The 115,000-nt window shown below is 44.1% G+C and overlaps 6 protein-coding genes across 9 annotated transcripts in view; 4 read left to right on the plus strand and 2 right to left on the minus strand.

Moving 5' to 3' along the window:
• The window catches only part of brsk2b (BR serine/threonine kinase 2b), a gene marked incomplete at both ends in the record, with an annotated part of 215,821 nt that extends 213,750 nt beyond the window's left edge, over positions 1-2,071 (minus strand). For both annotated transcript variants that reach the window (XM_084337223.1, XM_084337224.1), the window contains one exon: positions 1,975-2,071. In XM_084337223.1, the coding sequence (XP_084193349.1) occupies positions 1,975-2,071 (97 nt within the window). The remainder of the gene's footprint in view (positions 1-1,974) is intronic.
• Positions 2,072-31,143: 29,072 nt separating this feature from the next.
• On the plus strand, positions 31,144-48,497 carry LOC311246926 (ras association domain-containing protein 7-like). 2 transcript variants are annotated; one of them, XM_084337181.1, is made up of 6 exons: positions 31,144-31,290; positions 38,397-38,541; positions 38,647-39,297; positions 39,458-39,726; positions 47,613-47,821; positions 47,944-48,497. In XM_084337181.1, the coding sequence occupies exons 2-5, from the start codon at positions 38,439-38,441 to the stop codon at positions 47,805-47,807; spliced, it is 1,218 nt and encodes a 405-aa protein (XP_084193307.1). In that variant the 5' UTR covers positions 31,144-31,290; positions 38,397-38,438; the 3' UTR covers positions 47,808-47,821; positions 47,944-48,497. The 2 variants fall into 2 exon arrangements, with proteins under 2 accessions (XP_084193307.1, XP_084193306.1); XM_084337180.1 differs by having other exon boundaries at positions 47,613-47,825; positions 47,944-48,491.
• A 2,166-nt stretch (positions 48,498-50,663) lies between these two features.
• Positions 50,664-75,137, minus strand: LOC311246830 (cilia- and flagella-associated protein 99-like; the record flags this gene model as incomplete). The annotated part of the gene is made up of 15 exons (XM_084337075.1): positions 50,664-50,835; positions 53,992-54,184; positions 57,748-57,953; positions 58,421-58,572; positions 58,682-58,823; positions 63,764-63,968; positions 64,540-64,628; positions 64,743-64,829; positions 65,070-65,138; positions 65,302-65,382; positions 65,585-65,765; positions 67,518-67,630; positions 67,836-67,930; positions 74,814-74,958; positions 75,063-75,137. 15 exons carry the CDS (start codon positions 75,135-75,137, stop codon positions 50,737-50,739), a joined length of 1,932 nt encoding a protein of 643 aa, XP_084193201.1. The 3' UTR covers positions 50,664-50,736.
• A 3,741-nt stretch (positions 75,138-78,878) lies between these two features.
• LOC311247149 (PHD and RING finger domain-containing protein 1-like) lies at positions 78,879-84,023 on the plus strand. Its single transcript, XM_084337464.1, has 6 exons — positions 78,879-79,474; positions 81,261-81,344; positions 81,511-81,662; positions 81,869-81,960; positions 82,897-83,093; positions 83,383-84,023. Exons 1-6 carry the CDS (start codon positions 79,298-79,300, stop codon positions 83,485-83,487), a joined length of 807 nt encoding a protein of 268 aa, XP_084193590.1. The 5' UTR covers positions 78,879-79,297; the 3' UTR covers positions 83,488-84,023.
• Positions 84,024-84,175: 152 nt separating this feature from the next.
• Positions 84,176-100,839, plus strand: LOC311247228 (malignant fibrous histiocytoma-amplified sequence 1). 2 transcript variants are annotated; one of them, XM_084337565.1, is made up of 10 exons: positions 84,176-84,281; positions 85,022-85,892; positions 86,364-86,658; positions 86,780-86,966; positions 87,074-87,255; positions 87,408-87,910; positions 88,060-88,217; positions 88,311-88,479; positions 89,188-89,261; positions 89,359-91,719. In XM_084337565.1, the coding sequence occupies exons 1-10, from the start codon at positions 84,266-84,268 to the stop codon at positions 89,376-89,378; spliced, it is 2,475 nt and encodes an 824-aa protein (XP_084193691.1). In that variant the 5' UTR covers positions 84,176-84,265; the 3' UTR covers positions 89,379-91,719. The 2 variants fall into 2 exon arrangements, with proteins under 2 accessions (XP_084193691.1, XP_084193692.1); XM_084337566.1 differs by lacking the exons at positions 89,188-89,261; positions 89,359-91,719 and adding an exon at positions 100,709-100,839.
• Positions 100,840-103,245: 2,406 nt separating this feature from the next.
• On the plus strand, positions 103,246-105,116 carry LOC311246831 (achaete-scute homolog 1b-like; the record flags this gene model as incomplete). The annotated part of the gene is made up of 2 exons (XM_084337076.1): positions 103,246-103,763; positions 105,021-105,116. The coding sequence occupies 2 exons, from the start codon at positions 103,246-103,248 to the stop codon at positions 105,025-105,027; spliced, it is 525 nt and encodes a 174-aa protein (XP_084193202.1). The 3' UTR covers positions 105,028-105,116.
• Positions 105,117-115,000: the final 9,884 nt, after the last annotated feature.

The following is a 115,000-nucleotide window of genomic DNA, read 5'->3' on the forward strand; positions in this document are numbered from 1 at the left end:
TTGCTGTGATCTCAGGGAGAGAGAACTATGGCTATTGTCGCTGGGAGAGAGATGAAACCATGACAACCGTCCCCACAGTTGGCCGACACTTAGCAAATGAGAGCTGAATGGAGCCTGGGAAGACTGTGAGAAGGGGAGGGGGGGGGGCTTCAACCCCCACACATGAAAACACACACGCTAATTGTTGAGAGTCAGCACAGCAAGACACCTCTCGCTATTCACTCAGACCACCACGCTCAGCTCAACGCCACTGTTCGCGAAGGTGCTCTCACCAAAATGGGACTGTTTCGGACAATTTATTTACATTGGTTGCAGCAATTAATCCTGTAGAAGATCAACTGATTCAGATCATTAACTGATTTAGATATTACCCCTTCATATTTGACACAGGACATGCAAACAGTCACCTTCTTCCTCGGTCTGCTTCCCAAGGAGTCCCCTTCTGCCTCCCATGAACACACACAGAGGACTCTTTGACGCACGCACGCACGCACGCACGCACGCACGCACACACACACACACACACACACACACACACACACACACACACACACACACACACACACACACACACACACACACACACACACACACACACACACACACACACACACACACACACACACACACACACACACACACACACACACACACACACACACACACACACGCACACGCAGAGACCCATTCAATAATCATAAGGCATGGTTTGCCATTGGTTATTTGCGGAGGTGGAGAACTGAGATGGGTAACAGACACAGTCAGAGGACTTTACATGTTATTAATGTGCTATTGTATCAGTTTGAGAAATCTATTTGTGGCAGGTCTGTTTGATAATGTGGTGGGTCACTCACCACAAATAAACCTATGTAAGGGAAAACGCTGTGCAGTAATGTACTGTACGCACTTGCGCACACACACACACAGGCGGAGAGAGAGTGATTGATTGACAGAAGAACACTAACATTAGTGCTTGCGGCTCAGCTCCTCTTGAGACTCATTCCAGGGGAGAGCAGGGAATAGGCGACACAAGCTCCACACACGTGTCCTGTTCTGAGGGAGCCTGGGTCACTGTGTGTGTGTGTGTGCGTGTGCGTGTGTGTGTGTGTGTGTGTGTGTGTGTGTGTGTGTGTGTGCATGTGTGTCAGGTGGTGGTAACTTGATGATGACAATGTTGAAAATGGCACCATTATGATTCATGAAGACGAGACTACCAAAACATTTTATTCTTCTACCTTATGAGGCTACCTTGATCAAAGGAATAGCTGACTGACTGTATAGTGGCCATAGATAGTGTGGGATGTCCTATCCAGAGAGGACCAGGGCTGTGCCTCCTGCAGACCAGTTAGCATAGGCCACCAGGACCCTATTAGAACACATCCGAGAGGGATCGAGACATCACTAGACAATATTATGAACCGAAAAGGTCGAGGTGGTGGCTGTCGCAGACTCCTTAATCCAGGCAGTGAATCTGGTCTTGTCATTGCTGGAAGGAACTGACAGACCAACCATTAGCCGAGTGCATGCAGTGCAGTATCCTTGCGTGCCCTACCTAGTTTTGCAGAGATGGGCCAAACCAGGCATTTATGTGATTGATGGATACGACAGAATTTGGACCGCAACGATGTAACAGGGGGGAAAAAATCACAAGATGCAACATAAGGGATGAAATAATAATGCCACCGAGCCTCTGACAATAAGGATTAAACTGAGACAGCATCAAAGCAGCAGCATCTCATCATAAAGCCCTGTTCCCTGCTTGCTCTGTAGCCGCATCCCAAACACATCCGCTGCTATTATCAGGTGATCCTTGGCTTGCAGTTTCCCCGCATTGAACGATTAATAAGTATACGTTGTCAAACAAACTGAGACGCAACCAACATTATAATGACAGGATTGACAGCCAGGCTGCAGAGTGGTGCTGATGATACAGCAGTGGAACCTTGACAGAGATGCAGCAGCAGCAGGACTAACCTGTCTGTCCTTTGCCGAGGGTCTTCTCCAAGCGATATGGTCCCACATAGTTGGCATAGTGAGCGGCGACGCTGTTGTCCTTGCCTGACGATGACATTTTGGGCGTAATTGTTGAGGGTTAGCAGCACGAGAACTGAAGAGGTTAAAAAATGCGCGTCTCTAAACCCAAACCGTTATTCCTCCACGGTGAGCTCGGTTGCGGCGTCCTCGTCTCTCTCGCTCCGCGCAGATGGTCGGTGAAATTCTCGTTTCTAATCTTTTTTCTCTCCCTGTCGTCCCTCCCTTTCAATTATGCTCCGTGGTCTTCCCTCCTCAATAAACTGCTCAAAATGTGTTTTTGATTCTGGATAACATGATGTTCTTTTCTACAGCACAGTTGTGATGAGACGAAGTGCACACAGCCCGCTGGGCGAAATGTGATGGGATAGCATTTAGTGCTGACTGACGCTCGAACGTAGGACACGGAGGGAGCACGCATGCGCACACACCGCACCCACCCGGAGCAGGGAGTAGGGGATATCTGCAGAGCCGCAAGCCCAACGTCTGGGCGGGGCTTCGTGGCTTGGACTAGGTTTGGACTTGCGGCTCTGCAGATATCCCCTATTGGGAGTAGGGGCTGATTATTGAATTCAGGTCGAGGAGGTGACAGTAAGACATGCGGGGGATTGTATGCTACAGCGGGCTCCCTCCACCAAAGAATTCCCAACGGTGCTGTTTGGAGCTTAGGGCATAGAGCATACCCTCTCTGCCGAAATTGGACTAACCCTTATTGCATTCCATACTGCAAAGGATGGCTAAAAAAAAAATAAAAAATACAGAGATACCTAAGGGAGGTGACATGAGATGGAGGCTTCCCTTTGGACATAATGATTTATGTCTTAGATTATGTCTTACATTTCAGATTTCTACTAGATGTTACCCTGGAACACATGGCATGAGTCCTAGACTGTGATCTAGCTTACAAGGACTCAATCGTCAATTATGAAAGACGATAAATCATCTTCTTGTGTGTGGGTGTGTGTGGGGGTGGGGGTGGGGGGGGGGTGCAGGGAGAATGTTGAGGGTGTGTGATGGGGATGCATGCTGGGGCACTTTCACTTGATTAAACCAGTGGTTGGTCCTTATACTCCGTAGTGATGACTAACATCTATCTATCTCATCGCTTCTCAACAACAAAAGCCTTTGACCCGGCCCCCTCAGTGGCAGATGGGCCCTCCTCCTCCTCCTCACCCCTCCTCTCCTCCCCTCTCCGCCCGCCACCCCGACTCCCGGTCCATAACAAAGAGAGAGAGGGGCCTCTGTTGCATCCTGGGACACCGTTGTCACGAGAGAGCTCTCACTGGAAGTACTTCCTATTAATTAACGCGGCCCTTCCCTCGGCCCTGCTCCGTCCATGTTGTCTTGGATTTAGGTTGTGACCTCACATAGGGATCAATCGTGTGCTTTCTCTTGAATTGGTGTCATTCTCTCCATCCACACGGACAGCCTGATCCCCATCATTATGGTGGCGTGGAGGATGATGTTGTGACACGTTAGGGCAGTGATGTGAGTGACAGAGGCCGACAGGGCTGGTGGTGTAATATCCTGTCCTCCTAATCACCTTCACATGGGGACCGCCTGCCGTCAGCCGTGTCTCTGAGGACCATGTTGCTGAGGCCAGATGGTGGGATGATTCATACAGTACTAGATATGTGTAAATACTGTCTATTTTACTGGGATGATTCATACAGTACTAGATATGTGTAAATACTGTCTATTTTACTGGGATGATTCATACAGTACTAGATATGTGTAAATACTGTCTATTTTACTGGGATGATTCATACAGTACTAGATATGTGTAAATACTGTCTATTTTACTGGGATGATTCATACAGTACTAGATATGTGTAAATACTGTCTATTTTACTGGGATGATTCATACAGTACTAGATATGTGTAAATACTGTCTATTTTACTGGGATGATTCATACAGTACTAGATATGTGTAAATACTGTCTATTTTACTGGGATGATTCATACAGTACTAGATATGTGTAAATACTGTCTATTTTACTGGGATGATTCATACAGTACTAGATATGTGTAAATACTGTCTATTTTACTGGGATGATTCATACAGTACTAGATATGTGTAAATACTGTTTATTTGACTGGGATGATTCATACAGTACTAGATATGTGTAAATACTGTCTATTTTACTGGGATGATTCATACAGTACTAGATATGTGTAAATACTGTCTATTTTACTGGGATGATTCATACAGTACTAGATATGTGTAAATACTGTCTATTTTACTGGGATGATTCATACAGTACTAGATATGTGTAAATACTGTCTATTTTACTGGGATGATTCATACAGTACTAGATATGTGTAAATACTGTCTATTTTACTGGGATGATTCATACAGTAGAAATGTGTAAATATCTCTACTTTACTGGGATGATTCATACAGTATGTGTAAATATCTCTACTTTACTGGAATGATTCAAACGGTAGAAATGTGTAAATATCTCTACTTTACTGGAATGATTCAAATGGTAGAAATGTGTACATATCTCTACTTTATTGGGATGATTCATACAGTAGAAATTTACTACAAAGTAGCTAGTATAAGTTGGTCTGTCTGTCCCAAAAATAAATTTGAAAAAACTTACCTCCCAGAGTTTTCACACCAGAGTCATAGGTAATACCTTGAATCAAGTGGCTTCATCAAGTTATGTCAAGCAATCACTTTCCAACAATGGCCAGCACTGAGCATTTGCGCTATTGTGAAAACTTAGTTTGATCCTTTTTCATGCCTCCCCTGTCAGTCTTCCTGGTATTTCCCAATTCAGCTGCTGGATATTTCCCCATTTCCCTATTGGATATTTAATATTAGGACCATGAATCTCTGGCTTACCTAAAACTAAGAGGTAATGACTATTTCTGGAACTTGATATAGGCACAAATGCCACATATCCCTGTTTCAAGTTTCAAGTTCAAGTTTGTTTATTATTTGACATAATAAAATACAGAATACTTTATGATGAAATGCTTGTTTCTGTATGAGCCCCAGAGAGTTTCAAGTTTCTTTATTAGTTGTCATACAGAAGTACAGAATACTTTTATATAAAATGCTTCTTTCTGTTTTGCTCCAGAGATTGTGCTAGATAAAAATAGATAAGTATAAAAAGTATAGTAAGTATAAAATAGAAGTCAAGTACATAGACAAAAAGTGTTCAATACATATATACAATGTACAATGCAGAGTAGAAAAGTAACTGAGTTACAATACAATACTATATACTATACAGTACAATGCAGAAATGGGATGAGGTACAATTTAGGTACAATTTACAGTAAGGTGTAATGAGGTATGGGTTGTAGTGCAAATTCTTTGCCAATAAATATAAAGTGTGTTTAGGTGTTCTAAAGTGGGTAAAGTGGGTGCAGCAGTGAGGTGTTTGTTTAAAGTGAGTGTGTGCGTGTGGATGTGTGTGCTGTGAGTGCATTTGATGGTTGTTACGATTGTTCATTGTTCAACCCTTGTTCATTGAGCAATCATTGTTCATTGAGCATCCTGATGGCCTGGGGATAGAAGCTCCTTCTGAGTCTCTCTGTGCTTGCCATGAGACTCCGGTATCGCTTGCCTGACCGCAGCAGTTCAAAGAGGCAGTTGTTTGGGTGGCTGGAGTCTTTGATTATTCTCTTCGCCTTGCCAATGCACCGCTTGTTGTAAATGCCTTGGAGAGTGGGAAGCCCCCCTCCAATTGTGCGTTCGGCTGAACGGGCCACTCTCTGTAGTCTGCTACGGTCTTGTGCAGTGCTATTCCCAAACCAGGAGGTGATATTGCCAGTCAGGATGCTCTCTATTGTGCATGAGTAGAAGTTCTTGAGGATCTTCTGGCTCACATTGAACTTCCTTAAGCGCCTAAGGAAGTAGAGGCGTTGTCGTGCCTTCTTGATAACACTGTCAATGTGTGTGGTCCATGTCAAGTCCTCGGATATGTGGACTCCGAGGTACTTAAAACTGTTCACTCTCTCAACCGGTGCCCCATCGATGCTGAGGGGGCTCTAGTCCCTGACCCCCGACCTCCTAAAGTCCACAATAATTTCCTTTGTTTTGCTGACGTTCAGGGAGAGGCAGTTCTCTTGACAGCATCCCGCTAAATCAAATTAAAATCAAATCAAATTTATTTATAGGGCCCGACAACACACGTTAATGTCCCCATGGGCCGTACAGATCTTCTTTAAACAAGTCAAGAAGAAAACATAACAATAAGTCAAGAACAGAACAAGAACACCATAAGGTGCAAACATTTTTAGATGAATGCAAATAAATGAAAGAATGCAAGCACTCCCAGACATACCCCACGCGAAGGTAAGGAAAAACTCACTAAAACCTAACAATAGGGAAAAAAGCTCCACAGGCAGTGTGGAGGAGAGAAACCTTAGAAGGGCCATTCAAGGGGGGATCTCCCTTCTTAGATGTTGGTGATAGTAGTGTTGCAGACGGACAGTTGGCAAGCATGCACTCATGTGTGTAGTGGAACACAGATGAGTGCATGCAATAGCAACTGTACATTTTGAAAAATTAAAGATAGAGCTAATAGCGATAGCAACTGAACATTTTGAAAGATTAAAGATAGAGCTGATAGCGAATCTATTTGAGGCACAGGGGCGGCGCAAAGAGGGTCACGTCCTCCCCGTCTTAGTCAAGGGACATTTAACACTCCGGTCGTTGCTCAGGGACAGCCGGAGACAGGGAGATAGGGGGCGGCGCAGAGAGGGTCGCGAACTCCCCGACATCATCGCGGGACATCCGCCACTCCGGTCACCACTACGAGACCTCCGGAGACAGGGGGGCACGCAGAGGGGGTCGCAACCTCCCGGCCTTCGTCACGGGACGTCCAACACTCCGGTCAACACTCCAGGACAGCAAGTCATAGGGAGACAGGGAGATGGGACAGGCGTTTGACAGCTCATGAGATTGTAGTAGGCGGACATAGCAATAGATACAAGTGGTAGGCATATATGTGAATGGAGTAGATATATGAAGTAGGCGTATTATGTGAATAGAATAGAAGTACTTAACCCAGCAATGAAACCGCATTGACTGTTAATCTGTTAACAGTCTGTTAATACTGTTAATCAGTTGACAGGACCACGGACAGACGGCGGTGAATAACTGATCCAAGGCCTCGGAGGTGCATGTAGAGCAGTCACTACAATCTTGGCCAAGACCCCGAGGCATCCATCACCTTAGTCAGCGCCAGGAGACGGGCACTCAGAGAGAAGGGGGAGGGGGGAAGAGGGGGGGGGAAGAGTTAGAGAGTTCCCATGTTTGTGGTGCTGCAAAGGAGCAGACATGTAGTACCCTGTAGTGCCATGTAGTACCATGTAGTACCCCGTAGTGCCATGTAGTACCCTATAGTACCCTGTAGTGCCATGTAGTACCCTGTAGTACCCTGTAGTACCCTGTAGTGTCATGTAGTACCCTGTAGTGCCCTGTGGTACCCTGTAGTGCCATGTAGTGCCACGTAGAGCCATGTAGAGCCATCTAGAACCCTGTAGTGCCATGTAGTACCATGTAGTACCATGTAGTACCATGTAGTACCATGTAGTACCCTGTACCCTAACTAAACTACCCTGTAGTAAACTACCCAGTGGTACCATGTAGTACCCTGTACCATAACTAAACTACACAGATTAATCTAAAGGTCAGTCCCCGACCAGGTGAGATCAGGGTAGGTTGAAGGAGAGAGAGAAAAGATGAGTCTTAAGCAGGGATTTAAAAGCTTCGACAGAGCAGGCGCCCCTGATGACGGCAGGTAATTTGTTCCACAGGTAGGGAGCGCGGTAGACAAAGGCTCTGTGGCCGGCGGATTTCTTTTTAACCCTAGGGGTCGATAGAAGCCCCGCATTTTGTGAGCACAGAGCACGAGCGGGCGAGTATCGGGAGATGAGATCGGATAGATAGAGCGGTGCAAGCCCATTTAAAATGTTGTAGGTGAGGAGTAGCACTTTAAAGTCAGAACGGGCTTGGATAGGAAGCCAGTGTAGGGCGGACAAAACTGGTGTGATGTGATCAAATTTTCTAGTTCTAGTTAGTATCCGTGCAGCCGCATTTTGCACGAGTTGAAGATTTTTGATGCTTGAATTAGGTAGAACCTTAACCTCCTCCAGGTAGGCCCTCTCGTCGTTTGCAGAGATCAGGCCCACCACTACTGTGTCGTCAGCAAATTTGATGATTGTGTTGTTGTTCCGCTGTGCCACGCAGTCATGTGTGTACAGGGAGTAGAGGAGGGGACTCAGAACACAGCCCTGGGGGGCCCCTATGTTGAGCGTGATGGATGAGGAGGTGCAGTTGCCTGCTCTCACCACCTGGGGTCTGCCCGTCAGGAAGTCCAAGACCCACTGGCAGAGGTCATAGTTCAAGCCCAGGTCCCTGAGCTTGGCTATGAGTTTGGAGGGGACTATGGTATTGAATGCTGAGCTGAGAGTGTGCTACATACAGTAAAAAAAAGTAAGTAAAAAAAGAAAGTAATTAAGAAGTAAGTAAAAAGCATATATACAATATACAATACAGAGTAAAATGAGTAACAGTGAGGTACAATGCAGAAATGAGATGAGGGTGAGGTGCAAATGAGGTATGAATGTAGTGCAAATCTATTTAATAATAGATAAATATAAAGTGTGTTAAAGTGTCTAAAGTGAGTAAAGTAAGTGGTAAGGTGAGTGTTTGTTTCAAGTGAGTGTGTACATGTGGATGTGTGTGCAGTGAGTGTAGATGATGAGTTGTTACATAGTGTCATTGTCATTGAGCATCCTGATGGCCTGGAGATAGAAGCTCCTTCTGAGTCTCTCTGTACTGGCCATGAGACTCCGTTTGCCTTTATTCCCCAAGTTCTTCCCCAGTACAGATGATGAGAGAGAGCTGGCTATCAAGCGTGTAGTGGGTGAGTTCAAGCCTGCATTGCTTCACATCTATGTGTGTCCTTGTTTAGCTGCAACTAGCAGCTGGTACAGTACATGTTGGTGGTCAGACCATCTCTCTGTCTGTCCTGTATTTCATTATTTTGAATGTTGTTTGCCACCAGCATGTACATGATGGAGACCTGTAATCTGGCACAATGATATATATTAGTCTGCAGATCAAAGAGATTAAAGTGAGAGGGGCAATTCCTATCTACACAATAAAGCCAAAACGTTCCCACTGCTAGCTCGCAATTAGAGGCAAATTCAGAAAACGCCACCTGTTTTCTACCCAGAAGACAAGACTGCTTCTTTCTCATTTGAGATTCAATGGTGGTTGTAACACTGAACTTTACACATTCTGTCACTTAGTGGAAAGAGCGATGATGATCAGTAATCTCATTACAGAATAAATCAGAGCCTCTTGGTGCGGGTATACACATGAGAACAGTTCATTTCCCTTACACACAATGTAGAAGAAGATCATCTGACTCAAATGCCATCATGCCGTGAGGAACGGGATACTTCACAAGTACTCTATGTATCTACTACATGCATCATAACAAGTGTTTCCCCAGGCAGCTAAAATTTATATTTGAAGGTCAAGGTGTGAAAGCTCATTTGCGTTCATGATACGTGGTGGGAAGTTCGGAACTCGTATATAACATTCACAGTTCAGCGGTAGACAATTTGCTTGCCGCTTTGTATAGCGCAATGCTCAAGCACAACATGAAAAACAACAACAACAACAACAACAACACAACATCTCAAACGGACATGAAAAACACCACCAGTCCTTTTTTAATTGATTTGAGAAGGCTAATATATCATGCAATGTAAATTAATTCATCACTCGACCACACATGACCAGTGACCTCAACCTACTGTATAGCCATTGTCTGTGCATTTTAATGGTCATCATTAGTGGTAGGGGGTTCAAAGTTCAATTCAGCGCAGCACACTGTGTAACTGCAGCTATGGTTAACAGTTATATTCGTTTACAATTATATATGCTTATTTTTTGTATATTAATAATAATACACACAATTGTATTTCATTGTATTTCTTATGGGTTTATATAAGATATATGAGTGGCGCACGATTTCTATTTGTTTGTGCAATTATTTTAGTCTCACGAGACTTGGTCCACTTGGTATCCGGTGACGTGTTTCCGCCTTCCTTCTCTTGAGTTGCGACATGACTGTGGGTGGATTATTGACTTTCCTGTCAATCCTAACAAGCAAAAGACAATCCACCAAGACAACCTAACAAGACAATCTACCAAGATAAGGATTAAAGATATAACACCATAACGCATCGATGTTCTCTTATACTGGCACGCAGCCAATAAGGTATTGATTGTTATGGATGATGATTTGGTATATGTGACAGTTGATGTTCTGACCACGGTTTTAATGGACTTTCAATGTTAATGGTATCTTTTGTATGCATTTGTATGTTATACAGATTTTACGGTTTGGATGGAGATTGGACAAAGCTTCATTAAAATCAGTACAAGAAATCTACTTGTGTTAATTGCGTCGTGCCCGGGGGATGTCACACACTGCATGCCAGACATGTCCGTGCATGGCTCTGACACTGTCCGCTGGAATACAAGAGGTGAGTGCAAAACCGCTGCAATGTTCCTCTACTGTCTTACACTTATACTGTGATGATCTTTCAGAACCTACTGCATCGTTGCAAACAATTAGAAGCATGAAGCTCAAAAGTTAACCGACTTCTGGTCGCTTCTTTAGTTTAGTTAACCCTTTCACTACCACACTACCAAATGGTTAACCCTTTCACTGCGACAATACAGACGGTTAACCCTTTCACTGCCACATGACAAAGGGTTAGCCCTTTCACTACCACACTACAGATATGGTTAACCATCTGTAGTGAAAGGTTAACCTTCTGTAGTGTGGTAGTGAAAGGGTTAATATAAACAATGACATTGATGTTAATGATGTTGCTCCAATTGACCTATCCCAAAGATTATTTTCTTTCTTGACCTTCCTATCACAAGTGTTGCCTTCCTCAGTCAAACTAAGACAGGGCAGAGCTTGGGATCAATCAATTGTCATCCAACTACTGTAGGTTAGAAAACACAACATATTATGATAATGCCACAGGTTGACAGGGCAGCGCTCCCCAAACTAACTGGTTGTTTCTCAATTCATAAAAACAGCCTTTTATCTTGTGTCACTTTTCTATTTCCATGTGGAATATACATAAACAATGGAATAACCTCTGGAATATAAACTGTGGATTAACTTTTGGAACTATGAACTGTGGATTACCAAACGTAACATGTACCATATGGAAGGTATAAACAGCATTTTCTGAAATGTGAGGTTTGCTGTGTGTCTCATACGCTGCCTAGAACATTGGACATTATTGACATTAAATGGTACGTGATTGGTAAATGGTAAATGGTGCATTTATCCAAAGCACTTTCCAATTTTCGTTCTTCACATTCACACACCAATGGCGGAGGCGACCATGCAAGGTGCCAACCTGCACATCGAGAGAAATTAGGGAGGATAAAAGTGTTCAAGGACACTTCGACACGCTACCTGGGAGGAACGGGAATTTAACCAGGAACCTTCCGGCTACCAGATGATCTCTCTACCTCCTGAGCCACTGTCTCCCCACGGCGCAGATGTAGACATATTTATATAACCTCTTTGGGAGACGATCTGGGGATTGGCTGACAACCATTCTCCAGGCCCCTCCCCCAGCTCTCTCCCAGTCACCCATACAGTAGGTACATGATCAGAAAATGGAGCTACACTGGGCTTTATAAGGGCTGCCAGTGCCCACAACCAAGACGGGGGACCATTCCAGGGCGGAAGTCTCAGTCAGTGCGTTGCATCCTCCAATTTCATCTATCAATCTTCTCCATTGTGGGCACAGAGGTCTACTCATCTGGGGGCTCCTCAATGCACCCCCCCTGTTAAGTGCCTTTTATTAACTCATGTGTGTATAGTTGGATGTTAAACTGAGAACAAAAGGTCACTGAGGTTTCTCCTCCACTAGGTGACTCTGTGGAACTGACCAGATATGGCCGTAACCAACAGATGTTTGTGCACAGAGAGTTTTCTTGCTGTTGTTTTGGACATTCTGTATGTGTGTACTTGTTGGGCCAACTCTTCCACTGTTGGCTGGACTATACATCGCAGGGCAGCGGCTACTTTTGTTTATCCTTCCTCATTCCTATCCCCTAGGCCAGTGGTCACCAACCTTTTTAAGCCCAAGATCACTTTTTTTTTTTTTTGTGAAGGCAAGATCTACCTATTGAAGCGTTGAGAGAAAAAGACAGCCAAGATTGTACTTTAAACTAAATTACTTGTATCTGCCTGTATTCTAATTACATGCAATGCTTTGGTCCAACATTAAAACGTCAAAGTAGAACTGTAATATGTACTTTCTCAGTCAGTGCTAAGTGCAGTCATCTTATGCAGCATCACTTTTCACATCAAAACAAAAGTAGAACTGTAATGTGGACTTTCTCATATTATTAACATTGACAAACATATTTACAATTAGCATTTTATAAAGTAGAACTGTAATGTGTACTTTCTCAGTCAGTGCTAAGTGCAGTCATCTTATGCAGCATCACTTTTCACATCAAAACAAAAGTAGAACTGTAATGTGGACTCTCAGGGAAAGATACATTTTTTTTTCTTTTTTTCATGGAAAGATCTACAGGGAAGGTCTCAAAGATCGACCAGTCGATCAAGATCGACGGGTTGGTGACCACTGCCCTAGGCTGTCACCCCGTGTCCACCCCTATCCCCATCCCTGTCTATGTGTTTTAGAATGTGCACGTTGTCGTTATAGGGAGGTTATTTTAGTTCCTAGTGTGTCTTCCTTTGCCCCCCCCCCCCCCCCCCCCCATTAGGGTGACCGTGGCAACAATACTCTGAACCCCATCAGTCACCAAGCAGAGCTTCATTTGTGCATGCCACTGTGTAATCACTGGCATTTTCATTGAGTGCACGCATAGCCCATTTGTAGTGAAATCTGAGTGTAAAACGTGTGCATGACCTGTGTGGCTCGACATTTGAGCGTGAAAGTAAGTATATCAGTAAATGTAGAATCCACCTTGCACCCGTGTTTGTACATTTTGGCTGGTTTGACATTTGGAAACTGTGTGCAAATATTCTGCCATTTTGGTGTTGGTAACTGTGTGTACATGCTGCCATTTTGGTGTTCTTATTCCCTCTGGTTCTCTAGGCCAGAGTACCGCTCCTAAAACCCAGATAGGCTGCTGCGGCCATGTGGATCGTCTCAACACCGTCTCCCCGCTGGCGATTGGCTGCCAGTAGCGGGGTTGTCAATTAGGAGATTTCCCACCCCAAACCCTTGTGTATTTTCTGCGTTTGTAATCAAATTGATTCCAAATAAAGATTTACCTCTGTCACACCTTCATCGGTTGTCTTGTTGCGTTACTGTATTGGGAACCTGTGTAGACCCGTCCAGGTCGATTGCCTCGACCTGTGAGAATAATCCATCAAAGGGGGCCATGTGGTCACCATCACAATACAGTCCATTAGTGGATGCATAAAGATACTGGCTGTTACAATGTTTGGGTCAAAGCACGTACTGTACCAACATGGCAATGAAGAAGAGGAAAAGTTGTAATAATAATAGGTTAGGCTTGTTTTCCCTGACCGTCTGATGGAACACACTGACCCTCTCACTGATGGCCCCAACCCCCTGCTCTCTTTATCTACAATCTCCCCATCAAGGCACTCCCTCATCCAACTAGCACATGTTGTCCCCCGTCATCCCCCCCCACACACACATAATGATTTGTGATTGAAGAAGCCATTAGCACCAGAGACAAACATATTACTGTAAATCTCTTTGTGTTTCAGTCATCACACACACACACACACACACACACACACACACACACACACACACACACACACACACACACACACACACACACACACACACACACACACACACACACACACACACACACACACACACACACACACACACACACACACACACACACACACACACACACACACACACACACACACACACACACACACACACACACACACACACACACACACACATGCATGTGCACACATAAACACAGAGAAGAGGGCATAAATTGTCTCCTGTTCTCAATATGAGACGGTTGAAATGGTCCGGTGTACAAGAGCGAATGTCCCTACCTGACTGACTGACTGACTGACTGACTGACTGACTGACTGACTGACTGACTGACTGACTGACTGACTGACTGACTGACTGACTGACTGACTGACTGACTTATTTAATTTCATTGCTTTGTTTTTTTTTGCATCTATACTCGCCATAAAACTTCAAATGAATAGCCTGGGCTTTTCTTTTATTTGTTTCAATCACCGGATACATCCTGCCTATACTGTATATGCTATGAATTTAACCATTTCACTACCACACTACATAAGGTTAACCCTTTCACTACCACATTACAGACGGTTAACCTTTACAGACCATGTGTGGACCCCAGGAAGACTAGCTCGCCACTTAGATGGCAGCTAATGGGGATCCCTTTAAACAATAAACAGCAACAACAATAAACAGATGGTAGTGAAAGCGTTAACCTTCTGTAGTGTGGTAGTGAAAGGGTTAACCCTTTATAGTGTGGTAGTGAAAGGGTTTACCTTCTGTAGTGTGGTAGTGAAAGGGTTAACCCTTTGTAGTGTGGTAGTGCAAGGGTTAAACCAGTAAGTATTATATTACTGTACCTGTATACAAATTTGGCTATCGAATAACATATCAACTACGAATCATTTGATCTCGCTTCAAGATATCTCACTCTCACTTGTCACCCAGAGCCACGCCACCGGTTTGGACAGCAAGGTTTAAAAAAGAGTGTCAGTGACTTTCAAACCCGGCCAAACTCTGGTAATACAGTAAATGGCTCTGCTAGCACCAACTGCATGCACTGAGAGATGAACGGAGTGACGATGTTCTCACAAAGTTTCATTCAGTTTTATAAGTGTTGCTAATAGTGAGTACATTACAGCTGGCATGCAGGTGTGCTGTGTTTTTGTAGTTGGATACAATTATGTACTAAGTATTGTTGTGATGATGAGGAGCAATGTTAAATTATGGATGATCGCTGTGTTTAGCCCATGTTATACGGCCGGGTGTCTAGTAGATGAGCTACTAAGTTGCGCATCAGCTGGGGAGAGATGGAGGGAGAGAGATAATGGAGATATGCCTTGCTGCTGTGAGTCTTTCTCAGCACTAACTTATGATGGCAAATTATGATAAAAAGAAGAACAAAACTGCACGTGTGGTAACGATTTAATTTAGACCCGGCTTCTAATTGAGAATTATTGCCAAAATAAAAGCTGGAGTCAGAGTTGGAGCAGTTGAAGGCAAAGCATTCACCACTCAACAACCAACATGTTACAATTTTGTTCAGGGTTAAGGTTCGTTTTAAGGTTGGATTAACGGTTATGGTTAGTGTTATGTACCAGGAGCCTGATCACTCCTGTGTCACTGTGCATGCAGGCCTGATCACTCCTGTGTCACGGGGCATGCATGTGAGGGCTGCCAATTAGCTAATTGGTGCTGATTGGTTACCTGCTGGCAGCTTTAAAACCAGCCCTGGTAACACACATGCAGAGTCTGTGGTTAGAGGAGTGTGGGTTAACAGATAGCTATCACGGTCTTCTATCCTTGTACTTTAGTTTACACCAGTAATTCCTTGATAGAGTAGCTTTTTGAGTTTGAGCACGGGGTTTTGGTGTTGGTGTACATATAGGTTGCGGGCCTTTGAGCCAGGGTCGTAACAGTTGGGCGCTAGAAATTAGTTTGGTTTTTTTTTGTGTGTTACATGGGGTGTCATGGTGCTATGGTTTGGGTGGTGTTCGTTACATATTGTGTAACGTGGGGGCTTGAGCCGTTTCATCAAACAGGTGAGTATGCCTTATTTGTTTGTAATTTGATGCGACTACTTATGCTGTTAAAATATATAGTTTAGTGGGCACCACATGTAGATAGGGACATTATTTTCTGGTTGTTGGTTAGCTTCCTGTGCACCACATACTCCTGGGGCAGTCAGGGAAGTGATTAGCACCATCTACTTGTCTGGTACCATACCATGTACTGGACGGGTGGATGGTCAAGTATGATCTTTGGCTGGTAGCAGGTGTGGTTGAAGATGGTTAGGTCTACAGGGCATTAGTTTAAGGGTAGGTAGATTAGGGGGCCAGAAAACACAGGTAGTGTGGTAGGGCCTGATTTAGTGTTTCTTAGGGTAGACATGTGGTGGGCCGGTTTTGACTGCAGTTTAGATGTAGAAGCGTAAGTAGTCATCAGGTTAGAAGGCGCACCTGTTTGACTTTGTTTGTTGTGTTTATTTTGTTTGTTTTGAGTGTTTGGTTAGCATACCTGTTAGCACCTGACCTCCTGCGTGTATGACACGTCTATTTATTTCAGGGTGGTTGTTTTTAATTTTTTTTGCAAATTAGAAAGGTGCGCTCCGTAGAGCTCACATTTCCACCGCATTCCCTTCTGGTTGTTATTATTGGCATTGGCATTCTTTGTGGTTCTTCGATGGTTCTTCAGTGGTTCTTTAGTGTTTCTTTATTGGCTCTTTGGTGGTTCTTTAGGTAGATTGTGTGTGTGCTAGGGTGCTTTTGGCAGCTTTTTGGTGGCTCTATAGTGAACAGGTTGTGGCGCTGGTGCAGTAGGGATGGCTTCCGTGAAGGATTTTGTTGATCACCCTTCTGATGAGTTGTTGGAAAGGTTTTCCAAGGAGCAGCTTCTGGAGCTTGCTGTGCACTATAGGGTGGAGCTTACTGCCAATGAGAAGTGTTTGAAACCGACTGCCTTGGGTGCTTTGAGGGCTTTGCTCGTTAGGGAGCAGGTGCTTGCGGCGAGGGTGGAGGAGCCTCCGTTGTCTGACGCGTCTCCGCTATTGCCTGGTGCAGAGGGTGAGTGGAGGATTAGAGAGTTGGAGTTTAAGGAAAGGCAGCTAAAGCAAGAGCGTGAGGAGAGGAGAGAGGAGCGTGAGCTTAAGGAGAGAGAGAGGAGAGAGGAGCGTGAGCATGAGCGTGAGCTTAAGGAGCATGAGTTTAAGGAGAGACAAATGTTGCTGGAGCACGTGCGTGCGCAGAAGGAGCTTGAGTATAAGCATGCTGCCTTACAGGCGGGTGCTCTGCATTCAGAGTCGCGTTTCGGTTTTGATGTCGGCAAAAATATTAGGATGGTGCCTCCGTTTGTTGAAAAGGATGTGGAAAAGTATTTTCCCCTTTTTGAACGGGTGGCAACCACATTGAAGTGGCCTGATACGGCCTGGACGCTGCTGCTGCAGTGTGTTCTCCTTGGTAAGGCTCAAGAAGCCTATACTGCTCTGTCCCTTGAACAAAGTGCTGACTATGAGCTTGTTAAAGCTTCCATATTGAGGGCTTATGAGTTAGTCCCCGAGGCCTATCGTCAGCGTTTTAGAGGTTATCGCAGGTCGGAGGGACAGTCTTATGTTGAATTTGGAAAAGAGAAGGAGAACCTGTTTGACCGGTGGTGCACCTCGCAAAAAGCAGAGTCAAGGGAGCAGCTTAGACAGTTGATTCTCCTAGAGGAATTTAAAAGATGTATTCCTGATACCGTTTCCACTCATCTAAACGAGTGTAGGGTATCGAAGATAGGCGACGCCGCTGTCTTCGCTGATGAGTTTGTGTTGACACACAAGTCAGTGTTTTTGGAGGACTACCGTGTTGAGTCCAGGGATAGGCGTCCTGTTCAGGGGGGCCGTTTCCCAAAACCTGTGTCTGCTGGTCAGTTAACTTCACCTCCTAGGCGGGGTGGTTCTGCTGGTGCATTCCCAGAAGGGATTATCTGTTTCTACTGTAAAGAACCTGGTCATATCGTTGCTGGGTGCCTGGTGCTTGAGCAGAAAAATTTCAGAACCGTGGCTCTGGTAGAAACCATATGCAGAACGCCTATGCCAATGTTAGATGGTGATGGGGAAAGTATCAAACGTGTGGACAAAGAGCTCGAGGGTTCCTCAAGGTTTATGATGGATGGATTTGTTTCCCTGACTAATGCACTAGAGTCCAAACAGGCTATAACAATTTGGAGAGATACCGGTGCTTTTCAGTCCCTCATTCTGGAGGGGGTTTTGCCGTTTTCAGAAAACTCTTCTTTGCATTCCGGTGTCATTGTTCGGGGCTTTAGGGGTGGATTTGTGGATGCACCTTTGCATGAGGTCACGCTCAATTCTCCCTTAGTATCAGGCAATGTTGTTGTGGGGGTATGTTCTCACATTCCCATAAAGGGGGTGTCCTTCATTCTAGGGAATGATTTGGCTGGTGACAAAGTGTTGGCTACTCCGGTTGTAACTCCCATTCCTGTGGTTTCTGAGGTCCCTAATGAGCTGGCACAGAAACATCCAGGAGTGTTCCCTGTGTGTGCTGTGGCACGGGAAATGTCAAAGGACAAAAGTGATGTTGTTGATACTTCGACTTGGGACATTACACTTAATGACACATTCTTTGTTGAATTAAAATGTGTACCTGGAAGGGTACCTGGAAGGGCAGCTAACAGTAGCTACTGTCTAACTGTGATGCATTTTCTGTTTGCAGTCCAATGTTCACCAAAACACATACCCACACACTTATAATTTGTTCCTCAACGTTATATAGACAGGTCATGTTTTGTAAACTAACGTTATGTTTAGAATGGAATGAATACATGGGTCGGGAAAGATAGTTAGCTCAAAGCTAATCCGGCCTGTTTAACCACTAGCTTCTGTTAGCTAATGAAGGCTAATGCTGGCTGAGCAAGGAAACGTTTTTACATGAAATACAGCCCAAAAACCCTGCTGACAAACGTTTGCTTATTAAATACATTCTATACTATAATAATACAAACGTTTCATTGCCTCTCTGTGACGACAAAGTTGTTTAAATAAGGGGAGAAAAGTAGCTAAAACCAATGTATTTGGATGGGACAGGAAGTACCATTGGCAACCGGAAGTCAGCCGGAAGTGCCTACTTTCAGGTTGTGCAAGTGGAGAATAGTGGGACATGATACAGGTACCACCAGGGGGAGCTGGTGGCGACGTTGGGCAGGGGGACACAGGTGAAGAAGGATGGGCTCAGGGCGCGGCGCCGGCGGCGGAACTTCCTCTTCATCGAGGTCGCTTGGAGCTGGAGCTCCGGACATCAAGCACGCGAGATATAAACCCAGTTACGAGGCGGGTTAGTAATGGAATATGCGATAGCTTAGCTTTCAGTTAAGGCTAAAGAGACATTGTGAACGAAGAAGCAGACAAGCTACTGCCGAAGAGTGTGGTAGATATTGCACACGTTGCATTTTAGCTAAAGTATAGGCATCATGACAGGGGGTCGTCCCGACCCACAGCTTAGCTTCAGTTTGGCTAGCACCACAGTTTAGCCCGCGTGTCGCCCCACCCCTTCAGCCCAGCAGCGGACGTCACTGCACTGCACGCACCTCCAGCCCCTCCGAGCCGTTACCCCAGCAGTCACCTGCCTAACGTCTACCCAGCCCTGCCGCCTGCTATCACGGGACCTCTCGACGGCCATCTCACCACACGGATGTTCGGTGGTGGGAGCAGGGACGCCCTTGGTTAAGTACACTCAAGCCAGTTACAGTGAGCGCTCCGAGTGCTGGAACTTTATCGGTAGACATTCTCTTTGTGCGGCGCGGGCCCTTTAAGGGCGAAGAGAAGCAGTACTTTGAACTGACACTGGTAACAGTGTTTAGGGGCGCCCGACATTTATTATTTTGGGGAAGCCGTCTATAGATAGGACTTTTGTTTTCAATGTGGGCCTACTGTCTTTTGGTTGAATGTGGTGTGATAACGTGTGTTCTTTTATAAAATTCCCATTGAATAGCTCCTGTATCCCTCTCCCTCTGCCTCCCCTCTCTCCCCACCTACGGGGAAACGAACAAGTATCTAAACCCTTAAAGGGACGGGTTTTATTACTGTGTCTTGCCCAGTGTGGGAAGAACTTTAGTCATTACCGTAGAGCGAGAGCACTAGGTGCCCAGTGTGGAAAGAGCTTTGATTCTTGTGTAAATACATGTCAAAAGAATAAGACTTTCAGTAAAAGAGAGCTAAATGGGAACACTGTGTGGGTGTCTGTTAATGTGCATTCTGTCTAACCCTTTCCTTTCCGGGTAATGCTCATTATTGTTTAACCCTTTCCCCACCCCCTGCTTATGCCTCATTGGGACAGGTCTCTACTCGCCAATCAGGAAGGGTACTGCTTTGGGGAGAAAGTATATCATCCATCATTACTGCCATCGGGTGTGGGAGGGCACAGGAAGTATTGGGGGAAGTGTGGGTGTGTGGGGAGCTACTGCTAATCGCCCTGGAGGGCAAGAAGGACCAGAGCACCACCCCTAGGTTAGTGAATCCTAGGCCCCATCCACTCCCTCTGCTAAACCTCCACTCCAATACTCCTGGCCTACAGTCAGGGACTCAGCCGGACCCAGCTCTGCTGCGTTCCCACTACCAGGTGGCAGTGTACATCCACTCCCATAAAGCAGGGATAATCCACCCTGCTACATACATATAAAAAAGAAAAGTCTAGATTTCTGGCTATTTATGTTAGGAAGCAGCATATAAAATTTGGCGGTACCTGGTAAATAAAGTACAAGTTAAGTTGGGGGGGGGGGGGGGGGGGAATCATGTAATTTTGAGGAAACTAGTGCACTGGCTGTTCAGAACCAGCCGATTGCTTGGTCCCTGATATTGCTGCTTTCTCCAGAACCGTTCAACCAATCAACTTCACACTCAACGTTGCACTTTCTTGTGTCCTCAACAAAACACCTGCCAAGTATGAAGTCGATCCGATGAATGGACGGTCACACTGGACACCCCATACACATAACATTTATAGTTGTTTGTTGATGGTTAAAATCAGTAGCTTTTGTGTGTACAGTAAGAGCACACTAGAAATAGAGACAATTTCTTCACATTTCAATGAAAAATACACTATTAAAAACATGAGCACTCCATGACAAGCTGTCCAATTTCTTTCTTTAAAATCCTCAATTGCAATGAGGGAATCAAGCTTCAGGAGAATGGCGCAGAAAACCTGAACACATGCTTCCCAAATTCAGTGGGGACATGGTATGAAATAATCTCAGATTGTAATGTCCACCTCTTGGTTGAATGAGTAAAGTTCTTATGTAAGTTGTTGCTGCCCCAGGATGGCTTTAGTTTGTATACAAACAAATACCAATGTAACTGTCTTCTTATGACCAGGGATGGCTGACCTGACAATTCATACAATACACAGTGATGTGTGAGGGGTGAGCTGTTTAGCAGCATGATATATTGTGTCTAAAGCATGAAGATGGGATTCTGGTTTGAAAAAATGCCACTATGTTCACAGCATTAATTGTACATCATAACCATCTAGTGTTTCAGTCATAATTCTGAGAAATCTTAACATGATTTGCAGACAATTAATATAATCTGACAGAATGTTTGTTGAAATAGTTAGCTACCTAGTTAGCCACTTCATTGTCTGGGATTGTCACCAGTACATACTGCACATGCTGCTGGATTCCTCTGCCTACTGTACACTGCTGTCCAGATAGTCTCCTGTTCTGCTATCTGCCTCATTTACAGAAACGGTACATAAACTATTTGTTTTATGTGCACTGCCTGACACACCAATTTACAACAATCAAATGATGTCTAATATATATATATAGCAATATGCACTGCTCATTATAACCAAGGGGAATTATGTGACATTAATACTACTACTACAATTAATGGACCTCATTCACCAACATTGTCTTAAGTTTTCTCTTACGACAACCTCCTTGGAAGAGAAAGCCGACGACAATTACCCCCGGATTCACCAACGCGTGGAGAGATTTCATTGCCAAATGATCGCAGATGCGGACCCCTGAATGATCGTAGGTCACTCATTCACAAACTGGGGAGTGCGTTCTCGTATACCTAATTTGCATATAGACACGCCCCTCCAGCTCATTATAATGTAAGGGCCGTGCGCAAAACAAGGGTCAGCATTGCCCTGTATTCATCAGGTAGCGTGGAAGCGCTTTGCGACGGATCAGAATTAGATTAGATAAAAATGTATTGTCATCATACAGCACACTATAACTATAGTGGAATAGACTATTAATATTCCATATGTATATCGTCTTGTTTCGCGCTCCTGGCCACCTGCCTCAGTGCACACACACACACATGGGCACATACTGTATAGTCTGCGGCCCTCGCAGGAATGGGAGTGGCTAGCTCTGCGCTGACATGGCTGACATCATACCTCAATGACCGCTTCTACCAAGTGTCATGGAGAGGGACCCTGTCGGCCACCCGCCCCCTGCGGACTGGTGTCCCCCAGGGCTCGGTCCTAGGACCCCTTCTCTTCTCCCTCTACACTAAATCACTGGGTAACATTATCACGTCTCATGGCTTCTCGTATCATTGTTATGCCGATGATACTCAACTCTTCCTCTCCTTCCCTCCCTCAGATATCCACGTCTCTGAGCGGATCTCGGCCTGTCTGTCCGACATCTCCGCCTGGATGACGACCAACCACCTCAAACTGAACCTAAGCAAAACAGAATTGCTCCACCTGCCGGCCAAATCCTCCCCCCTGACCGACCTTTCCATCACAGTCGAGAATGCAGCTGTGACCGCATCCCCGACCGCCAAGAACCTTGGTGTTGTCCTCGACGACCAGTTGAACTTCTCTGCTCACATCGCAGCAACAACCAGAACCTGCAGATTCATCCTGAACAACGTCAGAAGGATCCGCCCCTTCCTGACAAAAGAAGCCACCCAACTCCTCGTCCAATCAACAGTCATCTCCCGCCTCGACTACTGCAACCAAGCCTCTTCAACTCATTCAGAACACAGCGGCCCGCCTGATCTCAAACCTACCGAAGTCGGCCCATGTCACGCCACTTCTTAGGGACCTGCACTGGCTCCCCATTGCTGCACGAATCCACTTCAAGGCCCTCGACCTGGCATACCGTGCGGCAAAGGGAACCGCTCCCGCCTACCTCCGGTCAATGGTATCTAACTACACACCCTCAAGACCCCTACGCTCTGCATCTTCTGGCCGCCTCAGACCTACTCCTATCCAAGCTCCGGGAGGGTCATCAAATAGAAGTCGCCTATTCTCAGTCCTTGCCCCACAATGGTTGAATGAACTACCCACCCCAGTTAGGACAGCCGAAACCTGACCAATCTTTCGCCGTCAACTAAAGACGCACTTCTTCAACCATTATCTGAAATTTAAATTTTTTTAAATAAAATAAAAATTATAATTAAAAATCTAACCCCAGGCGGTCAGGTGGCGTAGCGGAGATTGTGCTCGTCACCAATGCAAGAGGCTGCGGTCTCGACTCCCGGAGAGTCAGCATTGCCTTGGCTTGGGCTGATCGCTATACTAACTCGTTTGGCTGAGTTAGGGGGAGGGAAGCCGTGGGTGGGTCCTGGGCGTTGTGGATAGAGACCCCTACAGTTCGGTCGGGGCGCCTGCACAGCGAGGGTAGGATCTGGAGAAAGGTAGTGTGACCTTCCACACGTTACACTCTCCCGGTGAGAATCTGTGCTGCCAGGCTGGCTGCCGGCTGGCTGCACATGTGTCGGAGGAAAGCATGTGACAGTCTCCGGCCTCCCGGACCAACAGTAGGGGGGGGTGCGCAACAACCAGGAAGGGGGTTGGGAATTGGCATAACGACTAACAGTGGGATGGGAGAAAAAATCGGAAAAAGGAGGGGGGAAAAGATTTAAAAAAAATAAAGAAAATAAAAAAATCTAACCCTAACTAACCTTACTGTCATGCACTTGTCCTAATAAACTAACCTACACTACACTGTAGCGCGCAACACTTTGATGAACATTGTTACTCAAATGATAGAGTTGTACCCTTCCTGATGACTTGTCGTACAGAACTATAACTATAGCATGTAGGACACATGTGCTTTTATATTTTTTATGAAGCTACAGTAGTTGCAGATGCAAAATATGATCATATCTCAACATTTTCCAATCCAGCCAAAATCACCATCTCAAAGTTCTCATGGTGCCTCGCTTTGCCTTGAGTGTATGCATGTTAGCATTATATTGGTGGTGCCAGCTACTGGCTTGAGAAGCAGACATAAATATTGTAGGAGAGAGGCACAGAATGTATCCCTCTCTTTTGGAGACATTTCTGGAGTAGAAGCTTAGCCTGCAGACTATTTCTGCATTAGTCAGCTCTATTGTGGCTGTCTTGCCGACAGAGCAGCATAATGCAGAGCTGCTGAACACAAGCGCGCGCGCGCACACACACACACACACACACACACACACACACACACACACACACACACACACACACACACACACACACACACACACACACACACACACACACACACACACACACACACACACACACACACACACACACACACACACACACACACACACACAAACAAGAAGGCCATCCTCTCCTTTTTTGGGGCAAAATAAACCATATGAAAGAAGATCTCTTCTGGCAGAACGGGTAAAGAGGATGTGAACCACTGAAAAGAAATAAGAACAGAATCATGACAGTTATAATAACTATATAACTATCCACCAACAATCCTATTAATATATCAGAGACAATATGGTTCATTCATGTATTTATACCAGCAGGATAAAAACTGTGCCCAAATTCATTCAGATTATTTTTCAGTTTGTTGAATTCTGTAGTATAAAATCTGAATTCTATTGTTTTTCAGATAAATGCACAATACATCCATTATCCATCATACATTCTATTATAATTTTCAATATCATAAATCAGATTATGGCTACATTGTGACCAGGACGTTCTAACAAAAGAAAAATACACTTTGCACCCGGTAGGTAAAGCAGCAGTGTCTTTCTCTTAGAGAAAATGTTGAAATCCAGATGAGTTTCTATTTGGTCTACACACAGTGAACACTGTTTTATTGATCAAAAGCTTCCTGCATGGCTTCAGTACATCCTGTTGGAACATGAAAAGAGTGACTGTTTAGTATTGAACCTGAGAGAGACACAGGATGAGGCCTAGAGACCTTCATCCTCAAGACAATGCTCGAGAAAGAGGAAGATAAAGACACTAACTCACTATTACAGTCAGACCGCCTTAGATTCTAAAGGATATCGGGCCATTTGGTACAACAGCCTTCAGTATTGATTCCTCTAGAATTGATTCATTTTGCGGCAGATCTTCTGGCGGCCATATATTGTTTACCCAGGATTGGTACTATCACTGGGATTCAGTGAGAGTGATAGTGGATCCAATGGGTGTAGTGGTTCCTTGGGAATATGGTGTCATTCAGGGATGTGTGTGTGAGCGTGTGTTGGTGTGTGTCAGAGGTCATTATCAGCGTATATGTTTCACCAGTATCAGTCAATCAACACTCAGCTGCTCTGTTTCTGCATGATAACAGCTGCCATGTCACACACTTCTCCTAGTGTGTGTGTGTGTGTGTGTGTGTGTGTGTGTGTGTGTGTGTGTGTGTGTGTGTGTGTGTGTGTGTGTGTGTGTGTGTGTGTGTGTGTGTGTGTGTGTGTGTGTGTGTGTGTGTGTGTGTGTGTGTGTGTGTGTGTGTGTGTGTGTGTGTGTGTGTGGTGGGGGGAGTTGAACCGCAGAATTCATTAATGCAATACCCCCTTGATCTGCTGTCTGCATGAACAGATTCACACAGGAGGAGGTTTAGCCTGCATAAGGGAAATCTGCCACCTGTCACTGCCAACATTCTGTCCTTCATATTTTTTATTCTGGATTACGGACTTTTTTATCTGTGTTTGTTTGACAAACAATTGTCTGCTAGCTATCCTGCTAGCCAGCTAAGCCTACTAGCTCTAGCTCTATTAAAATAGTGTCAAACTGGTTACCATGGCGATGTCAGCCGCTCTCCCACTGTCCTGTGAACAGCAGCAAGAGGATATCCGAGCTGGAGGGGAGAATTTCAATCCTTTACCAGATAAAGGAAGACGAGTAACTGCTGGATTATATGAGTGAAACCGCAAGCATCCACATAGTACAGTGGATAGCAGAACAATTGTGCACTTTTTCATAAAAGCATGAAACTTCTACCATAGTAAGTTTATACCATGAGGTTTATTTTCAGAAGTGGAGGGAAGTCAGATTTTACCTCTGAGGCCCGGGAGAGGTCAAATCCAAGATGGCCACCCAAAATATTCAAAAATTCATAACTTTGGAACCGAATGACCAGAAATGTGCTTGGCCAATCAGAGCGCAAAACGGGAAAGCGGAAACACGAACCGTTTGGTAAAAGCATAGACGTGTCTGGGACCGTTACAGCCCCCTCCTATTTGGAGGGGGAGAGGGGAAAAGAGTGGACCACGAGGAGAGAGCTAGCGAGCTAGGAGATAGGCCTCTAGCGAGCGAGGAGAGATGGCACAACCAAGAGAGATATAACTTATTAATTTTTATTTTTTTATTTTTATTTATTATTATCTTTTCCCCCCTTCTTTTTCCGTTTTTCTCCCCTCCCAATCCCCTCGTTATGCCAATTCCCAATCCCCTTCCTGGTCGTTGCGCACTCTACCCCCTACCGTCGGTCTGGGAGGGCGGAGACTATCACATGCTTCCTCCGACACATGTGTACCCAGCCCACCGCTTCTTTTCACCTGGCAGCGCGGACTTTCACTGAGAGAGTGTAACTTGTGGAAGGTCACACTACCTCGCTGTGCAGGCGCCCCAAACGAACTGTAGGAGTCGCTGTCCACAACGACCCAGACCCACCCACCGGCTTCCCTCCCGCTGACTCTGCCAATCGAGCCAGTATGACGGCCGGCCAAGACGGAAGCAACGCTGACAGCTGGATTCGATACCAGTGTCTCTTGCGTTGGTGACGAGTGCCTTGTCCACTGCGCCACCCAGCCGCCTTATTAATTTAGTTTCTTAACCCTTTTAAAAACGTTCAATTTGTTTCATTCTGTATGAGACATTTGTTTATGCAAATAAACAAGCCTTCTGATATGAAATGATGACTCAACTTACGTTATTTTCCGAATGCAACGGGGGAGAGAGACAGTGTTTTAGCCAGTCAGCGTGTGGGAGTGAGAATTCCACAGAACGATTGCCGCCATGAACTACAAACAATACACAATAGGGCGACGATTCTGGTTGTTTGGGTGGATGGACATGGTGGTGGTTGGATGGGGGGGGGCGTGTAGCATTATGGGTGGTCTGGAAATGCACTGGGACCTTTGGGATGCTTTTGGGTGCTGATTGACTGATTGATTGAAAACTTTATTAACAGATTGCAGAATGGGTACAATACAGTACAGCTCAATACACACAATTGTTAAGGGGATGCAGACCAGAGAAAGACTTTCATCTTGTTTACATCTGGGTCCCCCATTTTCAATTCATCAGGACATATATGACATACATATGAGATAGACAGTACAGTGCTGTGGGGGTTGTGGTGGGTTATTCATGGGGGGGGGGGTCCCTGCCTGGGGTTTCAGTGGGTTGGGGGAGTTCGGTGGTGGGGACTGGCTGGGGTCCGTCGGGGCGCGTGCAGGGGGGGGGGGGGGGGGGGGGCTGGTGTTCGGCTCTGGGGGAGGTCTGGGGGGGGGGGTTTGGTTGGAGCCTATGGCACCTATGGCTTCGGCTGGACCTTTCCCGGACCTTCCCTGGAGTTGGGTGCTGGTCTCTTGCGTGTGCTTTGATGGATTTTGGTTGGTCTTCGTCATTGGGCTCCCTCGGTTCGCTGGTGTTTTGGGGATTCCTTACGTGGGGGGCTCACTGCGGCTTCTGCGGTGTTTCGGGGGGTACCGGGGGTCCCGTGTCGTCTCGGATCGTCCGTGGTGCTGCATGTCTTCTCATTTGACCGCTGTTGTGTCTGTCTGCTTGAGTGTTTGGAGTCGTTCCCTTGCTGTGTGGCTCCTTTGGCGTCGTGGGGATTTGATGTGTGGGCTGTTTGGGGACTGGCTGTTCCGGGGGGATTCACATGCATGCCTTCGAGCAACACTGTACTTATTGTTATTGTACTTATTGTATGCCTATTCTTATGTCTGTACGTTATATGTTGCACTACTTTTATTGTCTTTTATACCTATTCTTATGTCTGCATTTTATACATTGTTTTTATTCTGCCGACTGATTTTATGCCTATGTTAATTTTGTGCTACTTTCTGTGGGGCTCCCTTTGGGCTCCGGTCCATGTGTGAAGGGTGCTATATAGATAGAGTTGTTGTTATTTATTATTATTATTATATTATAAAAAATGTATGCATTGAAATGTCTTTCTCGACGACATTGAAAATGAGGGTGACCTCAATTGTCCTTTTTGAGAATAAATAAAGGTTTGAATTGAATATCTAGTATCATCTCTTTTTGTCGGCCGTTTGCTCATTCCTCTCTATAGACCCTCAAGCTGGGTATATTGTGACTCCACCATAGTAAGTCATTGACAGTCAGCACCAGTGATAGATGGATATAGTACTCTATGCACAGTGATTGAGGTGGACACACTCTGCATATACCCTCCACTACACTACCGGCGTCAAGGTCTAGAGGTCATAACCTGCCTCAAATACAAATCATAATCCAGCCAGCATAGACGAGATTAAAGGGGAAGCAAGGGCTCTCCTAGTATGTCCTACACACAGGGCTGCAGTCTGAACCATAGCTGTTGGAGACACACATTGCGAACAATCAAGCGGGGCACGTAGTGGGTATGTGTGCAGTTTGTTGGTAATTACCAACCTGCTCATTTAAAATGCCTTGCTGCAACCCATTTAGATTAGAGCCCAGCAATTACATTGGCAAGGCCCCATAATTACAAACAGTGCCTTAGAAACAATGCCCCGGATTCCATCTTCTTGTTCCGTCTTCATTTGACCGAGCTTACTTATAGTATTGCTCCTCCTCATACTAATTTGATTCGAGCGATACATATTAAGTAATAGTGGTGCTGCTGAGTACCACTCTCGTCCGTGTTTCAATTCTGCCCTCGTTGATCGGTATGTGTGCGCCTACTCCTGCAGACGTGCTCGCATGTTTTTGTTTGGATATCGGGGTAATGATTGACATGACTGGGAAAGTGATGGAAGCAAACATGCTGCTCTCTCTCTCTCTATCTACCTCTATCTGTATCTATCTATCTCTCTCTCTACCTATATCTCTCTCTACCTCTATTTCCCTCTCTCTCTCTACCTCTATCTATCTCTCTCTCTCTACCTCTATCTCTCTATCTACCTCTATCTCTCTATCTACCTCTAATCTCTCTCTCTCTCTCTCTCTCTCTCTCTCTCTCTCTCTCTCTTTGTATTCTCTGGCTTTCACCTGCCTCTTTCGAGGGTAATGCAAAACTGAAAACCTCCCAAAGCTGAGTGAAATCTACTGTGAGAGCCTAAGCATACGATACAATCTTTACCCTTCAAAATAGCTACAGTATACACCTGGTATCCGTATAAAATCCTTTGGTTCTAAACGTACTTCATGTGCCGAACCCACTGGGAGTTCCACTGTTGTTTCTCCTGTGTCTCCTAATATCCACATACGTCACACCCCTGACAGCGATGTGCTGTAGGATGGATAACTGGACCACTGATAACCTCAGGCACTTCCCTCCTTGGACAGTTGATGCTGACAGTCGGACGGCTTGTCCAATGGCTTGACAGGAGGGAGGTGGCAGCAGGGTGATGATCTCCTAGGGTGGTTGGTGTAGCCAGGGGCGAGCTCTCAGTCACAGAGGTGGGCTGGCGGACTGTTGGTGTAGGGACCCGATGACAGGTCATCTCTCTCCCTCTCACCTCTGTGCTGTCACACTCTGGGCTGTGGCTGCTGCTCCTGGTGCTGAGAGCTATAGCTGGGCCACTGACTCTGACTTGACCCTCGCTGAGCACATAGGGAGAAGCAGGAATGCCTACTACTTATGCCCACCGGCCACAGCCAAGATTGGCTTTTAGTTTAGAAAAGCATGTCCCACATACAAGATGGGCTTTTAGCTTAGAAAAGCATGTCCTGTAAAGCAAAATGCGTATTACACACTGCATAATATTACAGGCAGAACTACACTGCATTGTTTTAAACCTGACTATCTGAATAGCTGATGTCTTTGAACATGTTCGAGTCTTGCTTTGTGTTTGAAGCTCGAGCTATGATCTCTTGTCATATTGCAGCTATAATTAGAGGTAGTCAGACGACTGGTTGTTTAACCCTCTCATTGCAAGAGACACATATAGGATGGAGGAGCAGGCAGACAGGCCTGCCTGCAGGTGTATGTATGAACACTGCATGTATCCTCTCTGTCAGACACTGATACACTGCAAGCGTTTTCCTGTACTTCTATCATCTGATCCGTGGCTCAGGAGAGAGGGGTGAATGCGACCCGCAAGATCATTCTCCTCTAGGCGACGATGCTTGACCATTATGGTACAGTTTAGTGTGAGGAATTTAGGTAGAGTATGGAAATCGCAATTAAACTAATTCATGATTACTAATAATCACAGATTTACTAGACAGGTGGGGGGAGGGGTTCATAATGAACGACTAAAGAAGTAAACGATTGCCCTCTAGTGGTTAGTTAGGAAAATAACATTCCAAATGTGGACACTGTTCTTGGGTTCACCGTGTGTGGGTGTCATTTTATTTATTTGTTAGGGGCTGGGTCTGTTATCCTATTAGTGAAACCAGGAGAGTTGATAATCACCACATCCCACTCTCTGGGGAGGATAAAAGACAACAGTACCACACATACCGCTGCCACAAGGACCACTACAATGTGGAATTTAGAGAGACGACAGGTTGGCAAGAAGAGATACTCTCCCTTCAAAGCTACTATGGGGGACCCTGATGTAAACAAGACGAAAGTCTTTCTCTGGTCTGCATCCCCTTAACAATTGTGTGTATTGAGCTGTACTGTATTGTACCCATTCTGCAATCTGTTAATAAAGTTTTCAATCAATCAATCAAACTATCAGTCATGTGTGGGAGGAGTCAAATTAGTTCACTGTGTTTATGTAGAGAGCGAGAGAGAGAGCGAGAGAGAGAGAGAATATTACAGTGTAATGTCAGACAGTGCGCCCAGAAGGGCTGCATTCCAAAGCTTCATTCCTCTCTTCTACTCCCTCCCTCATCAGAGGAGTGTCTTTATAGATGTGTGTGTGCGTGTGTTTCTGTAACCTACTACTCCTCCATAGCCCACTGGTCCATATTACACTCACTCACTCACATACAGACACACACACACATACACGCACACAGTCTGTTTGTTTGGTGCGTGTGGGCTTTCGGCTCACACTATCAGCTTAGATTTCGTGGAAGGAAGAGGACAACGCTGTACTAAAGGGACGCCTGAACACAACAGGTAAACTTATTGAAATGTCTCCTCTGCTGTAACAACAGGTTTGTCTTCTTTCTTCTGTCTGTTATTATGAAACACTGTAGACATATTTGTATGGCAATATGGAACACAAGACACTGTTTTGTCAGTTGAAGTCAGTGGTCTAATTTATTTTAGGGTTGTTGTACAGTTGGCTTGTTTTTTTTCTATGGTCAAAACAACTGTTAGAATGAAGAATGATGTGATGGCAGGATTCTGTAAGGAGCATTATTTCATTAGTAATGTGGCAACAGGACTAATCAATTTATGATGAATTGAAAATGGGGGACCCTGATGTAAACAAGACGAAAGTCTTTCTCTGGTCTGCATCCCCTTAACAATTGTGTGTATTCTGAAATCTGTTAATAAAGGTTTCAATCCATCAATCACAACTGAGTCATGTACGTAGTGGGCCAAATACTAATTTACAGAAATGCAAGGACTCATAATGGATTATGCAAAGTATTGTCTTTTAACCATGTGTTCATAACCTACTAGACACCATTACATCTTGTCAATTAATTATTAAGTATCCGAACAGTTAAAGGGGCACTTCGCCCCAAAAACAATGCTGAGTTAATGAATTTATTATAGGGACTGCTAATTCATTGAGCATTATCATTTAAATTAACAAAAAACAAGGGTTCAATCACTGGTGGCCGTAATCAAGCTTAATTTACTCTTAATAACTGTCAAACTAATGAATATGTGCAATGGTTTTTGTATGCTAGTGTGTGAGATTATGTGCAAAATAGTTTTCTTAACGTATATTGGAGGTATGCTTTCCACAGACAATGGCCATCTAAAAATGATGAAGTTCATTATGAACTGTAGCCTAGCAACAGTATAAACCGTGTTGTTGATCTCTCCTCTCATCAGAGATAGTAAAGCAGAGAGTGTGTGTGGAGGTATGTGTGGGAGGAGTCTACACATTTTTAGGAATGCCAGTGCATTCGGCCACATTCCAGGATCCCCACTTAACCTGTGTCTCCTCTTTGACGTCCGATGATCCGAGGACAACTTCCTCTTTGTTGGAAGCCTTCTCTTTAATCACTCTGGTGGGTGGGACCCGGACACAGCTGGACTCACCTGAAACTCGACATGCCTGGCTCTCTTTCTCTCTCTGGGTGCTCAGTATAGTCTACTTCTCTGCCCCCAGGGAAAGAGCTGCTCTGCCTGCTCAATCAGCATGCATGGTGTGTGTGTGTGTGTGTATGTGTGTGTGTGTGTGTGTGTGTGAGTCACTGCAGTTTCAGTGTAACATTATGCTTGTGAGAGCACTGGAAGAACATGGTCTCCATGTTAATCCTTTACTTGTCTACCTCATCCATTGATGAATACTACTATGAGGAAATTAAAACAAACACACCCAGAGTTATCACTCATTGTTTTTATACAGGGAGATGATTGGAATTGATCTATTTATTTATTTAACCCCATTATTCCCAGTGCAGTTAACTATTTAACCCAAACCTGGCAGTCATTGCTATGCAGTATAAATGAATGCTTTGACATTCAACGTGTGAGTACTATCTCCAGTGGCTGCAATCAGAACCAGTCTCTCCTGTTTGTGTCTCCACTCCAGAAGGTACATCTTGATCAAACGTCTTCCCCCTCCGCACTACTTCAGAGGGGTGTGGAGAGATTGAGGTCCAGGGAGGAAAGTAGGGCACAAGATAAGATAAGATAAACCTTGAAGAAATGCAGGCGTCAGAGCAGCAACAACAGCAACATTTGGCAGTTAAGAGAGAAGGAGAGGAGAGGCATACTGTATTATGCACAATAGTTTAGTTTAGTTTATTTAGGATCCCCATTAGTTGTTACCACAGTAAAAACGACTCTTCCTGGGGTCCTCTCAAAATAACATAACGCATTAACACAAACATAAAATCATTGTACCCGGAATAAAACAATATCCATTCACATTGTACAAGCAACAACACAAAAAGAAAATATTATAGTGGCACAGTAGAGGAGAGAGACAGAGAGAGAACTGAAGCTTAACTTTTTGAAGGTTTTTAGCTTGCAGACTCGATTAATATAGGAATAAAGGTGAGATAGGTAAATAGAGAAAAGAGGGGTGTGGAGAAGTATTGGCTGGTTGCTGCAGGGCCTATATTCTCACGCTCTATAAATACCATTACAGTTCCTGGCTCAGCAACAGGTTTCTCAGCACTACAGAGCAGTAGATAAACATGATAGCTTCCTTCTCTGCTAGACTCTCTCTACTCAATACATGAGAAAAACTCTAAACATCCGCGTTGAATTGACTGACACCATGAGAACGCAGCATATTATTGTTTCCTCTGCTCTCAGGTGGGCTCAGCTTTCAGGGATCATGTGTCACCCAGGTGACAAGTACAGCACTGAAATGGAGGGTGTGTGCCTTCCTACGCAAAGTCCAGGGTCAGAAAGTCAACGTTTTCCCATGACAGAAAAGACCAAGAATTCGATTTGAGTTTTTCTGGCTGTTACTATTGTGTGTGGCTTTTTAGAACGCATTGTACCGTTGCTAAATTATCGTTGCTAGACTCTAGTCTGAAACCAGTTGCAGAAAGCAGTCGCCGAATAGAGGTTAGAGAGCAAAACAGTATTTCTACAACAGAGGCCTTGCACAGAATATTTGCGTACTTCTCTTTCTTCCAGTATGGCTGCCTAATTTCTGTGCAATGGTAGAGTAGGCAAAACACTGGACAAGCATGGTAGTACTGTTCTACTGTGACTTGTTTACAAGATCCAGTAATAATACACCAAATGATTACCTGTTTGTTGATATAATATATTTCTCATATATCAACACAGCAAATGCTGTCTTTTCCATTGCCATGTACAAAACAATGGTTGCTATGTTACAAGCAGCCTACTTAACAAGCAGGATAGAAACGTGGCCCAACCTACACAGGATGGGGCAATATAAGAGGGTTGTGCAATACAACATAACCTTGGACTTGTGGGACCAGGGGCGGACCTAGCCCATTTGGCGCCCTAGGCGAGATTCACCACTTTTTTTTTATTTTTTAATTTTTTTTTGTAATTTTAATTTTTATTTTTTTTGCTTTTTTCTTCATAGTTCTCTAACGTTAGTCTTTCTTTCCTCAACGTTCAATTCTATAACCACTTGACCGATACCCATCAATGCACAGCGCTCTAGCATGTTCTGACTGTGAACACCTAAAGCTGAGGCTCAGACCGACCGACCGTTTTAGATTTTTGGCTCATTTTCCCTTATGTTAGAATTTTTTTTATGTAAAAATAATGGTTGCAGATATAGAGGGGGGCGCCAAAACTGCACAGAAAAAAAAATAAAAAAAATATATATATATTTTTTTGGCGCCCCCCTCTGGGTGGCGCTCTAGGCGACCGCCTATATCGCCTGTAGGAAGGTCCGCCCCTGTGTGGGACTGTGCCACATCAAATTAATAATGTTGGTTGGGAGGGAAGGAAGGGGTTAATTCCATTGTTTCTCTTGTATGTATGTCTGTCCATGCTGTAACATGGTCATCTCTCTGATGTCTTGTCTGTCTATGCTGTAACATGGTTGTCTTATGTTCTTCTTTTTTGTAACACAGAATTGTGTGTTCCGACACAAAACAAATTAACAGACCAGTATTGTAGTACTCAAGTCCAGGACTGGACTGATTTTCAGGACTCGTGATTCGACATGGACTTGAGCACTGATGACTCAGACTTGGACTTGGACTCGAGCATTGACTGCATTCGGACTCTGAAGGTGCAAACGAGGACTCAGACTTGTTCATTGATAAATACCGTTTTCTTTTTTGTAATAGGCCCTAATCATTTGGCATAAGATATTGATGGCTAGTGCATTTGTTTGGCTATGGTGTCAAGTAAATAAACTCCCTTTGAAATGGTGATCGCTGTGTCATTTACGTTTAATGTAGACCTTTTTTTTTTATTTGTATGTCAGCTCTTTGACTGCCAGAGTGGAGTGGACTCAACCTTGATGACTTGGACTCTGACTAGGGAAATGGGGACTCGACTTGGGCTCTGTTTGGTGACTCAGACTCGAACACTGGGGACTCGAGACTCGAGACTCTAGCCACCCAAACAACTGCCTCTTTGAACTGCTGCGGTCAGGCAAGCGATACCGGAGTCTCATGGCAAGCACAGAGAGACTCAGAAGGAGCTTCTATCCCCAGGCCATCAGGATGCTCAACGACAATAACACTATGTAACAAACCATCAAATACACTCACAGCACACACATCCACACGTACACACTCACTTTAAATAAACAACTCACTGTAGCACCCACTTTAGACACTTTAACACACTTTATATTTATTGGTAAAGAGATTTGCACTACAACTCATACCTCATTGCACCTTACCCTAAGTTGTACCTCATCCCATTTCTGCATTGTACTGTATATTGTATTGTAACTCAGTTAAAAAAAATTCTACTCTGTATTGTATATATGTATATTGAACACTTTTGTTTACCCTTGTTTATGTACTTTTGACTTTCTATTTTATACTTATCTATTTTTATTTTTATCTAGCACACTCTCAGGAGCAGAACAGAAAAAAGCATTTCATATAAAAGTATTCTGTATTTTTGTATGACAACTAATAAAGAAACTTGAACTTGAACACTAAGTTACAGACAATAAAGAACTATCTTATCTTATATTGGAAGACAGAACTACACAAACATTCTGTGCAAGGCCTCTATTAACCCTTTCACTACCACACTACAGAAGGGTAATTCTTTCACTACCACACTACAAAGGGTTAACCCTTTCACTACCACACTACATAATTTGAACCCTTTCACTACCACACTAATCAAATAAGTGGAAACCAGAATAATAAGAAGAGGAGACGTTTTCACAGAAGTTTCTCAGCACTGGGAGAAAACGTTACTTCTCTTACAATGTGATTCGTCTCCCAGTGGTATTGAGGAAGCCATTTTGGAACATTTCGGTGATGACACTAACCTATACTCTTATTATAATTCTAGCATGGGAAGGGGAAGTGCCACCTGTATTACTATGTTATGTATTAGAGTGCCACCTGTATTACTATGTTTATATGTTACAGTGCCATCTGTATTACTATGTTAATATGTTACAGTGCCATCTGTATTACTATGTTACAGTGCCATCTGTATTACTATGTTAATATGTTACAGTGCCATCTGTGTTACTATGTTAATATGTTACAGTGCCATCTGTATTACTATGTTACTATGTTACAGTGCCATCTGTATTACTATGTTAATATGTTACAGTGCCATCTGTATTACTATGTTACTATGTTACAGTGCCATCTGTATTACTATGTTAATATGTTACAGTGCCATCTGTATTACTATGTTACAGTGCCATCTGTGTTACTATGTTAATATGTTACAGTGCCATCTGTATTACTATGTTACAGTGCCATCTGTATTACTATGTTACTATGTTACAGTGCCATCTGTATTACTATGTTAATATGTTACAGTGCCATCTGTATTACTATGTTACAGTGCCATCTGTATTACTATGTTTATATGTTACAGTGCCATCTGTATTACTATGTTACAGTGCCATCTGTATTACTATGTTACTATGTTACAGTGCCATCTGTGTTACTATGTTTATATGTTACAGTGCCATCTGTATTACTATGTTAATATGTTACAGTGCCATCTGTAGTACTATGTTACTATGTTACAGTGTCATCTGTATTACTATGTTACAGTGTCATCTGTATTACTATGTTACAGTGTCATCTGTATTACTATGTTAATATGTTACAGTGCCATCTGTACTTACTATGTTACAGTGCCATCTGTATTACTATGTTAATATGTTACAGTGTCATCTGTATTACTATGTTAATATGTTACAGTGCCATCTGTAGTACTATGTTACTATGTTACAGTGTCATCTGTATTACTATGTTAATATGTTACAGTGCCATCTGTATTACTATGTTACTATGTTACAGTGCCATCTGTATTACTATGTTAATATGTTACAGTGCCATCTGTATTACTATGTTACAGTGCCATCTGTATTACTATGTTACTATGTTACAGTGCCATCTGTATTACTATGTTACAGTGCCATCTGTATTACTATGTTACTATGTTACAGTGCCATCTGTATTACTATGTTAATATGTTACAGTGCCATCTGTATTACTATGTTACTATGTTACAGTGCCATCTGTATTACTATGTTAATATGTTACAGTGCCATCTGTATTACTATGTTACAGTGCCATCTGTATTACTATGTTTATATGTTACAGTGCCATCTGTATTACTATGTTACAGTGCCATCTGTATTACTATGTTACTATGTTACAGTGCCATCTGTGTTACTATGTTTATATGTTACAGTGCCATCTGTATTACTATGTTAATATGTTACAGTGCCATCTGTAGTACTATGTTACTATGTTACAGTGTCATCTGTATTACTATGTTACAGTGTCATCTGTATTACTATGTTAATATGTTACAGTGCCATCTGTACTTACTATGTTACAGTGCCATCTGTATTACTATGTTAATATGTTACAGTGTCATCTGTATTACTATGTTAATATGTTACAGTGTTAACGGTATATTTTTTTAATGATTTGTTACGGCGTAATCAATACTTAATTGCGTTCGGGACCTCCATATTTTGGGGGTATTCATCAGAAAACTCGGATCCGGGATTCGGCTCCCATCAGTGGGGCAAGAACTGTGGATTTTCAGCCTCGCTCTCTGGAGCTTAAGCGGAGTTTCGATTCCTGGCTAGAGGAGCGCGTCGCGGCTCATGCGCATGCGCACGCTCGACCAATCAGAGCGCAAAACGCCAATGCGGAAGCACTCTTTGGCTGGATTTAATATAGACGCGTACCCCCCCCCCCTCTCCCCCTCACCCATGCTGCTATGACACCTGAATTTCCCCTAGGGGATTAATAAAGGAACACTTGACTTGACTAATAATTTCCTTGACTGAGCTGTTATAACCACGCAACGAAATGCCACCAAGGAGCGTAGGGTTATACTATGTTTTTTTGTGCACTGTATATCTGCAGTGTGATTGAATACAGCTCACAGAGATGTCCCCCTGTACCTCCATCTAGATGCCACACTCGCATTGTATTGAGTTTGACTGACGGCTACCGATGGAGCTGAAGGTGTGGGTGGAGGGCGTGGTCAGAGTGGTGTGTGGCCTATCACTAGAGACCTCTTGTCAGGACGTGGTCATTGCCCTTGCTCAGGCCATTGGTAAGTCCCTCAATTTCATAATCGATCACGATTGGGACCATGACTACTTGGTACTGCACACGCCAGTTTAACTCAATACGTCACATTCTTCTCTGTTTCCCCCAGGCCAAACAGGCCGTTATATTCTCATCCTGAAGTTACGGGACACTGAGAGGCAGCTAAAGGCTGAGGACTGCCCCCTGAGGTCTCTGGCCCAGCTCGGACAACAGGCTGCAGATGTCCAGTTTATCCTGCGTAGGACCGGCCCCAGCCTCAGTGATCTAAATGGGTCAAACACAGATACAGCTCTCCCCCTGCTCAGACACCCAGAACCTAAGCACTCAAAACATAGGGAGCCGCAGAAGTCTCTCACGTTCAACCTGGGACATTTAACGGTTCCCAGAAGGACCCGAGAGAACAGGGCTTGGTCACCCTCACCCAGAGCCTCTCCTGAGCCTAGGGCATCACCCATCCCTTTCCTGGACCCTTCCAACCCCGCTAAGCTCCCTTCCTCTTACCCCTCCAAAGAGGAGGTCTTCAGGCAGGTCATACAGCAGGAGGAGAAGCTGCAAGACCTGGAGGCGCAGCTTGAAGCTCTGGAGAGAGAGAGTGAGGTCTGGCTGTGGAGAACATCCTCTACTCCAACCACAGGTGTGACTCCCGGTCTAGAGGAGGAGATGGAGGTGTTGGAGCTGAGGCTGAGGCAGAATGAGGCAGAGCTGATGCATAGAGAGTATTGGGAGGAACAGTTACAGGCAGAGATGGACAAGGAGCAGGGTATGTATTCAGTTAATTTACTGTATACCTAAATAAAATACTCATACGTAGGATACAGGGCTTCCTCAAAGATAAGAAATGTCATTGATTATCGTATATATATTTTTAAATATCTTAATTTACAATACATTTACACCGCCTTACCAATTGTACCAACCAGATATGAATGGACATCTAGGCCAGATCTCTTCTTTGCTGGATAATCATAACCACCGGCTCCAGGACCTTCACGTCCATTCTTCCCATCTGGGCCAGGACATGTGTCTGGAATCACAGCGAGAAATCTCACGCCCGGGCACTCCACAGCCAGAGGAGGCCCTGGGGCCCCTGAAGGAAGAGCTCCACAGCCGCTGGCAGCAGGGAGAAGAACTAGATGCATCCTTGAGAGAAACGGAGAGGGAGCTACAAACTACAGACGCAAGGCTACAGGTACATGTCTGATCTAATTATTTTTTTTAACTCTTTGCAATCTGCATTCATGTTGATGTCACTGATTACAATCACCAGTTGATTTGTGACCAAGATGTCTGTGTTCGAATACTATGAATATACAGCTCTTGTTTTCCCTCCAGTCCAATATATGGCTTACATTGCCCCCATGTGGTTAAAATACCTATTGCAGTACCACCACACGCCTGGTTATAGTATGACAAACCAGAAGAGTGTTTCTGTGTGAATGAATGAATGAAAACTTTATTTAACAGATTGCAGAATGGGTGCAATACAGTACGGCTCAATACACACAATCGTTAAGGGGATGCAGACCAGAGAAAGACGTTTGTCTTGTTTACATCAGGGTCCCCCATTTTCAATTCATAGTGACATTTATGATATACACAACATATATGACATCATGACATTTATGGCATAGGGACATACAGGTATATAGTACTGTTACATTTGTGACATATACGATATGCAAATATACAGTACTGTTACCTATAGATCCTGACAGAGAGTATATACATATGATGGGGAGGGGACTGTACATTAGGAGGGGGTGGGTGGGAGAGAAATATACATACGGTGGGGAGAGAATATATACATACGGTGGGGAGGAGACTGTACATTAGGAGGGGGTGGGTGGGTGGGAGAGAAATATACATATGGTGGGGAGAGAATATATACATACGGTGGGGAGACTTGTCTATTAGGAGGGGGTGGGGGTGGGGGGGTTTGGACATTTATGGTTGCCAGTTTCGAATTGCAGCCTCCCGTAGGTGCTCTTTAAGAGCGGTTTTGAATGTGGGTAGGGATTCACATTCCTTTACAGCTTTGGGTAGAGCGTTCCACATTGATGTGGCATAATTGCGAAACGTGTTTAGTCCCTTGTTACAGTGCAAGCAGGTGCTGCAGAATATGAGTGGCGGTGTGATGTCGGTAAATAAGGAGAGATTAGGGCTGCAAAAAAGGTGACTGTCGTAAGACCAAAACACTGCAGGTTTAATCATTTTACATGAAATTGTGTTACCCGCCATGTGGCGGACAGACCTCCCATTGTCACTTGCCAAACCTAAAATCCGCCCGCCATTGGCGCTTGGCGGGTGCTTATTTTGTTCCCTGCATCCTAGGTAGTCAAAGTGGGCAGGGGTGAGGTGGGTTCAAGTAGTCAAGTAGTAGTCTTCTTTTTTTATTATTTTTTTTTTAGATTTTTCTCTGTTTTCTCCCCGTCCCAATTTTTTTGTCGTTGTGCCAATTCCCCCCCTCCCCTACCTGGTTGTTGTGCGCATGTTCTCCTACTGGTCGGTACAAGGGAACCCTGAAGTCATCCGCACGCTTCCTCCGACACGTGCGGCGACGTGTAACGCGTGGGAGATCACGCTGCCTTCATCAAGTCCTGCCTCCGCTGAGCAGGCGCCCAGACCTGACCTGTAGGCGTCGCTGTCCACAACGCCAGATTCCCACCCATGACTTGCCCTCCCCCTAACCCAGCCAAACGAGTTAGTATGACGATCAGCCCAAGCCTCACGCAATGCTGACTCCGGGAGTCGAGACCGCAGCCTCTTGCATTGGTGACGAGCGCAATCTCCGCTACACCACCGGACTGCCCCAAGGTCAAGTAGTAGTCTGACCAGTTTGTTTTGTGATGTTTGTAATCTTGTTTTTAGCGCCTATGAGGCCAAACTTATAGTAACTCAAAGTACAACTCAAAGTATTGTTGAGTAGGGCTTGTCCTCGACTAAGAAGAAACTCTCACCATGTCTTTTTTCTTTCATCTTGTACTAGTGGTTCAGCAGTGCGATATACTGGTACAAAGCACCTCTCCCCCTGAAATTTGAACATAACAGTCATAGTGTAGCATGCTATACTATCCTGTGTTGTGGGTGTATGCTATACTATCCTGTGTCGTGGGTGTAAGTCTCACATACTGGAGCTCACAGTTGGAGCGCAAAGGATCTGAGTTCAGGCGTTCCCCAACCCACTTTACAAGGCCCACATCAATATCGCAGAATTGACCTCATACCAAGTCAGTTTTTTTTCTTCTTTTACACAAGGTATCACATTTACAATTACAAGTTCAAGTTCTTACACACATGGGCTTACATTTTCATTAGTCTCACCCAAATCCTGACACACGTTTTGCTAAGGCCTTTAAACACTGTTTACAAAAGACACGTTGTAGTACGTAATCTTGGCGATACCTGACAGGTAAACGACCTCTGGTACTGCTTTGTGGCCTGACTGGCCTGCCTACTCTCCCTACATTCCAACCCTGCGTCTGAGTCATCTGAACCTACAGACTGCTCATGGTTTGTAGATTCACTCTCACTGTCCACTGACTGCTCACAGAGGCTCACTTTCACTGTTCATCCCCTCCCCACTGTGCAGACCAGAACCCACCCCTACCTCTGAGCCTCTCTCCTTGTTTGGACACTCGTGAGTCGCGACTGATGTGTCCCGGCTGTTTACAGGCATAATCAATCAGTCTTCTGTCTTTGCTCCTTCGTGGGGCGAAGTGGTGGATCTGTTGGAATTTTCACCACAAGGCTCGCCTGGAATTGCTGTTCCTGACGTGTCGCTAACTGTCAAAAAAAAAAAGCTGGATTCTTGCCGAGCATGTAAGGGTGATTGGGGCAGCTGAAGCATTCACCACGCCCGAGAGGAGCCCCTGGGTTTTGGCAGGGACACGGGACGTCCTTTTCCTCCGACCAGTCAATTGCTGCTAGCATTAGTTCGGTAAACATCAGACCCAGCTTATTTTTTAGGTGACACTTCATTCCGTGTCACGGCGAGCCGTCTCTCGGGGACAAGCTGCTCTTGTAGCAGCGTGGCTGTATCTGGTCCCCGGGTGGTTCACACTGTTTCAGTCGTCAATCTGTTATGTGCATGGAATTGTACCACCAGGCACCAGCAGTCCTGGCAGCAGGTTGGCACAATTATCTCGCATCATGTGGGAATAACCACAGGGTCTCTGCCGGCCACCTTAACACATTCCCGCCATCCACGCTGTACAGCGTTATTGCCCGCCATGCGTTGTCTGCCAGACCACGCTGTACATATTGAATATTGAATTTTTTCTCCATGGCATTCATAAAGTCATATATACACCTCCGACACTGCAGCTGGACCCTACAGCTCAATACAACGACGGCTCAATACCGCCGCCTGGTGGATGGTCGGGCGAGTTACACTCGAACAACAGGAAGTGGGAGGTGTGCGTCGATTAAATTAATCCGGCCGTCAGTCATTGTTGCAAGGCTCCCGACAGACACTATAGTACATATCGATCGCTTTATAAACTTAATAATCTATATGATTTCGGTGTTTATTGCGACATACAAACCGGAAATGGACCTAGGCGATCGACGTCCTATACTTGGGATATTTCACCGCCAGTCTCTTTGACGCACGGTAAGAGGACGCTAACGTTATTTTCAGCCCAATTGTTTATTCATTTCACTGCAAACCATCTGATCAATATATCACCCATACTACATAAAGCATTTACTGACGATCACGGAATTATAAACGACCCCCCCCCCCCATTTCCTCCACGCATGATGACACATGGCGTATACGATCATATACAGTTGAATTTTTTAATATAGCGTGTCTAGGGAATAAACGGCAATCGATAATCTATATATGCGTTTAGGCCTATAACTCACGTTCTAGGAATTACTGCAGAAAACGATAAAAACATACTTATATTCTAGAAGGTATTTTTGTATGAATGAAAAAGTATAACGTTCCTACATCCTGAACGATAGATAATCGTTGTTGAATGGGCCATAGTAATGTCAATTTAGCAATACAATTTAAAAAGTTATAGCCCTGCAAAGAAGGTGAACATCTCCATAGGCTTACAGTGGTGGCAGACTGGCTATATTGTTGGATATAAGTTATGGCAGGGAATGTGTTAACAATGATGCGGTGCAGAGCCGAACTTCCCGTGACCCTCAAGCGCGGTGAAGAGGGAGGAGACTTCATTCAGTATGTTCATTCCTAGAAGCCCGGGCACTGGATTGCTCTCTGGGTCACTGTTAGGGTCATCTGCCTGGTCTACAAGATACACTACACGACCAAGGTACCCATGTACATGTCAAAATACTTCCCAAAGGTCAGTGAATACCACGATCACAACACCAGAGGGAGCTCCACAAATCATGTAAAACCCAGATTCGGCTCAAACAAGGGACTAAACACGTTTCGCAATTATGCCACAACAATGTGGAACGCCCTACCCAAAGCTGTAAAGGAATGTAAATCACTACCCACCTTCAAAAACACTCTCAAAGAACACCTACGGGAGACTGCAATTCAAAACTGGCCCCTACAAATGTCCTAACCCAATTGTACAATAAAGACCAAGCATGGCTTTGTCAGTATTCCAATGTACAGCCCCACCCAACCTACCCAACCTCCTCCAATGTACAGTTTCCATGTCAAATGTATGTCAGTATTCCAATGTACAGTGTCCCCCCTACCCAACCCCCCCCCCCCCCCCCCACCTCCAATGTACAGCCCCACCCCACCTACCCAACCTCCCCCAATGCACAGTTTCTATGTCAAATGTATATACTCTTCTTCGGGATTTTTTTAGTATCACAAACAGTACTGTATTTGAAAATCTGGTATGTCATAAATGTATAGATGTAGCAGTACTGTCTATCTGTATGTCATGTGTGTCATATGATGAATTGAAAATGGGGGACCCTGATGGAAACAAGACGAAAGTCTTTCTCAGGTCTGCATCCTCTTAACAATTGTATGTATCGAGCTGTACTGTACTGTACCCATTCTGCAATCTGTTAATAAAGTTTTCAATCAATCAATCAATCAATCTCGCACCACAAACACAGTTAGGGTCATCTCTCACCACAAACACAGTTAGGGTCATCTCGCACCACAAACACAGTTAGGGTCATCTCTCACCACAAACACAGTTAGGGTCATCTCTCACCACAAACACTGTTAGGGTCATCTCTCACCACAAACACAGTTAGGGTCATCTCTCACCACAAACACAGTTAGGGTCATCTCGCACCACAAACACTGTTAGGGTCATCTCTCACCACAAACACAGTTAGGGTCATCTCTCACCACAAACACAGTTAGGGTCATCTCTCACCACAAACACAGTTAGGGTCATCTCTCACCACAAACACAGTTAGGGTCATCTCTCACCACAAACACAGTTAGGGTCATCTCTCACCACAAACACAGTTAGGGTCATCTCTCACCACAAACACTCACCACAAACACAGTTAGGGTCATCTCTCACCACAAACACAGTTAGGGTCATCTCTCACCACAAACACAGTTAGGGTCATCTCTCACCACAAACACAGTTAGGGTCATCTCTCACCACAAACACAGTTAGGGTCATCTCTCACCACAAACACAGTTAGGGTCATCTCGCACCACAAACACAGTTAGGGTCATCTCTCACCACAAACACAGTTAGGGTCATCTCTCACCACAAACACTCACTTCCCAGGGAACTTCAACCCCAAACATAACGTCCCCATATAGACAGCCGAAAACTGGTACGTCCAGTCCGTTCTCTGCAATGCAACACATGTTGCAGAGGACAAGTTCTCTGCTCCGAACTGTTTGCTTGAAGTGCATCTCGGTCATACTGGTCACTCCGGAGCCTGTGTCCATGAGACGGCAAGTCTTGATCCCATCTATATGTACATCCAGAGTGTAAGAGCCTCCAAACACATCTTATGGTTTTCGGCCAGGGACTGGCATGATGGACGTCTCACTGGCCACTCGTGACTGATGTGTCCTGGCTGTTGACAGGCATAACCGATCAGTCTTCTGTCTTTGCTCCTTCATGGTGGCCTGTGTGTGTCGCAGAATGAGCTACCACGCCGCTCTGTACTGGATCTGTTGTAATTTTCACCACAAGGCTCCATCTGTTGCATCGCCTAGAATAGCTGTTCCTGGCGCGTCACTAGCTGTCGATTGGATTCTTGCAGAGCCTGTTAGATAGACTGGAGCACCTCTTCTTCCGATAACGAGAAGCGATCGTGACGTAGCTTTAAACTAAAAGGCTATCTTAAAACACTGGAGCTAAGCGTTAGCCGGTGTGGCTACCTAGCTAGCGAACTCACTGATTCTTAGCGCAAGGTTGACGTCACCGATATATTCTCCTGAAGAAGAAACAACACTATACTCTGTTTTATTTAATAAAACAACAACTGGATTGTCTTTCCCGCATTCTATACTTCACTTTAGTTTTCTAACTATCATAGTTAGTGAGGGGCTATTCTCCACTCTTCCACCCTCACGCCATAGCTTCAGCAGACTCCCGCGCTTCATCCTTGTTCCGGTCCTTTTAACTCCTTCCACGCCGGCCCCTCTGGTCACCAGGCTGACACCCAGCTAGCTCCCCCTAGGGCTAGTCCTCCAACAATGACCCAGCCGAATTCCATAAGACACATTATTGTGTCTACAATCAGATACTGTCAACTAATAACTTAGACAACCTAGTCAACAAATCTGTGAAATTAGATTGCCCATATTATTTTACTTCTGCAAATGAATGCAGTCGCATGGGAAAATAACCTTTTTGAATCTAGTATTTTAGATTAAGACTTATTAAGAGCACTTATTATGCCAAAGGTGTGCTCATCATTTTCCATGAAATAACTTGAACAGACGTAGTGGATTAACGGAGTGAGAAGAGGGGGCAGCCCTGTGATGACAGCGTGATGTTCATGATGTTCTCTGAGGTTCATTGTGTTCTCTGTGAGAGGGGGCAGGCACTGTGAGGTTCATGATGTTCTCTGTGAGAGGGGGCAGGCACTGTGAGGTTCATTGTGTTCTCTGTGAGAGGGGGCAGGCACTGTGAGGTTCATGATGTTCTCTGTGAGAGGGGGCAGAAACTGTGAGGTTCATGATGTTCTCTGTGAGAGGGGGCAGGCACTGTGAGGTTCATGATGTTCTCTGTGAGAGGGGGCAGGCACTGTGAGGTTCATGATGTTCTCTGTGAGAGGGGGCAGGCACTGTGAGGTTCATTGTGTTCTCTGTGAGAGGGGGCAGGCACTGTGAGGTTCATGATGTTCTCTGTGAGAGGGGGCAGAAACTGTGAGGTTCATGATGTTCTCTGTGAGAGGGGGCAGGCACTGTGAGGTTCATGATGTTCTCTGTGAGAGGGGGCAGGCACTGTGAGGTTCATGATGTTCTCTGTGAGAGGGGGCAGAAACTGTGAGGTTCATGATGTTCTCTGTGAGAGGGGGCAGGCACTGTGAGGTTCATGATGTTCTCTGTGAGAGGGGGCAGGCACTGTGAGGTTCATGATGTTCTCTGTGAGAGGGGGCATAAACTGTGAGGTTCATGATGTTCTCTGTGAGAGGGGGCAGGCACTGTGAGGTTCATGATGTTCTCTGTGAGAGGGGGCAGGCACTGTGAGGTTCATGATGTTCTCTGAGAGAGGGGGCAGGCACTGTGAGGTTCATGATGTTCTCTGTGAGAGGGGGCAGGCACTGTGAGGTTCATGATGTTCTCTGTGAGAGGGGGCAGGCACTGTGAGGTTCATGATGTTCTCTGTGAGAGGGGGCAGGCACTGTGAGGTTCATGATGTTCTCTGTGAGAGGGGGCAGGCACTGTGAGGTTCATGATGTTCTCTGTGAGAGGGGGCAGGCACTGTGAGGTTCATGATGTTCTCTGTGAGAGGGGGCAGAAACTGTGATGGCGGCATTTCATCGGCGACCCAATGCGTGTGTGTGTTCCTGTGTGTCGGCCATCTCGCATGTGTGTGTGTGTGTGTTCATCTGCATGACAAATAAGGACTGCTTCTTCTGATGACAGCGTGAGGTTCATGATGTCCTCTGAGGTTCCTGATGTCCCCTGTCTCCCGCCAGGAGAGCTGTGAGACAATGGAGGAGATGAACAAGGAGCTGAGGCAGTGTAACCTGCAGCAGTTCATTCTGCAGACGGGTGTCTCTCCGGCCTCGTCCCTCACAGAGACGTCACTCTCCCCCCCTGTCGCCGCGGATTACCTCTGCAACGCCGGCATACTGGATGAGGAGCAGACAGACGCCGTCACTGTGTGCTAACGGGTCGGCTCACAGTGCGTACGTACTGTAATCATTTCCGTTTCACAACATGATGAACAGCTTCAGCTATTACAAATGATTCATGTCTAGTATATTATGCATATAATTTAATATTTTCTCTGATTTTCCTTTGCAGCACGAGTGGAAGATTACGACAAGCACGCAGCTCCCCGGAACCTCTGGATGACCTCCAAAACATAGTGTGTGTCTGTGTGTGTGCACGTGCGTAAGTGTATGTTTGTGTGTGTGTGCACGTGCGCAAGTGTATGTTTGTGTGTGTATACAGGATATCATCATATCAGTCCATTGTCAGTACTGTACTTTATTTAATATTATACATACAAATGTGTACATAAATGTGATCATTGAAATATTTTATATAACACACCACTTTTGTAAAAATCCAGCCTGCTTTTTTTAAATAGAAAAAAAGGAAATGTAATTTTTTTTTTATTAAATTAAAAAAAGTTCACTAGGTGTTTCACTCCAACAAACGATTTGTATTCATGCTCACACACTGGATTTGACATTGCTATCAGTGTGTAACAGACGACAAGACACCCATATAGGTTCATAGACAATATCATAGTGAGTCCTGTACTTTGATACAAAAACCAGGTGGTCTTGCTTTTAAGGTGTTTAATGGAACACGCATTTAGGGGAATTTAGTTCCGGAAACTAATTAAAACCAAAACAAAAGGGTCCGTGACGTGTACGTTTTGATACGTTAGTTTTTCGTTTCAAACTGAAATATGAAAAAAACGAAGAAGAAAAAAACGGAAATACGAGGCCCATTATTTACTCCTTTTTTTCATTTGATTCTGACACCAAAATACGAAAAACAGCTCCGTATTTCTGTTTTGGTTTCAAACGGAAATAGGAAAACACCTCGTATTTCCGTTTTTGTCAGTTTTTTCGTATTTCCGTTTAAAACAAAAAATGAACTATCAAAACGTACACGATACCTTGGAGAAACATTCACAGGCACATCAGTTAAACAAAGTCCAAATTGTGTCTGTAATCATATTAGCCATGTGCTATCTGCTTTGCTGAATAAGTGACACCCTCTTCAAAAAATGCAATTAGAAAGCAGGTCATATTTCTCTGTTTGTCTCCAAATGCTTTGGGCTGGCAAGCCACCATCCTCAATCATACTATCAGCCAGGGACGTGCACAGGACTTTAGAGGGGCAGGTGCTCAAAGGCTGAAAAGGGCACTACACTTGTGTGTATATATTAACCGAGCACGCATCACAAGCACGATTTTTAAGGGCCCTTTTCGGGCGGAGCTCACTTATCCTTGAAAGACACTTTTATCACTGACTTAAAAGGCCCATACATCTCCATAAATGTTCAGGGGGGAGGGAATAAGTGCTTACCCTACAGACCCCAAGAAGTGCTGTATATTCTGTATTGTTTAATATAAATGCATTTTTTATTCCAATCCCGATTTGTATTTGAGATTCCCAAATCCCATCGGACTTGACTTCTTCGTGTCCCTCAATGAGTGTAATACCAGCATTCAACTGTATGCGCCACAGCGGTTTCTATCATCATCATCATCATCATCACCACCCACGCTATGCATAAAATATATAGGTCCGCGGAGAGGCACGCTGAGGAGGCCGTGCAAACTGCAATGGAATATGGGGCATCTCTCTCTCTTTACCTAATATTTTGATTCTATCCTGACATTTTTCAGTTGGAAGGGCAGTCTATATGCGTAACGGTAAAAAAAAATTCAAAATTAAAAAATAATATTTTTTTTCTTCAAAAATGGTACTTTTTTGATGAGGCTCAAAAAGGCAGGTGCTCAGGCACCCCTTGGCCTCTATGTGTGCACGTGTCTGCTATCAGCTAATTACACTTTTGTTTTTTGTAAATCATAGGGTTGAGAAATCAAACCAATGATCATTCTCAAACTCACAGAAGGTATGGCAGTTTTAAAAACAAAACCGGCTCGCCCATATAGTCTGAAGCAAACCTACAACGGATCCAGCAAACTAAACATGTTATCGGTTATGTGATTAAACTGTATTAATTAGTTTACGATACATTATACTTTCAAATGTCATCAGGCTCGATTCAAATTGAATCATTCTATTTAATATTGTAGCGCTTGAATCGTAAAGATGTGTCAACAATCAACATAACCTACATAGCCCAAAGTGTATTTATTACCGATTTGTTTTTGTTTAGTGCATTTTCACAGTAATGCAATTTCACCGGCTTCTTTTTTAAACCAGACAATGAATGTATACCTTCGGGGCTTACCTATAAGACAGGCGGCAGTAAGCGCAGGCAAAATTCCCCAACAGTCCATGCTCCAGCTGTTATAAGTACTAATATCACCAAACTAACTTATATAATTTCATCCATGACAACTTGTCAAGTTGTCTTTGATTTTAGAGAAGTCGTCTGAGGATCATAGCTTGCTCCGGGTCCAGTCTTCTCACCAGTGTCATATGAAAAAATACAAATCATGTGATTTTACTTTTTGCACAGCAGTGAGCTGAATGGGCTGGACCGACGATGACTTACTCATTTGTTTACGTGACACAACCTGTGGGGGGCGCTGGTGTTCGCAGTAATATGGCAAGCAGTTTTTTTCCCCAATAAAAGTTATGCAAACGTAAAAATAGAATTAAATACATGTGACTGAATATACCTTTGACTATATTCCTATAGACAAACAAACGGCACAACATATCTTATATTTGTAAACATGTCGCATTCCAATTAGATGTGATTAAAGACCTATAAAATGGTAATAAATCACAACAATACGTCTAAATATTTATTTTTATTCAACTGAATGATTCATATTAAAAATTTACGGTTTAGCAACACTATTTTCTCAAACACACTATAAGTGACATTATGAACTTTCTAAACACAATATCTGGTATAGAGGAGGACAGTCTACGTTTCTAAGTTCTTCTCTGAGCAACAGCATCAGGAGCTTCCCTCTGGACATGCCGCTCCAAGCTTCGCTCCAATTCTCCCCAGTGCTGCTCCTCCAGGGTTTTCTGGTAACACAGGTAGAGAGTTGAATCAGGAGTGATGTTGATGGGGGCTAAAGGAGGCTCAAAACAAAAATCATCCATCAAGTAATTTAGTTTCTCGTCAAATCAAGTAATTTATTTATATATATATATGCAACGGTTGTGACAACGTCACCTCAAACTTCGATGCCCCGAGTGGGAGTCGAACCCCGGTCTCCCACACCGCGGGCAGCAACACAGACCGCTATACCAAGAGGTGAGTTCACTTCTTTGTACCGTGTCTATGCGTCTTTTGAGGATGTGAGAGCGAGTTTAACCCATAGCACCGCTACTCACCCCAGCCCTTCTTGACTGCGCTTCACGATACCATCCGTTACACTCACCCTCCTTATACTCACTCCACTCCACCCAAGGCATCCGGGTCAGTCGGCACCATTGTAACCGGTCTTATTTGAGATGCCCCGAGTGGGAGTTGAACCCCGGTCTCCCGCGCCACGGGCGGCATCACAGACCACTAGACCAAGAGGTGAATTCACCTCTAAGTAATGGGTCTATGCGTCTTTTGAGGATGTGAGAGTGAGTTTAACCCATAGCACCGCTACTCACCCCAGCCCTTCTTGACTGCGCTTCACGATACCATCCGTTACATATATATATATATAGCACATTATCACAGTTGCATGTTTCAACAGAATTCGCAAGCCCACGTTACACCACCACCCCTGGCGTTGACCCTAAGTGAAGATAAGGAAAAACTCAAACTCTCACAAAAAATAGGAAGAACATTGGGGAAAAAAGGGACAATTGAAAGAGAGGTCCCCCCAACCTGAATAGACATGCAATAATGACGGCATGGTAATATGATGTAATAAAGCTTTTACTGAAGCAGGTACACTTTCAAATCTTTATTTCAACTCGTAAGACACTGAGGTTACCCTCATTTACGAGCTTACAAGACAGTTTATCAGCAATTTCATACATATAGGCACAATAAATAAGAATAAACAATAAAAAAAAATCAGCTAAGTCGACTTGAAACTTCAGCAATAGTTGGATTCCAGGTGTTGGAAGCATCAAAAGGAAAACAGTTTTTCCTAGTTCAGAACAAACTCGAGGAACCCTAAGAACCAACCAGTCATTTGAACGTGTAGAATAGGTTAGAAGATTCCATTCCAACAGTTTTGAGATGTAAGAGGGAAGTTTACCAATAAGGGCTTTAAAAATAAACAAATATTGTACCAATGATGGTTATGCCTTTCAACCAGCGAAGGCCATCCAACCTTTTCATAAAGGACACAGTGGTGGATATCATATCTAGTCACAGTAATAAATCTGAGGGCAGAATGATGGACGAGTCCAGTGGTTTAAGAGTTGAAGCCGCAGCATGCCTATAAATCACATCACCATAGATCAGGGGTAGGCAACCCTAGGCACGCGTGCCTGCATAGGCACGCGGGGGCATTTTCATAGGCACGGGGCAGCATTAAAAAAAATTGCTTTGAAATATTATAGTGAAATATTTCTCACTGTTGTCGCATTTATCTTGTTGAAATCCTCCCACAGGTTCTTTTTACTACCACATATTTAATTGAGACCCTTTATTTGTTTATTATTTCAATTTAGCTGGAAATACATTGCTACATCATTCAGTAACATTTGCAGAGCCTTATAACAAAAACATTATAATTTATAATACATTTTTATGTTAAAAGCAATTTTTTTTACTCAAAATGTGAGTATTACCAAGTCAACTTGTGTTCTTAAAACAATGACAATAAACATAGTTTTATTAGGTTGAAATAATGTGGTTGTGTACTTATTTTTCTGTTAACTTATTATGGATTGAAAACTTTTTTTACAGTGTAGTCTTGCGATCAATCAAAACTTATTTACATGATATACCTCACATTCACCCTCCATTCACATCCTGGTGTTCTCCATTAGGCCTGTAGGTGGAGCTATGACAGCACACGTACAGTACACACACTGATAGTGTGTGATGTGTCCAAAAATGAATGGGCAAATGTGAGTGAAATGGTCGCACTGTATGCAGCTGTTTGTCTGCATTGCATTCCCCCCCCCCCCCCCCCCCAACTCAGATTTAGGGTTGATACAACCATCATAATAATATTGTTAATAATAACAATAACAATAACAATAATGATGTAATAATGTAAAAATTATCATTAAAAAGACCTGATTATGAGAAAAAATATGTACGATGCATGGAATATTGTTGAGGCACACTAGTTAAAACTATATTTCAAACGGGCACTCCATGTCAAAAAGGTTGCTGACCCCTGCCATAGATGATGATCAACAATCCTCTTTCCTCTACTAATCACGGCAAAGCCATGGATCTATTTCTGTACAGGAAGCCAATTTTCTGTCGCAGCTTGGAAGCAAGAATATCCACATGGAACTTAAATGAAAATCGAGCCACAAACCAAGATATTTATACTCTGTGACTCTCTCAATGTTAGAACCGCTTACAGTAGATATATGTACTTCATCATAATCAACATTTCTGGCCCTGGAGCACGGCATACATTTAGTTTTACTAGCATTGAGGACTAATTTAAGATTGATAAAAGCTTCCTGAACATTAAAAGAAAGCAAGTTCTCAGTGGCCAACTGAACAGTGTCAGCAATAACAGTACACAATAGTATCGTATGTATATCGCATACAAATGGGCATGAGTCATTAAAATAAGAAACAATATCATTAATATAGATGGTAAAAAGGACAGGACCCAGCGCTGAACCTTGCGGCACATCATTAGTTATGGACAAGAATTCCGATTGAGCAGGGCCCGATTTCACACAGACGTCTAGAAGGTGGATAATCCTGAAACCAATTACATGCACCCCTATCCATGCCAATACTAGATCACCTTTTTAAAAGCAGGTTATCAACTGTATCAAAGGTTTTTGACAGATCTATAAAGGGAGCAGCACAGTGTTTCCTATTATCTACAGCTTAAATTATGTCACAGGCTGTGGTACACCTTCACAAGTAACCACTGCACTCAGGGCACCAAAAACAGGCAACACCTGTGTGTTACGATGACTTGTGAAAATGAAGAAGACCGATGGAATAAAGAACAAGCTTATGACACACTTACCTATAGGACCCTCGTTTCGGAGTCATCAGTGAGGTACAGTATATTCCATACTCACTTTTTGGTGTTTCCAACTTTTGAGGGTATGTTTAGTGGTTTGTTGGGCTACTTCGGCCTTGTTCCTGTCATCCTGCCTCAGCCTCCGTCTCTCCTGCTGTTTCTCCTCCAGCTGCTTCTGTAGAGCCAACACCCTCTCATCCACAGCTACCATCTGCTGCTGCACAGCCAGCCTGGTTCTCTCATCCTCTTTCCTGCCACACACCCAAGTTTCAAGTTCAAGTTTGCTTTTATTTGTCATGTATAAAGTACATTACAGTGAAATGCTTGGTTCTGTATGAGCCCCTGAGAATGTGCTTCATACAGTAAAAAAAAAAGTAAGTAAAGGAGGAATGAAGTCCCAACACTATACAAACTAAAGTAAAAACCAAAGTACAATGAAGTAAAAATGCAGACAACGAGGTACAAAAATACAAACTTAAAAAAAAAAAATCGATACAGGGAACCCTGCTCCGTCGACAGATACAACACCAGGCTCACCAAACACAGGCGCAGGACGTGTGGTGTGGGAGCCGCTTGACAGCACAGCATTATCATAGACAGATCCAGGCCTAGCTAGCAACTGGGTGTCAGCCCCTGTCTCCATGAGAAGCGAAATGTGGGGCCGCTTGCGCTTCACTGGAAGAACGCGGCCCGCAGCCAAAGGGGACAAATCAGAGCCCTGAGTCCCGTAGCGTAGCGGGGGGGGAGTAACCGGAGAGCGTGCTAGACACAGCTAGATGGCAACGGTTTTTTAAGGCGTGCCCATCTAATATAGCCGACCCCCCGGCCGCCGAGGCTGTCAGCCTTGTGATCACCTGTTTTCTTTGTGTCCAGGGTATCTCAGGCTGGGGAAACATGGCCGCTGGCCGGGGGCCTCGCCTCAGCCGCTGGCAAGGCCGTGCTCTCACCTCTGGCTGCGCGGTGTGGGGCGGCGTGGAGCCCAGGTCAAATACCGCCCGCGCCCCTGTGGACAGACCAAGGTCCACCCGTGGAGAGGGGAGCCCTGAGGAGGAGACCCCTCCCCTCCTCAAGGGGAGATTGCTCCAACCAAAGATGCCTGTGAACAACCGTTGACAGCATCCTAGCCCTCCCTGTGGTTATAGCTTGCAGCTGGGTCAAAAGCTGAATAACCTCAAAACCTTGCACGATGGTTTTGAGGTCGGCTGGCCCTAAGGCCCCACCACCCGACACCATTTTTGACAGAAAAGCAGCCAATTGAGCAATGTTGTTAGTTGCTGCTAAATTCTGTACTGCGGCGGTATAAGCTTCATCAGCCCACCAGCCACCTGCCGGGCCGACCCGCCTCTTGGCGTCGGCCGGGCGGGATACTGTTCCACCATGTCAGGGCAAAGGACCGATGCCACCTGCTTCACTAAGCACGGAACACCAGTGGCAGCTGCTGACCAAAGTCTATTACTAGTGAAGCACTGCTCCACTAGTAGTCATGCAATAACCTCCACTGCGGCACACCTGTGCATGCACCCGTGTAAGGGATAAATGAATGAACAAAAACTTTATTAACATATTGCAGAATGGGCTAGCCCAATACACACAATTGTTAAGGGGATGCAGACCAGAGAAAACGTTAGTCCTGTCTACATCAGGGTCCCCCATTTTCAATTCATAGATTCACAAATGCACACCTGCCCTGAGCCCTGTCGTCAGCCCATCCACCCATGTAAAGGGTAAATAAGCCTCAGCTAAACCCCCAACATTAGACACCGATTGACCGTCAGCATGAATGGTTAAGAGGAGGGAAGATTGAAGACAGCCCCGGCGGGGTACATGGGAAACGGTGCCCCAAACATTGTAGCATTAGCACCAGCTGCCCGTGCTAAGATACTTGGAAAAACATTCAACAATGAGTCATGATGACCACGTTTATCCAAACACCCAGCCCCCCGCGCTAATACATCGCCCGGTCGTCTCACGAGACAACGAGCAGTATTAAACATGCCAGTACCAATGCCTGCCAGCGCAGGTCCTACCTGAGCGTGACGTGGCTCGACTGCCAAGCGCCGCCTGAAGTCCATCGTTCCGCTGTCAAGCGACGAGGAAAACACAGGATAGGACCGCCGTGCTGTCTGGACGTGCCGAGAAGGTTCCGGGGGCTGGCGTACTTATGGCGAAAGCCCAACATTGCGTAATTTCTCCCTACGCTTCATAACAAAGTTCCACCTGTTTGCAAGTGCATATGAGCAGCTTCCGCGTTTGGAAAAGAATGAGGAAGGGTGAAAGCGTGACCACTTCCTGCCTATTTTAGAGGCACGCAGGGAAGTGGCGTGGTCACGTGCAGGTGGGTGCATGTGTTTGGTTTCCATGGGCACAATAGGTGCTGGAGATAATGATATCTCAGAAGGCAGAGCGAGACGCGATTGCCAGTAATGAGATATAAATATGGTTTTAGAGCGGTCTAGGGTAATTCCTGGGAGGCTAGTAATATCCCGCGACGTGTATTATACTAAATCCATTGGCATTTTGTCCCTACACATGCTACAGTTAAAAATTCAAATGCATATGATTGGTATTATGTTCCATCATAAATGCATGAAAGGGGGGGGGGGTCGTTTCTGATTAATTGATTGTCAATAACTGCATTTGTTATTACAACAACATACGCTGATCAGGGTGAAGGCTATGAAGACAAGGCACAATCAAGCTGAAATTGACGTTACATTTCTCTTAGCTGTGGCCGTGGGATTCCAAAAAGAGTATTTCAATTATTTGATTGTCATCTGGTAGATCGTATGTCCATTTGGCCCACGACATAACCCACCACAGCATAATGAATCGGGGGTCCAGAAAACGATTCAATGCGATCGGGTGAAGCCCTAGGTTCAGGTTAGTAGAAAAGAGCACCCGGAGTGTTTAGCGTGTGGCACAGCCCAATACACAAGGTTTCAAATGGTGCTCGATACCGCCGCCTGGTAGGATGCGGCCGGTATTGCACTTTAGCGATCTCAGACTCAGCCCCATGATAACACCAGGCTCCCTGGATGGATAATGAATGGAAATATCGAATAAAAGAAATAACGAGCAAATAACGAGTATACTCGTTGTTGGCGTTCAACGATTGGCGGCCAATAACGAGTTTAATCGTTGTTGGCAGTGAATGAGTTAAGGATCTTCTGACTCACTTTGAACTTCCTTAGGCGCCTAAGAAAGTAGAGGCACTGCCTCTGTCAATGTGGTCCATGTAAAGTCCTCTGATATGTGGACTCCGAGGTACGTGAAACTGTTCACTCTCTCGACCGGTGCCCCGTAGATGCTGAGACCTCCTAAAATCCATAATAATTTCTTTGGTTTAGCTGACGTTCAGGAAGAGGCTGTTCTCCTGGCACCACAGCGCCAGGTTCTCTACCTCTCCCAGGTAGGCCCTCTCATCGTGCAGAGATCAGGCCCACCACAGCTGTGTCGTCAGCAAACTTAATGATTATGTTGCTGTTGTGCTTTGCCACACAGTCATATGTGTAAAGTGAGTAGAGGAGGGGACTCAGAACATAGCCCTGGGGGGCACCTGTGTTGAGTGATGGATGAGGAGGTGCAGTTACCCGCTCTCACCACTTGGGGTCTTCCTGTCAGGAAGTCCAAGACCCACCAAAACCAGCATCAATGTGTGAGTTTGTGTATGCATGAATGTGTGTGTGTGTGTGTGTGTGTGTGTGTGTGTGTGGGGGGGGGGGGGGGGGGGGGGGGTCACATTTTCTCTGTCACAATGCCAGGTATTGCAAGACACTCCAGAGCTGGAGGCCAGAGGCAGGTTTTGTTGTCTGACCTGCATGCAGCAGCCTGGGCCAGGGCTTTCCGGTGGAGGTCGATGATGTCCAGCTGTTCCAACAGGAGCAGCTCCTTGTTCTGTCTGTCCTCCACGATGCGCTCCCGTCGCTCCGACTGCTCCCGCTGCTTTGCCTGGTTCAGAATGGCCAGCCTCTCCTTCAGCTCAGCCAGAGACATCTCGCCCAACAAGTCGTGGCCTGCCGTCTTGAGACACAGGCACAAATTAACATTGTGCTACTATGAATACAAACGAGTAAAAATACAAAAATATGTATTTTGCTTAACTTTGAGAGATGGGGTGTTAAAGGAGGAATTTGTGACTACTGCCTTTGTTTTGCTTTGTTTCCACCTCAGTCTGAAATTAATTGTCTGGGCCTTTGATACAAGCACTTACAACAGGTGACAATTAAGACTGTAAAAAGAGTTTTTTTTTTTTAAATGTTATTTATTAGCCTCCAGGTAAAGGTAGCTAGTCTTCCTTGGGACCACTGGAGATATATGTATGGGATAAAGAGAGTTTTGGAAAGCGTATATTTAATCTACAAAACAAACTCGTCAAGAACGTGTAATTGTACCCAAAATTTAGATAGTCAAATACATTCTGGGTTGTAGCTTAAATATGAAATATCAGGGAGAAACTTTGAGGAAAATACTACTCTTCTTCTACTCACCTCTGTGTCATCCACAAACTTGTGTCTGATGAGCGGAACGGACTCCATGGCATGGATCTCACGGATTAGCTCGAACCTTCTACTGAGCTCTGCCTGTGCGTCCTCCAGGGCCTGGCGAAGCAGCTCTCGACTCTGCACCGAGACTTCTTTTACTGTGGCAAACATTTGCATGAAACATGAGAACGCAAATTGTTATGGGGAGCTCTCCGAACATTGTGAGCCAAGAGACTGGCGAACATGGTGCCAGGTGAGGTGACGTACCTATACGCTGCTTGAACTCCTGCAGTTTCCGCTTAGCTGCCTTGGAGTTCTTGTGTCCTTCTGATACCTCCTGCACCAAGTCTCTCATTTCTTTCTCCTCTTGTAACCTCTTCTTGGCATACTGCTTCATCAACTCCGCCGTCTTGGAGACACAATAGACCAACCATAAAAACCATACTCAACAGTGTATTCACACACAAACCACCCATTCACTCACACATTCACACAACGATGGCGGAGGCGACCATGCAAGATGTCAACCTGCTCATCGAGAGTATTAGGGGTTAAGTGGCTTGCTCAAGGACACTTTGACACGCTGCCCAGGAATCTAACCGGGAACCTTGTGATTACCAGATGACTGCGCTACTTCCTTCGCCCCAAATGAAACCATACAAGAAGAGGAGAGAGGCATATTCTTTTAATCCTCCTGGTTTCCTCAAATTGAATTTACACTATTTATCCTTGGGGTCATTTTGCCCCCAGCAGTTTAAACCTCCAGAAGATTATCATAATCAAAACTGTTACCCAAATGTATGTTTCAGGTGTTTTTTTCCCTTTGTTGACTACCTAAATAACCATTTAAATAAAACATTACCCCCACCCACCCCATTATACATCCAGAATATATATTATGTGGCTATCGAAAAATCTACATAAAATCTCACTGATTGACATAACATTTTAAAGAAAGATCTTGGCTGTGAGTTTGTTACGCTCTCGTCTGCCCTGTCTTGTTTCTCTGTCATCATATTGAATTTCTGTAGCCGCATTTCGCGGAGACGCTCTCTGATTGGCCGACGACCGTTTTTTTTCCCGTAGCAGCATTTCGCGGAGACGATCTTTGATTGGCCGAATCCACTTTCTATGTTCCAATTCTAGCTTATTCGGGAGAGAGTTGTGTTGTTGTGACTGAGATGCAGCTATTTAGAGCGTGACGGCAAGTTCTTTCGACGGTTAAGCTTAGGCACTCTTTCAAAGTTGGTTAAGGTTAGAGTTTGTCTTAGAGCATGGCGATAGAACGCCAGGTAGTTTGCAGTCTGTTCGACGCGGAAATGGACAAACTGTCTTGTTGTGGTGCTAACAGCTAACAAGCTATATGGCGGATGCAGTCTGGTGGACAGTGGACAGTGTTCTGGATATACATCATCAACAGCGGATTATACACTTTATCAAGCCCACCACGTTTCAATTAAACAAAGTGAGTTGGAGGGACATGCACAATGGACAATGCCATGGAGTGGATTATACTTTATCAAGCCCTGCTGCCTGCTCTGCTGTCAATTTAACAACAACAAGCTGGTGAGTCGCGATCTTTTTTTCTCTCTCTCTCTCTCTCTCTCTCTCTCTCTCTCTCTCTCTCTCTCTCTCTCTCTCTTTGGGTAGACCAGGAACGTGGTCGTCACCAAGTTCATCGTGAGGGACTCTGTGGAGGAGAGCATGGTGGAGATCCAGAGGGAGAGGCAGGACCGGGTGGAGAGTGCTTGGGGACTGGGGAATGCAATGGGTACTGTGGGGGGGGAGGGGCTGAACATATGCATTTGAATGTCAAGTGGTTTTTATGTGCTGGAGGAGGTTTTTGGAGTGTGTAGGGGTGGTTGTGGGTGTGTGTGTGTGGGTGTGTGCGTGCGAGTGTGTGTGTGGGTGTGTGTGCGGGTGAGTGTGTGGGTGTGTGTGTTGTTTTTATGAAGATGCCGTGAGATTTTTGTGTCTCTATTGACTGTTTTTAGTTGACATGTTTTAATAAAAGAACATCACAAGTCAAAGTCTCTCTCTCTCTCTCTCTCTCGCTCTCTCGCTCTCTCTCTCCCTCTCTCTCTCTCTCTCTCTCTCTCTCTCTCGCTCTCTCTCTCTCTCTCTCCCTCTCTCTCTCTCTCTCTCTCTCTCTCTCTCGCTCTCTCTCTCCCTCTCTCTCCCTCTCTCTCTCTCTCTCTCTCTCTCTCTCTCTCCCTCTCTCTCTCTCCCTCTCTCTCTCTCTCTCTGCCTATGCGTGTGTTTGGAGACGGAGCGAGTTTGTTTCTAACGTTTCTATTTATATATTGTTTCAAGTTGAATTAGACTGTACTTTATTTGGCCAATGCGTGGTACATGTTTGGTATAGCGCCCCCTAGCGCCCCATCTGGAGAATAACCCAGGAGCCGCCACTGCACGTGCCTCCCCTCTAAATTCATCATGTCAAGTATATCCTTCTCAACTAATGGTTTTATGAAGAACTTGAATGCTGACTTTATGTCTTGGACATGGCTGACAGCGTATCTGGTGGGGCCTGGAACCATTTTTATGATATTAGCAGCATTACGCCTACCCTGTTGTTCAAATGCCGGACCATGATAACTTTCCTTTTTGGAAAGTAACGTGTCTGCTTGTGGTTGAGAGACAACAGGAGCATCTGCACTAAGTCTCATTCTCATCAGAGGAGGATGCCTCATAATCAGGGTCTCAGACGCATTCTCTTCAATGTCACTTTCACCATCAAAGAGCTGTGACAAAACTTCACTGGCAGAAAACATTGTCTTCAAGGTCATTTTCAATTTAGAGACGACATGAAGTGAAACCACACAGAGCACCAAGAGAAATGCTTTAGAAGGCTATGCAAGCATTTACGTTTGCTCCTCCCCTATGTTGCGTAAACTACCAATGTCCTTTCGGGAATCATATGTTCCCATCTTGCTGGAAATGTCAGATCTCTCACTATGTGGGTATTATGCCCCCTCCCCTCCCCGTGTTGCAGGAACCATATGGCCCCACCCCCATTTCACGGGAAATATCAGAGTTCTCGCAAAGTGGGTTATATGCACAATTGCACACACACCCTCCCCATTTCACAGGAAATATCAGAGTTCTCATGGATAGTTTCCCCTCCCCCATGTGAACTACGAGTGGTTCTCTCACTGCAGGTATGGTATGTTAAATTAGGACCCTAAAGCAGAGGGACTTCTTTTAAGATTATAAATTTGCATGTAAAGTCACCTCAATATCATCCTAAACAATAAAAAAAAAATTGTAAGATGTTGATTTTTTTTTAAATGTTTTATACAGTTAAAACAGCCTGGGGTCAAATTGACCCCAAGGAAAACTGATGCGTACAAAGTGTGTACAGGACATTCAAAACATATCGTCATGTTAATTTTATGTTTACCCGTTTGTCCTCATTAAATTAGGAAAGATAAAAAGCCAAAATTTCAACCATTTATTTAGATACGTTAAACATTGAATGGGGTCAAACTGACCCCAAGGATAACAAGGGGGTTAAGACTGTTTATTTAGTAAGGCATAGTGTCGCGGGTGGGGGTATGTGTGTGTCTGTGTGTATTCATGGAGCGGTGGGATCTACCCATGGGCGTTCCCGCTCTTGCGTTACAGGCTGTGCCGTTGGAGGAAGCTGATTGGCTGGCTGGCGCATAGGGGCGGTGCCCTGGAACCCCGCGAACTCGCTCAAAAGGGAGGCGAGTATTGTCAGCTGAGGGAGACACAGAAGGACGAGACCCGGAGCAGAGGAGGAAAGAGAAACCCGAGGACGTCGACTGGTGATATTGCTGGTATCCACGGCGCTGTTGCTGCTTCCAAGAACGAAAACGGGAGTCGAGAGGACGCTAGCAGAGGACGCAGGGCTGCTAGGATACACGGCTCTTTTTGTGTTTTACCTTTCCTCCAGTGGAACCAGTTCATAGCGGCGACTGCGGTGTTTCCTCCAGAGTGGAAACGAGTGGAGCTTCAGACCGGAGGGACATTATCGCCACACCGGGCGCCGTGAGTAAAGAAACACAAGACAGTGGAATACGTGCCTAAACAAACGAACTATTTTCCCGAGTGGTAAATGAAGACATAGACGAACAGTGACTGCATTTGAATTAGGAATATTATTAGTGGCGTAAAGCTGAAGATTATCGGAACGGCATACAGTAAAGCCAGTAATACTGTCGAAGACTGGAACCTAGTATTGTGGATTCTCCATCCTCTGTGAACTACCTTTTTCTCTCTCTTTTCTAAATCATATGGAGGATATCTAATCAATTGTGCATTGTGACGAACCCGTGAACGGGGGGGGGGGAACCGTGCTCGTACTGACTGTGCCTTTCATTACAGGAGGAAGGACATTATTGCACGCCTGGTGCTTGGAGGGCCTAAAACACCCCAGTACAGACCGAACAGTTTTTAGCCCGAAGCCGAGAGGGGCTACGGGAGCGGAAGGAGGTGACGTCCTTCCGGCCCTCAGCTTCGGGCCCCGGTTATTAATAACCTTCCTTTTTGTATTGTTTGTAACGCAGCGCTTCCACTGCCCCAGACCTAGGTTAGGATATGGGAGGAATATTCTAGGCCTGGTCATAACCCCTAGTGGTGAACAACACCCACTATCCTATCCAAACCCCCTTAATTTACCGTGTGAACACTTAGTGTGTATTTATCTACCTATATTCTCCCTAAAGCATTTGCCGTGGTCCCCGAGGGATAGTGTGATATCGATGCTTATTTCAGGACGTTTTGCAGTGAACCGTGTGGTATAGTGTGATTCTAAGTTGACGTTTGATAAGTCATAGACCCGTGTGCAGGGTAGACTCTTTTTGCCTTCACGTGTGTAGTGTCTCAGGGGCGGGGATAGGTGACGTGGGTGGGAGTAACAGTCTGGGGGTGGGTTTACGGGGCATCTTTTTAGACTACCCTAGGCTTAAGAGGCGTGGGTATTTTAATCTAGTCTAATAATGTTTAGGTAGGTTTATGAATTTTTATCTTATGTATTAAAGTATTGCCTGTTTTTCTGAAATACCATTTATGTAATAAAGTATTGCTTGTTTTTGCTAAACATTCTCTCCTTGTCTGTCTGTGGTCCTGGGGAATCTGTTGTGGTAGTTCAGCTGAGCTCTTTGGAAAGTACACCTGTGCGCTTGCACTTCCTAGCTGTAGACTGGGGTGCTTTTCATTGGGGTCTGGTGACAATAGCAGTTAACAGGATACACACGTGAGTGAGGTTGGAGCCAAAAGGTGCTGCTGCTCTAATTTGAATTGCCCCATGACCGCTATTTTAATCACTTCCAGGGTCCTGTTGACCGTTGAAAACCATTGTCGCCAATGGCGACTGACACCCACCTCCTCTTTCTTCAGCTGGGCAGTCTTCTGGTTGTGCTCCATTATGCGGGTACGGGCCATAGCAGCCTCCTCATAGCTGATTCGTCCCTCAAGATGCTTGCGCTGAACCTGGGCCAGCTCCTCCTGGAGGTCCCGCTCACGCATCTCCCTCTGCCACTGCAGGAATGATGAGGGTTCACGCTCCCCCTCAATCAAGCGGTCCATTCTTTGGTAAACACACACACAACAGATATGGACAAAGAGCCAACCGGACAGAGACAATGTCAAGTAGGAACTTCTCATCCAAAGCATCCAGGTTCTGGAAGAAATTATTGAAATGGCCATTGAGATATTAGTTAAGACAGACAGACACACACACACACACACACACACACACACACACACACACACACACACACACACACACACACACACACACACACACACACACACACACACACACACACACACACACACACTTCAACACTCCACGAAAGATCCACTAATAAACAGTGACAGACAAATATTCAAAAATGTAAGTATGGAAAGCCACGTGAATACAAAAATACAATATTATATTTGCTCAAATAGCACATAGAATACTTGGGCACAGAAAGAGGGCTCATCCCGTGTCAGACCTCTGATGTTGAAATGCATATTCAGTACTTTCTACTTGCTAGGAGCCCTTTACCTGGCAGCACACCGGAATTGAGGAGTGATATTATCTAGTTATTTATAATATACAACAGTATATAGTTATAACAGTTTATACTTGTTATTATAACATTATCATATACCTTTGCAGCTCTTCTTCCACCTTGCGGTTATATAGCGCCCCCTCCCTCAAGATGGCTGTGTTGTTAAGCTTGATGGGCCAGTTGTTAGTCTGATGGGGTCATTCAAATGCACACCTCAGTGGATATTCACTAAATAGTTATTACTGACACAACCTAAGTTAAAGATGAACAATTTCTAAAAGCAATGGAAATAGCTGTGTTACCTTGTGAGTGGCTGGAGCTCCAGAGGAGTGAACCGAATTGAACTTGAGTTTGGATTCGAGGCTGTCCTGAATCTGGGATATTAAATTCTGCAAAACAGATGATGATTCGGCAGAAATGTGATTCATAGGCATAAAATAGTGGCACTGTGCTTGAATGTTTAAAAAAAAAATTAAGGATAGACATTATAAAACTAAATACCTCCATAGTACAATACATCAGAAGGTTATTTACTCAATATTCTTGTAATCCTCACAGGCCTAAATATAAAACAATCAAATTCACATTGGGCACAATCTATTGAAAAAACTGAATAAAATAATCCCCACCTTTGTGTGCTCTGACTTCTGCGGGTTTGCACATTTGAACTGTTTGATATTTGCGTCATGCAGGATTTGCTTGGGTGAAAAAACAATACAAATGTTATAACAATGGCATAAGAGAAGTGTGGGCAAATAATGATAAGAATTATGATTATCTGTAAGGTACATTGAATAAACCAAGCACAAGTTAAAGCATAATTAATAACTCATGACAAGGGAGGGGGGAGAAACGTTGTACCTCAGCCTTTTCACGGTTAATTAGTTTGATCTCCTCCATGACCTGCATTTCTTTTGGAGGCATGTAAGTGCTGCTTGGCACCTAAAGACACAATACAAGCATGATAGAACACAAGGACACAACACAATGATACAACACAATGCCTATCATAGTGGCTTGTTTGTCATGCATTCTCTTTCCTTAATCTGATCTCTGTGATAGGGTATGTTACACAGGGCAAAAAAGCCTGCTGGAGTTGGTAGACACAGTGTGACAAAAGATGAAAAGATGGAGGGAAACTGACTGGTTGGTGACGTTTTTCCTGCTGTGGAATGGGCTCGGGTACAGGGAGCGAGCGAGGTTTAGGTTTGGTGAGAGAGAACTCCTGGGGTTGTGTGGTTTTGGCGGGAGCTCTCTTGACCCGACTCCCTCCAGACATTCTGGCAGCAAGCTGATCCATCAAAATCTCCATCTCAGGGCACCATCTAGTGGAGACAATAGGCAGGCTTGTGCTTTCATAGACTGTTAAGGCAGTAAGATAATAGTCAAGGCATGTCACTATGTCCACTAGAGAGACACTGTGGCCAGTTGGTGAAAAGGTGTATTTCATGAAATGGAATGGATTCAATTTTGCCTGCCAATTAAATTCCTCAGCGGTCATCATCATCACCAAACCTTTATTTGTATAGGCAGGTTAGTTAATTTAAGAACAAGTTCTTATTTTCAATAACGGCCTATTTGGGGGTAAAAAGCCCAGTAGGGGAAAGGGGATGGGGGATAAAATAAAATAAATAAAAATAAAACACAAAGGAAAATTATTATTAAGGCAGGACATACAGAGCAACAACTGAACTGAACAACAACAACTGACAACAGAACAATAGTGGCAGCATGGTGTTAGCACACGGAGAAGCAGCTACATGACTCGAGTGCTCTAGGGAGTTTGTTAAAGTTTCCTTAAACAATCGAATTGAAATAAACGTTTCCATATTTAAGGTTTTTTGTAGTGTGTTCCAGCTATCAGCTGCCGCCTGCCGCATACTGAAAGGAGGAACGGCCTTCTGAGGAGTTGGCATGGGGGGCGTTTACCAGGATATGTGTGGCTGATCGGGTATGGTAATTCGGGAGTGGATGAGGGTGGACTAGGCGAGTAAGGTAAGGGAGAGTACGGCCTAGAAGTGTTTTATATATAAAGGCCAGCCAGTGGATGTTGCGTCTAATTTCCAGGGAGGGCCAGTTTACTAGGGAGTATAGCTCGCAGTGGTGGATCCTGTAGGGGGCATTGGACAAAGGAGTTTAGTACAGTGGTTCTCAAAGTGGGGTCCGGGGACCCCCAGGGGTCTTTGAGGGGGTTCCCAGCAATTTGGGTAATTTTGATATTGTAACCAAGTGGATTTGAACCTGGGACCATAGGATCCACAGGTGGCCGCACTAACCAGCTGAGCAAAAGGATCCAACTTGTTAGCAGGTGCTGGTTGACTGTAACCGACTCCTTAGTAGCAACAGTTGTGATTGGAGGATAAAGAAAAGAGGGCAGGGTTTGAGATAGGTCAATACCTGAATAGAATTAATGACGTTCTCTTGCAGTGACTTGTCCTGAACTAGGCTATGCACTAATATGAAAATGTGAAAACAATACTGATAATACATTTTCTGTTATGACCAATAACTGTGGTCTAGTCTGTATAAAATTAAAAGTTCCTAAGGTTATCCAATTTTATACATGGTGAAAGTGATAAGACATGAAAACACTGTAAATGGCTTTATTTTAGTTTCTGCAATCTATTTCAATGCTGCTGTGCATGTGCAAGTACCAAAAAAAAATAAGTTAGACAGATTATGTACTTTCAAATTTGAAGCATGCCAACTTTAAGAGGATGTAACCAGAGCAGCACAACTGGACTACTTTAACATAAACTTTAGAGGTCAAGGGATTGATGATTGAACGCTTCCAAGGACTGGAATACACTAACATCATGTATAATCTGTATTTTACTTACAGTAAGTACATTCAATATAAAAAACCTCTCTACTTTTATATAAGTAGAGCTTCGAATGGAGGACTTTTACAGAGTATACTATTTTATCTGGGTATTTCTACTTTTACTTAAGTAAAGGAACTGTGTATTTCTTCCACCACTGCCTATATCTGCCCAGATGTGCTCATCTGGCTAATCAAAAACAACAACAACACAGATTTTGGCATCATATATATTGTGTATCACTATCCTGTTTACCTCAGCAAAGGGACAATCCAGTTTCTCTCCACATAGGCACCATCATAGATCCGACTCCACTCTTCTCGGATCCATGTGGTGAGGTTTGTGACACTGAAGAAGAACCTCAGGAACTAGAATGACATACACAGCATACCATACAATTACACCGTCCTGGGATTGAATCTGGCCTAAGACCCCTGTTGCATGTTATATACCCCGCCTCTACATCCCTGATTTCCTGACACTCACTTTATCTAATAAAGCATAAATGCCCTCAAATGTAAAGGTATTGTATGCATTGGAGCTACTGAATCTTTCAAACTTGAGTTTCCTCACTTTCTCCATCTTCCTGATGTCCAGAGATTTGACAATGTTGCTGAAGTTCTGAAGTCCAAGGTCATCAAGGCAGAATATGGTGAGGTAACAGATGACTGAAGAATGACAGAAGCACAAAAATTTCAACTTTGATAAGAGTAGACGGTTTTTGGCCTATCCTGCCACTAGAGGCCTTTACAGGGCATCTTCACAGCTAGGGGGTATCTGCAGCGCCGCAGAGCCAGTCTGGACAGGTATAAATGGTCTGGAGAAGTATAAGTGGTCTGGACAAGTAGTTGCGAATGGGGGGGGGGGGGGGGGGGGGTTGGGCGGGGTTCGTCTCGTTTACATAGGTACATTATACAGAGGGTTCGTCTCGTTTACATAGGTACATTATACAGACAGTAATGTTACATCTAGACATGTAATAATAGAGTAAACTTGTACCCATACAGTGTTACATCTAGACATACCAGATCTAGTAATAATAGAGTAAACTTAACTTTCGTCTCAGTAACAATGTTCATAAAGTGTTGAGTGCTACAGTGTAGGTTCGTTTATTAGGACAATTCCACCATTGTGGGGCAAGGACTAAGAATAGGCGACTTCTCTTTGATGACCCTCCCGGAGCTTGGATAGGAGTAGGAATAAACTGTACATATACAGCACTGTTTGAACCTGGCACACAACATACTTCACATGTAATTTTTCTTTTTGTTATTCCACCATTGTGGGGCAAGGACTAAGAATAGGCGACTTCTCTTTGATGACCCGACTTCTCTTTGATGACCCTCCCGGAGCTTGGATAGGAGTAGGAATAAACTGTACATATAGAGCACTGTTTGAACCTGGCACACAACATACTTCACATGTCATTTTTCTTTTTGTGGAGACGAAGATGATGAGTACCGGTCTTCTCCTCAGACATAAAATCAGTTTTTCAATACAAGTACGACTCAAGACACAGAACATTAGTATGCAAAATAAAAAATGAACACAGATTTTGAGTGTGAATGAAAACTTTATTGCAACAAGATTGCAGAATGGGTACAATACAGTACGGCTCAATACACACAATTGTTAAGGGGATGCAGACCAGAGAAAGAAGTTTTGTCTTGTCTTCTCGTACTGAAAACGTGACTGTTAGCACAGAGACGGCTGCAGTTACACACAGGGCCATTTTCGTTTCGTTTTCAGGGTCAGTTTCGCTTTTCAGAACGCAACGTAATGGCAGGCAAGTTGCCCAGTCCACACGAGCGCTGGATTTAATATAACCATGATTGTATGTGCGCAGTTGCACTGTTCGGCCACACACAACCGGGGATTTGCTACACTGCAACCCCGGTCTTTGAAAACCGGAGTCCAGGGTGAAGTTTTGCGGTTTTGTGTGGGCATAGCAACCAAGGTTCCCAGTGTACAGCAGAGCTGTCGCAATTATTTCCCATGTTCACGGCAGACTGTAAAAACCAATAGCAAGTTAGCAATCTTTTTTTCCTGCATGTACTCAACCATGCTCTGCAGTTTGTCTTTCGGTGGATAGTACATGTCACAATCACCATCATTCTGTGATGCATGTGGTACAGTGCTTGGATCCAACTCTGTGCTTCTGGCTGTCCTGAACAATTGACTGTCCGTTTGAAACAAGTGCCATTTTGCTATGTACTTGTGGATACATGACTTTTTGGGTTTGGCGCATGGACAGTGCCACGTATTGATCTTGGCATCGTACACAACCATGACTCTTCCAAGGCGGCTGTACCATGAAGCTTTGGGCTCATATACGGAAATGTACTTCTTTGACGGAGGGATTGCAATTTTAGAAAAAACAGAAAGTGGTACATATTGGGCTACGGCTAGGCTTTGATGATTAAGGCAGTCTCTCTTCTTATCTTCACCAAACCATTTTTCTTGCACCATCCTAGAGAGCGTTTCTTCGGCTAGCACTTCAATGGGAGCGTTGGATGTGCAATAGTCAAGTGACCTCAGATGTATACACTTGAAGGAGTTGAATCCACTCAGCCATGCCAACTTCATATTTTGTTGGCACTCCTGTGACTCACAACCAACATCAATGTTTTCCACCCCAAATTTTTGCACGACATGCAGTGGAGTACTCGCCCCCTGGAATGACTTGAATACTATGAACATTCTATTCTTTGAATCTATGCACTCACTGGTAAGGTGATGCCTTGCTGTTATGTCATGCGTTTGATCCGTGTGTTTCCTTTCGATGTGTTTCTTCATATTTCTGGCGTTCATGGTAATCTTACACATCGGACACTTCTTTTGAATGACTGGCCGCCTTCTGGCCCGACTTGGGGATGTTTCTGCAGCCAGAGGTGGTTGAGGAGATGGCAGAGTCGGTTGAGGAGATGGCAGAGTCGGTTGAGGAGATGGCAGAGTCGGTTGAGGGGAGGGCAGAGGTGGTTGAGGGGAGGGCAGAGGTGGTTGAGGGGAGGGCAGAGGTGGTTGAGGGGAGGGCAGAGGTGGTTGAGGGGAGGGCTGGCTCTTACATGATGATATATGGACCAAAGCCTGTATTTTGGTTACAAATGTTGCCTGGCAGTAGAGGCAGTGGTAATGATAGTCTGGGCTGCCTGGTCTGCAGTCCAATCCACATCTGAGCAGGGGCTTGCATGATAATATATGGTGCGAAGCATTTTTTTTTCTTACAATTGTTGCCTGGCAGTAGGGGCAGTGGTAGTGATAGCCTTGTCTGCAGTCCAATCCACATTTGTGTATAGTGTATTCTGTAACACAAACATGAAAAGTAATAAAAGCATAATGTGACCACTGACCATTATTATTATACATGACCACCGTATGCGTCGGCTCAGTTATGCTCATTGCCAGAGGCAATGGGAGAAATGTCTAACTTTACCTTGATGGATAACTACTGTTGAAAAATGGATTTGCAAATGGCTCTGCACTTTGCCGAGTCTGGCAGGCTTGAAAAGGGAAGGCGCACAAAACGGGCAGTGATAGTTGCTGCAACAGGATCTGCATTCCACTACTGGTGGAAGTGACTGGCCTCTTCGTATCGTTATGTGGTCCTGGAAAAAAGAGAATATAATTACTTTCAAAATATGAATAAAAGGTTGTGCCTCTAATCACCACATCACTTGCCCACTTGGAGATGGCTTACTACTACACCATGTACTTGCAAGTTTATATTTAGTAAAGATAGCAGAGAGAGAAAGAGAGAGCCAGTTAGCTAATTAAATTCAATTGCACAGGTGGTCTGTGGTGGCCTTGATAAGCAAACCTAATGTCCAAAATAGCGAAATAGGTACTTACATTTTTACATATTTAGTAAAGATAGCAGTCCTATACACACCATGCACTTGCAAGTTTATATTTAGTAAAGATAGCAGTCCTACTACACCATGTACTTGCACGTTTATATTTAGTAAAGATAGCAGAGAGAGCAGAGAGAGAAAGAGAGAGCCAGTTAGCTAATTAAATTCAATTGCACAGGTGGTCTGTGGTGGCCTTGATAAGCAAACCTAATGTCCAAAATAGCGAAATAGGTACTTACATTTTTACTGAAAGACATCTTGTTCTGCCTGCGCAGTGCGCACACACCACACTGTGAAAGAGTTCGTCTTCTTCTTCTTGTTGTGATGTGAGAAAGAGTTCGAAAAAAATGGACTCTTTATACTCTCACGTGCTCTAGTCCACACGCATGCGCATACACATTGCGCCCCGCCCTCCCGCCCGCCCTCCGCCCCCCCCCCCCCATACTAATGTTCTGTGTCTTGAGTCGTACTTGTATTGAAAAACTGATTTTATGTCTGAGGAGAAGACCGGTACTCATCATCTTCGTCTCCACAAAAAGAAAAATGACATGTGAAGTATGTTGTGTGCCAGGTTCAAACAGTGCTCTATATGTACAGTTTATTCCTACTCCTATCCAAGCTCCGGGAGGGTCATCAAAGAGAAGTCGGGTCATCAAAGAGAAGTCGCCTATTCTTAGTCCTTGCCCCACAATGGTGGAATAACAAAAAGAAAAATTACATGTGAAGTATGTTGTGTGCCAGGTTCAAACAGTGCTGTATATGTACAGTTTATTCCTACTCCTGTGAGGTTTCTGTCCTTGCTTTCTCACTCGTTCTGTTCCTTTAACCACCCTCGCTTTGTTTTCATTCATTTTTTCTGTCAAGTATTTCAATTCCCTCGTTCACACGTTTCTCCCCGTTGACGTCATCTGAGACGTCGCTGATTGGTTCTCTCACTTCCCCACGCTTGTCAATCACATTCCCCAGCTTCACTGCTTTCCAACCAATGACGACCCCAGCCGACACAGAGAGAGTAGTCACCTTGGGCATCGAGGGGGTGGTAAGGCGTGCCCTTGGAGGTCTTCGCAATGGATCATCGCCGCCTGGCTGACGTCACTCAGCGCACCTGCCCAGTCCTTTTCACCGTTGCTGGTGACCACGTTGAGAGGCTCCAGTTTTTCGTCACCAGCTCTCCTCTTGTCCCTGTAGTCCTGGGCAGGCCCTGGCTCGCGCTGCACGAGCCCCACATCGCCTGGTCCTCCGGTGCCATCAAGGGGTGGAGCCCCTCCTGTCGTGCCCGGTGTCTTCGGGTGCCGTCCAGCCCCCTCACCGGGTCCCAGTCCTCGTCTCCGGCCTCCCTCGCCGGTCCTCTGTCCACGTCTCCGGTCCCCCTCTCCGGGCCTCTGTCTTTGTCCCCCTCTCCAGTGCCCCTGATCGCCGGCTTCCTTGGGTCCCGTCCGGGCAGGCCGGGGCCGTGTGGGTCGCCGGGTGCTGTAAGGTTTGGCTCTTTCCCCACCACGGGCTTCTTGAAGTACTGTGATGATTGGTCCGCTGCTCCAGACATCTGAGCGCGCCTGTCGTGGTGCCGACCGGCGCCGGGTTCCTGCGCCGACTTACCGCCCTGGGCAGGGGGTGTGGCTCTCCGCAAGGGACCTCCCGCTACGGTCCTCGGCCAGGAGGCTCAAACCCCGTTTCGTCGGACCTTTCGAGGTCCTGAAGGTACTCAGTCCGGCGGCCCTGCGCCTGAAGCTTCCTGCATCCATGCACATCCACCCCGTGTTCCATGTCTCCCGGGTTTAGCCCGTCTCCCTCAGTCCCCTTTTGCCTCCAGCTCCTGATCCGCCGCCTCCCGTGTTGGTGGATGATCACTGACTTCCATCGAGCCCATCCTGACGGGCCGGGTCGGCCTGGTCGCCAGGTGGCTCCCGTGGAGGGGGGGGTACTGTGAGGTTTCTGTCCTTGCTTTCTCACTCGTTCTGTTCCTTTAACCACCCTCGCTTTGTTTTCATTCATTTTTTCTGTCAAGTATTTCAATTCCCTCGTTCACACGTTTCTCCCCGTTGACGTCATCTGAGACGTCGCTGATTGGTTCTCTCACTTCCCCACGCTTGTCAATCACATTCCCCAGCTTCACTGCTTTTCAATCAATCGATCCCTCATTATTTATACCCCGTTTTCCCCACCCTAAGTTGTTGGATCGTCTTGATTTGTCGCTGGATGTTTTTCCCCGTTGCTGCTGTTTCACTGTGCTATTCTCCAGGAATTCCTAGAAGCCTTCGCTTGGATACCTGCTCCGTGGCGCGCGCTCGCCTCCACTGTTGTTCCTGTTCCTTTTACGCAGCTCGTCTGGGTGAGTTTTTCTAGATTGACTGTCTTGACCTATTTCCGATTTTCGTGTGTAACCTTACACTGAAGTCTACCACCTTTTTGTCAGACAGTCACTCACCCAGCCTTTATCGTTTTTGCTCTTTCCTTTATGGAATAAGATTTTTGGGATCTTCCTCCTCCCTCTGTGTGTTTGCTCACGCCGAAGATATTATTTCACATTTGGACAGTGTTTGGATTTTTGCTCACTGTGTTTTTACACGAAGATATTATTTCACATTTGGACGGTGTTTGGATTTTTGCTCACTGTGTGTTTTACATGAAGATATTCACTTGGGCTGTTTTGGAATATTGCACATCACTGTGTTGTTTAACACGAAGAATATTACACCCTGTCCTCCAGCTCGTTTCAAGTCTGCTCTGTCTCTGACTCGCTCCCTCTCTCCCTCTCTCGGTCTTGCACAACATCTGGGAGATCCGCCGTGAGAGTCTGCAGAGCGGTACAGAGGTCTTCTCCTGCTTCCCAAGACTACCCTTCCGGGAGAAGCTGCAGAGCAGCAGAACTTTGCCCCTTGTTCATTGTACCTGTTCTTGTTGACCTGCTTTCCCTGTTTCACTTATTCTTAGTACCAAATAAACAAGCCCTCGTATTTGGCTACTCTGAATCCAACTCTCTTGTGTCGTAGCGTTTGGGGTCGGTGTCAAACCATAACAACTCCTATCCAAGCTCCGGGAGGGTCATCAAAGAGAAGTCGCCTATTCTTAGTCCTTGCCCCACAATGGTGGAATTGTCCTAATAAACGAACCTACACTGTAGCACTCAACACTTTATGAACATTGTTACTGAGACGAAAGTTAAGTTTACTCTATTATTACTAGATCTGGTATGTCTAGATGTAACACTGTATGGGTACAAGTTTACTCTATTATTACATGTCTAGATGTAACATTACTGTCTGTATAATGTACCTATGTAAACGAGACGAACCCTCTGTATAATGTACCTATGTAAACGAGACGAACCCTCTGTATAATGTACCTATGTAAACGAGACGAACCCTCTGTATAATGTACCTATGTAAACGAGACGAACCCCGCCCCCCCCCCCCCCCCCCCCCCCATTCGCAACTACTTGTCCAGACCACTTATACTTCTCCAGACCATTTATACCCGTCCAGACTGGCTCTGCGGCGCTGCAGATACCCCCTACTCCTGTATTGTGACTCCGTAAACAACATTGCCTGTACCGGACTGGACCCCAGCTCTGTTTGGACTGAAATACAACAGTATTTGAATTTGAACAGCGCTACCTGTACCCTAATACCACAAAAAAACGATCATAACAACAATCCAAAATATAATTTGTGAAGATGTCTTCAGCATATTGTCAACTTACTGGCAAACGGATTGTGATCTCTTCTGAATAAACATTTCCCATTCTGTGCATAGAAGACATTGATGACAATGTCCAGTAATTTTTTGTACTCAACACATCCGGAAACGATGTCAAGTATGAACTTCTTATCCAAAGCATCCAGGTTCTGGAAGACATTTGTGAAGTGGTCATTATTTAGAATATTAATAAAGTAATCCGCATGCATGCACGCACGCACACACAAAGAAGATTATGTTGGTCTAAACTTGCCTCCATTGCCTTTGAGGCATCTTCTGTGAAGTCGTCCAAAGACTGCTTGGCTGTACTGAACTTCTCAAGCAGCATGGTAGCTTCCTTAATAAGTGATCCGTAGCTTGATGCCATTTCATGTAATGCTAAGTGCAAACGTGGTGATTGATTGTTGTAATGAGAGAGAAAATAAACGTCGCAGATGATGATGAATTGGGGTAATAATTAACAATAGTTATCAATGGGTAAGCAGAAAATAATTGTAAGCATAATTTAGTAGTGAGCTGGCAACAACTCAACAATGGAGAAGCATAAGTACATTCTTACCTGCAGTTTACATTTGCTCGTCGTTTAGTTTAGAATTGTTGTCACGTTCACTCGTTGCCTAGCAACAGACAGGCGTAAACAGGTCCCAGCTCAGACATTAAAATTGTGAGGAGAAAAGATCCATTCTTTGTTCCGATAAAGGTTTTGTTTTATGTATTCTTGTCAGTGTGGAAATCCTTGGAATCTTTTATTTTAAATGTTAAATCCCACAGAAAATGTGCAACATCCTCCTTTGTTGCTTACAGTGATCATGACGTAGGTCTACGTGTAGCGAGAGCCTTGCCTGGGAAAGTGGTGGTGAGTGTTGTCAACGTGAACTATCAAAACGTACACGGACCCTCCACCTGCTGGTTGTTGTGTGGTGGTGCGTCTAGAAGGTTTATAATTTAGAAAATCGACGATCACACATACTGTCACATCATCAGGTCAGGTGTCACATACCTAAAGGCTAGCGAGCCACTGCCACACGCACAGTGGGAGTAGAGTAGATTACACATGTGCATCTGTCATTGTGACTCGCCTCCATTTGGATGAGCAGGGTTGGGTAGTAGTAACAGTCACCTGAGAAGAAGAAAAACCCACAATTATACTACTCTAGATTACTGAGTGGGATTAGCGATTATAACAAGGCATTTTTCACAATAAAACGATTGACACTGGTTGATATGACAACAACAGAGTAGGCTATACTACATATTACAGTCTGTACATTTGAGTAAATAATTTGTTCAAATCCTATATTATATGTAGGCTATTTATGGGACAAAGTAAACTGAAAGTAATTACATTACAGCAATACTGATGTAGCATCCTGAATATTCTGCTATTTATTCAGAAGTGCTGACTTAACCTGTTACTTCCCCTGTGTGCACAAAGATGTGATAAACAGTGTTCCTTTTTGATATCTCGCCTGGACTAATGAGGCGAGGTGCTCTTCTTCCTCCGGCTTCGATATGGACCATTAACGTGACATTGAAGCATCTTTCTTCCTGCCTTGAGTGTCCTATAGTGGGACCGGTTTGTGGTCGCCAGCAGGGGGAAGTGGTGGCAGGCGGAGCGGAGGAGAAAGGAGCAGCGAGTTAGAGATGGTTACCTGGAGGGCGGAACAGAAGGAAGTCCTCTTCGACAGTGAACTCGAACGTGAGCGGACGTGTGCTCTTGCTCTCGAAGAGCCCTGTTGAAGAGCAACGGGTGATAACAAGTACTTTGCTATAAAACGTGTTATCCTAGAAGTACAAGCGATAGAGAAGTGTGTGAATAAGTGAAACGGGTTATCCTAGAAGTACAAGCGATAGAGAAGTGTGTGAATAAACAAAACGGAAAGAAGAACCAACTTCAGTAAATAACGTGTTATCCTAGAAGTTGAAGCGGTATATTAGCTTGCCGCTAACGGCTATAGTGACTCTGAGTATACCACAAGGCGAGCGTCGCTGAAGACCGGTGGTGCATACAGCCACGTTGCGTTAGCAGTACAGGCGATAGCAGGAGGGTCCACCAAGACCCACAGTTTAGCTGTGTTTAAGGTAGCAAACAGTTTAGAGCGTGCCAGCTCAGTCAGCAGCCCGCAGTGGACGTCTCGTCGACGCAGCCGAGGACACCTCTTCTTCCAGCAGATGTCGTCACAACACAGCACGCTCCTCCAGTTCAGCCACTGCCCCAGCTGCCTACCCCGGCCCGCTGGCTGTGCTTGCGGGATCGCCCGACGGCCATCTTGTCACCCGGACGAGCGTGGTGAGAGTGGACCCGCCATCTTGGTTAAGTACAGCGGTACTTCGTGTGCCAAAACAGTATTAATTTGAAGCGAACGCTAACAACCAGCGTCTAGGGGTACCCCAACCATTATAAGCCGGCTTTAGCTTAGGTTTTTATTTGGTAACGTGGGCCCACATGTAATTTATTTTTGTACTGTAATAATATTGTGATGTTCTTGAATTCCCATTGAACTCCTTGATATGTGCCTGGGTCTTCCCCTACTCAAAGCGGGGCTCTTGAATTAATGTACTGAGCACTAGGTGCCTATTTTGGGAATAGCGTTCCCCTGTAATGTGAGTGAGAGCACCCGGTGCCTAATGTGATTATACTGCATATGAACCACATGAAGTTATAATCTGTAATTGCTACTTGACCCGGCCTTATATAAAGGAGACGTAGATGGGAGCACGGTGTGTGTGTCTATTACTGAGCCTTGTTCTAACCTTTGTTGACCGGGTAAATATATGACTATCAGCATTACTATTTAACCCTTCCCACCCTATTCGTATCACATGGTTAAAGGTCTACTCTCTACAGGTTGTCAAGGAAAGGGTACTGCTTTGGGGGAGCGCAACATCTTTAGTCATCTAACAGTCACCAGGTGTGGGAGGGCTAACGGAGGTACTGGGGGAAGTGAGAGTGTGTGGGGAGCTACTGCTGACCGTCCTGGAAGGCGAGGAGGACCAGAGTACCACCCCCCAGGTTAGTAAATCCTGGGCCCCATCCGCTCCTGCTGCCCGCCCTCCAGTTCGACGTTCCGGGCCCAAAGACGGGGGTTCAGATAGATTAGAATCTACTGCATCCCGCTACCAGGTGGCCGTGTACAACCACTCCCATAAAGCAGGGATAATCAATCCTGCTACACTGAGTTGGAGTATTCCAGTGCATTACATGTCTGATTAGTACAAATGATAATGCATTCGTTGGAAAATTATTTTCCCAATGATGTTGATCACAAATCACCCAGTATACTGAAATCAGTGGGGAATGTCATCATTACAAATGTGATTAATTAATACATTAGATAACATAAATGCAGGGATTATAAGTAGCCTACTTCGAATCAGTATAAACAAGATGTGCAAAACTGAAACAAGCTTCATAAATGCACTTACCTAACTCCAACGAAATGTCCATTCTTTTTCTTATACACATGGGCTAATATTAGATCCTAATTTCATGATCAATTTAAAATAAATTATACTTTCCAGGGCAACGTATCACCTCTATACTACTTAGATATACAGGTTGCTTTATTCTAAAGTACAGTAGGATTCACTTACAGCCACGCCTCAAACACAAACTTTTTGTATCACAAACAGTACTGTATTTGCAAATCTGGTATGTCATAAATGTATAGATGTAGCAGTACTGTCTATCTGTATGTCATATATGTTATGATGAATTGAAAATGGGGGACCCTGATGTAAACAAGACGAAAGTCTTTCTCTGGTCTGCATCCCCTTAACAATTGTGTGTATTGAGCTGTACTGTATTGTACCCATTCTGCAATCTGTTAATCAAGTTTTCAATCAATCAATCAATCAATCAACAATCCCAATACTCCAATAGGGCCAATTTTCAGACTTGTGTGGAAAGCGACCAATAAGAGCGCTGTACTTCGGTGTCCGCCCCTTTTTCTTATCGTCCTATTACGTTCCGGAGCGACGACCAATGGGACGAGGTGGGTGTGATTTTATGAGGAAGGACACTTCCGTGCTTTCAAAACTGCACGTACTGCTGAGAGAGTATTTTGTGGATTGCAACGAAACGACAGGTTGCTTGTTAAAAGTAGTGGACGTTTTCAAGAAGATAACAGATAGACTTGGCTACCGTGTTCCGTTCTTTTTTGGTGTTTGGCTAGTGTAGCTAACAATGAAGATTGAAGACTGTTACAACTGAATGGGGGACCCTGATGTAAACAAGACGAAAGTCTTTCTCTGGTTTGCATACCCTTAACAATTGTATGTATTGAGCTGTACTGTCTGTACTGTACCCATTCTGCAATCTGTTAATAACGTTTTCAATCAATCAATGACGCGGTGCGTTGATCTCAAGTTTCATTCAAAGACCTAACTGGCCTCTTTTGGAGGTGGCTTTATTTTGCAGACTCCATATTCTGAAAACATAGCCTGCAGCATGTAATTCCCCCCACTCAAAGAATAATAAATAAGAGTATGGATAATACCGTAAGGCAAGACATGTGTGCGGAGAGAAGAAATTACACCCATAATACTACACTTGATTCAGACAAATGCCTTATCTGTCTGAGTTCCTTTTTGGAGCAACCTGTGGCCACACTGGACAACTGCCAGCACGTCTACTGCCTTGAATGTATTCTCCAATGGTCCAAGGTAAACAATGCATTCAATCCAAATATTTGGTTATTATTACGCTACTACGGGCACATGCAGTGAGACATTTGATTAAAAAAAACAGATGATGGATTAGTAAATTGTTGTAGTAAAAAGTAGGATACATGGGCCCTTGAGGTGTGCCCCAGCTAAAAGAGGATGTTTTTAGCTGGGGCCTGGGGCACTATTATTTCATTCACTGAATGATCATGATCGCAGGTTTCACTCTTTTCACTGGAAAGTCCACACCAACTGAATCACTACCCACTTTCAAAACCACTCTCAAAGAGCACCTATGTGAGACTGCAATTCGAAACTGGCCCCTGTAAATGTCCAAACCCAACCCCCTCCAATGTACAGTTTTACCCCACCCGCCTACCCACCCCACCCACCCAACCTCCAATGTACAGTTTCCTCCCCCTCAAATGTATATATACTCTCTTTTTAGACTCTTTTTGTACTTGTAAACAGTACTGTATCTAGACATTTATGACATACCAGATCTGGTATGTCATAAATGTCTAGATGTAACAGTACTGTCTACCTGTATGTCATATATGTTATGATGAATTGAAAATGGGGGACCCTGATGTAAACAAGATGAAAGTCTTTCTCTGGTCTGCATCCCCTTAACAATTGTGTGTATTGAGATGTACTGTATTGTACCCATTCTGCAATCTGTTAATAACATTTTCAATCAATCAACAATACAGAAAGTTATGCAATTATTTACTAAACCTATCACAACAATCCTCTCAAATAGGGATCCCATGACCAAAGTATTTTGTGAATGGGTGTCTATACAGTATGCTTTTCGGGGAACCATATTTCCTCTGTTGTAATACGTGATGCATTCCTCTCTAGTTTGCCACCTGGCTATGTGACTGTGACTCTCCATTCAAAGTACCTGTGCCAGCCTAAACTAGCAGTAAATAATTTTGGTCAGTTTTCCAGAGCCATTATCTGGATGCTTTATGAATGGACTTCAGTAATGAAACACTACTTAATAGTAAGAGTAATAATAATAACAATAATAATAATTAGTATAGTAAGCATTATTGTTGCTAGTTGATGATGATGATGATAATAATAATAATTATTATTGTTAGTTATTCATACTAGTAGTACCAATAGTACGACTACTGCTTCTGCTACTACTACTAAGCCTACTACTACTACTACTACTACTACTACTACTACTACTACTACTACTACTACTACTACTACTACTACTACTACTACTGTGGAAGTGGGTAGATTCCAAGGTAAACCTGAGGAGGAGCGGTTGTGTGTTCTATGTGATCTGGGAGTGGTGGAGGATGAATATCATTTTGTTTTTTATTGCCCTTTGTACACCGCTTTGAGGAGGGCTTTATTTGAGAAAATTCAAATTGTAAATCCGGATTTTTTTGGCAGTCTGAGAGTTGTATGTTGAGTTGTTTTTTTGTGGAGGACATCTTCAGTTTTGCAGGATTTTTGGAGAAAGCATGGCACTTGAGACAAAATACACTATATCCTATATAATTGTATTTGAATTCCTCTTGTTTCTTTGTTTATATACATTGTGTACAGCTTGTGTTATATTACGTTTTATTGTATTTTCTTGTTCTTGTGGCCATCTTGGTCGATATGTCATTTGTCAAGTAATTGGTCAAGTATATTATTATATACTTATTGACTGTTATGTGTCTTGTAAGCCCATATGGGCTGGGCATACACCTGTATGTAAGACACGAAAAAAAAAAACATCAAATCAAATAAAAAACTACTACTATTTGGTTCCCAGACTGCAGACTCATGTCCTGTGGATCGGATCAGCTTCAGTGTAATCTACCAGAGAAGTCGTCCTGGAGGGGACATTCAAAAGAAGGTGAAATGTGATGGTTTGGTCACAATTGACTAAATGATTACTGCTCCTTTTTACCTATTCTAGGTAATGTGTGCATGAAGACGGCATTACTGTATGCCTGGTATTAAACATTTGTCCTCCCAGAGAGGGACAGCATCAGTGGTTGAACAGGCTTTGCTCCATGCAGATTAAAGTGAAGTGTCGGAGGCAGGTTGTGGATGAAGAGCAGGGAGAGGGAGAGGAAGAGGAGGAGGGGGTAGACGATGATGTCATATGTCAGCAGTGTGGACGGAGCGACCGGAGGCATCGGCTGCTACTGTGTCTACACTGTGATTCAGGGTATGGCTAACCTGCTGTAAACTATGGGACGACAACTCAACTAGCTTGATAAATTGTACTTTTCTTATGTCAATATTGTTACATTTGGGTCACATTTCCATTTTTTAAGTATTGGTCTGTATATATATCTTACATGGAGAGAGAATTTGTTTTGATTTGTCGGTAGTCCATCCAATATCCCTGTGCTATGTGTGTATGTTTTCCAGGTATCATATAGACTGCTTGACTCCACCACTAAACGCAGTCCCTGAAGGTGACTGGATCTGTCGAGAGTGTGAAATCAGTTCCTCTCACCTAGGTGAGTTGTGTGAATTGATGTTAGTCACTGTCACCCAAAAGTGGCTGTAACTGTTACACATTTTACAGCTGGCACAGTGGAACAATTAAGAAATTACATAAATAATCTTAGACTCCATGGCAGCACAGGCATGTTGTCAGTAGTGTTTGCACACTTAACAATTAAAAGATTGATTACAGTCTAAGATGCATCGCGATGCTGATGTGGACGATTCTGCATTGATGCAGTGACAGAACAATCGATTATTAAAAAAAATTGTATTTTCTTTTTTTTACTCTCTTGCTAACTTTTATGTTATTTTACAATGTAGTGCTTTGGGATTTGCTCCACAACTATAAAGCGCCCTACAAGTCAAGTATATTATTATTATTATTATTATTATTATTATTATTATTATTATTATTATTATTATTATTATTATTATTATTATTATTATTATTATTATTATTATTATTATTATTATTATTATTATTATTATTATTGTATTAAAGCTAGTGCTCTGGTCATGTATCCACTCAACTCATAGAAAAGCATCAGGCTAGTATTGATACTAATACTGATACTAATAAAAAGAGTATTGAACAGTTTTTAATAGCTGGGCATTGAGATACCTTTCTAGTATCTGTATCATGCAACAAACATTTATTTTGACATCCTGATTTAAGAACTTTCTAAATAAAAGTTTATTTATCTGACTATTAATTGATGAAAAAGTAGCCATGTGCAGTAATATAGATTATAAAATTGAGGATGTAATATATTATTGAGCTGCATCGTAGAATCGAATCGAATCGTGGACAGCTGAATCGTAATCGAATTGTAAGACCAGTGAAGATTCACAGCTCTAGATGCACGCCTTTTTGCTATCAGTGACTTGTTGATCAGGGCGTGTTGAATCTGAGCAGATATAATTATTCACCATGTATCCCTTTCTAGATGGCTGCATAGAAGAAGAGGTTAGCGATGGAGAGCTAACAGACCTCCTAGATGAAATAGACGATGCTGTCCCCACCAGCAGTCGCCTGCGGCCCTCCACTACCAACCAGCCCAGAGCCTCCACTGGAACACGGAACAGCCAGAGGCTCCAGGCCAGAACTGCCAGGAATCCCACCCCACTGTCGCAGTCCTGCTTGGTTAGTTTCGCAGCTCAGCATAGCATCCTTTCACCCTTAGCATTATATCAATTCTAAACACAGTACATAAGTGTGTGTCATGAATGTGTGGTAATAATTCTGCCTATCTGGGCATCGGTTTGTGTGACGCTGCATGACAAATCTATGTCGGCGCATCATTTGCCGAATAATTTCTGTTGCTCAAATTGTCATTGTTCATAAATTCACCCTATGCTAGTATTTGTATTCACCATGTGTTTGGATTCTGCTCAGTAATCCCTTTCCCTTTTTTTTCTCTTCTGTTTTCCAGCATGTGCCTAAATACCTGTTGAGAGCATCAAGGTCTGCTGACACAACAAATGAACTGGTTGCAAGTAACCATGGTGATGCCAGGAATGCTTTAGGCATTGAATAATTGTCATCTAAAGTATGACCTGAATAAATCAGTCATTGCATGTACCTTTGGCCCTTGCCATAATAATAAGTTCAATCAGGTTTCAAATGCAATCTTTTCCCCTCCACAGTGATAAAGGAAAGTTTTAAAGAAAGACATGTGCAACTTGAACTTCCCTCAAACTCCATGGCAACTCTGAATTAAACCATGCATTATCCAATTGACTGTCCATGCATGCACTTGCATGTCCCTGAAGTCTCTCCCAACAAGATACGCATTGCCATGTGGTTCCGTGAGCGGAGTTTATTTTCCCTGCAAGGTAACATTAAGAAAAGTGTTGTAATCACACAGGTTTTGGGTAATCTCAAACTGTAATTGTCGGAAGTGACCAGAGGGAGGCAGACTTGGGTTGTTGGCAGAGTTCCCAACTGGATCTTCTGTTGTGGCCATGGAAAAGTCACGTGACTCAGAGAAAATGAAAGGAAAGTTTGCTGTGGAAACCTACAAGAATGACAGTTAACACAGAATTTCTGATTCCTAGATTGGTGTATTTGACATGTCCTAAATTAAATAAAGTGCATAATGTTCTTATGTTGTTGCATGTCTCCTACCTTGTTTACTCATTAATCACAGCGTCACAATTTATTCTGTAGCCATACAGAGTACAGTAGCTCTGTTTGCTCCACCTCTACAGCCAACCAGGAAGGAAGGGAAGACGGTATAATAATTTTCTATCTAGAATCACACCGGCACATGGTGGAGGAAGTAACTAAAATAAATTGATAGATGTTCTTGTAAAATGGCTTCTGTAAATGGTAAGTAGGCTATGGTAGATATTACATTTACTTTATATTCTGTCTATATTTGTAGAAGTGTTTTGAAAGGGAGCAGTTTAATTTGTAGTGGTGATCAATGTAGAGATTATGTATTGGCTGTTAAAATGTAAACTGCTATACGCAACACTCAGTTTTAAGGAACTTGCTGAACTTGTATTGGATAGTTTGAACACATCTAGTGACTAGTTAGTAATGGGCTTCTGGGCATGAATGAAAAGTCTGAAATCAAGAGTCTGCTTGACTGAGATACAGTATGTACAGTAGAGATGCAGTAGACTGGAGGCTTTATGTTACTAGACCCCTAATCTTGTGTGAGGTTGCGAGTGGTGTGTTAAGGTTGTGAGAAGTGAACCCCAGCAGACGAAGCATTTATCAGGCAAAGGTGACGCAAAGAGACAACGCAGAGTTCTGGGAGAATAGTGGCCACGGTTTATTCCAGCCAAGTTCCTAAGGAGCAAGTGATAAGATGGTACAATGAATCTGCACAAACTGCTGAAACTATGTTGGGTATAGCCCTTTTATAGGACAGAAAGAATGGTCTTAACATATTTATGGGGCTATGCAAAGTAGCTAAATATTGCTGATTCAGGAGTCTCGAGAAGGAAGGGGAACCTATAAATGTCTGTAGTGTGTACTGTGTTTATTTGCTCAGTTCTCTCTTTGTTCTTTGAATGCACAGAAATTAAAGTAGTGTTTTTGGTCCACCATCTATTGCACAGAAAAAGGTAAGAGGGAATGGGACCTGTCGGGGAGGAAGCTGAGGTCCCTTCCCTCGTCTCTCCTGACGCAGGGAGAGGAGGCCAAAAGAGTGGATCTGCAGAGAAACAAACTGAAACAGGTCAATAACATCTCCATGCTGGTTCAACTGAGAGAGCTTAATCTCTCCAGGAACGAGATCGAGGAATTCCCCCAGGAGATAGGTCAGCTGTGCAACCTTGAAAAACTCTACATGAACCAGAACAATATCAGATCCATACCAGAGAATGTCTTTCCACATCTACGGAAGTTGGAGTTCCTCAAACTAAGCACCAATCACTTGGCCGAGCTTCCGCCAGACCTGAACCAGTGCACCAGTCTCACTTACCTCAGCCTATCCAAAAACCGCCTGACTGACCTCCAGGCGGTGGTGGGGCTGCCGAACCTGAAGGAGCTGCTCGTCGAGAGGAACCGGCTGACGGAGTTACCGTCTCAGCTTTTCCAACGGAAAACCGCGTTGAACCTGTGCAAAGCCACGGGGAACCCCCTGAAGTGTCCACCGGAGGAAGTGTGCTTAGGAGGGGTCAGAGATATCCAGAATTACTTCGACCAATTGGAGGCAAACCCGAACAAGCACACTGCCTGGACGGTCAAGACCATGTTCCTGGGCTCCTCCATGGCTGGGAAGTCCACACTGTGCCGCAGCCTGAAGGATGGGAAGCCCGTGGAGGTGGCGGAGGAGGACAGAACGGAGGGGATTGAGATCAGTCAACTGCGCGTCCAGGAAGTCCGCTTCCTCTTCTGGGACTTCGCAGGGCAGGAGGAGTACTACCTGACGCACCACGTGTTCATCACGCCACGAGCCTTCGTCATCCTCGCTGTTAATCTGGCCAGGTAAGCAGAGATATGCAGGGACATTACAGGATCAGGGCTAGACAGTGTTGTACGAGATAGATAGAAATTCTGTCTGGAATGCAGTGGTAAGTAATGTTTTACTCAAGTATCTTTACTTGAGTATTTTCATTTTAGGGAACTTTGTACTCCACTACATTGGAAAGGAAATATTGTATATTGTACACTACATTCACCTGAACCCATAAATGACTAGTTACTTTAAAGCAAAAAAATGTGTATAGAAAACATGAATGATGAAGATAATGTACATTACATTTTGAAGCCTGCCAACTCCAAGAGGACGTAATCAGAGCCAGCATAACCGGAACACATAACACTTTAACATAACTTTAGAGGTCAATGGATGGAGAGTTGAATGCTCAAAACCACTGGAATACACAAACATCATGTCAGAGAATTATTTCACTAGTTTTCCTCATAACAATTGAATGTATTCTTTGACTGAACCAGCTACAGTATCGAAGACACCCAGTCTTTCAAAGACAAAGTGTGGTTCTGGATGAAAAACATCCAGCTGCGGGTTCCTGACTCTGTGGTGCTCCTGGTGGGGACGCACTGTGACCAGTGTCAAGGCGAGGAGGAGGTGATGGAGAAGAAGAGACACATTGACCAGAGAGTCCGAAACATGCTGGAAGAAAGGCAGGCGGTTTTAAAACGCCAGAGGAAGAACCTGGAGGACAATGACCCCACTCAATTTTCTGACCAGATGAAGGAGCTAGATTGCCTTTTGGAATGCACTTTGCAGGTAAAAGGCACATTTTACATTTAGATCATTAGATGATATAATACATTTTTACCTTTAGATAATAGATAATATATTGATATGTGCTGTGCATAGCTTACCTTTCTCCTTACATTCTGTTCAGGTTCAGGATCTCCTAGCCATCGACTGCACACGGGATGAGGATATCGCCATGCTCAGAAGACACCTTTTGAAGCTTATTCGCTCAGAGGGTATATTTCCATGTGCTAAAAGGATATTGCCTAGAAGTTATGACGAAGTGGAACAAACCATTCAAAAACTAGTGATGGAAGAAGAAATCCCCCAGCATGGTTTGTCAACTTTTGCCAAGATCAATTTAATTTAGATTGTGTTGATATAAGAAATTAATATATAGAATATATATATATAAGAAACGCATTTTCCTTTCTATTGCCAGGGATTGTTCCCTTTGAAGATCTGAGTGTCCTGATCTTGAAACATCCTAGTCTGAGCATTGAGAGCCTCCACTCCATCCTGCGATACCTCCACCGCATTGGGATCATCGTATGGTATGAAGACATCCATGCACTGAGTGACAGAGTATTCGTCCAGCCTTCATTCCTCATCTCACTCTTCAAGGTCAGGAGACACAGTCATATGTACTCTACATATGTAAATGTACAGCTTCCAAGGTTTATTACATGTTTAGTTGTGTGGCTAGAATTATATGGTCCTGATTCTTTCTCATGATTTTTTCTCTTGTCGCTCTCTTTTCCTATCTCTCGATCCAGACCATCGTGAGGCACAACCTGGTGCCGCTGCTGGAGGAGATCCCCAGGAATCAACTCATGGATGAGGGGATTCTGGTGAAGGAGAAGGCCATCTGGGTGGATGACTTCAGGAGCAGAGGCACCCTGCACAACACGGCCATACGCATCCTGGCCCGCAGGGAGCTGGCGAGGTTGGGCGTAGAGGGTGATGAAGACTTGGTCAAAGAGGTGGTGGGCACGAAGAGGGAGGAGGGGATACTGCTCAGTTTACTGCAGCACTTTGAGGTCTGTCTCCCCGCTAAGATCGGGAGCCCCCTGAATCCCCAGGCCCCCCTGTTTGTTCCTGGGGTGAATCAGTGGCAGTCGCCCAGCCAGGTAAAGAGTGACCCAAACGGAGCCTGTCTGTTCCCCAGCTACCTGCGGGACAACAAGGTTGTTATGGAGAAATGGGGGGAGGACCAACGAGATGACTTAGACGTCCATGTATACTTCCTACCAGAGATTCCTCACGGCTTCTTCCATAGGTACTGTAGCTTGAAATGTTTCACCTCTTGCTTATGATATTCTGTGTTCTATTGTTCTACGCAAACAAGATGTGTGCATTGCGTTCGATATCGGAGATACTTTTTGTTCGCAATCAATTATCTTACCTCCTGTACTCTGCGCGTATCAGGCTGGTGGTCAGGATGTGCTCCCTGTACCCGACCCACTGGGTGGGGAGAGACCAGTGTCTCCTCTGCTGTGGGGACAAACTGGTGCTGGTGAAACTGAGAAGTAAGGATGGAGATTCATTCATAGAGATACGCTGTAAGAGACCTGAGAATCAGGATGGTAAGAAACCTTTGGCTGATTTCACTCCGCTCGCCCTGTCTTTATTACCAGTGTTCCACACAACTACAGAGATCTCTGGTGTCTCTTCCCCAGCGTTCCGTCCATCCTGGGACCTGATCGGAGCGGTGATGTCGAAGCTGTCCGTGTTGTCCAGACAGTGGCCAGGCCTAGCTCAGCAGGTCCACAGCCCTTGTCCAGAGAAAGGCTGCCAACACTCCTTCGTCTGGAGGGACTGGCAGGACACCAACATCTATGACCTGTAGTAAGTGCTACTCACGCTACCATACATACCAACAACCCATCATCTACACTCATTGCACACACATCCACATGCACACACTCACTTTTAAACAAACACTCACCTTATTAACACTCACTAATCTATTTATTAAAGAGATTTGCTCTACATTCTACAGTTCTGTACCTCACTGCCTGCATTTGTACCTCACTGTTTACTCATTTTTACTCACTGTACTTAGATTGTACTTAGGCTGTACTTTAGATTGTACAGTATATTGTATATTCCTCTTTACTTACTTTTCTTTTAACTTACTTTTTTTTACTATATGAAGCACATTCTCAGGGGCTCATACAGAATCAAGCATTTCACCGTAAAGTACATGTATTTTATTGTGACAACTAATAAACAAACTTGAAACTTGAAAACTTGATACTGTATGCTGCAAGGGGTATGCTGGATTTGGGATCACACTGTTTGTGATCCGAGGGTATTTCAAAGTGTTCTGATGAATGTCGAGTAATGTGGACAAGGTGCAAAGACCTCACAGCCCTCTGGATTAGCATCGTTAACCCATCATTAACCACCTCCTGGCCCACCCCACAGTGAAACATACAGTTAACATTAACACTAGTTTACAAACACATGTTGGTATTTTGGTGCTTTGCACTCTGGGACAAGACAATGTTGTGCCATTTTATGCACCTATGTTGCATTGTGCTTTTTGAACAGTGCCCGAGGCCTGGGCGAGAAACTAGTTTGCAAGGGAGGGCATACACGACGGACAGAGCTGATTTTCCCTAAAGGTATGGAATGTATCCAATGCAAAACCAAACAACCGAGAAAGAAAATACAAGGAGATTCGTGTCAGATTTTGTTATCATGCATGTTTGTTTACCACAGTTCCTGGTGATTCCAAGTGAGGGATAGGAGTTTTTTATGAAGATCTGGAGGACACAACTTCTGAGGAGACACATGCTGCATCCACATCATGAAGACGAGTCAGTGTTCACCTTAAACCACTGGGATGTCATGTTCATTTGACATGTTTTCAAATTATTACTTTATATAATAAATATATCATGTCTTGCATGTTTTTCTTCTGAATCTAGAAAAAGATTGGTTGTTGCAATATTATTACTAGGGATGTTCGATATTGGCTTTTTTACCGATATCCGATATACGGATATTGTCCAACTCTTAATTTCCGATACCGATATATGCAGGGTTTCCCCCCCCCAAAAAAACGGAATAATTTCAGGTAATTAACATTACATATCTCTTGTCATGGAATTAATAATAATAATAATACTTTATTTGTATAGCACTTTTCATACAGAAGTTGCAGTTCAAAGTGCTTCACAACAGTAAAAATATAGGCATAAGCGAGCATGAGCAAGGTAAGGTAAATCACAGTGTTTCACATTAGGACCTAGTATCCCAATAGGTTCTCTGTTTACAGTTTCATTCAGTAATACAAATGACAAAAATAGTTTAAAATGATTCGGTTTAAAAATAATCTAAGAATTATAAAATGGAACAGAATTAACACAACATTATGCATACTTTTCACAATAAATAAAATAAGAATTTGTTCTTACTTGCTTGCATGGGTAAATAAAGGTTAAATAAATGTACAATATTTATAAAAATCTATTATTTATTTTTTTAAACCGATACCGATCATTTCCGATATTACATTTTAATGCCAATATCGGCCGATAATATCGGTAGGCCGATAATATCGGACATCCCTAATTATTACCTATAATTTTTTTTTTTGACAAAACCAGGCCATGCGTTTTTAGCTCCGCTTTTAAAAATAAAATAAAAAACTGCATTTAATAAAGTATTTTTTAAGCAAATCTTTTAATTACATCAATATTGTGCTGTCAGAACAATATCATGTTTGTAGGTGAAGTATTTAACCACCTTGTTTAACACATTGACTGCCACGCTGTTTTCCCATCTTTGTACTTAGTGTGCCAGCGCTGTAAAGTATACGGATTTTCACTGTGTGTTTCAGTGTTTGCAGGGCTATATCTATATTCTATATTATAGCTATGGAGACAATACTATGGCTCATTTGACATTAACAATCCATCGTTCAACATGTGAAAAAGAATTAATTGTTTCATGTATACGTTTGCGTGTTATACCGTGGTGAATATTGTATAGTTTGTGATCCGGCTAATTCCTGAAAACGGCGCTATGGAGCAATATGTGAATTTTGCAAAAAGCGTTGACGTTGCTCACCTGGACACGCTACTATTTCCAATTCAAAGGTATATAATATGTATTATGTTTCATCATGAATGCATGAAAGGGGGGGTGGGGGTCATTTTTTGATGCTTCGATTGCCAGTAACTGCATTAGTTTTGAATACTACATACGTTGATCGGCCGGATCGATATGAAATCATTGTAGGATCAAGGTGGAATTGATGTCATATAGTCCTTACCTTTACTAGGAGGTATCCCAAAAAGAATATTCCAATTGTCTGATCACGATTTCCAGTATTGATGTCGATCGTGTCCCTGACACGAAGTGGCACGGGATATGCCTCAAGTGTGCTGAATGCGTTTCGAAGCGCTCGCATGAAGCGATTCACTTGGCTTGGTCTAAATTCTGCGCCCGGACCATATACGATGTAACACAGAGTGTGAAATAAGGTTAACCCGCGAGTTAACCCGAGAAATCTCGGGTCTGGCAGCGAATGTGTTAACCCTTTCACTGCCACACGACAAAGGGTAACCGCCTGTAGTGTGGTAGTGAAAGGGTGAACCTTCGGTGGTGTGGTAGTGAAAGGGTTAAGAGTGGCTCCATGTTGTCTGCTAGTGGTCGGAAATTATTATTGCAGCTTTCATACTGAATTGTAGCAGGTATTTTGCAATTATGGGTGAAGCGAGTTCTGGTGAAACTATCTACAGTATCTATCTATATCTATCTGTCTATAATTATATCTATTGTAAAAGGACTATGAAACAGTGTCTACAATATGCCATATCTACTGTTGAGGTTCCATGGTAACCGGCATTCCATTTGTACACCGACCTTGAGAATTCTCTCTCTCTCTGTCGAGGGAGGGCCAGGAACTCCTACGTTTTGCTATATGACAGACTCACTGAACAGACGGGAGCTTCTTGAGGCAAACTGCTGGACAGCTAACTGGACCCACCAGTCTGTGTGGCATTTCGTCTTAGCCACAATTCTGTCTCAAGAATATATTCTGTTGTCTTTTATTTTTCTGCATCAACTGCTCAGTCTGCTCTGTTATTCTTATTTATTTTGTATAATTAAACTATAAAAGAAATCCCCATCTGAATAGAACTAAATTATTTGTCGCGACGGATCCCCCTCTTTCAAAGAGGATCTGAGCACGGTCAGAATCCCAGACATTACATCTACTCTCTAGTGTTGTACTCTGTAAGTTACATCTACTCTCTAGTGTTGTACTCTGTAAGTTACATCTATTCTCTAGAGTTGTACTCTGTAAGTTACATCTACTCTCTAGTGTTGTACTCTGTAAGTTACATCTACTCTCAAGTTCAAGTTTCTTTATTAGTTGTCATACAGAAGTACAGAATACTTTTATACAAAATGCTTCTTTCTGTTACGCTCCAGACTGTGCTAGACAAAAATAGATAAGTAAAATAAAATAGTATAGCAAGTATAAAATAGAAGTCACGTACGTAGGCACAAGTGTTCAGTATGTACATATGTACAATGTTCAATGCAGAGTAGAAGTAACTGAGTTACCATACAATATACTATACAATATACTAATATACAATATACTGTATAGTGCAAAGCAGAAATGGGATGAGGTACAATTTAGGTACAATTTACAGTAAGGTGTAATGAGGTATGGGTTGTAGTGCAAATTCTTTACCAATAAATATAAAGTGTGTTTAGGTGTTCTAAAGTGCTGCAGTGAGTTGTTTGTTTAAAGTGAGTGTGTGCGTGTGGATGTGTGTGCTGTGAGTGCATTTGATGGTTGTTACATAGTGTTATTGTTCGTTGAGCATCCTGATGGCCTGGGGATAGAAGCTTCTTCTGAGTCTTTCTGTGCTTGGAATGAGACTCCGGTATCGCTTGCCTGACCGCAGCAGTTCAAAGAGGCAGTTGTTTGGGTGGCTGGAGTCTTTGATAATTCTCTTAGCCTTACCCATGCACATACTCTAGTGTTGTACTCTGTAAGTTACATGTTTGTTAGTGGTGTTTCCTGCTGTTCAGTGTCAGTTTGCTGTTCTGTATCGCTAGTGGCTTAGCTTGGCATCGCCTTCTGCACTATCTCGCGTACGTGCACGCGTACTGAATAAACCACAAATGTACCTCTAATACCAGTATTAGTCTGACCACACCCCTCATCAGCTTACCTTCATAAGCAGGTGTGTGGTCACCTGCTCTCCTCCTTCTCGCTTTCACCACAAGGAAGAGGTGCCTCGGTAGATCCCCACACTTGACACCATGATGGAAGAAATTGGATTAGGAACAGCTTGGGAAACAAGGATACGTTGACATCATATCTTTATTTTCTCTCTCACTATTTTCGAGAAAATACGGCGATATTGTCTTCGTACTGGAGTGTCTAGAAGATGATGATCATTCTACAAACCCTCCACCGGTTTTCGTATTGGGAGCACGCCGCTGCATGCTTCTCAACTGCAGTTCCTTGCTGTGTTTGTTGGGGTGAAACCTGTCAGGCCACAGCTGAACTGTCGGACATGCCGCTGTTGTGAGGAGCGGTGCGTTCCAGGTTGGGTGAGTAGTGTTTGCTGGCGGGCTCCACTTGTCTGTTAGTGCTATGGGGGCTACTAGACGAAGTTTATGGAAACCGGCCCCAGGCTAGGGTCCTTTGTTTAGCCGTCTAGGCGACAGAAGGCCTTGGTCTGGCGACCATTATAGTTTTAACTAGTGGGCCGCGACCATTGACACTGGTGATCCCTGTGTGTTCTGGACGAGTGGATTCTCTCTGTCACCGTGTTAAGACCCCATCTTTCATATCCAAATGAGAGTATTCCTTCACGAGGGGATATGTGCATGTAATGTGCGATAGCGGCAGATTCATGTTCAAAGTCAGCTATACAGGCCAGTTGGTACTGTGCTGATTCCGCCGGACGTGTTATTGTCACCGTTGTGAAGCGGTGTTGACGTCTTGTTTTTCCTTTTTCTCTTAAAAAGTGAGGAGGGTTCAGAACGGCGGCCTGTCTGGGTGAGTGTTATGTCATTGTTTACATGTTCATAGCTTACGGTTAGCCGGTCGGTGGCCTGGCGCGGGGTGGCTTGGCTTCTCGCGCGCCGCCGGGAGCTCGCTCCTGATCGCGTGCGTCGTAGATCGGCGTCTCGCGAGCGGAAGCGATAGCACCCGAACGGCTGGAGCAGCCGTTAGCTTGATGCTATTCTGTTGAACGTGCTTTGATTTTTAACATGTTTTACACTTTTGACCACGACGTCATCCTTGACAGGGGATGTTCGTCAACCCTGCCCGAGCCTAGACGGGGATTGCGTCAACAAAGAGGACTGTAGCGACTGGTGGAGCGGCGACGCTGCCCGGATCGAACAACACGGGACGCTTGTGACTGCACTTCGCTGATCTGCGTTCCGGGCAGGTACGGGGTTGGCCAGACCCTCATAACACGTCTTCTGGTTTTACCTTGCTAAATGTATTGTGAATGACGGTGTTTTTTCCCAAAACGTGTGTTGTTGCAATGCATTTGAGATACGTTGCGGGTTGTGTGTGAGCTGTTTTTGTCACTGGCAGTAGCTTCTCCGTGCAGGTCGTGATGTATTGATCTGGTTGTTGTGTGAGAAACATCATGGTGTTTATGTGTACCGTGTACTCACTACTAAGGCAACTAACCTATGAAGCTATGCTTGGTGACGAGTGAGTAAAAGAATGTTCTTTCTCAGACTGTAATGACAATGGACAGTGAGTTCACACATTAACAGGTTTTCCTGTTTTAACTGGCCGTATTGTGGGTAAAATAGGAGGATTGTGTTTTTCCCCCCCGGTTCCCTGGGGACTTTATCACCTCCTATCAGACATGTTGTGCATTAATTGTGTCTTTTGTGTGGTAGGGATACGATGTGACTCTCAGCTTGATTGCTGAGGTTGTGCTAATCTGCTGGAGAAACTTATTTCCTAAAGGGAAATTGGTTTGGTTGCTGTCATGTGGGCTTAGCAAGGCCTGTGGTCGATACTAATCAAGAATGATGTATTCTCTCATTGTGATGATGATGGGTTGTGTGTGTCATGTGACCTACAACTGGGTTGTACTGACCACAGAAGCACATGTGTATGTTGGACCGGGGTTCTTAGAGCCCTCTCTATTCTGTGTTTTTCCTTAGTAAAAATCAGATAGCAGGTTAGCTCGTGCGCTGTGTGGAGCTGTGAAACGCTTCATAGAGTTGACTATGACTGTGTCATATTCTCTTTTTGTCGTTACGTCGTATCATGGGTGTGGGGTCGTAAAGGGGTGAACTGGTAACTTTTCCTCTCCCCGTTGTTCTGTCGGTCAGGGGTACACCCCCTGTCCTTCAAGGTTCCCGTCACGTGGCGGTTCGGCACGTTACGGGGGGGGGGGGGGGGGGGGGGAGGGAGTTCCTGGTCCCACGGCCTGGTATATTGGGCGTGTGCACCGCAGGAATTCCCCCGCCATAGAGTACGTCACCGTGCGCGTCTCTGTTGGTAGGACTTCCGTGTGCTGTTCAGGTCCATGTGATGGATCTGTTTTCAGGGGGGGTGGTCAGGGCTCCTCCTCACCAAGCGCCTACTCAGGCCTTCTGTGAGTTCGGACTCCTTCTTCCATGTGATCCATGTGAGGAAGCCTCCATCAGAGTACAGAGCCTTCCTCCTCAGATTGTCAAAGTGAGTGGACCCTCTAGAAGGGTCCTTTTCTATTGTATGTATATTCGATTCAATTCGTTTATTGAGTGTGTATGGGTTCGGTGCCTCTTCCCCGGAGGCCCTAAAACCAGTTTTTTACATGGCTCGAGGTGCAATATATTCTTTTCAATCTGTACAGCTCGCGTGGGAAGTCTCTCTGGGGATCCCCGTCTCTTTCCTATGGGAGGGTGGTGGGATGTAAAAATGTGAACATTTTTTACCCCGGCTGTGTAGACTGGGATACATACTGTTGATGCTTCCTTCTTTCTATTCCAGAAGTGTTGGAGTTAGGGAGTGTCACACCCCTCTTGTCGTTCCCCTGGGCGCCTTGGGGATTCAATGGTAGGTCTAAATAGCCTGTTCATTGATGGGGGTGTGTCCCGACGCACGTATAGTGCTAGCTCGCTGTAAACAGGCGATTGACTGGCACGCCTTAGTTGCTTGTGGTTGAAACAGCGTTTTTATAAAGCAACTGAGATGGGGGTTTTTCCTCTTCCGGCGACCACATCCCATGACCTGGGTGGGTTGTCGACGGATCCTCGTTCATGTCTGGGGGATGATGACGGGATGGATCTGAACATATGTAGTGGGGTCTCACGCCCTTGGGGTGGGCCACCAGGCGCGGTTCGTCCCGACGTCTGGGTGGCGCCTTCTTTTCATGTTAAGATCAACACGCATATCTGTCCTTTTCCTGGGGCATGTCGGCGTGGTTAGGGCACGGGACTGGTTCTGGTCACGCTGGTCCAGATCAGTTGAACCCGTTGTCCGCCGGGGATGCAGATCTGCTGTTCTGGTACCCTGAGGGACTTGGGCTTTTTTCAGGGGGAAAAATGCCAGGTCGGTCTGGGTGTCACAGGGTTAAGCGCTATGGAGACCCTGGTTGGGTATGTTTTTACTCAGCACTGTCGTCATGGCTTACAGCCATGCCATTCTGTACGCGCTCGATCTCGTCGGATCTCGGCCGCTACACAGGTTGGTCCTGGTTAGTACTTGGTTGGGAGACCGCCGGGGAATACCAGGTACGGTGTGCTTAGGGGCTGGTTCTCCATTGTTTTTCGCTCCTCTCTCACGCATGGCGAAGAGGGGCCTGTGGGGGTGGTTTTTTGACCTCCTCTGGTGACCCTGTGCTTCCCGTACCGCCAGGCCCGGTCCGAAGTGATGTTTGCGACCCGTAGGCCTGGGTTAACCCTTTTTGGAAACTGAAACACTTGTACTGCGGTATAGCCGGTGTATACCCGCAGGTGTGTTTTGGAGTTTTTTCTTGAGGGGTTATAGGAACAACCACCGCATTGGGTAACACCGAGGTGGTTGATTCCCTGGTGTGTTGGAGCAGTGTCAACTCCCGGGTTCACCGGTTGAGGGTGCCCCTGCACGTTCATGACGTCTGCCAATCGTGTCAGCCTTCTCTGCCTCGACCCCTCTGGGTGGGGGTTGTTAAATGGAGGCTTGGTCATGCAACACCGCCAGCTTACGCTCCTTCCGCCGGGGCGGCTGTGTTCAGCTGTCCCCTCTGGCGCCTGTCTCGTCCGCAGTCTCCAGGCTAGGGTTAACAGCCTGTTGCCTGGTTTTTCCCCGGTGCGCTGCCTGCTTCCGTTGGTTAACCTTTTTTGTGTGCTTACGGCCATGCTGACTGCCTATTCTGCAGGGTCAGTGTGCCAGGCGGTGTACTATTGGGGGGACGGGGCCCGCTCGGCTTACTGGCCTGGTTGGTTCCGCCTGGGAATACCAGGTGCAGTAACTGAGGGGCCTTTGTCCGAATACGCTGGCGATGTGGGGGGCGGGGCACTACGTGCCCACCTGGTGGGGTCTTGATGCTGGCATCATGGACTTCTCCGGGCCCCCATTCCAGGGAGTCCAGTCCTTTTGGTGGGTCTGGGTCTTCCTTCGTGCTCCGCTGCTACGGCCTTGCCACGGGGTTGGGTTTGCCCTTGACCCCGTGATTCTGGGGGCAGTAACGAGGTTGTTCCTCCGTTCGTTCCCGGGTGGCATGCGGGTTGTGCGTGTGTGTAGTCGTGGGTCAAGCCACGGTCTGCTCACCCTGTGCGTTGAGTTGCTTGAGTGCCTCTTCGCACGGTCGGGTCCGTCGCCCTCCCGTGACGTCCCTAATAGGGGGGCTACCCTCCATTAGGGGGGGTCGGGGGGGCTCGGCCCTCCCTGTTCTGATGGTTTTGGGGGGCTGTCAGCGGGGTGTATTTGTCAGCCAAGTGGCTCCGCTTGGCCTCCCTTGTGCAGAAGGCGATGCCAAGCTAAGCCACTAGCGATACAGAACGTTAGGTTATGACTATAACCAAGTTCTGTTAGCTAGGGGCGATGCTTGGCATCGGACGCCGCTGCAGCCCTTGTCCTCACCTTGTGGTGAAAGCTTGGGAAGGAGGAGAGCAGGTGACCACACACCTGCTTATGAAGGTAAGCTGATGAGGGGTGTGGTCAGACTAATACTGGTATTAGAGGTACATTTGTGGTTTATTCAGTACGCGTGCACGTACGCGAGATAGTGCAGAAGGCGATGCCAAGCATCGCCCCTAGCTAACAGAACTTGGTTATAGTCATAACCTAACGTTATGCTTCATCTCCTGTGTAAAGGTGTTATGCTTTAACCTCTCTCACAGCAGGTAACACCCCAATACTTACTGTATTGCCATTGCCATTTATTCTGCATTATAATAAATGGTTAATCTAATGATTCCTGACAGAATTGCAAATATAGAAATGTTTAGTTTTTTCCTGTAATATGACCTTCATTTATTAGGTCATATGGGAAAGCTTCTCTCTCATCCATATGACACATGGCTTGTTGGGGACAGTATAGTCTCTGTGGTCGCAAAGTTATATTTTATGTGTACCTAAAGCTTGAACTGATACAGGCAGGGATGTGTTCTAGAAGATCTCTTTCTGCCCAGGCCAGGACTAAAGGGGACATAATATTATGTATCTTCTCAAAAATGTTATATGGCTTCCTTGAATCTGTGGAATGTGTTACAATCTTTTTTTTGCTAAATCTAAATATACTTTTAATTATTCATTTTCCTGCCCTTCTTTCTTCCCTTGTATTGAGCAGCCAAACAACCAAATTGTAGCCTATACATTAATGATGTCCTTCCTTGCCGGACTATACCTCACAAGATTCAAGTTCAAGTTTTGTTATTTCTCACATATAAGGTACATTATAGTGAAATTCTTGGTTCTGTATGACCCTCTTGAGATTGTGCTTCATAAAACAGTAAAAGACCAAACAATATGCTTGTGACATCGTCACCTTAAACTTCGATGCCCCAAGGGAGTTTCGAACCCGTGGTCTCCCACACCACGGGCAACAGCACAGACCTCTATACCAAGAGGTGAACTCACTGCTTTGTAACGTGTCTATGTGTTTTTTAAGGGTGAGTGAGTTTAACCCATAGCACCGCTACTCACCCCAGTCACTTCATAACATCTGAAGTCCATCGTGACTGCGCTTCGCGGTACCATCTGTTAAACTTACATATACAATATACAAAACTAAAATGCTAAAATGAGGTAGAAGAGGTATAGTGCAAATGTGTACGAATATATTGATAAAATACGGTGTAATGTTTAAAGTGTGCATATGGATGTTGTGTGCAATGAATGAATGACACCCAAGAGTCTTCTCCCTCTGTCCCTTACAGCTCTATATGTTGTGTTTTGATGTGTTGTGGGTGCTGCTGTATTGATCTCCACAGAGCAAGGTCTGCAGTAAACGCTCTCTGTTTGGTAATAGTTCTACTGTAGTATAATAATTGACAGCAATCCACTAATCATTATTACGCACACTTTTCTGTCTCCAGCCTTTGCAGAAAGCATACACTTTATACAGACTTTGTAGTCACATTTAATTTATATATTTGAATAATGTAAAATGTTCTTTGAACAATTGTATTTGAGCCAAGAATTGTATGTATGGAGGTTTAGTTGCATATTTTGCAATTTATTTTTTAAGAAGAGAAATGTAAAAAAATATATAAAAATGTATTAAATTACATATTTTAGTGCATTTAGCATGATTAGCAACATGTGGTTTGAGGTACTGTAGCTGCTATTTTGTAAAATACACATTTCATGAAAATTGTCACCAGTGACTATCTTGTGTAAATAAGCTTTAGTAAAATATTTTAAAGAAGTTGTTATGCATAAAATAGAACCCATTAGTACCCATTTCATGATCACAACTTCCTATTGTTATTGTTCCCTTTGTATGGCTAAATCAAGTGCATCTGAAAAGCAGATAATGTACAGACAGCGCAGGGATGCAGATCCTGAGCACAGAGCAGCAAACATACAGCAAAGAAAACGGGGCTATGCCAAAGATATTCAGACAAAGAAAATAAATAAGTGACAAAAGTGAAAGGGAGAAGAAGAGAAGTGAACATAAGGCATGGCGGCCAGGAAAGATGCAGAGCAGGAGCATTGACCCAGATCACCCAGCATTTCAAGGTAGATACAGAACTTGAGATGTTACGAATCCAGAGATCAATAGTCAAATATGACACAGACCATAGCCTACAAGGATTGGTAACTACTGTACATTACACTACATAGGGAAAGGACATCATGAACTTGTGTTTTGCCTTTAAGTAAGTGAGATTTTCAGTGAGACACCACTGTGAAAACATAGTTATAACAATGCATAGCATGATATAACCTAAGCCTCTTAGACACACACACATTTATATTATATGTCGGGACTTCCCCTAAACCTTCCCCTAACCTTTGATCCCTAACCCTAACCTCAATTGTAACCTTAGCCATAAACCCTAACCATACCCCTGAAATTGACCTTTTATGTTGTGGGGACCTGCCCATAGTCCACACAACAGTGATTTCACAGGTCTTTCCATTATATGTGGGGGCATTTGATCCCAACATATAATATCTTTACAAGGACACACACCCACCCACACCCAGCTTTGTATTTGTGAAATATCAGGACTTAACCCTGAAAATGACCCCTGTACAAAATGGGGACGTCCTGATATTAGCATCTTTCAGGTTTTCCAGCATTACCAGGAAAACCAAGTACACACACACACACACCAACATACATAAATACACCATTTACATATTTTGCTCTCACATCCATATTTGCTTCCCAATCTCCCATTCACCGCAATACCTTCTCACACACCCTCACTCACTCATCCGTTCCTACTCACACACACACACACACACACACACACACACACACACATACACACACACACACACACACACACACACACACACACACACACACACACAAAATACTTGAGAGTGAAATGAGTGAAAACTAAATAAAGTTCTGGTGTAAATAAAACAGACAACAGAGCTTAAATGAAACCTTTTTAAGCTAATATTTTTGTTTTACAGACTACAACAAGGGAGGAAAGTACGTAGGAGAGATGCTCAAAGAAAACAAAGGGAAATTCAGAAACTGAAAGATGAGCTCATTGTCTGCAAATGAAAATGTGAAAAGTTCAAATGAGTGTTTTAAATCTTTTTTTATTCTATTTATTTTTGGGCTTTCTGTATTTTTCACCTATCCCAATTTAGTCGTTATGCCAATTCCTGGTTGCGTGCATTGCCCCACTGTCGGCCTGGGGAGGGTGTATACCACATGCCTCCTCAGATACATGTTGAGTCACCAGCCGCTTCTTTTCACCTGACAGCGAGGAGTTTCACTGGGAGAACGTAACATGTGCGGAGGTTCACGCTATTTCCCCCAGATCCCCTCCCTGCTGAACAGACCAACCAGTAGGAGTCGCAGTTTACAACGACCAGGACACATACCCCACCGCTAACACTGCCAATTGTGTTAGTAGGGACTCTGACCAAGCCGGAGGTACCGCTGACAGCTGGATTTGATCCCAGAGTCTCTACGGTGGTAGGCGAGTGCTTAGTCCACTGCGCTACCCAGCTGCCTAATTAGTGTTTTTAACTGTTGTTAAAGTTCTTTTACTGAATGTCAGTGATAATCTTTGGTTTTGTACTAAATACACCATTTCTTTTAATCTCAAATAAGTATTTAAGATTGAATAAAACATTTTTAGTGTTCTTTGTGTCACTGGTGTTACTGTGTGTTTTTTTCCAGTCATATAACGTGTCACATTATGAGAGTTAGGATTTTAAGGATACTATCATTACATTTGTATGACTGTCCTTCAAATATTGTTGTTATTATAGCAAAACTATGATGGTATTAATAAGCAAACATCACACAATCACACTTTTCACAAACCTGATTAAAATAAATAAATACATAATTTCCAAATGTTTTGCATTGTCATTATCCTACTGTGCCTCTGACTATATGTGCAGTATATATTGTGAATTATTTGTTTATAAAAAGCCTTTAATATTGTTAAAGGTATGAGGTAACACCAGTGACAAAAAGATGGCACAAGCATTCTTAAATCAATGTAAAAAAGAAAAGAAAAATCATTAAGCTCTAATTTATGTGGATTCATAAAGTCAAAGGGTTAACCAATATACATTTAAGACATGTTGCTATTCCAAAAGTGTGCGTTTCTGTAGAATGACTCAATTATTGCCACAACCACAGTGCCTTAGGATCCCATACTCTGCTCCTGAGGAATACACACAGTTTCTTATTCTGTTCACGTGTTCATAGGCAGGCACGTGCACACATAGAGGCTAAGGGGTGCCTGAGCACCTGCCTTTTTGAGCCTCATCAAAAAAGTGCCCTTTTTGAAAAAAAATTTAAATAATTTTTTTTTTTTTTTTTTTTTTACTGTTACGCATATAGACTGCCCTTCCAACTGAAAAATGTCAGGATAGAATCAAAATATTAGGTAAAGAGAGAGAGATGCCCCATATTCCATTGCAGTTTGCACGGCCTCCTCAGCATGCCTCTCCGCGGACCTATATATTTTATGCATAGCGTGGGTGGTGATGATGATCATGATAGAAACCGCTGTTGAATGCTGGTATTACACTCATTGAGGGACACAAAGAAGTCAAGTCCGATGGGATTTGGGAATCTCAAATACAAATCGGGATTGGAATAAAAAATGCATTTATATTAAACAATACAGAATATACAGCACTTCTTGGGGTCTGTAGGGTAAGCACTTATTCCCTCCCCCCTGAACATTTATGGAGATGTATGGGCCTTTTAAGTCAGTGATAAAAGTGTCTTTCAAGGATAAGTGAGCTCCTGCACTGATTATTATAGTTCAATATTCAATATTTGATCACCAAAACCCCCCAAAAAGCATAAAAAGGGGGCCCCCCGCCCGAAAAGGGCCCTTACAAATCGCGCTCGCGCGCTACGCGCGCTCGCTTAATATATATACACAAGTGTGGTGCCCTTTTCAGCCTTTGAGCACCTGCCCCTCTAAATTCCTGTGCACGTCCCTGTTCATAGGTTATGCCTGGGTTTTCTGCTGATCATGTGCACAAACCCTACACTTTCCTATTTTAGGTTTAATTCACACGTTATGTCAGTCCTGTTTATTTTTGGCTGTTATGAGTTTCATTCTTTTGTGCACTTTGAGCCATTTGGCTTTCGGGCTGCTTCTATTGGAATGGAAATGAACTGCCCCCTCAGTGTGTGACGCGAGCGCCGGAGGACACGCGCCTGGCTCGCGAGTCTGGTCCGCAAAATGGCTGGGCCGCCGGCCTGACCCCTTCAGAAGGGGAGGAGGGGGTTAGAAGAAGAGGGGAGGAGGAGGAGGAGGATAGGCTATATAAGGATGTCTTTCTGTCCGATGAGCCTCACGTCGTCAAACGTTCAAAGCAGTTGATTTTAGGCATAATATACAACTTATTTTTTTTAATTTTTTTTTACTAACATATTCTGGAGAGAAGAAATGGAAACAACTTCATCTATACCTCAGCATTTTGGAAAATGTATGCTTCTGGTCATATCAGAAAGCCAAACTTCTATGCCTGTCTCCTACGAGGAGAGCCGTCATGCCAACTCTGTGGTGCTGAAAGGACAGCGCCCCCCTTCGCCGCAGCTCCTGCGCTGCAAAAGGAGAGCGCTACCCGGAACGGACTTCACTTTTCCACACCGGCAACATATGGTTGTTGCATCCGTGGCCCGAAGGAACGAGCGAGAGAGGAACCGCGTGAGACAGGTCAACGCCGGCTTCCAGACCCTACGCCAGCATGTGCCAAATGGGGCCACCAACGGAAAGCTCAGCAAAGTGGAGACGCTCCGGTCGGCTGTGGAGTACATCCGAGCACTGCAACAGCTCTTGGTTGAGAACAACGGAGTGCCGGTGGTGTTTCAGGGGGGCATGGTCCCGTCCCCCTCCCTAACCGTATCTAGCGGGCTTTCAGCGGGACCCGAGTCTCCCCACTCCACCTGCTCATCGTCGGAGGAGGGCGGTAGCTATAGGATCATGGGCTGCACCGAGGAGGAGCACGAGCTAATGGATTTCACCGCCTGGTTCCACAGGTAGTCAAGTCAAGTCAAGAGTTATAGATCATGTCATGAAAAGCCAGATTTGCTTTGTAGTTGTGCATCCATTCTGTGTAGGCATATTACGCACATATGGCGGGAAGTGGGCATGAATGTTGTTGTTGTTGTTGTTGTTGGTTAACTTACTCGGCTATTGAATATTGAAAAATGTAATTTTTGCTGACGATACAAATGTCTTCTGTGAGGGAGAGAACCTCCAAATGCTTTTAAAGGATGTCGCAGCTGAGCTAACCAAGCTGAAAGTGTGGTTTGATGTAAATAAATTATCATTAAATATTAAAAAAAAAAATCATGATATTTGGTAAACGTGATAATAAGTAAATACACCGGTTGAACTAAGGATTGATAAGAATAATCAACAATGTAGGATATTATGAACACACCAATAACTTATTTATAAAGCTACAAGCATTGAAATGTATGGACCTAGTGGATTACAAAACTGCCCTCATTGTATACAAAGCCAGATACAAGCTAATCCCAGGCAACATTCAAAAATGGTTCAGAGACAGGGAAGGTGAATATAATTTAAGAGGGAGAGGGAATCTCAAACAACCAATGGTACACACCACGCTGAAAAGCATGTGCATATCGGTGTGTGGAGTGAAGTTGTGGAATAATTTACCCGATTACATCAAACTGAGTAAACATGTGGCACAATTTAAAAAGCAGTTAAGAAAATACACATTAGAAAAATACAGAAATGAGTAGTGAGGATAAACAAAATTATGTTATATTGTGTATGTAGTGATGTACTATATTCACTGCTGTCAAGTGAATCATGTTTTTTATTGTAAACTTTTAATATAAGTAAAAATAATATTCTATATTGTAATATACTAAATTATGTAAATTCTAGTAATATTAATGGTAGAACAAATACAAATGTAAGGGGGTATGGACCAATAAGCTAAGCTTCCCTATACTCCTTTTTTTTGGACATGTCTGCCAACCAAACACATTTCTCTTTTGTTTATAATTCCTGTTTTTTCTTTGTTCTTTTTTTAAATGTTTTTTTTTCTTTAAGGATTTTTTATAATTTGTTGTTATGATTGTTTGGTCTGACGGATCAAGACACTGTGAGTTAGTTGAAGAAATAAGAAGAATAACATGTCCAAGAAATAAACTTTTCATTCATTCATTCATTCATTCATTCATTCATTCATTCATAGGCTATTGAATGTGGAAGTGTTTTGTGCCAGATCCCTAAACACAGTTTCTTTTATTTTACAGGTACTGAAAAGATCCAGTATTTGATGAAGTCTATATACCATTTGGGTTTCATGTCCTGGAGAGCCTCGGTGGAGATGCAGCACCTATCAACTTACCTTGAACACTCAGAACCTGGAACCACATGAAGTGGTTTCTGGTTAAATTACATTGAATTCCTGACACCACTTGATTGAATTGTAAATAAGTGAATGCATAATGCCACTATATCGTCTAATTTTATAAAGATATTATTATTGTATATATTGTATAATAAACTATTTTGTATTTATAGAACTACTTTTGCTTAATTGTGCATATTTATTTTAATAAACCAGTGGATAGGAGAATCACTTATATGGATGAAAGATAAGTGTGCTTGTGTGCAGACAGACAGGCAGACTGTGTGTGTGTGTGTGTGTGTGTGTGTGTGTGTGTGTGTGTGTGTGTGTGTGTGTGTGTGTGTGTGTGTGTGTGTGTGTGTGTGTGTGTGTGTGTGTGTGTGTGTGTGTGTGTGTGTGTGTGTGTGTGTGTGTGTGTGTGTGTGTGTGTGTGTGTGTGTGTGTGTGTGTGTGTGTGTGTGTGTGTGTGTTAATAACAGTTCATTTCCCCTCTGGATGGGTCCTGGACCTCCATGGCCCCAGGGTAAAGCCCTTGTCTGGATCCACTGTTCAGTGTGATGCCACTATTTGCATAATGCTATTGTACCTCTCAGGTTTGGCCTCACGGCAGGCCTCCTTCTGCATGGAGCCTCTGTACCTCCTCTCCTCATCTGTAAGGGTCAGTGAATAGCTTGGGCAGCGGTAGACACAAAACCTCTTTTGTACACGCATTCATCATCTACTGCCAGCCAGAACACATCTGATTGGACAGTGGTATCACTTTGATTATAGAGCCAAGTGGTCCGGTATTAACCAACTTTGGACGCCTTTGTAATGTGATTAAAGCAACTCCTCTGGCTCTTTGAAAAAAACATTGTATTTTTTAAATGGAAAAAAGGTAAATACATTACAGGCCTGAATATCATTACTTAAAGTTGTATATTTGTGTGCTCGTCATTGATTTTGGAGACTGCATATGAGATTTGCTTGTATATTAATCGTGTACAACCCAGAATATACTGTGTCTGAAGAGCACTTTATAAGAAGGCAGTCCATGAAATTATGTGAAATCAACCATAAAGAGACACAGGAAAAGAGGGAAGGTGGGGAGGAGAGGAGGGCAATTAATGATAATTTAATTGATTAATTAATAATAATGATATGTGTTTTTAGTCATTTCCTTTGTTCGTTAGAAATTCTGTAAAGAGTGACTTCAATGATGACTTGTTGCAGCCTTTCCAACAATTCCGTAGCAGAACCTTCTTATGGGGCAATGGTGACAATGAATTTTGAATTGAATAGGAAAATGTTAATGTTATTGCTCATTCTGTTAGCGAATGACCAAACAGTGAAATTATTGTCAGGGAAAGAAATCATCAGTCCCCTGTTCTGTATGAGCACATCATTCAGGTTACGTTTGATGTGAAGCTAGTCATGCTATTTCAACATACCTTCCTGTATTAGCCTGTTGTTTCTCTCGCAAGGAAGAGACAGAGGGTATATATAGGGTACAGTTGTGAAGTTTGACCTCCCATTATGGTCTCAAGATGTCCAAATTCAATTCCCATTCACTTTCCTAATCTCTCGCTCTCTCTCTCTCTTTCTCTGCCTTGCTTTGCATTCCATCTTTGTAACGATGGAGGGGCCCAGTCAGCCTGCAACGTGGTGCAAGCTCTCCTGTGCAGCTTGTCAGTCCATGACCAGGGTTTCCCCCAGGGCCGCAGTTAGAAGCTCCCCACTGATCCATGAGTGGGTCATATTGAGGCTCCACTGGATGTAAAAAGAAAAAAAAGGGGGGGACAAAAGATAGACAGGGCGTTGTTTTGCGCCCCACTCCAAATTAAGCCGTATACGTTCCCCCGTGGAGATGGAACGGGTCCTGGAGCTGTCAAACAGGGAGGGGGCCCCACAGAAAGGACACGGGGGTGGTTGGTGATTATTGAACCCAGTAACACATGCATTTTAGAACCTCGTAATATGGTCTAAAGTAAACAATTTGGAGCATTTCACATTGCAAATGGCATTTGTGGGGAGGACATTTGTGTCATAGCTAAAAGCATGGTGATTGTCTATTTGGACAAATAGATTCAGAGTAGATGTAGATTGGTTAATTAGAGGACTGGTACATTTGTGCTAATATGGTATTTTATGGATAGCTGAGCTGATAGCCTTTGGGTAAAGGGCCTGCTGTAGCTACATTGTTAAAATAAATGGCCAGCAGGTCATTAATACACCTAGTTAACAACTTCCTAAAAGCTAATAGCTTTACATGTGCTTTAGCTAACAAGTCACACTGTTAACCATCTGCTAGTTCGAATATCTTCCAACACACTAGTTTTATTTCAAGGTTAATCTACACATGTAATGTTATTCTGAGTTGTTTGCAATTTATAGTATTGCAATTTAATATTATTCATTAAAGTAGCCATTTGGGATTATGAACAACTTTCAACCCAGAGCATCTTCCGATTATACTGGCATATCTTGATGACATCACAGGTTTGAGTTCTCTGACCTGGCTTTGGGTTTATGTTCACAAATACGGATTTGACTGCCCTGTGGTATGAGAACATATTGTGACGAGCCTGGTGGTGTTCAGACTCGTCACGGTTCAAAAACAAACTAATTCAACTGTCCACACAAGTGCAATTTCAATCAATAAAGAATATTTATTGAATGGGGCAGAATATAGTCCGATGGCCAATTAGAATGGTCGTTATACAGTCCAAGGTCAAAAACACAAAAACAGGCTCTCTTACAAAAAAGGGATTGTTCAATACTCAGAGTTGTCTTCCGGTCCAGGGTCAGTACACAAGGGGGTTTCTCAGCCAGTCTAGGGTCCAGTATACAATGAACACCTTCTCGCCTTCACCCCTCCTCTCACTACCTCTCACCTCGCAAAACTCCGTCAACAACAATCTCTCCCTCAATACTTCGCTCCTACCTCACCTCTCAACAATACTCTATCTGTCCTAGTGTTTTATGTTATGTGTGTCTGGTGTGTGTGCGTGTGGGATGTGGGTGATCTAATGGTGCACAGGTGTGTTCTATCAGTCCTAATCAGCTGCCTAATTGCTTCCACTCCTCCCATGGCAGTAGTATCTCCCATCCTTCACATAGCCATGGGACGGGGGGTGATATCTGCCACAATATGCATTTTAAAAGGGGAACAACACCCAAATTAAGAATTCCAATATGTTTTCCACATGGCCAGGAAGGTTCAATCAGTGATGCAGTGGTCATGGGACGGGGTTGCACGCCGTTCCACCTCTTTGAGCAGGAGCACACAAGAATGCGTTCCACTCGACTCTGCGGCAAGTACCCACCTGGCTACTTTGCATAACAATAGCTCAGGTCGTCAGGTGTGTTCAAATACTACAGTTGGACCATTCAACACAAAACCTGTGAATGAAATGTGTTACATTCCATTCCTAGAGGCAATTAGGAATCATCTTTATTCGCGAGGGAACATTTATGCGCATGCGCGGGAGCGCGCGCGCACAAGACGTCATTAAAACACAGTGCAACCCCTTATGAAATCACCACTGCACCACTGGGTTCAATCAACATGAGCCATTCTCTCTCAAAGTAAGAAACCAGGAGCGGTTGGGTGGCGACGCGGAGATTGCGCTCGTCACCAATGCAAGAGGCTGCGGTCTCGACTCCCGGAGTCAGCATTGCCATGCGGCTTGGGCCGATCATCATACTAACTCGTTTGGCTGAGTTAGGGGGAGGGAAGTCGTGGGTGGTAATCTGGCATTGTGGACAGCGTCAGGTCAGGTCTGGGCGCCTGCTCAGCGAAAGGCAGGAAATGGTGAAGGCAGCGTGACCTCCCACGCGTTACGCTTCACCAATGAGAGTCCTCGCTGCCAGGTGAGAAGAGAGCCACTGGCTGTCTCCACATGTGTCGGAGGAAGCATGTGGTGGACTTCAGGGTTCTCTTGTACCGACCAGTAGGAGGAACATGCGCACAACAACCAGGTAGGGGAGGGGGGAATTGGCATAACGACTAAATTGGGATGGGGAGAAAAATAGAAAATCAGGCGGAGAAAAAGAGGATAAAAAAAAAGAAAAGAAAAAAGAAACCAGAGAAGTAAGACTCAAACTTGTGATGTCATCAAGGAATACAGTCTGGAGCTGCTCCATACACAATGGGAGACAGATTTTGTGGACCTACGGAATGTATGTTTGAGTTTTTACATCCAAATGAGCTTCATTCTACAGTATACAGTAGTAGTGTTCTCAGTTCTGAAACAGAAAATGTACCCATACAGTATGCCCAGAACATTTGACCATCACCTTTACCATCTCTCCCAATTCATTGTCTATGGAGCAGCTTCAGACTTTATACCCGACGACGACATCATGATGAATTTGATATACTCTCGTTTTTGTACACGTGAGAGAGTTGTACCAAATTAGTTGTTTTCACCAATATCTTTGGACTGTCTTCGCCCATAAGAATGACTTCTTAAATTGGATGTAGTTCACCTTTAAATTGATTATTTCCCCCCTTTAAGAGCGCTGCATCGTCCATCACCGAGAAGAATGCATCCTATCCTTTAATTCTCTTCATTAAAACACATCCTCTCCACAAGCATAATCCCCTCTTTCAGACTCAACAGAGTTAATGCAGACTCCCCTGCCTCCACATCAGAGACCCTCTAATGACACAAAGCGCTCCCTAATGACTTCCTTGTTCACTTTAATTGGAAGCGCTTGTTTTAAGTTCTGGAGTAAATAAGCTCTCCCCGCCCTCATTGTTTCGGTACAAGCGTAGATGATAATACTGGTCCATTTATGCTGCAGTGCTGTAGTCCATAACTGCTCCATAGAAAATGCATTAGGAACAGATGTTGTAGGTGACACTAAGAGCATCCAGAGGAACAGTTTGTGTATACAGACTCATTTTCTGTTTCAGAACTGAGAATACTACTGACGTATAATGAAGCTCACAAAATCAGTCTCCCATTCATAGACTTTATACCTGATGACATCATAAGTTTGAGTCTAACTTCTCTTTCTGGCTTCATGAGAGAGTAGCTAATTTTCACAATATCGATTGAAATTTCCTGGGCCATGGAAATACCATTTTAATTCTTATTTTGGATGGTGTTCCCCTTTAAGTACCTCCATGTACTGTATATGGTTAGTAATAGATGAGATTTCGTAGGCCATGGCAAAAAAAGCGGAATCTTAAAAACAAAAACAAGTCTTTCTGCACCGAAAACACCAAATAGAAGCGTTGCCTGCACTGGTATGGCGCCGTGTGATCAATATCTGACTCAAGTTGCAGCTGCAGAGGTCAAGGGACGTACTAGTTACATATTCAGATGTCTGAGGGCAAACCTAGACTCTCTGTAATCTATTCATTGCTGCATCTCTGCCTTTTGCAGAGCCCTCCATCGAGCCGAGAAAAGAGCTCCCATTGATACTGAAAATGAAGGGGAGGATGAGGACGAGGAGGGGATTAATGGTGAATAAACGGGTACCTCCCTCGCTCACGTCGCGTCCTTATCTCCAGCTCGCAGGGCTCCTCCGGCAGACTATGGGCTGCTTTTCAGCGGGACTGCCCGAGACTGGTCTAGTGTATGCGTCGGGTCACCACGTCACCCTCACATTGTCTCTCTGGCCATTCTCCCTCTAACCAGATTCTGCGTGTTTGTTTTGGGGGGTGCCTGAGCTGCCATTGTGCCAGAGGAGCTCTTTGGTGTGTGGCCCGCAGTGGCAGCGCCTGGCTGGACAGCCGGAGTCTGCTGCCATATGGGGCCAGAGTCACAATCGAATTACCTTTTTGTCCTGCTCTCTTTCTGCGGGTAAAGGAATGGCACCGACACCTCTGACTTGGGGTCCTGCGGGAGGTCGCAGGGCCAAAGCCAGGGCCCCCGGGCCTCTATGGGTGATAATTAACAAATTAAATAATAGGATGATCTTTCCCTCATCTATCAGCGGCTGCCAAGGGGCCTTTTCAGCCACAGTGAAAGCTAAGGGCGTCAGTGTGGCTCATGGTTATTGGGCTTCTTTTGAAATCCACCTCTACTCGATCAAAGACACAGAGACTAATCTAATAAAGTTAGACTTTCAAGCCGGGATAACAGACATTAATGGTGCCTTTCTCTCCCTCTCTCTCTCTCTCTCTCTCTCTCTCTCTCTCTCTCTCTCTCTCTCACTTGATGTTGTTCCTCCTCTTTATTCTTCCCCCTCCTTTTCTCTCTCAACATTATGTTTCACACTTGGTGAAAACTACAATGAGTAGATGGCATTGAAGCAGTTACTGTAATGATGAAGAAGAACACAGAAAATGCACAAAGCTTCTATGAATCTGTGTGTGTGTGTGTGTGTGTGCGTGTGTGTGTGTGTGTGTGTGTGTGTGTGTGTGTGTGTGCGTGTGTGTGTGTGTGTGCGTGCGTGTGTCGGGTAAACACAAGAGAAACGTGAAAGAGAGACTGTTTAGGAGAGTGTGTGCTTGTTGTTCTTATTCTTTGGGGCACAAGACCAGCTGCAGTAGAGAGACCGTGGTGAATTTCTGTGTAACTCACAATCAGATCCCCAATGAAAGACACCCAATGGGATTTCCCCACTAGCCAATCAATTCCATCCCAGCTGAGTGGGGAAGCTATTGTGTGCTGCTAATGTGAGAGGACAGGGAGGCCCTCTCAAGGTCCTGCTCTAGGAAAGAGCTTTAGAGCCTGATTTTCACTTAGGTAGGCCTTCTTCCACACATCATGAACATGTTTATCACCCAGGAACCAGTGTTGAGTCTTATTTCCCCTCCCCAGCTCTCATTAACAATCTGTGCAAACAGGCATATTTACTTGTTAAAAAGTGTAGTCCCGTAGCAATGAAAAAAACGTCGGTGCAAGAAGTATGAGCTTTAGGACTGTGTTGTCAAAATGATAGGAAGTGATATACAGCAGTATAGACATGTAGATGGGAAATATTGCTTTACAGTTTTTCACGACTGCTTTGACGCATTTTGCACATCAGAGTTTCAATGTGCAAAACTCAAAATGCAAATAGCCAAACTGACTTTCAAAATTCATACTCTAAGATACTAAATGCTATGCTTACATATAAAGTGCAAAACTGTTAATACAAAGTGCCAAACTCTAAATCATATGCTCCAGTCTCAGAATACAGCCACCTAATAATACATCAATGTTCAATTGCTTATTGCTACACAGGCAGATCACTAAATCAATTCAACAGGTGTTTGTACTAATGTCTCATTACCTTCAACAACCTTGCCCAGGTGAGTAGCATTGCAATACAATTGATAATCTCTTCACCACTGCATAAAAGGCTGCTTATAAACCTGAAGAAAGGAGCAACATGGAGCAAGTTGGTGCAGCTGAGGTTGGCAACGAAGGATAGGGTCGTGGATGGGGTCGTGGCCAAGGAGGCAGAAGAACATCTGTCTCAAATGAAATTATAACCACAATTGTTGACCACGTAATACAGTAAACCGAGGTCTAACACTGGCTGAAGCTGGCAGGGTGGCACAGCCAAACCTGAACAGGTCAACGGTGGCATCCATTATACGATTTTTTACAGTAAGAGAGATAATCGGTAAGTCAATATGTGTAATTTACTGTACACAGTAACTGTATATTGAAATGACAGTAATTGTGAAATTGATATTGTTGTCTGTTACAGTATATTTCATAAATACTAAAGGTGTGGGTGTGAATTATTTTTGTAATTGTTATCTTTACTGTACATTAGAACTGAACGAGCACCACCAAGTGGAGGACGTGGCCGTCTTCTCTCTGTGCAGCTGGAGAGGGCACTTGTAGACATGGTGGTCAGATGTGACGTCGATTAAATTCTTTGGCCAAATGCAGAGGAAAGGCAAGATGCTGCTTGAGCACCATAAAGTTGTATTCTTTTCTTTTTTTCTCTTCATAGAATTCTTTTTTACAATAGTTTGTTTACTGTAACTGTTTTTGTGTTTACTGTAAAATACAGAGCATTACTGTATGTATTTTTCTTTACTGTAATGATTAAACTTCAAATACTGTAATCATATATTTTGTTTGTCTTTCATAAAGACACAAGCACTCCAGTCTAGGGGTTATGAGGAAATGACCATTGCATAGTGCCATAGTCTATTTAGGTAACAAGTATATTGTGTCCGCATTATTTGATAATGACCATTGTATTTGAAAAGTGCACCAATAATTAAACTTCAATGATGAACATATCCACTGTTCTGACACTATGATACACTTTTGCAGGACATATAATCTAATTTGGTTCAGTTGTTCACTTAATTGTTTGAAATATCTAATGTTCTGGTGCTGTTATAAGCTTTTGCATATACAGTACTATTCTCTGATTTGACACTGGTATTTTAATTTTGCATGCTATATTGCATTTTGAACCCAAAATGAGCAGTATAGCATTCTGTTTTGCACATTGAAACTCTGATGTGCAAAATGCATCAAAGCAGTCGTAACAAACTGTAAGGCGTATATTCAGAATTTATTCACTTATTTCATAATTATGATGTTGTTGATGAGTCCGTTCTCAGCACAGTCAATCCTGTTCTTCATACTGGATACCAGCAGCACCGGCTAGGTTCATCCTAAAATTCATGCAAAGTAAATGGGGCCACAGTCATTAGCTATACAAGCCCTGAAACAAACCTGTGTCAATGGGGCCACAGTCATTATACAAGCCCTGAAACAAACCTGTGTCACAGGTTGACAGGACCCTGCTTTATGAAACAAGTACTTTTTTTCTATGAACTTTATGGATTTACTCTGTTCATGATTACTCTGGGATTATATATTTTTATGCCCCAGCATATGTGTGCTGCCCAACAGAGACTAGAGACAAATTACTGTAAATTGCAGTAGAAACAGTAGAAAATATGAACTAATTGAAAGGGGAGGCTGAGACATACGTATGTTTTCCCTAGGAACTGGCTGGGCATGTTTCTGGGTCTCCCCACCTCTACTGTTCTATATCTAGTGTGATGATGTCATGGGCGAGCCCCTTTGGGCTTATAATGACAGAGGTGTTTGAAAATGGCAGACTGGTCCAACGGGGAAGTTCCACGACAGCACGCTGTGTGTTCCACCTGCTATCTGGACGTTGAGTCCTTCACCATCTGCAGGCTGACATCCACTAGCTTCAACCTAACCACCCTGCAGCAGAACAAGTGAATGGCTTGGTTTTGGCTCTCCTACACTTCATCTTCCCCAAGTAACGTTGTTCTCATCCTATATATCGCTGCTGTCGGGACAAAACCTCATAACTCCAAAAACCCAACTTTTCAGCAGATGAGAAAAACGAACACAGATTTGAGGGTGAATAGAGTTAGGAGGTTTAGACAGATGATCGGTTTAATGCTTTCCCATTGTTTAAACTTTGTAAAACCCACACACACATATGGAGGATGATCTACAGAGTTGATTCATATAAAAAAAATATATAAAAAAAATGGAGTTATGAGGTTTTGTCCCGACAGCAGCGATATGTGCTTTTGGATGTTAAGCTGTGAGCAAACATGCCACTTATTCAGTTCTCCCTTGACAGGTGGACTGAATCTATTCTACTACCGAGAAGAATGCCCCAGAACTAGCGATTTTTTGTTGTTTTTTTGCAAATGGACTCCTATTGCCATAGCACTCTATCCCACTTCCCCTTGAGATGATTTGGGCTAACTGTAGCGTTTTTTTTTTTTTTTTTTTAGTGTTATTGTCCACCGACCCAGGGTCAGCAGCTTTTATTCCTCTCCATCCCCCTCAGGATGTCTCCCGCGTGTTTGTACCTCTCCTTCCGCCTGTTAGTGTATTTTAGAACAGGTAACATTGGTCAAGTAGGTAGTATGTATTTTCTGCCCCTTGTGTGTTACCCCTTGTTACACCCTGGTGCACACGGACCCCCAAGGCGCTC

Source organism: Notolepis coatsorum (assembly GCF_963971535.1).
Source record: "Notolepis coatsorum genome assembly, chromosome: 20".
Taxonomy (NCBI): Eukaryota; Metazoa; Chordata; class Actinopteri; order Aulopiformes; family Paralepididae; genus Notolepis; species Notolepis coatsorum.

Coding starts and splice junctions, on each gene's coding strand:
- LOC311246926 (XM_084337181.1), top strand. CDS start 38,439: ATGGAGCTGAAGGTGTGGGTGGAGGGCGTGGTCAGAGTGGTGTGTGGC. Junction 38,542..38,646: donor TGCCCTTGCTCAGGCCATTG/GTAAGTCCCTCA, acceptor TGTTTCCCCCAG/GCCAAACAGGCCGTTATATT. Junction 39,727..47,612: donor CTACAGACGCAAGGCTACAG/GTACATGTCTGA, acceptor GTCTCCCGCCAG/GAGAGCTGTGAGACAATGGA.
- LOC311247149 (XM_084337464.1), top strand. CDS start 79,298: ATGGATAATACCGTAAGGCAAGACATGTGTGCGGAGAGAAGAAATTAC. Junction 81,345..81,510: donor GAGGGGACATTCAAAAGAAG/GTGAAATGTGAT, acceptor TGCTCCATGCAG/ATTAAAGTGAAGTGTCGGAG. Junction 83,094..83,382: donor CACTGTCGCAGTCCTGCTTG/GTTAGTTTCGCA, acceptor TCTGTTTTCCAG/CATGTGCCTAAATACCTGTT.
- LOC311247228 (XM_084337565.1), top strand. Junction 86,659..86,779: donor TTTTGGAATGCACTTTGCAG/GTAAAAGGCACA, acceptor CATTCTGTTCAG/GTTCAGGATCTCCTAGCCAT. Junction 87,256..87,407: donor TCCTCATCTCACTCTTCAAG/GTCAGGAGACAC, acceptor CTCTCGATCCAG/ACCATCGTGAGGCACAACCT.